Source organism: Heterocephalus glaber, unplaced genomic scaffold (assembly GCF_053883595.1).
Source record: "Heterocephalus glaber isolate CG9 unplaced genomic scaffold, H.glaber_assembly_v1.0 deba00001795, whole genome shotgun sequence".
Lineage (NCBI taxonomy): Eukaryota > Metazoa > Chordata > Mammalia > Rodentia > Bathyergidae > Heterocephalus > Heterocephalus glaber.
The window spans coordinates 1,773,409-1,907,099 of record NW_028258476.1 but is presented as its reverse complement, the minus strand read 5'-3'; the positions used below and the strand labels follow the sequence as shown (position 1 = coordinate 1,907,099).

Here is a 133,691-nt window from a genome sequence, read left to right as displayed (position 1 = left end):
CTTCCTCCTTTGGTTATGATTTGTGAAACGTCTCATGGATCCTTTCCAAAGAAGGGACCGACCGAACAGGATTCGATGAGGTGGAAGGGAGGGAAGGGCCTGGCCTCAGGGTGCTCTGACGGCTCTGTCACTGGCACAGTCCTAGGACAGGGGACTTGCTCTGGCCCCCCACTATCCAGCTCCACACTGTCCATGTGCTGCTGGGGTCTGTCTGACCCCAGAGCTTTGCTCTTAAGCACCTCAGAACGGAATTCAGGGGAGCCTGGAGGAGGATTAAGGTGTGCTTGTCTTTCGACACCAAATCTTTAAAAATACCTTTCCTCTCCCCACCTTCCCCTGCCTCACTCAGAATCCTATACAGTATCTACACCCTTTCAAAGAAAGATAGCATTACAGTGTCCCAAATAAGGCTAGAAGCCACATGAAGAAGGAAGTGGGACCTGGTGGCCCATGCCTGTAACCCCACCACTCTGGGAAGCTGAGGCAGGACGGTTGGTCACAAGTTTGAGCCCAGCCTGGGCAATTTAGCAAGACCACCCCCCAAATATGGAGGCACACACCTGTAATCCCAGCACTGAGGGAGGTGGGAGTGGGAAGACTGCAAACCTGAGTCCCATCTGGGCCACTCAGTGAGATTTTATCTCAAAGTAAAAAAAGTGAGGGAGGGGTATAGCTCAGCGGGATGGTCTGGGGTTCCATCCCCGGTGGTGCTGGGAAGAAGACAAAAACAAAACAAACCCCTGTGCAGCAGCTCACCCACTAGGGTGGGGGGGGGTGAGGAGGGAGAAGCCGAGTCCCAGGGCCCCCTCAGCAGGCAGGGTGAGTGTCGCTTACCCGACAGGCCAGGCAACTGACTGACTGCGGGTCCCCACCCAGCACTGGGGCCCCTGATTCTCAGGGCCTTGCACTCCTGGAGTGCACTGGTGGCCCCGAGGAGTGTTGGGAGGCCAAGGACGTCGACCCTGGGCTGAAGTTATTCACCATGGCCCACGACAAAGCGCACCCACCTGTGAAAGTCAGATCTGTCCCGAGCCAGGCCACTCCGACCCAACCCATCCCGGCTGCCACCAGCCTGCCACCTCTCCTAGCTTACGGTAAGGATGGTTCTCCGGGTTCCCATCCTCTTCCCATCACAGCCGCTGGGGGGCGCCCTTAATCTGTCCACATCAGTCCTCTGCTCAAAACCCTGATGTGGCTCCTCCTTACCCGGCTTTTTCCCCCCAGCACTGGGGTTTGAACCTAGGGCCTCATACCTTCTAGGCAGGAGCTCTGCCTCTGGGCTCCATGCCAGGTCTTTTAAACTGCCATGCTGGCCTCAAACTTGAGATGCCCTTGCCTCAGCCTCCTAAGTAGCTGTGATTACAGGCATGCACCACCATGCCCAGCTGCCCAAGTCCTTATAATGAGCAACGAAGCTATTACATGCAAGGTTGCCCCTCCTCTCTGAGTTCTTCTCCTGTCACTTTTCCCTGACTTTTATTTAAGTAATTTATTTTTGACTCTTTGAGACAGGGTCTTACTATGTAGTAGCTCAGGCTGGATTTGAACTCATATGTAGCCCAGGCTGGACTCGAACTCATGGTGATCCTCCTGCCTCAGTCTCCTAGGTGCTGAGATTATAGGCGTGCGCCACCACACCAGCTCCTCCCTGGTTTTCTCTGCTCCAGTTCTGGAGACCCCTGCTGCCCCCTGAATCCACACCATGTGCCTGTTAAACTGTCTGCAGCGTCTTGCCTCAAACATGCAAAACCTGCTTCCTCACTTGACTGTTCAAATGTCGCCTCCTCAAAGAGGCCTCCCCTACGTGCCCATGTGAAACGCCTATACTCAAGCCTGCATATCCCCTTTTCTTTTCTTTTTTTTTGGTACTGGGGATCGAACTCGGATCCTTGCGCTTGTGAGGCAGGCGCTGGAACCACTGAGCTGAATCCCCAGCCCCAACCCCCTTACTTTCCTTCACAGGCCAGATCATCCCTCGAGGTGTCTCAGATCTCAGGCTCCCTGGTCCCAGAAGCCAACCTCATCTGCTCCCCTGAGAGCCAAAGGCTGACCACGCCCACCTCTTCCTTGCCTCTAGTTCTCTGTATTCACTCTCCACCCACCGGAGTGACTGTTGGCTGTTCTACCATCCCTCCATGGATGATGCTCAGATGGCGGCCACCAAACCACTGTGGTACTCGGCCTTCCGGTGTCTGACACCGTGCCTCCTCCTCTCCAGGAAGTTCTTCCTGGTTGTCCTCCTAGTAGTCTGATAGTTCTCACTCAAGTTCTGGTCTTGACCTGTTCATCTTCATGTCCTCTCCTTGGAAGCCCCCACTCACTCCAGGACTCCCCTCCCACTCCTATGCTGTTCTCAAAACCCCAGACTCCTTGCTAAGCTCCATCTGGTCTACCAGCTGCTGCTCGGGCTTCTCCACATGGGTGTCTGCAGGCAGCTCAGCCCAACCAAGCAGCACCACTCTACTCTCCTTCCTGAAGCAGCTCCTGCCCCCTGAACGGCACACCTGTGCACTCATCCTGTGTCAGAAACATCCAGTCCACCTTTCATGGTCTGCCTTGGTCTCATCTTATTGGTTCTACCTGTGATGCTCAGGAGCCTCCACCATTACTCATCCAGGTGATCCCAGCAGAGCCCAGGTGTAGTGGCACATGCCTGTAATACCAGCATTCAGGAGGCTGAGGCAGGAGGATCATGAGTTTGAGGGTAGCCTGGACTACATAGTGAGTTCAAGGGCAGGACAGTCAACTAGTGAGACCCTGGTTTTTTCTCCCAAAAAAACCAAGAAACTTATCCAGCAGCACTCATTTCCTGGGCCTTCTCCAATCCAGTCTCCATGTGGCTGCCACCATCATCATCACAAAGAGCTGTCCACCCCACTTCCCTGCTTTAAATTGTTTGATGACTCTGGACAGCACTTGCACCCTGCACTATTCCCAAGCTTTCTTCAGATGGCGCTAACAAGTCAGAGGCAGACAAGCCCTGGTTTCCCTAGTGTAGTGATGGCGAACCTTTTAGAGACAGAGTGCTCAAACTGCAACCCCAAACCCACTTACTGCAGAATGCCAACGCTGCAACTACACCCGAAAACCCGATGCTCGGCTGCTGGGGAACTTGGCTCTCATGCCGACAGAGGGCTCTGAGCATCCGCTGTAGCTCATGTGCCATGGGTCTGCCACCACTGGTACAGGGTAAGTCAGAGCGCTTTGTGAACTACAACAGGGTACTGTAGTCCTCTCTACTGCAGAGTAAGGTACTGATGGACACACCTGGCAGGGTCCACTCAACTGTTTGTCTCTCTGAATTTGAACTTGGGCTAACGTGCCTTGGGGCAAGTTCGTAATTCCAGTACTGTTGATCTTTCCTACTGTCCGCTTTAATCATGTTAAACTAGGAATCAACTGATTCCTCCTTGAAGACTTGGCCAGATCAGCAATTTTTATTTTCTTTTTGAGTCAGGGTCTCACTATGGAACCTAGGCTGGCCTCAAACTCACATGGACCCTCCTGCCTCAGCTTCCAGAGTGCTGGGATCACAAGCGTCCAACACAAAACCTGGCTCAGTTCAGTTCTTAAAGCCAAGGAACAGGCCATACTATCCCACAATACTTGCCCTTTGCCCTGTGGGAACCACTTTGTTAAGTTTTAGACTCTCACGGGTATGTATGGTCAGCAGGATTACATTTCTCACTCTCAGGTGCAGCAAGAGACCCAGCACAGAAAACCTTCCTGTAGGGGTCGGGAATTTAGCTCAGTGGTTTTGCCGCCTGCTGTGCAAGCACAAGGACCCGAGTTCGATCCCCGGTAGCAAAAAAAAAAAAAAAGTTGAGAGGAAAGCCTTCCTGTGAGCCTGGCATAGTGATGCACACCTGCACTCTCAGCACTTGGGAGGCTGAAGAAGGTCCACTCAGCTGAGATTTCTCCATGTGTTCCCAGCTTTTGGATTATTCCTATTTAGACCTGTGTGAGGGCACCAGCAGCTCATCAACAGCTTTGGACATCACCGATGTTCGGCCTCACAGCTTCCTCAGGGCACTACAGCTGTCTGCAAGCGGATCCTGCATTGCAGGACACAAAACCAGGCTGTCCAGAGTCTGGCTTGGTGGGAGGAATTCCCCTCCACGGTAGCCATGACTCTGCCTGAAACCAGACCAGCTTCTCAAGAGACCCACGTTCTGGAGTACATGTTAAGTCTTTCAAGAGCGCATGTAGGCCAGGTGTGGTGGTACATGGCTGTAATCCCAGCACTCAGGAGACAGAGGCAGGAGGATCTCGGTGACACCAGCCTGGACTAGTGAGTTCAAGTCCAGCCTGAACTACATAGTGAGACCTTGTCTCAAAAAACAAACAAAAGAAGAGTGCCTGCAGGGTGTGGTGGCACACACCTGTCATCCCAGCTACTTGGGAGGCTGAGAGCAGAGGTGTGAGGCCAGCCTGGGCAACTCAGCAGGGCTGTCTCAAAATCAAATAAAAATGAAACAGAACGCGGAGGGTAATCCTGGACACAAGGTCAGGCCTACGATTCAGCTCCCCAAGATGGTGGCATTGCCACCAAGGAAGAGCTGGCAGCACCAAGCACCCTTCCTCCCTCCTGGCCCCTGTTCCCACGGGCTCTCACTCTGTCCTGGCCACATGCCCTATGTGAGCATGTCACAAAGCTTGGGGTGCCTGTCATTTTTAGGTGAGCTTGCTGTTTTGTGGCGGGGACCAGAACAAGGCACATGTAACTTGTCACACAAAGGTTTGGCCAGTGGTTTTCAATGACTTTCAGCAAATAAGGGGCCATTAGTGGCACCTAGAGGCCCGGGAGCCCCTTTACAGAAGTGTAAAGTCCTTGAAAACCTTGTGGCCCTGCTTCATGTGAAGTCAAAAAGGAACCTTCGCACAAGTATTTTGTTATAAAAATTTATCAAAACAATCATGTTTTTATGAGACTTGATTTAGCAAGGTAAAAGATGACTTAAAAAATTAAAACAATGTAAAATTTTTTAGCCCACCAGGCAGAACCTAAATTAAATAAATCCTCTGCTACTCTAGGTGAGCTTTTGTGGATCGGGAAAGTTGATTTTCCCAGCTGTACTCTTACCTTGGTGCCATGCAACCCTAGGAACTGAGCTGCCCTCCAGATGGCTCAAGAGCCAGAGCCACATCCTGGCAGGCCAGGTGCCGGCTCTGCGCCCAAAGCAGGGCCTGTGACACAGAACAGGACCAATGTTCAGGGTCCAACTGGGACACTGGGGGGTGGGGGTGCTGGGGAGCCAACCCAGGGCCTCACATTTGTGAGGCAGGTGCTCACCCAGCCCTACAACACTTGTGAAAGCAAAAAGCTCCTGTCAGTTACTTGAGAAGTATGGGGCGGGGATTTAGCTCAGTGGTGCCACTGCCTGCCTTGAAAACACAAGGTCTCCAGTTCGATCCCCAGTACCAGAAAAAAAAAAAAAAATTACTTGAGAAGTAAAAGCATAAGACCTATTTGGTGATGTGTGCCCGAGGTCCAGGCTACTCTGGAGGCTGAGGCAGGACTGGCTGGGCCCAGGCAGTCAAGGCCACACCAGGCAACACAGCCTCCCACTGGAAGAGACAAAGGGCCACTGAGTTATAAGGCAGATGGGAACTACATTTCCCAGGATGCCCTGCGCTTGGCCTGCAGGAGCACCCCGGGCTGTGGTTAGCACCATTTGTGAGGTAAACAGTCCAGGGCTGGGGTCGACACAAAGACGTCTCCTTCTAAGGGACCCGTAACCAGACACAGAACACAAGAGTGAGGTGAGATTGCAAAGGCTATTGAGTGGGGTGAAGCCTCTCCCCCAACAATGCCAGCTCCCCAGGCCGCTGCCTATTCTCCTGGGTGCTGTGTCTGCCGCCCCACAGCTGCTAGTTTTTCGGGGGATTCTGGGCCAGGTGATGTTCCCACTCAACTTCAACCAACTTGTACAGCTCCATGGTGGCCTGGGCATCTTCCACAGAGGAGTGTCCGCTTTTTCCAGCCTAAACAGGGAGGAAGAGAAAAGCATGAGCCCACAAGCTTTCCCCTCCCAACTGACACTGCTCCCATCACCCCAGTACCCTAGGGCTCCTGCGTCAGTGGTAGGCTGCTCTACCCCTCACCGAACCCAGGGCTGACGCCCCAGTCCTTGCTCCCACCTGCGCCATCTCCTTCTGCGACAGCATGTGTATGCCCTCAGCGCTGCAGAGACGAGCACACCAGACCAAACGCAGGACTCTCAAGGCCTCTCCGGCCCTAGTTCCTCAGCTGCTCTCTACATGGCATGGCTCTACAGGCACTACCTCTCTGAACACAGAGCATGTGAAATGCCTGACCAGTCCTTCCAGCCACTCTGTAGGTGGTCTTTAGGCTATAGCTACTACCTGCTTTCCTTCCTTTTTAAAAAAATTTTTTTGACTGCTACGCAAGTGCAAGGACCCGAGTTCGATCCCTGGTACCAAAAAAATAAAAATTTAAAAAATAAATAAATAAATAAATAAAAAAGTTTTTGAGACAGGATCTTGCTATATATCTCAGGCTGGTCTTGAGCTCACTACATAGCCCAGGCTGGCCTCGAACGTGCAATGATCCTCCTGCCTCAGCCTCCTAAGTGCTGGGAATACAGGCATGTGCCACCATGCCTGGCTTTCCTTCTTTCCACTTTGGGCTTATTTTTCTTTTCCAAAGTAGCACTCAGAATGTTCTGTGAGGAAGAGTAAAGCCATCATTACCCCTCCGCGAAGATGGAAACTCCTGGGCACCTTGGTCCAAAGCTGTCTCCAGCAGAGGACCCATGTGGAGCTTTTCAGCCAGAGGACTCCTGGGTCAGAGCCTAGCCTGGAGAGGCAGCAGGAAGAACCCACGTGCCATGGAGTGTGTGGGGTGACAGTCGAGGAGTGGCTACCTGGATGTCCCGGCCCAGCAGCTTCTTGGTGAGAGTCTTGAGAGACATGGTGGCATTCTCCGGGCAGCTGGCCTTGCGGTTGAGGAGAGGGATCTGGGAGGTGTCTCTGGTGAGGGGCTTGGGGTGAAAGTACTGCAGGGCTTTGAAGTCGTTGTGGATGGCATGTCCCACCACGACCTTCCCGGAGAGGATCTTCAAGATCTGGAAAGGTGGGGAGGAGATGAGAAGCAACAGCCACACGTGGATTCCTGCATCCTGCAGGCAACATGGCCATTGGCTGCTGGTTTCTCTTCACTGAAGGCCTGCCTGCCTCACCCTTGAAATGCCCTTTCCAACAAGGCTGCCTTCTGATATCTTCCCCTTCCCCAGGTAGAAGTTGATAATTTCCATGTGCAACCTTATTACTTGGACCTCCAATGACAATAGCTCGCCTTCTTTTTATTTTTTGTGGTGTTGGGGAAATTAAACCCAAGGAGCACTGAGCTACACCTCCAGACTTTTTTTTTTGGTACCAGGGATCAAACTCAGGCCCTTGTGCTTGCAGGGCACAAGGCAGAACCACTGAGCTAGATCTCCGGCCCCAGGCTTTTAAAATTTTGCGAGAGGGCCAGGTGTGGCGGCATATGCCTGCGCCACAATGCCCAGCTGCTCTTTACCTTTTTTTTTCTGTACCAGGGATCGAACTCAGGACCTTGCACTTGCAGGCGGTGGAACCACTGAGCTAAATCCCCAGCCCTCCATGCCCTTTACTTTCTTATTAATTTCTACCCTAATGATGGATTAATTTTCCTTTTGTCCTAAATCTAACTTGCGTTTAAGATGGTGGTGTAACTGGCACACATGGGGGCACAGTCCTGTAATTCCAGTACTCAGGAAGCTGAGGCTGAAGCTGAAGGACTGTGAGTTCAAGGCCAGCCTGAGCTACAGTGAGCCCTTATCTAAAAAAACAAAAAAGATGCTCACATAGCTATCTAGTTTAGGTCTTTTTTGTTTCGTTTGTTTTGTTTTTCTGAGACAGGCTCTTACTATTTAGTTCAAGCTAGCATGAACTCTATGTAGCCCAGGCTGGCCTTGAACTTGCAGTGATCCTCCTGCCTCAGCCTCCCAAATGCTGGTGTGCTCCACTACGCTCAACCAATAGTTCAGTTCTTTTTTTTTTTGTATCAGGGATCAAACTCAGGACCTTACACTTGCCAGGCAGGCCCTGTGCCACTGAGCTACATCCTGAGCTCCTTTTTTTTCCTTTTCTTTTTGCTAGTTCAGTTCTGACTTGCAACTTTAAGCCCTTTATCTCACCATGTTGGCCTTAGACATGTGCCTGGAACTCATGAGATCAAAGATGGATGGGCTCCAGGGAGGTAGCAGAACCCAGGTGAAATGCACCTGGATGTGTGGTTACTTTGGGGGAACAGAGCCTATGGTTTTCACGACTCACAGGACTCCACATAGAAGACCAAGTCACATAAAGACTTAAGCTCAGAGGGGCCTTACGCTAGTCTTGGAGCCAAACAGCATCTCACTGTTTCAGCATCTTGATGAGTGAGGACTACCAGTGAGTTCAAAGAACACACCATAGGCTCCAAAGGCTATTCCCCACATGGTGTTCCCAAAAGGCTGTGCACAAAGTGACACCCTGCATGGCCTCCCATCAGGATGCCTGGGAAGAGGCCAATCATGTGGACATGCCCACTTCACAACCCCCCAGGCCCTGGGCAAGGGCCTCATGATGCAAACTGGCTGCACTCGTCAGCCTGTGTGCAGCTGCTCCTGACTGACCTGGAGTTACTACGCCAACACCTTGATTTCATGACTCAAATGTGCCTCGAGCCATCTTCTGCCTCTCCCAAGCCTTTGTTGTCACCCTGTGCTCAGGATGTCCTTCTACTTGTGTCTAATAACCAGCTGCTTGGCCTCTCACCAAGGCCTGTCCTGGCCTAGGAGCAGTTACTGAAACACAGAATGTCTAACTGTGACATGGACCAAGGGCGCCCTCTGGTGGACCCCCAGGGCCAGCTGGCTCTCCTCTTCCTCCCTTGGTCTTTTAGAGCCTACCTGCCTTTCTTGTTTATTTGTTATGCTTCCAAAATCCAGAGGAGGGCCAGAATGAATAGGTCAGCTCATAACGAGACAAGAACCCCGACGCATCAGTCCCGTGTCTTTTATGTCCCTCACCACAGGTACACACCATGCTTCAGCTCTGTCAACTTTCTCACCTCTTCTACTACTTGTCCCAGCCTACTTTCTGTTTGAGAAGCCCTCTCTACCTCTCTTCTCAGTCCTAGGCTCCCATTCTATAAGGCAGTGATGGCGAACCTTTTCATTGCTTTCAATGATACAAACAGCCTGGTGTGGCACGCACATCACAGACTAACCACCACTGCTATAAGACATTTCCATATCAAGACCTTTCCTAACCCGCATGCCTGTGTTCTTCCAGGTTCATCACTGGCTGTTGTTTCTCTATACATAACTTCTAGTCCCCAGATCAATCTCACTAAATCCTAAAATTCTTTTTTTTTTTTTTGAGACAGGGTCTCACTATGTAGTTCAGGCTGGCCTCAAAATTGCAGTGATCCTCCTGCCTCAGCTTCCTGAGTGCTGAGATTACAGTCATGCACCACCACACCCAGTGGTAAATAAGTTTTGACTAGTGAAATTTGTTTTACCACTGAACTGTACTTTCACCATTTTTTGAGAAAAGGTCTTGTGTATCCCAGGGTAGCCTTGAACTCAAAATCCTCCTGCCTCAGGCTCTTTGAATGTTGAGATTACAGGTGCAAAACGCCCTGATATGCACTTTCACCACTCTTTACCCAAACAAGTGCCCTTAATCATCTGATATTCTTGGTAAGCACTTGCCTGGTAAGTGTGAGGCCCTGAGTTAGATTCTCAGTACCAGAAAAAGAAAGAAAAGAAAAATCATCAGATATTCTACTCCCCCACAATCCTTTGACACCGTCCCAGGATGACACCCTCTGCTGGAAAAGGTCTCTTGGTCCAGCCCACTGTCACTGTCATCCTCACGCCCTGGGCTCCTCACCTGGCTCCGCGCAGTCTTGAATGGTGTGGCTTTCAGCATGTGGTGCTTGCGGATGCCACTCCACCGGGTCCGGTAGTCCACGATAGGGCAGGGGGGCAGGACGTACTCGTCATAAAGCACATCCCCGTCATAGTTGATGATGCTGCAGCGAGCCAAGGAGCTGACGTGGCCCTTGGGACCCGTGCCCACCATCTCACAGTCTATCGCCACCATCTTCCCTGGCTTCTGGGACGCTCCAGAGCGTACGCTGTCTGAGTGCGCCTGGGGGGCATTCTGTGCAGCACTCTTCTGAGGGGGCTTCTTCTGAAGGGGCTTCTTCTGGGAGCGGGCTGGGGGGCTCTTAATCTTGGGAAGGTCACTCTGGAACTCCCCCAGCAAATCTACTTTACCCACAACAGAATCAGTCTTCTTGGAAGGGGCAGGGGTCAGCCAAGACACCGCAGCTTTCTTGTCCAGGGACTGCTCTGAGCCGTCGCTAGAGGCAGCTGTCTTCTTTCTTTGGGGAGGGTGGATCTTCCCAGTGCCGTCCACTCTTGGAGTTTCCCCTTTCTTTGTAGGTTCTGAGTGTGGCTTAGGTACTTTACTAGGACGCTGGTTCTTTTTGTTCAAAAATCCTCTCTGTTCCAAGAACCGTCGCCTCCTGACAAAATTTCGATGCTTGGCATTTCCTTCTAATGATTTTTTGGGAGGACATTCCGCAAAATCCAGATTCAAGAGTAAAGCAGACATGAGGGCAGCAAACAGTGGGAATGCAGGTGGGAAGAATGGCTCACAGATGACAGGATAAGGTTCTCATTCTCTGCTGAGTCCCTTCTACCATGTGGAGGTCTGTAGAAAACCCTGAGGAGGAAAGTGATCTCGGTAACTGTACCCACAGGCCTGGGGGAAAATGAGATGAACCAATTCTGTAGGATTTAAAGCAAGAAAGACATCAGAACAACCTGCCAGATAGACAGGGAAATGAAATGATGGAATGCATACAGGGATAAAACAAAATTTGGACTTTAGTGAAGCCCCACAGTTCACCATATGGACTTAGGAAAGTCATTCTCCTTTCTGGGCCTCAGTATCAATTTTAAAATGAAGGAGCTGGGGCAGGAGATATAGTTCAGTAGGAGCGTGTGTTTAGCATGAGTGAGGACCTAGGTTTCATCACCAATAACAAAAAAAAAAAGAGAGAAAGAAAAGGAGCCAGGTGTGGGTTCACATGCTGTAATTCCAGCACTCTAGGAAGCTGAGGCAGAAGAATCACAAGTTCAAAGTCAGCCCAGTAAGACCCTGTCTCAAAAAAGAAAAAAAGGGGGTGGTGGTGAGGAGGTAGGATGGGCGAAGGCCTTGGGTTCAATCTCCAGCACTGCCCCTCAAAATTCGAGGGCGGTGTGAGGGTTGGTGGATCCACTGAGTCCCATTCTCCTAATGTCAGGAAGCCAGTAGGGGTGAGCTGGCATCCACCTACGAGGGAACGTCCCAGTGTGATCCAAAGCAGTGAAGGGTAAGGCACGGATGGCATCCGCAGGCGGTCCCAAGAACGGGACACCAATCCAGGCGCCCCTGTCGCTCGACTCCGCGAGATTTGTGGGGGCAACGGCCACATGCTACTCACCCAAGTCCTCCCAAGCAAGAACCTTTGACAACACCTACCAGAGGCGCGAAGTGAGGGGGATCGGAAGTCGAGGTAGCCCACTCGCAAGCACACTCTGGACGGCCCTCGCGGTGGGGACCGTCCCCACTACGAACGGAAGCGTCCTGAGGCGGATGCGGAAACCGGGGCACGCCGACGGGCACCGGGACGGCAGGAGCGCGGGTGGGACCGTGCGGGGGGGCCGGTGCGCGCGCGCGCCCGAAGCGCCCCCACTTCCGGCAGCGAGACCAAGGACTCAGAGTGTGCGAGGACCGGCGGCGGCGGAGGCGGCGGGCGCGGCGGGGGCGGCGGGGGGGCGGCGGGGGTGGGGGCGGGGGCGGGATGCGCTCCCCGGCCCCTCTAGCCCCGTGGAGGTACAACTCGAAGGTGGGGTAGGCCGTGAGAAGCCGGAACTGCGGAGCGCGGAGCCGGCCCCACTTCCGGCAGAGGAGGGCCGTGGGGAGGAAGAGGCGGAGCGGAGCCTGGCCCGCCCTGTCACGACCCGCGCCGCCGCACGTCTCTGTGACGTCACTGCGTTGTCACTCTGCCCACCCCCCCCCCCCACCCCCCAACTCGGACGCCGGCACTGGCCGGCTGTAGACGATGCGGCTGGTGACCTCAAGCTAGGCGGCAGGCGCGCCAGCTATAGTATTTTCAGCCCGGGTATGGTTTCCTGGAAAGGCAGCATCAGGGGCCGGGCTCAGAACTCTTCCTGTCCGGCTGGCGGTCCCAGTCCCGCGCGACATTTACCTTGGATCCCAGCCCACCGCGTCCTCGCTCCCCGCGCCGCCGGCCGGACCTCGGGATGCCAGGCGTCTCCGCTCGGGGCCTCTCCCTCGAGGAGCGGAGGCAGCTAGCTGTGAACCTCACCCGCGTCCTGGCACTGTACCGGTCCATCCTGGACGCCTACATCATCGTGAGGCCACAGGGTCGTGGGCGGGCTGCTTCCGGCTGGGTGGTTGTCTGGGTGGCCGTGACAGGGAATTTACCTTTGGTCTTTCTTCTGAGTTGTAAGTCATTCCAGAAGAAAGGTTAAAACGGGGGTGATTCTCTCCCTTTTACTCCTACTAGGATGTTTTCTACCCTTCTCAGAACCCAGGGTACTAAAAGCATGGATTTTTGTGTGTGTTTGGTTTATTGGGTTTTTTGAGACAGCGTCTCGCTATACAGTCCAGCCTGGTCTTGAACTCACTATGCAACCCAGGCTGGCCTCGAACTCACGGCGATCCACCTGCTTCAGCTTTTCGAATGCTGGGTTACAGGCATGTGCCTCGACGCCTGGACAAAACATTGAGTTTTGAGCCGTGCGGCAGTTAACATCAAACTCTCCTAGGACTAAATGAGTTGTTCAGGAAAACACGTGTTCATGCATACCAGCTCGTTTTGTTTTATTGTGGACAGTCCGGCTATAGAATCAGAGTGGGCCTAGAATCTTGCCTCCTCAACTGTGTCAATATTAGGAGTTTTCCCCCTCTTCTTTCCAATCCCTGGTTTCAGCTATAAAACAGATCCCTATCTGAAGGATCATTGCTAATAATAAATGAGATATTTATAAATGGCTGAATTATTTCGACTAAAATATTCAGATCCCAAACCCAGAACCCATTCTTTTTTTTCCTTTGGTACCAGGGATCGAACTTGGGTCCTTAACGTTTGCAACCAGAACCCATTCTTGATTCAGCTCTTTCATTCATCCACAGTCCAATCCTTCAAGTCCCCTTGGCTTTACCTTCATACTAGGCCACAGATTCATTCATCTTCCTCTCCACTGCTACCTCCATGGGCCAAGCCTGAACTGTTCTGTTTACTAATGCCTGTCCATAACCAGCATTTCTCTGAGCAGCCAGACTGAAATCTTTCCAGCGTGAATCTTACAACCTTATCACGACACACCTTTGCTTCCTAGGACCTTTGATGAAAGGCCAACTCCTTACTATATTACTTTACATAGCCCTGCATAATGAGAGCTCTGCCACTTCTTCATCCACCTCAAATTTCATTTTCTTTTTTTTTGGGTACCGGGGATTGAACTCGGGACCTTGCACTTGCAAGGCAGGCAGCGGAACCACTGAGATAAATCCCTGGCTCAAATTTCATTTTCACTCCACTATATTCACACTGGCCTGATTTCTGTCCCACAAATATGGCAGGCGTCTGGGTCTTTGCATTTATTGATCTCCCTGGAATACTCTTCCTCCACTTCATGGCAATAGAGCAGATTCCCTAAGAGCACGGATTTGGATAAAATAGGTTTCACATCCCAGCTCTTCTGTTTTTTTAATTGGGCAGGTTATTCAGTTGTCTTAGTTTCATCTGTAAAATGGGGCTAAAAATAGAACCTACCTCATAAGAGTTGTTTATTAAGTGCATTCATACATGTCAGATGTTTACAACAGTGCCTGGCATAGAAAGCATTGTGTATTTGGTATTGCTTGTATTTTGTGTGTGTGTGTGTAACTGAGGACTGAACTAAGGGCTTTCATGCTAAGCTACATCCCTAGCCTTTTTTGTCTTATTTATAATTTTTATTTTTATTAGTACATGTTGGCAGTGCATAATGACTATATTCATGGGGAGTTGGTTCATGCACATATCTTAATTCTTTTTACTCCATCCCTCCCTCTCCTTCCATCTCTTGGTCTTCTTCCCATTTACAAAAGAGCTCCCTTTTTGTTTCCTATTATCTATCTTTTATTTTGTACATTGGGTGTCTCAGACTGACCTTTAACTCACTGTGTAGCCCAGGCTGGCCTCAAACTTGAAGCGATCCTCCTGCCTCAGCCTCCTGAGTGCCGTGACTACAAGTGTGCACCACCATACCTGGCTCCCTTTTTCCTTTTTTTTCTCCATATTATTTATTTTTTCTCCCTTTTTCTTTTATTTTCTATTTCTCACTTGTTTTTGTATTACCTTTATTTAATTCTATAAATATCCTTCTAGTTCCTAATAGGATTTTTATCTCACTTCTCTCTCCTCCTCATCTCCTATAGTTTAGGTTTAGGTCAGTCTGAACTGCATAGTGAGTCCCTGTCTCAAAAATACATATATACATATATGCATGTGTGTATGTCACATAAAATGGCAGGTTACAAAATGGTAATGTGTTAAGGATGCATGTGTGAAGAAGAGAGCATCCCTACCTAAGAAATTCAGCGGAAGCCAGGTGCACACACGGAGTCTCAGCTGCTGCAGAGGCTAGGGTAGGACTATCTGAGTTTGAGTCAACCTGGGCACACGTAGACCCCATCTCCCCCCAAAAGAGTGGAGAGAACTGACAGGAATAAGTGGGGACATTGTTACAGTGTAAGACATCTGGAATGCAGTCTAGACTCTGAGAAGGGGAGTTCAGCCCCCTGGAAGATGTGGAGAGGGAGTGGGCTTGAGAGAGCTGCTCCAGGAGGCGGGGGTGCCTGCAGAGTGGATGGGTGGGCAGGGCAGAGTGGTCCTGGGAGCAGGTGGCATCCTGCTGACTGTGTCTCCATTTCTGGTGCAGGAATTTTTCACAGACAACCTGTGGGGCACGCTCCCTTGCTCGTGGCAGGAAGCACTGGATGGACTGGAGCCACCTGAGCTAGCTACACAGCTGCTGGGGATGCCTGGAGAAGGGGAGGTGGTCAGGTATGGGCTGGAGGGGCCCTGTGCTAGGGAGCTTGAGGCACCAGGCTCCGCAGAGGCTCTGCTCAGGGTTGCCCAAGGTCTTCTGGCCCCATTAGGAACTGGGGAACTCGAGACATGAGGGGACTACTCACTGCAGCACAGGCTGACTTTTCTCAGGTACAGGTCAGTGTGGCCACTCACCCTACTGGCCCTAAAGTCCACAGCCTGTGCCCTGACTTTTACCCGGACACCCAGCTTTCAGACCCCCTCTGAATTCCTGGAGAACCCCAGCCAGAGCTCCAGACTGACAGCTCCCTTCCGGAAACATGTCAGGCCCAAGAAGCAGCATGAGATCCGAAGGCTGGGCGAGGTGAGGAGACGCTGGAGTATGAGCAGTGGCTGGGAGCCCAGGGCTGGGGGTGCGGCTAGAAAAATGCCCTGGAAGCTTCTCAGTGACACACTGATCCTACCTCCTGTTGGGTGGCTTCTTCTTCCTTCTGCTAGATTGGCTGGTGACTGTAAATCACTCATTCCCAGTCTCACATCTCCAGGGTCTTGTTCTGTGGGGGAGACTGAGTCACTAACCTGAGTGGCCTGAAGGGGGTGGGGCACCCACGCACATCCTCCACTCTGGTTTCCAGACCTCCGTGTCTCCTGGCTCCTATGCCCATCTCCCTCTGCTGTCTTTGGTTCTTCTACCCTCACTGTGGATGTTTGCTCCCTCCTCTTTCAGTTGGTGAAGAAGCTGAGTAACCTCACTGGCTGCACTCAGGTTGTGGACGTGGGCTCGGGCCAGGTGAGCCAGACCCCTAACACGCTGTCCTTTTTTTTTTTGGTACCTGGGATCGAACTCGGGTCCTTGCGCTTGCGCAGCAGGCAGCGAAACCACTGAGCTAAATCCCTGGCCCTACGCTGTCCTTTTGAGCCATGAGGATAAACAACCAGAAGGCAGGTATGAGGCCTCAGGCCTACAGAGGCAGGCGCTGAGGAGCGGTGGAAATGGGCCGGGCAGCACTCCTGTTTCATGGGCCCTGGGACCAGGTGTCCAGGCATTGATAGGATGGGTAACATGGACAGCACCCTGAATGGGGACGACCCTGTCCTCCTCTCATGACTTCAGGGCCATCTTTCCCGCTTCATGTCCCTGGGGCTGGGGCTGATGGTGAAAAGCATCGAAGGGAATCAGAGGCTGGTGGAGCGAGCACAGCACCTGGACTGGGAGCTCCTGCAGGCTCTGGAGAAGAAAAGGAACCCCCAGGTAGGCCAGTCCCCTGAAGAAGCAGTGCCTGCTTGCTGAGTTCCCGCTCTCCTGTTTCTCAGCCTCAGATGGTACAGTCCCAGTGTCTGCTACTTCTTCCCTAAGATCCCCGTTCCCTAAAGCGCTCCCACATCTCAGAGGCACTTTGGAGTTACAGAATGCTTTCCACGCCAATGCGTTCTGTTCACAATAGCCTGTGAAGTGGCCCGGCTGGGCACAGCAGTACAAGCCTGTAATCCCAGCACGCAAAAGGCTGAGACAGGAGGATCGCTGCAAGTTCAAGGCCAGCCTGGACTACATAGGGAGACCCTGTCTCAAAAAATAAAAACAAGGGCCGGGGATTTAGCTCAGTGGTTCTGCCGCCTGCCTTGCAAGGAAAAGGTCCAGAGTTCAATCCCCTGTACCAAAAAAAATTAAATAAATAAAATAAAAACAAGATAATCAATATTGTGGGGAGTGCTGGGGATTGAACGAGCAAATGCTGTACCGCTGACTGAGCTCCATCCCCAGCCCTCAGCCAAGCATTAGACACATTATCCAACAAGAAAACTTGGGGTTGGGGTATAGCTCAGTGTAGCACTTGCCCAGCCATGAGGCTCTGGGTTTGACCCCCAGCACGGCCCAAAATAATAACAGTGGAAAAAAATAAGAATAAAAAAGAAAATCTGGGGCCCGGGATTTAGCTCAGTGGTGCCACCACCTGCCTGGCAAGTTCAAGGTCCTGAGTTTGATCCTGGTGTACCGAAAAAAAGAAAACTGGGTCTGAGACATGAAAAGATGTACAAAGTCAGCAATGGTGGACCAAGTTTATCCCATCTCCTGACTGTGGTCCAGCAGCTCTCTATGGTGCCCCAGCCTCTCTACCTGTTCCTCCTGGAGAAGTAACAGAGTGTAGGTCCCTTCCTATAGCTGAGGTGGCCAAGGACAGACTTTCTGTTTGTCCTTTCCTGCCTCCACAGGTGGCCCCAGGGGGCCCTCGCCACTGCCCCCACCACGTGGCTCGGTGGGTTGAGCCCACGGCCCTGTGTGAGGAACTTCTGCTTCCCCTGGAGAAGCCACAACAGGATGGTGGTGCCCGCTTGCTGCTGACAGGCCTCCACGCCTGTGGGGACCTGAGTGTCTCCTTGCTGAGGCACTTCTGCTGCTGTCCTGAGGTGGCAGCCCTGGCCTCTGTGGGCTGCTGCTACATGAAGCTCAGCGAGCCTGGCGGCTACCCGCTGAGTCAATGGGTGGCCGGGCTGCCTGGCTGTGAGCTGCCCTACAGGCTCCGGGAAGGGGCCTGCCATGCCCTGGAGGACTATGCTGAGCGGCTGCAAAGAGCTGGCCCCAGCCTCCGAACCCACTGCTACCGTGCGGCACTGGAGACCGTCATCCGCCATGTGCGACCCGAGCTTCGTCGCCCCAGCGTGCAGGGGATCCCCAGGGTCCATGAGCTCCAGATTGAAGAGTGAGGTTGGGGGGGCGTTGCCCCTGGAGACCTGACTCCCTGCCACCCACTTTAGTTTTTCCAGAGAAAATCTGCCTAGAGGAGTGATGGTCGGACTCCTGACTGGGGCAAGCTGCCCAGATGTCTTGGGAAGTTGTCCTTAGCCAGGTGCAGTGGCACACACCTACGATCTAACTCAGTTACTCAGGAGGCTGCCTGGAGAACTTAAGTGAGACCCTGACTGAAAAGGGACTGGGAAGGTAGCTCAATTTGAGGCTCCGGGTTCATCCCCAGCACTGCAACCAAAAAAAAAAAAAAAAAAAAAAAAAAAAGTCCTTACCGTATCAGGAGACTGTGAAAGAAACATGATTGTTCTGTTTGCAATGCTGGGACTGGGACTCAGACCCAGGGCTTCACGCATGCTAGGCAAGTACCCTACAACTGAGCTATACTCCATTTTAAATGGTAATAATGTGGCCAAATAACTGGACAAAACTTTACTGAAAATAAATTTTTTGATTAATTTGCCATTAAACAGTTTACAGCCAGAGAAACCCTTAATGTATTTTAGGCCAGGCACTGGGGTGCATGCCTATAGTCCCAGCTATTTGGAAGCTGAGGTAGAAGGATCATTTGAGCTCAAGAGTTTGGGGTCATGATGAACAACATCACCTCTTTTGTTGTTGTTTTGTTTTGTTTCAGGAATGAGGATTGAACTCAGAGCCTTGTCCTGAGTTTATCCGCAGCCCTTTTTTATTTTTTGAGACAAGGTCTTCCCAAATTGCCCAGGCTGGTCTTGAATTTGTGATTCTTCTGCCTTAGCCTCCTAGGTAGCTAGGATTACAAGTGTGGGCCACCACATCATGAGACCCTGACTCAAAAAAATACAATTTAGCTGCATGTGGTGCCACACATCTATAATTCCAGCACTCTGGGGGCAGAGGCAGGATTACCACAAGTTCAAGGCCAGCCTGAAATATACAGTGTGACCCTGTCTCAAGCAAACAAAAAAAGTTGTGTATTAGGGTAGCAAATCAAGCAAAGTTGGAGTCAAAATACGGACAGGCAAAGTTAAAAGTGGGAGGTGGAGGTTCCTAAAACCCTACTAAGTGCCCTCTGGCTGACCCTGCAGATACGTGCAGCGGGGCCTACAGCGAGTCGGGCTGGACCCCCAGCTGCCACTGAACCTGGCTGCCCTGCGGGGTCACCAGGCCCAGGAGAACCGGGTAGTGGCCTTCTTCAGCCTGGCCCTCCTGCTCGCCCCACTGGTGGAGACGCTGATTCTGCTGGACCGGCTGCTCTACCTCCAAGAGCAAGGTGAGGGGGGCTGCGCTTTGGCATTCCTTCTGCTGCCCTCAGCCTCACACCCACCAGAGCCCAGTCATCACCTCCTGGGGTGGGGGTTCCTTCGGGAATGCAGATTCCGACCACATCAGCCTCTGCTGGTGCCTCCCTCAGGTGTTGTAACCAAGTGTTCCAGGCACAGAGAACTTGAAGGGCTTGAGGACAGCCTCAAGTTGGTGCCTCAGACACCCCAGTTCCTCCTGAGGAGTCTGCCTGGGGAGGGCTGCTGTGCCTGCAGGCTGGCAGGAAGTCCTGAGCGAGTCTGGCCTGTGTGTCCCCTCCTGATAAGCCCCACCTTTTTTTTTTTTTTTTTGGTACCGGGGATCGAACTTGGGTCCTTGCGCTTGCACAGCAGGCAGCGAAACCATTGAGCTCAATCCCTGGCCAGCCCTACCTTTCTTCCAGGCTTCCATGCTGAGCTCCTACCCATCTTCAGCCCTGAGCTGTCCCCCAGAAACCTGGTCCTGGTGGCCACCAAGATGCCCCTGGGTCCAGCCTTACGTGCTCTGGAGACTGAAGAGAGCTGACACTGCTCGAAGAAGACATCAAAGACCCCATCCGAAACCATCAGGAGCCAGAGGGGCGGAGTGCACCTCCCACCCAGAAAGCAGCACCCTGCATCCTCCCTCGGATCCTTCAAGTTAATACTCTCTCCTGCCATGTGTTTTGTTTGTTTTTGGTACCAGGGATCGAACTTGGGTCCTCGCACTTCTGAGGCAGGCAGCAGAACCATTGAGCTAAATCCCCAGCCCTCTGCCATGTTTTGTTTTGGTACCCGGGATTGAACTCAGGTCCTTGTGCTTGCAAGGCAGGCGGCAGAACCATTGAGCCAAATCCCCGGCCCCTCTGCCATGTGTTTTGTAATACTGCGTGACGTTTTTAATTTATTAAAACCCAAAAGACTTTATTTTCCATCTGTTTCTCTTTTTTTGGTACCAGGGATTGAACTCGGGACCTTGTGCTTTCGAGGCAGGCGCTGGAACTGCTGAGCTAAATCCCTGGCCCTCCCAACTGTTTCTAAGAAGTAGACAGGACAGGTGCACACCTGCCCTGCAGAGTACCACTGCTTGATGCCCTGTCCAGCTGGTGGCATAGGTGGCACCTTCTGTTGCTCAGAGAGTCTCCATGGAGGGAACTGTTGTCCCTTTAGTTTCTATTCCATCCCCAGGAAGGCTGCCTTCCAGACTGTGCTACCATGAGGAAAGCAGCTCCTCCTCAGGCCCTGGAGTGGCACACTAGGCTGGGGTGTCACTAGCAGACAGGATGCACCCGGGAGGACTCATGGTACTTTATTAGTATCCAAGAAACAGGCACCTCAGCCTTCACAGCTCAGACAAGGGAGAGCTACTATCCCAGGCTCAATACCAGTAGACTTTCTTGTATCTCCTGGTCTCCTGGATTCCCATCGCCTCCATCACCTCTTCCTCCAGTGTCTTCAGGCGAGGCACGTACGTCCTTTCCAGGGCATCTTCCACGGATGTGTCTTTGGGGCCATCTGTTGAAGTGGAGGAGAGAGACAGCCAGGACTATTTTCCTTTCCTCTCACTCCAGCCACCCCCACCCTTTTCCTGCTTCTCACATAGCCTCACCAATCCACGTTTCAGGGATGATGCCATCAGCTCTAGGAAATTCGGGTTTGGGGATAATTCTTCCTGATCTTGCAGAGATTCGAACCCGCTCTCCTGCCTCAGTGAATCTCCACTCAATCTCAGTGGGTTTCCTGGTAGATACGGAGTAAGCCTGACCTAGGATCCAGGACCTGCTATCACATCCCATCCCAAAGTGGGGTAGTGGTTAAAAGCACTTAAGTCACCCACCACCTTATTTCTCTACCTTTGTATTGGCGGTGCTCGTCAGGAGTCATGCACAGGAGATGGACCCCTCAATTTCCAGAGCAACCAACCCACCATTCCACTGGATGAATGGGCTGCCCACCAGTCTGTGGTCAAACCGTCAAGGACCCAAGGTGAGAAGCCCGCTCCATAGTCCCAGGTGCTTGCCTGTCCACAGGATCCACAAGTTTAACCTGGTTGTGCAGCAAGGGGGCTTCACTAGGAATCATGGTTCCCCGAGAATCCTTGGTCCTGCCCACATAGCGGAAATGCTGTCCGAGAGAGGGGCTATCAGAAAACAAGGTGTGAAGGGGGCCTGCCCTTGAATGCCCACCACATTCAGTCCAAGCTGAAAAGCAGGAGGCTCGCTCCTACAACCACCCTAAGCCAGTTTCCTGCCACCTTGTGCTGCTCTTAATGGACAGCAACACTGGACAGGCTTCCTGGGCGTCCTCGTCCACTCTTCACTTACTGTGTTCAGCCCCTCCAGGACTACCCAATTTCGCTCCCGGATGACTTGAACTACTTTGCCCTGCTTCCCAGCATCTTTGCCTTCCAGGATCTCCACCTGTGAGAGGACGTGAGGGTCAGGGAAGAGGATCTTTTCCTGGAGCCTCCCCATCACTCTGTCCTCTTGTCTGAAGCTCTCACCATGTCCCCACAGAACAGGTGCCAGTCTTCATCAGAGATGGGCTCCACAAGTACTGGGCGCCGCCTGATCCACGGGCGGTTCTTCCTCTTTTCTGACAGGGAGCCTGGGCGGCTCATTCCATAGCGGTGGTAGGGAGGCAGCGTGACCTTAGATGCCAAGGCCAGCAGGGCAGAGAGACGCATAGCTGGAGGCTGTGAGAAATCTCACCAGTGAGACTCAGGAAGCTTCCTTGTCGGCTCTGGGGGAGAGAGAAGCAAGGGAAGGAACTTTTTTTCCTGTATTACTGGGAATCAAATACATGGCCTTGCACTGACCTACATCCTTGGCCTTTTTGTGTTTAAGACAGGGTCTCACCAAGCTGCTCGGGCTGGCCTTCAACTTGTGATCACCTACCTAGCCTCCTGGACAGCTGGGATTCCAGGTGTTTGCCACCATACCTGGCAAGAACATTTTTAACCTCTTACCAGTCTAGTTATTTAAATACAGGATGACCAAAAATTGCATATTTTTTGTTAATAATATAACAGGAAAAAAAAAGATAACAAGAAATATAAAAAACACTTTTATCAAATGTGTTCAATACAAGAATGGACTGGCTGACACGTCTTAGAAACACCACACCCCATCAGGGATCGCACATGAGGCACAACAGCGAGTATCCTACAGATTCTTTCCTCTTTAAATTTGAAACTAGATTGATTGTGCCTCTGATGTTGTAGTAGTAAACATAGTGTGGTTCTTGTTTCAAAAAAATTCCTTAAGCCCTGGTGTGGAGGTGGGACACTGCCAAGGGTTCTGGAGTGTCCAGTGACCCTTTGGTACAGGCAATGCCGCCGTGCCAGTGCTGCTCTCGTGCACAGTGCCGCTCTTCACAAGGTGCAGTCAGTTCCATCCTGGTGTTTGTTGTCGGTAACCGGTCACTTGTTTTTTAATCACCTTTATTTTGGTGGCAGATGTTGCTTGATGGAGCTTGTTACTCTATGTTTTGGGAAGGTAAGCGGGTCCATATTTTTTCTTTGCCTTGAAATGAATGAATTAGGAAGACTGTATTTACTTCTGCTTACTGTTTTAAGTACATGTTTAATGAGATAAACTATAAAATACCTGGTTTTGTGTACTATATGTACATTTGGTTTTTAAATAGCCTTTCCAAAGAAATGAGGGCATGATTATTGTACAATACTGTGACTGATATAGTTTGATGTACAGAGCAGAACGTGTTCTTCAGGATAAAAATATTTAATGGCACTTGTTCTTGTATTTTGATCTTTTGTTTCTAAAATACTCCAACACCTTACAAAGTGCTAAGTAGGTGATAGTGACCCAACTGGTTGCTAAGTGAGTATTTGTTTAAATCTATACAGTTTCAAGTGTTTACTTATACAAAGAGTCTACATATTTTCAAATAATTTAAAATGCTTTATATTATTTGGCTAGAAACTTTAATAAATGAGTTTTTAAAAAATAAAGATTTTTGCTTTCTGAAAAAAAAAGAATGGACTGGCTGAAATGACACCTGCCCGAGGGACACTCAGGAGAGTCCGTGTGTAAACATGCTGCCTGAGTGACACTGGGGGTAAACTGTCAAGTGGTTAAAGCACTCTGTGTCACAGTGGGCCTCATCTCTTTGAACCCCCCAAGATTATATTATTTTCACTTTACACATGAGGAACAGGCTAAGCCATGCCTACATCACAACACTTTAATGTGGGGGAATCAGCATTTAAATTTACATGTATCTGACCTCAAAGTCTGAAATATTCATTGAGTTTAGGGGCCATGGTATCTCTCCTCTCACTCCTGAATCCAGCAGATCCCAGTAGAATCTGGGACGTAGTAGGTACTTGAGAAAGTTATTAAATGAGTGTACAGTGGGATAGCAAGGAAACAGGCAATGGAACAAAAACACTGGCATGGGGTCCAGAGACAGGCGGTCATAGGGCAAAATGAAGAGAGATAGCAAAGATTAAAAACAAGTTAAAATGTTCCTATTCCACAGACAGGAAATAAGCACTCCTCCCTATGCTTCTTTTTGGTACCGGGGATCAAACTCAGGTCCTTAGGCTTTCGAGGCAGGCGGTGGAACCACTGAGCTAAATCCCTGGCCCCCTATGCTTCTTTTTTAAGGGAAAAGGACCTAGAACTAAACTCTAAGGTTATTATGTCCTAAATTTCCCAATTAAGTATATGTTGTAAGCCTCCCAAATTTTGGAAAATGGACTAAATTAATGGGTAGTAAAAGAACTGGCAAAGATAAAATTGGCTTCAGTTTACTGAGAACTTATTACCTGCCAGAACTTATTAATGCCTTTCTGGCCAGGTGTGGTGACACACACCTGCAATCCCAGCACTCTGGAGGCTGAGGCAGGAGGATCTCTACAAGTTTGAGGCCAGCCTGGGCTACATAGTGAGTTCAAACCAACCTGAATTATGTGGCAAGACCCTGTCTTAAAAAAAAAAAAAAAAGATCCCCGGTACCAAAACATAATAATAAAATAAATGCAGGGCCAGGGATACAGGTCAGTGGCGTCTCATCTGTCTGGCAAGCGCAAGGTCCTGAGTTCAATCCCCAGTACTGGGGAGAAAATAAATAAATAAATGCTGCTGGGGATTTAGCTCAGTGGTTTCCCTGCCTGCTGCCCAAGCGCAAGGACCTGAGTTCGATCCCCGGGACCAAAAAAAACCCAAAAAATAAGTAAGTAAATGCCTTTCTGTATCTCATTTAAGCCTATGGACAAATGATAAAGTTACCATTAATCTTGTTTTATAAATAAGGATGAACCTACCTTCAAAGTATGAATAAAGTTCGCTACAATGGCATAGAGTCCAGGACTGGGGAGTCAGACCACCTGACTTCCTACTGTCCTCTCCCTTAGTCCCTACTCTGCCACTGTCTTCTGATCTTTTTTTTTTTTTGGTACCGGGGATCGAACTCAGGTCATTGTGCTTGGGCAGCAGGTGGCGAAACCACTGAGCTAAATCCCCGGCCATCTGCCACTGTCTTACTGTGTGACTACAGACAACTTCTGAGTTTCATCTCACCACTCCTAACTCTACAGCATTCCCAGTGTCCTTTAAGTCATTTTAAATATTTTACCAGCGCAAGGTGTAGAATAACATGAATAGTATTACCCTTTATGGATAAACTAACAATATTCTGATGGGCATATTTAGGGGGAGGAAACAAGAAACTAAAGTACATTTCTTCAGGAGAGGAACTGTTTCCATAACACTTTCACTTTCTAACGATGTGCATAAAAAAAACCAACTAGTGTATCTGAAGAGTGAAATGTTGGCCCTTTTCCTTGTTTACACATCTTAGTATGCTTTTTTTCCCCCGCCAGTACTGGGATCAAACTCAGGACCTTGCACTTGCAAGGCAGGTGTAGTGCCACCGAGCTAAATCCCAGGTCCCTTACACATCTTAGTATGAAAAAAAAAGTCCAGTGTTATCAATTAATGCTGGTTTAATATATGAGCCTAAGTAACCCTATTTCAGATTCAACAAATGATGATTGCAAAGCACTACTGTGACAAACCTAATGGTGGGAATTTCACTATTATCGGCATTTGGTCTCCACACTGCCCAGGAAGACAGATGGTCAGGTCCAAGTGCCATGAGGTCCTTTTTATGGACAAGGAAACCAAAGCCCTGAGAGTTGACGTGACTTGCCCTGGGTCACAGCGGTTGTGGCGTGGGGCCAATCTTTGGACTATAGCCCCTTGCGTGCGGCCGCAGAGTCCCCTAACCGCAGTCATCCTAGGTCTGTGCCTCAGGAAGGTGAACCCAGGAGCCAGCCCAGCCCAGGGCAGCTTCATGCCCCCCTAGACCTTTCCCTTCTGCTTCCTCTACAATCTGGACAGGCTGGCGTCCCTTCTGCAGCGGGACTTTCACTGCGTGCTCTGGAGGCGCCACGGAAGCTCGTGGTGTGGAGCATCTGTCCCTCGGGTCACGGCTCCAAAGGCTTCGCCAGCCAGCCTGCTCCAGGTTGCGCACCCGGCTCCCACACATCACCAGGCCCCAGCTTTCTCCACCCACCCGCTCCAGCTTTCTGGTGCAGAGAATGCAAGGGAGGCGACTGACCTACAGCTAGAGAAAAGGGAGGCCCTTCCCGCACCTGCCTGCTGACGAACCTCGGAGATGTGGTACTTCTAGGTGGAGCGGCCCCCAGCCGCCCTTCCGCGGCTCAGCCGAGCCTCCGCCAGTCACCTCGCACGTGGGCCCTCAACCCGCCCTCTGAGCTTCTGGGAAATGTAGTCTAATTGCAGAGCGGAAATTCAATCACTAATCTGGGCCCTCGGGATGCTGGGAGTTGGCGGAAACAGGAAGTTTGGCGGGCAATAGGCGATCGAGAGAGCTCAAGAACGCCGTGAGGAATGTCGGGAATCAAAGGCGAAGCTGGATAGGCTGACGTGCCTCGCACATTCTGCGCACGCTCTGCGCGGAGGGCCCTGGGAATTGTTGTTCCTAGAGAGGATGGCTCCATTTTCTAGGTGGATATGACTCCCTGTTCCCCGGAGTGTTTCCCTTTCTGGTAGAGACTGTAGAGGTTTCTGCCTTGCCTTTCTCAGCTGGAAAGAGCCTGGGAATATTAAAAAAAAAACCCTAGGCTTTCTACAGGAAGGGATGAGAAGCGGGCCCTTCCAGTGCTTATAGTCTAGTCACAAAATGTCAGATCTGGAAGAAATCTCAGGAGATGATCAAATCCAGTTTTCCAAGTAACGTGGGGAACACTGGAGGATCCCACCCTACCAGCATTCCCCCACCCCAGCACCACCGCCAGTTAAGGGTGACAGCTGTAGCTCTAGTGGAGCAGAAGAGAGACCAGATCTCTCAGTGCTCTGCCTGACCCTGCGTGCCACAATAATCAGTGAAGGATGTATTCTTGCACGGCCACCAGGCCGGTAGTCAACTTGGAAGCCTGGGGCAGCTACCCACTTTGGCCTGTACCTTGTGTGATGTCAGACAGGAACTGCAGTGAGCAGACTAACTCGTGGCAAGAACAGCCTGAGGAAATAATGATCTTTTTGTTCTTTAGATGGGCAGATCTAAGAAAGCATCTCCTTACTAAATGATTAAGATCAGATTGTCATTGGGCCACAAACCCTCACCTCTAAGAAGGGATTCACTGGTCTATGATCACTGTCTCCTAAATAAATCATCCCTAAATCACCTCCCAACAAGACAATCTTTGGAGCAGTTTTCCATCTCCTGTCTGCTAGCTTTTCGAACGGTCCCCTTCCTTGCCTCCACACCTTGTCTCTCGACTTAAATGCCCTTTTGTGCAGCCACCAGCGGGACCTGGGTTGGGTGGCAGTACCATTAGCAGGGAGAAAGGGTCATCTGCTTTAATCTCTGGCCTTCCCCTTGAGCCCTGGGAGTCAAATTGTTCCTACAGCCAGCCCAAACACCCACAGCTAGGCTGTGGCAGGTATTGACAGCTTCTTCCCACACCCCATTTCTTGTGCAATTTTTCTGGGTGGTACTGAGGATTACACTCTGGGCCTCTGCACTCAGCTACACCCCCAGACACTGCCTCCCCAACAAAGGCTAAGTCACCAAAGCTAGGGTCAAACTCTTGTGATCTTCCTGTGCTAGAATTTCAGGTGTGCACCACTATGTCCCCAGACCTCGTCAGGGATGAAACTGTCTTAAACAGTGTGCAGAAAAGGCAGAATGGATGGTGTATGGTTTATTCTAAGACTGCTTTCATTTAGTTTTAGGTTTCTAGTGGCCTGAGAAGGGGGCAGACTGAGACTTCCAACCTTCCAATCTGAGAAGGTGATTTGGAAGTCATTTCTATTCCCTTCTTCAGTTAACCAATATGTCCCCAAAGGATCAGACAGAATCCAATGTAGTAATCAACAGGTTTTATTTTCCTAGAACTGAATTTATCTATAGTTCTCAGAGCTAAAGTTCCAAAGCTACAGTCAGCAATTTTTCATCAGAGCCCAAGGGAGAGGGGCAGGGATAACAGACAGAAGACAGAGCGGCAGGAAACCACTAGGAAGAGGCTGGGAGCGGGTACTCACTCTGTTGTCTCAGTGAGTTTACAAACCAGATCTGGTGAAAATACCAACGGACCAGGTAAGGGTATGTGGGTAGGAAATGACACCAGAAGAAACACCAAAGCCCCAGCTACAAAGAGTCATCCAGCCCCACACAGAAGGGGAGCCTCCCAGTGCACCTCAGAAATGGGGGCAGCATGGGGAAGGAAGGAGCAGGACAGGGAGCACACAAAGGGTTAGGGGGCCTTCAAATTTTTTTTGTAATTTTCTTTTATTAAAAACATTTCCTAAAAAATTTGTCTCTTCCTTTACATCTGGGTGGTGTATGTAACTGTAGGCTGGCCTTGAGTACTGTGGGAAAGGGGACAGGGCAGCTGGGAGTTTCCCCAGGGCACCCCATCTCTGGCCCCAGAGCTCTATAAAGGAGGCAGACACTCGACACTCCTACCCACACGGGGGAAGCCGACCCTTCAGATCTCAGGAAGCCCCAAAATCTTTTGATGATAACCAAACCCCCAGAACCCTTGGATCATCAGCAGAAGACTGGGTGAGGTCAATCTCGGAGGACTTACGGGATGGAGCCCCTCCCCCACAGGCGGTCCCACTTTCCCTGAATCTCGGCAGCTGGGAAAGACGTGTGGGACTGGGGACAGAAGCCCAGGACGCTGCCTTCTGGCCCCCAACACCCCCAGCCTGAAGCCCACCCTGCTGTTTATGCTCCACCCTTTCCACGCCTACCCAAAGCCACCAGAATGTCTATGGGAGAGGAGGAGGGGGTCAGGCGGAACAGGAGCCCTGGGAAACAGCTTCAAGCAGCATGGAGCACAACAGCCTCGTGTCCCCCAGGGAGCTGAAGACACAGCAGACTGGGGACCCGGAGGTGAGGGCCAGATCAAGCTCCAGGGGCCGGGCTCATAGTGGGGAACAAGTGGAGGGGGAGAGCGGGTGGGGTGGGACGGGAGAGGGTTCCCAGTTTGAGGCCGTGGCCAGTTTCCCCAGTAGCACCCAGACAGCAGCAGGAACGGGGCAGGGCTCCTCTTGAAACACTGGTGGCTACAGGCTGTGGATGGATGGTTGAGGGAGAAGGGTTACTGGGTGGCTGGGCCTGGCCTCCTGGGGAGCCCCCGCAGCCCGAGGGGCTGACTGTGCAGGCCCTTCTCTCCCCACTCACCTCTCATGATCTCGGACGCCCCGGGCCTCAGCATCCTCCTTGGCTGCCGCCGCCTTCTCCTCCTTCTCCTCCTCCTCTTCCTCCTCCTCCTCCTCCTCCTCCTCCTCTTCTTCCTCCTCCTCCTCCTCCTCCTCCTCCTCCTCTTCCTTGTGAGGAAGGCCTCGGCCAGAGATGGGCTCCGAGGGGGTGCTGTTCTTCTCCCCCTCTGTGGAGACCGGCCTCTCACCCTCCAGGGTGGCTGCCTCCTTCTCCTCCCCTTCCGGGTCTTCTGCCTCCTTGGGACGTTTAGGGGAGTCCTAGACAGGAGGGGCAGAGATGCAGCAGGCTGAGGCTAGAGAAGATGGGTACCAGCCGCCTAGTTGTACCCCCACCCCAGTCTGCTCTTTTTTTGGTACCAGGGATTGAACTCGGGACCTTGTGTTTTTGAGGTAGGCAACGGAACCACTGAGCTATATCCCCGGCCCTCAGGCTCCTCTCTTTCCTGGGCTGATATCCAGTCAGTTCTTCCACAGCCCCATCCTTTATTTTCCTCATTTTTTTTTTTTGTTGTTGGTACTGGGGATCAAACTCGGGACCTTGTGCTTGCAAGGTGGGCGTCAGAACCACTAAGCTAAATCCCGTTCCCCTGTCTTTTATTTTTTGAGATAGGGTCTCACTACACAGTCCAGGCTAGGCCGGAACTCCTAGAGATTGTCCTGCCTCAGCATCCGGCTGCTGGCATCACAGGTGTGTGCCGTCACGCTGGGCTGCAGCCCCCTCTTAACTATATGCTGGCTTCTATCCCCATCTTTCCAGCTCTCTGAGCCCAGGGGTCTCTCTCAGCTTGAGGGCTCCCTGAGGGAGAGCCGGGATGCTGCAGGGGACTGGGCTGACGTCCTCGGGGCCCTCACCTCCAGCAGGTCGCCTGCTCTCCTCTTCAGGGACCCCTTCTCGTTCTTCTCCTTGGCCGGCTCATCGATGACCAGCTTCCCCTCCTCATCGCTGCTACCCTCCGCATTCCCCTTCTTGTCACCGTCTCCCTCTGTCGCTTCAGGCTCTGGCTCTGGCTCTGGCAAGCAGCTCTTTTTCTGAGAGGGCTGTGGCAGAGAGGCCAGAGGCTGAGTGGCACCAGCGGCTGCCATGCCGGGCCCCTCCCCAGGCCCCCCTCGACCACTCACTTTTTTCCTTTTCCCGCCTCACCCCCACCCCCACCCTGGTGCCCAGTCTCACGAGTGATTTGAGACCCACCTCTGTCGGATTAGCCCCCGGGGAAACCCACTGGCCGGGCAGGCAGGGCTCTGTGCAGGAGGGGGGAGGGCTGGAGCAGGAGGCAAGACCTCGGGTCAACTTCTCCCAAAGGGAGCTGGGACCCTTTCCCCGCAACCCCGCCCCCCACCCTCCCGCCTCCTCCTGCCCGGCTCACGAGCACCTCTTGCTGGAAGCCTTCGTGGGGAGAGGAAGGCCATGTCCTGCACTCACGGTGGGCCCAAGGCCTGCCCCTACTTACCGCCACCATCTAACAGTGGCCCCTGACCACAGCTACACAACACAGAGGCCCCAGCCCCTCTTTCGGGAAGCCCCTCCCCACACCCCCAAAGCCCTGATGTCCCAAGGACTAAGCATCACCTGGGGCCGGGCTCTCGGAGCCCATGGCCACATCTGCTGTCCAGGGGCCTCAGGGGTAGACGGCAGCTCACCTGGTAGCCAGAGGCCTTGACAGTGGGGTTGTTCTCGATCTCCCATAGCCCCTCGCTGAACCCTTTCCGCTTGTTAGGCTTGCCAAACTTCTCCTTGGACTCCTCGTAAGGGAAGAGGTCTTTGGGGCCCAGGAATGCCCTGGTGAGAGATGGGAGACTGTGCTCTCGAGCCCTTGCTGCTCCTGGGCTGCACAGCCCGACACAGAGGGGCCACCGTGACCACCTCTCTCCCCAGAGAGCCCCCCCCACCCGCAGGACCTCCCAGCCACACCTCGCTGCCCTTCACTCACGTCTCGTGGGTCCCAAAGAAAAAGACTTGGTACTTGTTGGCTGTGGATTTCATGGTAGCCTCGGGCATCTCATCAATCTGGGGTGAGAGGAGGGAGGGGAGTGTGAGCCGAAGGTCTGAGCTTCAGTCAGAGGCAAGAGCACAGACCTCAAGGGCGGCAGGAACGGGTCCTCCAGCGACCACCAGAATGGCTCACAAACCATTTTTAGCAGCAAACTTTGCTCAAACTCAGTCTGACATGAAACCCGGAGTCCCTCCCTTGCTTTAAGAGCCAGACAAGTACATCCCCCAGGGTGTCAGGCACCTGCCCCTTTGCTTTTCTGAGATGGGGGGGGCTGCTATATGGCCCAGGCTGCCCCCCAACTCACAATCCTTCTGGCTCAGCATGGCCTGGAATAAAAACACAGCTCCAACTCTCTTGTTTTCTCGCCCACCCCACTACAATTTCCAAATGTCGATCTGTGCATCTCATTCCCTTTCAACACCTCATGACCAGGGCCCACCTGTCCCATTTCTTCCCCAAAAGGGGAGGGTCTGAATCTCCTCTGCCAGCTTCAGTTGTTAACCAGACACCTCACGAAACCTCTCCTGTTTCCTCGACTGTAAAATTGAGACACTCTCTGCACTTAGACCATGATCACCATGCCAGCCCAGGGTGCTGCCCTCCGTTCTGGCCTCACGGCCTCTGCTCCACCATCACTTCCTCTAGAAAGCTTCCCCAGCGCCCGGGATTTAGCTCAGTGAAACTTCTGCCTGGGTACCCCTCCCTCACAGTTCCAGTTTGACACTGAGGATATATGTGTGGACTACTTGGGTCTCACCCACCCCCAGCTCAGAGACCAGTCTGCCCTTGTCCCCAGCACACAGTGGGTGCACAGTAAGTACGTGCTGAAGGAACCTGCAACACAGAGCAGACTATTCTGGCTTTAGTGCAGAGGGGAGGTCAAAGGGGTGCCTGGTCAGCACTCGCTCTGACAGCCCCCAAAGCTTCTGAGGAACACTCCAAAAACCAGCAAAATCGTCAAAAGCTCTTTGTTTTACAGATGAGGAAACTGAGACCAGAAAAGAAGTGATTTGCCCAAAACAAAAGGGCAAATTAGCAAGAGCCAGGTCTCCTACTAGATCTTTTGACTTGATCCCGTGCCCAGAGTCCTGGCCCAAGACCAAGGCTGCGGTGGAAAGGGTGGGAGGCACAGAGATCTGAGGTCGGGAAATGAGGCCGTGGCCTAGCCAGCCCCTGCCAGCCCCTCCCAGATCAGGGGCTGGAAACAAGCGAGGCCAGCCTGCGGGGCGGGAAGACACTGGCACGGGAAGACACGGGCACGGGACTACAATTCCCAGCAACACTTGCAGCAGCCCCAGCAGCCTGGCTTCCAGCCGACAGAGGCCAGGTGGCCATGTTGACTGGGGCCCCAGACAGACAGGCCAGGGCAGTGATTACAAGGAGACAGGGACAGAGGACCCGACTGGAGGCCTGGGGAGACACAGAGGCTGAGTGGATGGGAATGAGCCGAGACACACCCAGGAGCGGGGTGAGGCCCGGGCACGAATTCGAGGGGCATCTCTTCCCCGGCTCAGGAGGCTCCAGACTTCAGGGCACCTCCCCCTTGCCCCGTGGCCTCCAGGGACAGAGGTCCAGCCCCTCCCCCCAGGAAGACCCAGCACAAACTGGGCCCTCCCTACCAGGGCCTGCTAGGGTGTGAGAGCAGGGGGTGGAAAGGCACGCGGTTCCCCCCCCAACAAGATCCTCGTTGCCATGACAACCCAACCCCGCCCCCAGGGCCACTCAGCAACCAGGAATGTGACCGCCCCTCCCCCCAGGCCCTCTATCCGGATTGGGGAGGAAGGGACACTAACACCCCACCCCCCAAGCCTGGAGTCTGGCACCTGGGTCCCCAGAAGTGCTGGAAACCACAGCTAGGGCTGGCAAACTGGGTGGGGGGATGTGCTCTCACAGGGCCAGTCCTGGGGGAGGGGGAGGCTGGACCGGACACCTGGTGCCTGTCACCAGCTAGCTCCCAGCCCTCCTCTCAGAGGGGTAAGCAAAAACAAAATGAGGGCCTCCAGGGCTTAAGAGATCCCAGGAGATAGGGATAGGACAATAATAGCCTAGGCCCTTCCCTAGGCCTCCTGGATCTGCCTGCGCTCGCTGAACCCAGCAGGGGTGGGAGCCGAAGGGCCTGTGGCTGGGAGCGCAGCGAGCAACTTTGATCTTGCACTCTCCGTGCCCCCACCTGGGCCAGGACTTTAACAGGTTCAGAGTAAACGTGAGATGAAAGAGAAACTGAGGCCCAGGAAGGGAGTGGGGTGGGGGGAAGGGTCAGAAATGAGGCAGGTTCTCTCCAGAAAGGTAAGACTGCAAAGCACCTGGCTGCCCGGCTTCCCAGGATAGTGAGCTTCAGAGACAGGCAGCTGAGCCTGAATGGTGGGCCCGGGAGAAATTAAGAAGGACGGAATTAAAAATAGATTGAGACACACACCAGATACACCCGGCCTGCTGACTTCAGGCTCCAGAAAGGATGGGCCTGGAGATAAAGGGCCGAGAATAGGGCAAGGCTAGTTAGGTATATTTAAGAAAAGGGTCCTTCCACCTTCCCACCCAGACCTTGGGGAAGGGTGAGAGTGACCGGCCCTTCAGTATTAAACCCAGGGCATTCCCACTGAGCTAAATCCCCAGCCCTTAGTACCATTTTTAATTTTTGGTTTCAGACGGGGCTGGCGTTGAACTCACTATGGAGCCCAGGCATCCTCCTGCCTCAGCCCCTGAGTGCTAATAATTACATGCATGTGCTACCACACCTAGCTTTTAAATTTTGAGACAAGGTGTCACTAAATTGTCCAGGCTGGGCTCCAACTTGCAATCAGAGAGATCTCCAGTGGTGAGATTCTAGGCAAGTCCCACCTAGCCTGCCCCTATGTTCTTTTAATGGAATTCCAACCGCTCAGAAAGAGGAAGAGGGCTGGGGGGGTACAGCACACAGGGTTCATAAGGCCCTTAGGGCAATCCCCAACACTAGAAAGGGCTGTAGAGGACAGCGATCCCACTGCAGGGCACCTCCACTCAAGCTTAAAGCAAAGGGTGGTTCTTCCTAGGCAAGGAGAATATAAGGTGTCAGGGGAGCCCGGTACCCCAATACAGACATCTGTCTCCCAGTTGGTGGCTTCATATCCAGCCTGTGACTCAGAACCAGGGAGTCAATGTTAAGTGGGTCGGGATGCAGCCCAGATTCTAGGGACCGCACTGTAGCCCCCCCACCAGCTACCAGGAGAGGAGGCTCTGTGACCTTTGGGCCTTGCAGGGATCCAGGCAGGTTTCTTCTCAGGCCCTGGCCATCTGCTATACACCCCCACTCTACGTTTGAATGACACCCCATCCTGCATGTCATGAGGCCTGTAGAGGGACCTGAAGTGTGCACACAGGAGGAGTGAGGGGGATCGAACACTGCTCCCTGGGCTTCAGACCACAAGCACATCGGGGTCAAGGCGGAGGGAATGCTGAGCACATGCTGGCTGCCAGCGGAGAACCACCACACCCAGGGCTGGGCGGACCTGACCCAGGAACCGGAAAATCCAGGGCAGCAGGCAGTTAGACAGTTGGCGCTGGGAAGTGTGGCAACCCTAAAGGGGAGAGAAGAGGGGAGGACAAACGAGGAAAGACAGGGCCTTGGGCTGCTCAGGAGCTTTTCTGGGATTGTGAAACAGGAAAGAGAGGAGGAGGAAGGAATTTGAGGGGAAAATCCCTGAGTCTTGGAGTTTAACTGTTAAGTGCTTGGAGAGCCCCCAGGAAGTTGGGCAGGAAAAGGAAGGAAAGGAGAAGGTTAAGATGGAGTCACACCATCCTTCCAGGCAGGGCCTGTCACCACGTGGCCCTTCAGGCTGTGCTCGAAAGCACTGGATCCTTCCAGTCTCACTTAGAATCACCCATGCTCCACAGCAGCAGAGACCAAAGGAGGCAAGGTCCACAAGGTAGCCTTCACTGTGGCTGAGGATCTGGCCTGCCCCAGGGGCGCCCCTACTCCACACCCATCAGGGGCTGGGCCTCTCAGGGCTGAGACAAGCCCAGGGAATGGTGAGGAGACTCAGCTTTGTTCTTTGAGGGTTCATGGGGTGGTGTCTGGGAAGTAACAGTCTTGAGTGCTCCCCCTCCTGCTAACTAACTCAGGCAAAAGACAGGAAAAGTGTGGGGCCTAGTTAAGATCCAAGCCTGACCTCCCCACCCCAACTCTTAACTTTATCTAAAAGCTCCAGGCCTCAACTGAAGGACTCTGCCTCCCCTCCTGTCCTGGAGGCTCAGGGTGAAGATCAGATGGCATCCGAAGTCCCAGGCACTGGCCTCACTTCACAAGTCACCAGAATCCTCAGGGTCTTCCTGCCAGCCATCACTGTGGGTGCTCCTGTGTGTCCCTACCCCTTTGCCCTCTGCCCTCTTCCTGACCCAGAAGGGGTTCTCTGCAACCCACATTCCCGCCAACACCTCCTCGGGATAGCTCAGCCCGGCCTCTGGACTTTGTCTCACCACAGGAGGGAGAAGCAGTGGAGACCCGAGTTCAGTTCTTGCCCTGCCCACCAGGGCCTTGGCATGGGGGCCAAGACGCCAGTTGAACCAAATGGTACAGGGTAAAGTACAGGAGTGTTCACATGCCACACACACACACACCCCTCAGGAGGCCCTGGATTCGGGGAGAGCCCTGCTCCCTACACTTCTTACTTGATCCACACCAAAGCTCCAGGGAAGGAGGAACTCAAGGCATGGGATCTCAGGCACACACCACTCCCCCGACAGGGAAGAGTGGAAGAGTCTTGGAGTTTTCTCAGAGTGGCCGTGTGGGCCTGCCGTCCTCCGAAGGACTCAGGTGGGCCAGGGTAATTTCCCAGGCTCAAGGGAGTGAGTGTCGTCAGCCAGAGGAACAGCAATCTTACCCTGAGAAGAGGAGCCCAAAGCCACGAGGCAGGCCTCCCTCCACCCACTTCTAACCTTAGCTTTCCATCCACAGAAGCCCTACACTCCAGGGGGCTGAGTCATGCCTCTCCCAACACCAAAGGCCCCTCTAACCCACGTTAGAGCAAGTTGCCAGAGGCACTGCCCCCTGAGACCTCCATTCTACTCTAGGAACCGCACCACCAACCCTTCCCTAACCTACCTAGTCTTTGGGGAAAGGTGATAAACACCCAACTCCGAGCCTGGGCCCCACCCTCCCACCTGGCCAGGTGCTCAAGGCCCTTCTGTTGGCGGGCTCAGCTCACCGCAAGGCGAGGCGGGATGCTGGGGGTGGGGGGGGCGACTCGACTCGGGCTCCCCTACCCGCACGAAAGCGGTCTAGACCGGGTTCCACCCCCACATGGGGCCCTGCGGTCCTCGGTCCCACATTTGCGCTGGCAACACAGGGAGAACACTAATGTACAACTGAGGGAGACGGGCGCTGGCGCATTAGTTTCCAGGGCAGGTAAATCCCTTCTTCCACCACCCCCACCGCCTCCTCGACCCTCCCAACTTCAGATCTCGCAGATGCCCCAAAGTTTTCTAGAAGCGCACTACGCGTCCACCCAGCCCTATCTGGGCAAGGATTCTTCGTAACCATTTGCCCAGGAAAAGGAGTCTGAACTGGGGGGTGACGACCAGTGGAGAAACGGGATCTCAAGAGGGGGACCGACGGCGCGGTGGGAGGAGTTACGCGGCCGGCCCGAACCCGCACCGCGCGCCCCAGCCGGCGAGAGTGGGGGTTGGGGGCGGAACCGAGCGCGGAGCCGGCAGGGGATCCGCGCCCCGAGTCCGCGCCGCGCACGCGCTCGCCAGGTGCGCCCCCCGCCGCTGCCACCGTTACGTAACCGGCGGGTGGGCTTGGGCGGTGGGGAACCGGGACCCGGGTGCCCTCCGCCCGCCCCGGCCCCAGGCGTTACGCAACCCCAGCCGGTGGGGCCGGGGTGCGGGCGGCGCTGCTCACCCGGGCCGGCCAGTGCGGGTAGCCCTTCATCTTGGCGAACACCAGGTCTCCACATTTGTACTCCTTCTGCCGGTTGGATCGCGACATGGCGAGGCTCCGGGCTCCCCGGGCTCCGCGCCGGGCCGGGAAGCGTGAGCCCAAGTTTGGGCGCGCGGCGGTAGCGGTGGCGGCGCCGCTCCGCTCCGGCCCGCGCGCGGCCCCCGCCTCGATGGCTGCCCCCGGCCCGAGCTCTGGCGCGGCCACGGTCTCCACCCGCGCGCCGCTCGGACGGGGCGGGCGCGGGTCCGACGACGCTCGGCGCAGCGGTGCGCGCTCGTGCAGTTGTTTGTGTTTGAAATTCAATTGCTCCCTCCTCGGCGCGAGGCCTCTTCCTCCACCCCCGCCGGTCCCACTCCTCCCCTCCCTCCTCCCGGCCCGCTCCTCCCCCCGCGCCCCGCCCGCGGCGGTTTGATGCGCGCGGCGGCTTGACGCCCCACGCCTGCTCCTGCCGGGCGCCCAACCCCGAGCCGCTCGGCGGCGCGCGGCGACTCAGGCCCGAGCAGCCGAGCGCCGAGCGCACCAAGCGGGCTTTGTGTGCCTGCTGTCGGTAGTGCCTGCTGTCGGTAGTCCCCGCCCGCTTGCCGTCCGGGAGGAGCTGGCGCCCGGCTGGACGGGGCGCTCCCCTCCGCCCCAAGCACTGCTCCGCTCGGCGCTCACCGCCGCGGCTCGGCCGAGCCCAGTGCACGCGTCTGGGCTCCGCGTCTCCCAGCGCTCTGCTGCATCCCCTCCGCGGGGTGCCTGGCAGCGTTCGAGGCGCCCAGACGACGGGAGTGAGTACCGCGCCGCCGCGCACAGGGGCCACCCCGAACCCCACGTGCTTGGAGTCTGCGGGGTGGCTTTGGAGACGTCGGGGATTCGAGCTCCACATCGGCCTTCGCAGCCAGGAGGCGTCCGAGGGACTGAGCACCAGGCGGCTATTCCGGGTGCCTTAAATCTCCAGCTCCCTGCTGCCTAGCGGAGAGCTGGGCCCGACGATCAGCTCTCCTCGAAGGCACGAGCTCCGTTCTAGTGGCAGAAGACGGCAGAGCGCGGCGCTACCGGGAGTGGGGCGCCTTCGAGGCCTTCGCAAAGTGGTGACTTTGAGATTGGCCTTAAAGAATAAGTAGGGTTTCGCCAAATAAAACTTTATTGTAGTTACAGGATTGGTTTGCTGTCACTGTGTCCAAATTTTAAACATCTGTAGTCTCTTAGAAGTTTAAAAAGAGAAAAATAAATAAATAAATAAAAGGCAGCAAAATCATGTACAGGTACAAATTCCCTACGATGGATGTTATTGTGTTTATTAAAATATGCCAATTAAAAAAACCATTTGGGGTGGGGGATAAAGGTCAGAGGTACAGTTCCTGCCCAGCGCATGTGTGAGACCCTAGGTTTGATTCCCAGCCCAGCAATAAATGAATAAATTTGGGGTCTTCTCTTGCTGTGATTTTGGGAGAAGGGGGCTGAGACAGGGTCTCACTGTAGCCCAGGCTGACCTCCAACCCACAGTGACCCTTCTGTGCTGGGATTTCAGGTAGGCACACCATGTCCGGCTCTGTTGCGGTGGGTTTGTTTTTTTTCTGGTGCTGGGGATTGAACCCACGGCCTTGCGCATATTAGGCAAAGGCTCTGCCACTGACCACCGAGTTACATCCTCAGCCTCTTTTTCACTTCTGTGAACACAAGGTCTTACTAAATTGCCCAAGCTGCACATGGTACATAACTAATCCCAGCACTCATGAGGGTGAGACAAGAGGATCACAGCAAGTTCAAGGTCGGCCTGAGCTACATAGTGAGTTCAAGGCCTTGCATGAACTATAAAGTGAGACCCTGTCTTGAAATAATAAAAATAAATTGCCCAGGCTGTCCTTGAACTTGGAATTCTCCCACCTCAGCCTCTGGAGTAGCATTATAAGCATGCACCGTCACCACCTTGGCTAACTTTTTTAAATTTTTTTTTTTTGCACAGCTGGGGAATTGAACTTCAGGACTTTATATGTGCTAGGCAAGCACTCTGCCAAAGAGCTACAGCCCCAGTGGCTTGTTTTTTAAGACAGTGTCAGGGCCGGGGATTTAGCTCAGTGGTTCCGGCACCTGCCTCACAAGCGCAAGGGCCCGAGTTTGACCTCCATACAAAAAAATTTTTTTAAAAGACAGTGTCTATGTGAGCTAGTCCCTAACTGCTAGGGATCCTGCCTCAGCTGGCCAAGCAGCTTCATCACCACACATTTGAATCTTATGTTACAGGATACCCAGATCCTTGAAATTTTGCAACAAAGTATGCTAGGTTTGAATAGGTAGAATATGATATGTGGTAACCCCACAAGTTTCCTGATTCTATTTCAAAGTGTACGCAAAGTCTTCTGTAAGGAAGTACAGGGTGTAGCTAAAAGACCCATGTCTGCATGTCCACATCCTGCTGTTCACCAATCGTGAGGACTCCGACAGCTTCCTGAACTCCCTCCCCCCCCCCCACATGGTCAGGAAAAAACCTAGGGTCTCCTAAAGGACAGGCAAGCGCTCTACCACTGAGCTACCGATGTGCAGCCCTCTCCCTGGACTTCCCGAGATTCACTTTCCTTCCCCGTTAGACGAGATCTGTGACTCCCCTGCCTACGTCAGGCTGCTTCTCTGCAGAGGCCCGCAGTTGTTGCCAGAGGTCTGCAGACAGCTGGCTCTCCTCATGGCCATGGGGGGACATTTCTCAAGTCTGGACTGTATAACAGTGTGGCCTCTTGGCATAGTTCACCCTTGCCATGGGAGCCCCTCTGGCCCTCAGCAGCACCACATGGGACATTCTGCAAGGTCCAGTTGCAATAAAAGGGGCAAGCAAGGCCTCCAGCCATAGACCAGTTGATTTGTTTCCATAGCAAATCCAAACTTGTTGTAACAGAGCAACTGGATTCCAGCCGCTGTTTATTTTACAATGTCTTCTGGTTGAAATGCAGTCGGTGCAATAGTCCAGCTTGCCAGGCTAATCCTATTCTTTGTTGTTAGGGGAGAATTTCATCACAAATTCTTAAAGATGTTTCAAGGGTAAGTCTGGTGTCATAACATGTTTCCAGGTCAGTCTTATAGATATGCACAGTTTCAGGGCAACAAATGTGGTCTTTTGTTTTGTGGTATTGGGAATTGAACTCAGGGCCTTCACACTGAGCTACCTTCTCTGTCCTCCTGCCTCAGTCTCCCAGAGTGCTGGGATTATAGGCATGTGCCACCATACCCGGCTTAAGTGTGTTTCGAATTATTTTCCAATTGAGCACACTCCAATTTAGTTAAATTGAAGGGTCCTCCCAATTTCTTCACTTTGTTCGGAGGTGGTAATAAGGCTTCTAAACACGTATTGTAACGCCTTTCTTGGGCCTCTCATTAGTCCACCATGCAGATGTTGGTTGCAGTCATACAACTAAGGTTCCCTTTGTTGCAATAATCTCCTAGGCTGTGGCTGCAATTTAATATCCAAGTTCTTCTTACATCACCAACCAAACCACACCTGGCCCTCACAACCACCCCAAGAGCCTCAGAGGGTCAGTTACACAGGTGGGCATGAGCTCGTCTCCCCCGGGATTCAGGTCTCACTTTCTGCTTTGAAGATTTTACTATGCAAACAAATCACTTGGGAATTTTTCTAAAAAGCAGATTGTAATTCAGTACGTTTGGGATGTGTTCTCTCTCTCCCTTTCTCTCTCTCTCTCTCTCTCTCTCTCTCTTCCTTTTCCTAGTACAGGGAATTGAACCCAGGGCCTTTGCGCTGAGCAAAGTCCCCAGTGCTTTTTCTTTTCTTTCTTTCTTTTTTTTTTTTTTTTGGTACCAGGGATTGAACTTGGGGCCTTGCACTTGCAAGGAAGGTGGTGGAACCACTGAGCTAAATCCCTGGCCCCCCTTTTTCATTTTTTAAAATTTGAGACAGGGGCCTGGGGATTTGGCTCAGTGATGTGCCCGCCTGCCTCAAAAGCACAAGGTCCTGAGTTCAATCCCCGATACAAAAAAAAAAAAAATTTGAAACAGAGTGTCACTAAATTATTAAATCTCCCAAACTAGGCTCTAACAAATTGATCCTCCTTCTGCAGCCTCCCAGAGTACTGGGGTTACAGACGTGCGCCTCCATGCTGGGCTGGAAATGTGCGTTTCTAACAAACTGTAAGATGTTGCTGCTGCTTCAAATCACCATTTGAGAAGAAAGGACCTAGGACACCACCAGCAGTTCACAAACATCTCAGTGAAATTCCCTGGAAATTCCGTGGAAGGTTAGGACAAAAACGGCTGGGTTAGGGACCCCACAACAGGTAAGACTTGTAGGTGCCCATGTGGCTCAGTAGTTCTGAGGTCTCAGAGGAGCAAAATCAGGGAAGACAGTAGTACACTGTACAAACCAGGAGGGAGGAGCATAGCACCAGGGGCCAGGGAGTGCAGAGGGACGGGCAGTGTGTTCTGCAGCAGGCAGTCTGGTTTTGCAGTCCAGGGACTCGGCTACGAATCCTTCTAGCCAGTGAGTAGCTTTTGAGCTTTGGGATAATGACTTAGCCAGAATTTCTTTTTTTTCTTTTTGGTTTGTTTTAGATAGAGTCTCGTTAAGGAATTCAGGCTAGCCTCCTGCCTCCTGCCTCGGCCTCCTGAGTGTTTAGGATTATTGCCGTGTGCCACCACACCTGGCTTAGCTAGAATTTTTAAATATAATTTTCTTCTAGCCTAACAATGAGAATATAAAATCTCCTCTGCTCATTAGGCTTAAAGGAAATGTTAGCTTCCTTCCTTTTCACTTCATTTTTGAAAATTTTCATTAGTCCGTGTTTGCAGTACATCATGGTGACATTCATCGTGGGGCGGTGGTACATGTGCATAACGCACCTTACATCTTTTTCTTGTCACCTTTCCCTCCCTGTCCTTTAACTTTTCTTTTTGGTACAGGGGATCAAACTCAAGACCTTGTGCTTGCCAGGCAGCCAGGCTACCACTGAGCTACATCCTGACCCCTGGCCTTTTTTTTTTGAGACAGGGTATCACTATGTAGTTCAGGCTGGCCTTGATCTCATTATGTAGCCCAATCCTCCTGCCTCAGCCTCCTAAATGCTGGGATCTCAGGCATGTGCCACTAAGCCCAGCCCTTCTCTTCAACCTCCGAGAGAGGCAGGGACTTGCCCCTCGGCTTCATGTGACCTGCCCACATCCCACTTACCAGTCTCTAAAATGGAGGAGAGGAGGGTGACGGGACCAGACTAGTGACTTTGGAAGCAGCACCTCTGTGGCCCCTCCCACCCATGCCCCCAGAGTAAAAGAAGGGCCCTGCTGTCATGTTTTTATGTGGGGTCAGAGCGGTTAAGACCATGGGCTGTGGGCTCAGGGTTAACAGGGTCTGTACTGGCTCAGCTGCTGACACTTTGAGACCCTGCTTTCTACTTTAGGAAACCCATATAACAGGCTGGTGGCACAGGCCTATAATCTGAGCACACGGGAGGCTGAGGCAGGAGGATCACAAGATTGAGTGCAGGCTGGGCAGTTTAGTGACTTAGTGACTTAGTGGGACCTTGTTTCAAAATAAAAAATAAAAAACAGGCTGAAGATGCAGGTCTTTCAGTGCAAAGGCCCTGGGTTCAATCCCTAGTGCTAAGAAAAAAGTTACTTAACTGGCCTAATCTCAGTTTCCAGTCTGTAAAATGGAGTGTTTTTTTTTTAAGAGTAGGAAAAATTTATTAAGAGAAAGAAAGCTTCTATCTAAGAGAGACAGAAGGGGGACCGGAAAGTGGGTTGCTCCTATAAAATAGAGTTTTGATGAAGATTCCATGAATTCGTCCATTTAAGTGCTTTGAACAGATCTTGGGACATTAAAAAATGGTTATTACTGCATTTATTATTAAAACAATTTTTTATTTTGAAGTTTTATATTTATTTTTGGTGCTGGGGAGGAACCCAGGACCTTCTACATGCTAAGCACCTCTTTGTACCATTGAGCTGCCCCTAGCCTTGCAGTGGGTTTGAGTGGTATCTGGTCTGACAAAATGAGGTTCTTTGAGGTGGCTTTCTCAGGTGCTGGCCTTATGCCCACAAGCTGCCAACACCACCATGGGTGAGGGCGGTGAGGCTGGGCTCTGGACTAGTTTACTTCATTTTTTTTTTTGGTACCAGGGATCGAACTCTGGACCTTGTGCTTGCGAGGCAGGCATCAGAAACACTGAGCTAAATCCCTGGCCATGTTTACTTCATTTTGAATCCCAGCTCTGGCACTTACCAGCTGTGTGTGTGGTACCAAGCTGTTCAGCTTCTCTGTGTTCACTATTCTCACTGGCAAAGAAGCAATTGACCAATAAATATATGTGCCCTGCAAGCTTAAATATCACCTAATTTCTTATATGAGATACCCAAAATATAAATGAAGAGTAAAATGAAAGACGGATAATAAGAAACACGGAGCTAGATCTTTGAAAAAGAGAAGGTGACCAAAAATGGAGGGGCATGGAAAGGAGGGAAGGGGAAGAAGATGAAAGAGGAATTAAGGCCGGGGATTTAGCTCAGTGGTTTCGCCACCTGCTGCACAAGCACAAGGACCCAAGTTCGATCCCCGGTACCCCAAAAAATTAAATAAATAAAAATAAAAATAAAAAAATAAAAGGAATTAAGATGTAGTGTTAAGATGTGTTATGTATCCTGCTAACCTCTTCAATGAGTATAATCACTGCTACTGCAAACATGTACTAATAAAATTTTTCTTTTTATTTTTTTGGTACCAGGGATCAAAGTCAGGACCTTGTGCTTGCAAGGCAAGCTCTGTGCCCCTGAGCTAAATCCCCGGCCCTTAATAAAAAATTTTTTTCACTTTAATTTTATTGGTACATTTTAGGTATACAATATAATGACATTTATCATTGGAAATTTGCACCTATAATCTCTCTTGGTTCTTTTTTTTTTTTGGTACCAGGGATTGAACTCGGGTCCTTGAGCTTGCAAGGCGGGCGGCAGAACCACTGAGCTAAATCCCTGGCCCTCTCTTGGTTCTTATTTAAAATGTTTTGGTTTTTTAAAATATTTATTTATTTATTTATTTATTTATTTATTTATTTTTGCGGTACCGGGGATTGAACTCAGGACCTTGTACTTTCAAGACAGGCACGGTAGGGCCGGGGATTTAGCTCAGTGGTTCTGCCCCCTGCCTCAAAAGCGCAAGGTCCAGAGTTCGATTCCTGGTACCAAAAAAAAAAAAATAGACAGTCACGGTGCCATTGAGCTAAAAGGTTTTAAACAATGAAAATAAAATATGTGTGCTCTATGTACAATGTTTTATTTCTGGGGGGGTTTTTTTGGTACCAGGGATCAAACTTGGGATTTTGCGCTTGTGAGGCAGGCAGTGGAATCACTGAGCTAAATCCCAGGCCCTATGTACTATGTTATGAATAGTGTCTGGCACATGGTAGGTACTTTAGTTAGTATGTGTTAGCTATTCACTCTTAGTATATCAGTAGTGATTTAAAGTACTTTATTCATTTAAAAAATTTTTATAAGCCGGGCATAGTAGCACACTCCTGTAATCCCAGCATTCTGGAGGCTGAGGCAGGAGGATCGCTGAAAGTTTGAGGCCAGCCTGAACTACATAGTGAGACCCTGGCCCAAAAAAATGTATCAGTACACATTTGAAGTGTATAATGATTTCACTGTGGGTAACTGGTCCATATACTTGACACATCTTAATTCTTTTTATTTCTCCTCCCCTCCCTCCATCTACTCCCCACCACCACTACCACCACCAGGGCCTTGCCCCTGAGCCACATCCTTAGCCCTTCGTGGGTTTGTTTTTTTTTTTAATGCATTTATTTATTTTTCAATTTTAAACCCAGACTGGGCTGGAATTTGAGTTCTTCCTGACTCAGCCACCTAGAGTGCTGGGATTACAGTCATGCCAACACAAGAACACTTTTGTTGACAATTGATTCTTACTGTATTACAAACATATAGAGGAAGAATAAAACAACATTTTTGCTGGGTGTGGTAGTGCATGCCTGTAGTCCAGCAGCATTCTGTAGGGTGAGGCAGGAGGATTACAAGTTCAAGGCCAGCCTAGGCTAAAAATTGAGTTCAGGTCTGGTCTGAACTATATAGTGAGACCCTGTCTCAAAAAACAAACAAACAAAACCCAAAACAGGGTCTCCTTATGTAGCCCAGGCTGGCCTTGAACTCGAAAAGTTTCCAGAGGGCTGGGATTACAGGTGTGCACCACTACACCCAGCAAAAAGCCAGGATTTTAAAGAAGACTAATTACCCAGCCACGGTGGCACACAGATGTGAGCCCAGCATTATGAGAGGCTGAGGCAAGAGAGTTGTAAATTCTGGCTTAGCCTGGGCAATTTAGTGATTTTAGCCAGTCCCTGTCTTTAAATTTTAAAAATTGGTTCCGGGGATTTAGCTCAGTGGTTTCACCGCCTGCTGCACAAGTGCAAGGATCTGAGTTTGATCCCCGGTACCAAAAAAAAAAAAAAAATAATAATAATAATTAAAAATTGTCTTCAGGGCTGGGGATTTAGCTCAGTGGTTCCGTCACCCGCCTCTCAAGCACAAGGTCCAGAGTTTGATCCGTGGTACCCAAAAAATAAAAAAGTTGTCTTCATATTACCCCTGTCAGTTAGAACTTTTTTTTTTTTTTTTTTTGAGACAGGGTCTCGCTCTGTAGCTCAGGCTCCGATCCTCCTGCCTCAGCCTTCCAAGTGCTTGGATCACAGGCGTGCACCTCACCCAGCTTGCCCCCTTCATTTCTGTGGTAATAGTTCACAATATATTTATATCCTGAATTTTTTCACCAGTTCCATTTGATAGATATTTGTTTCCTTTTTCTTTCTTTTTTTTTTTTGGTGGCACTGAAGATTGAACCCAGGGCTTTGCACATCCCAGGTGAGCACTCTACACAAGCTACACCCCCAGCCCAGTTGTTTTCTTTTCCTGACAACACAGTGCTGCAGTAAGTAATGCTGCATCTGTTTCCTCTGTTCAGGCACGAGGGTCTCTCTCCACTTCGCAGAATTGAGAAAAGGCCGAAGGCCTTCCCACCACTTTTCCAGGAGTTTGTGACAAGCACTTCTGGAAGTTTTGTGGCCTGCTGGGTGGGCAAGGACCCAGCACGCTGTACAGCCTCAGACCCCACGGCCCTCTCTCCCCGTGCTCCCCAGGAGTAAAAGAAGCACTTGGGGCCCACAGTGGGGAAGCTGGATTGGCGGGCACGCCCCTCACCCTGTCGCATCGCTGTCGCCTGGGGTGCTGCTGCGCAGGCCCTGGGATAGAGGAGGGGGACCCTGGGTGGTGCCTGGGTGTGGAGGGCCCGAGCCCCCTTTTGCCTGGATAAGATTGAGGCCTACTGGGCTCTCTGCCTTCCCGCCAGGGGAGAAATAGTCTCCCCTGAGTCTGGCCTTGGCCTCTGGAGGAGGTTGATTGTGGTTTCTTCGAGGACAGATGGCAGTGGAGGTACTGAAAGGTGATTTCTGCCACCACATTGCCTGTGGGCTCCAGCTTTCACCAGGTCATTCATTCATTCAAGCCCACACATATTCCTTGGGCATTGCTAGTGCCAGGCCCTAGGTGAGTTTTGGGGGATGGTGTAGCTCTAAGGATGAAAAAGACAGGTGGCTGGCCAGGACTATAAAGAATCTTGCCAGGCATAGTGGCACACCAGCACTCGGGAGGCTGAAGCAGAAGGATCATGAGTTTGAGCCCTGCCTGGGTTACATAGCAAGACCCTTGTCTCGAAAAAAAAAGATTTTTTGTTTTCTGACAGGGTCTCGCTACGCAGTTCAGGTTGGCCTTGAACTCACTATGTAGCTCAGGCTGAACTCACAGTGATCATCCTGTCTCAGCCTCCTGAGTGCTGGAATTATAGGCATGTACCACCATGCCCAGTTTACTTCTTGATTTATTCAGTTTTAGGCATTATCTGTTGCCAGAATCTACTGGACATGAGGATTTAGCTGCTTTCCAGACACTTCCTGTCACTGATTCTCATTGTTACATCACAGTTTTTATTGTACTGATAGTGTTCCCACGTCAGTCACAAAGGAGCTGCATTTAAACCCTGATTACTTTTCCTTTTATGAAACATTTAATTTTTCCTAAACAGTTAACTTTTGGTTTTGTTTTATCTTTCTACCCTTCTTCCCTCCCTCCCTGACTTCCTTCCTCCTTTCTCTCCCTCCTTCCTTTTGTGTATGTGTTGTAGGGATTGAACCCAGGGCCTTCATACTGAGTTAAATCACCAGCAATTTTATTTTTTTAAATTTTGAGAAAAGGTCTCGCTAAGCCACTAAGTTGCCCAGGCTGGGCTTGAATTTTTGTTTTTGTTTTTGGAAGCAGGGTCTTTCCATGTAGTTCAGGCCAGCCTAGAACTCACTATGTCACTCCCAGGCTTAGTTAAAAATACTGTAGGCAGTCAGACAGGGCTGAGCCCTCGAAGAAGTCAATGCAGAAAATAAAACATCACAGTTGTGGCTGGAGGCCCATTCATTGAAGGCCAGGCTTCAAGACAAGGAGAATTGACTACATCCACACGCTTTCCCTATGGATGAACAGCAGTGACTGATATTCTAAATAGGTGTCCATCACCTGTGTGTGGGGGACCAAGCCTTGACCCATCCCTTCCAGGAAAAGTCCTCTCAGGCTGTGTACAGTATGCTTGGTATGTGACTAGCTTCTCCATCTGATCCCCTTTTAATCAATATTACCTAAGTGGCTATACTGATAATCTTTTTTTTTTTTTGGTACCCGGGATCAAACTCGGGACCTTGCGCTTCCGAGGCAGGCGCCGGAACCACTGAGCTAAATCCCTAGCCCAGTATACTGATAATCTTATTGGTCAACCATAGTTTTGTTCCACCTTATACTCCCCTTACCTCGTGGCTTTGCTCTATAAACTCCCTTTAAAAGCAGCAGTGGGGGCTGAGGATTTAGCTCAGTGGTTTTGCCTGCTTGCCTCAAAAGTGCAAGGTCCTGAGTTCAATACCCGGTACCAAAAAAAAAAAAAGCAGCATTGGGGGCAACCCACTTTGTGGGGGCAACCTTCTATCTCTCTTAGACAGAAACCATCTTTCAGTAAATTCTTCCTACTCTTTTTTTTTTGGTACCGGGGATCGAACTTGGGTCCTTGCGCTTACACAGCAGGGGGCAAAACCACTGAGCTAAATCCTCGGCCCAAGTTCTTCCTACTCTTAACCTCCATTGTTCCTAGAATTCATTCTTGGATTTTTAGAGAACACAAAATAGGTGTGTCTGACATCTAGCAGGTTGAGAGTTGTACTATTTCCCTTCAATTATTTGGAGACCCATAGACTATATGCCCTGCATCACTGGGGTTACAAGCATGGGCCACCACGGCTGCCTCTTCCTCCACTTTCTCTATTTTTGTCTACGACAGGGTCTTCTTATGAAGTTTCAGGGCGGGGAACTTGTGGTGATCCTGCCTCAGCCTCCCCAGTGCTGGGATCACACAAGTGCGCCACCACCACGCCTGGCTAGGTGCTTGTTTTATCTGGGTCATCTCCTTCACAGCTTTCCTCAAACCCTCGGTGTCTTGCTCATGTTTGGGTGGGGAGCAGAAGAACACCTTGTACTTGGTGCTGGGGTTGGGCTTCTCAGCTGGAGATTTTTGTCAGTGTTATCTGGTTGAGAAATTTCTCTGGGGATTCCTGTGTCACACGCCATAGGTCTTTCCCTTAAGCAGAACAGATTCCCTTAAGGGCTTTTCTAATATCTTCCCCAGAGGATAAAGTCCGGGTAGCCTGTCCTCTGGGGAAACCAGGGCTTCAGTATTCCATGTGTGCACTCTGCGCCCATGCAGGGCATGGAACTCAGAGCTTTGCAGGGCCAGAGATGCAGTTCAGTGGTGCTGCACTTACCTGGCAAGGCCAAGGTCCTGAGTTTGATCCCCAGTACCACAAAACAAAACAAAATAAAACAAAACCTCAGAGCTTTGCACACGCTGGGTGAACCCTCCACCACTCAGCTATCCTCCCAGCCCTCTGAATATTGCTCTAACTCCCAATTTTCCCTCTCCTATTCCCTCTTGTTAACAAAGCCTCTCCAGGTGGGGGATTTAGCTCAGTCAGTGGTTTTGCCGCCTGCTGCAAAAGCGCAAAGACCAGAGTTCGATTCCCCGTACCAAAAAAAAAAAAAAAGAAAAAGAAAACCTCTCCTGTTTTATCTGGGGTCAGTGGGCAGAGGAGGCCTGAGATATTAGTTTTGGCCCCTTCCCTTCTCCAGCTGCTATACGCCACTCCTCCTGGGGATTTTGAGGTTTCCACAGTAGGATCCATTGATTCTTGCTATTCCCCGAGGTGAGCGGGGCTTTCAGCTCTCATAGATATGCCAGTCAGTAACTTCTGATATATGAATCGTCCACATTCCAAAATATTACCTACTCTGAATCCCCATTTTTTGTAGGTTTAAATCCTCAACATTGTCTTTAATGCCTTTAAAAAAAAAAAAATCAGAGCCAAGGATTTAGCTCAGTGGTTTCACTGCCTGCCTCACAACTGCAAGGTCCCGAGTTTGATCCTTGGTACCAAAAAAAAAAAAAAAAAATCCAGCTGGGCGTGGTGGTGCATGCCTATAATCCCAGCACTCAGGAGGTTGAGGCAGGAGGATTGCTGTGAGTTCGAGGCCAGCCTGGACTACACAGAGAGACCCTGTCTCAAAAAACAAAAACAAAAACAAAAACAAACAAAACAAAAAAATCCCTTTAAGCCAGGCCTGGAGGCATGCATCTCTGATCCCAGCACTTTGTGAGCATGAGGCAGGAGGATTGCACGTTCAACCCAAACCTGGGCGATTTAGCAAGACCTTGTTTAAAAAAAAAAAATTAAATAAAAAAATTAAAGGGGGGAGGGCTGGAGATGCACCTCAGTACAAAGGCCTTAGGTTCAATCCCTAGCACTAGGGAACAAACCCCTTCAGGAAGTAGCTCAGCAGCAGAGTGCTTGGCTCACGGGCGTGAGGTCCTGGTTCACTTCCTGCACTGCGGGGGACATCCCCTAAAATGGCACAGTCCCCACAATCCCCAGAATCCTCCAGGCTGTGTGAATTTACTGGCCAACACAGCAAGTCCCCATCTCAGAACAAACCTCTTTATTGAAGTTTTAGTAGGATTTTAGGAAACAAATAATGTCTACTTATGTCACTTTTGTCATTGTTGTTGTTACTAGGGATTAAATCCAAGGTCTTCACTCTAAACTCACACTGCTAACCCCCCCCCCCTTTTTTTTTTTTTGGTACCAGGGATTGAACTCAGGACCTTAGGGCTTCGAGGCAGGCACTGGAACCACTGAGCTAAATTCCCGGCCCTTATTATTATTTTATTATTAGGGTTAATTTTTAATAATACATGTTGCAAATTTCTAAAGTATATATATATATAGTAAACATGGGGATTTAGCTCAGTGGTGCCGCCACCTGCCTCACAAGTCCAACGTCGAGTTCGATCCCTGGAACCAAAAAAAAAAGTATATATATATAAATATATATTATTATGTAATATTAGAATATAGTGAGAAATACATTCCCTTCCCTTCCTTCTCCTGGAGTTTCTATTACCAAGTTCTTGCTTGAAAACAACCTTTGGAGGGTAAGGTGTGTACTGAATGAGACACCACCAGTCTTCACAGTAAGAAGACCCAGTTTGGAAAGTCTGCTAAATCAAGACAGGTCTCTAGAGGGGTGGCTTCTCGCAGGGGAGCAAGATGTGTTGTGCTGACAAGTGGCAGGAACAGTCACTTCTCGTGGTTGTTTTGTTTTGTTTGAGACAGGGTCTCACTATGTAGCCCAGGCTGGCTTCCAACTCACAGTGATCTTCCTGCCTCAGCTTCCCGAGTGCTGGGATTATAGGCGTGCACCACCACGCCTAGTTTTGTGTTCTAAACCATTTCTTTGGGTATTAACATCACATTTTTCTCTCAAATTTAGCACCAGGCTCCCCAGTACTCTATCCACTTTTCTTTTTTTGATACTGGGGATTGAACTTGGGACCTTGCGCTTATGAGACAGGTGGTGGCACCACTGAGCTAAATCCCTGGCCCAACTATCCACTTTTCAAATGAAGAAAGTGAGACTCAGAAAAAAGGAGTGACTCCCCAAAGTCATCTGGGGAAGCCAGATTCCAAAGCAGGTACAGTATCATAAGTCAGCCTTAGACGGAGTGCCGGCTGGGCTGCAAGATCGGACCTGGTGGTCTAGTTTCTCGGTGTGGTCCCTGCTTTGCAGTCAACTGACTTCTGGGCTCCCCCCTACGCTTACTAAATAGAGGCTCTCTGGCTGGAATCTGGACATTTGTGTTTTTTTCTGACACTTTCCTAGTGGACATTGAATTTTTCCTTATGTACATTCAATTTTGCTGCGGCTCAAACCCAAGCATGGCAGGCAAGTGCTCTTCCACTGAACTATACGTCCAGCTCCACCGTTGTTCTGAGCACAGTCGCAGAGAAAATGCTCGGGGCAAACAGACCTAAGCGGGCTTCACAGGGAAGGTGGCGCCTGACTCTATGGAGCTGAGAGGCAGGGAGGAGGGAAGCCACCTCACGCTTGTCTGAGGGAAGACTTAAGCCTAGGCCTCTCACTGATCCTCTTCGCTGCTGGCATCATCGCTGCTTCCCTCATCTTCCCACCTCCTTCAACAGCCTGTTCAGGGGCTCAGCTCAGTAGAATTTTCTGCTTTCTTCGAGCAGGGACGTGGTGAGCACACCAAGGTGGATTCATATATAAAGGACACACACAGGACAGGAAAGGGCAGAGAGTATGGAACCACAGGTGGCCAGGGCAGGAAAGGTGCAGAGCCCTCCTTCAGGGCAGCATTAGTGAGCTGGACAGGACGCTCATGAACATGCGTGGATACAAAGGGCCCTCAGCAGGGCCTAACAAGCAGCGTGCACAGGCAGGGCTGCGGAGGGACAGGTGAGGGGCACAGGAGGCTCACGATGGACTCAAGTTAGCCTTCAGAATTGTGAAAGGCACCGAGGCGGTTCCAGAGCCCGCCCCTCTTCCTGCCTCTTTGGTTGCCCTGAAGGGCGGGGAGGTACAGGCTGAAGGGTGCGGCTGGCTCCTGGATGTGCGCCCTGGTCCTGGCGAGGGACACAGCTTCCTCCTTCCTGTGTCACATTTATTTCAGCTCGCAGATGTTTTATTAGGCTTTGATGCTTTCAGGATTGCAGCTCAATTTCGTAGAGGTCCCTCAGCGCTGGCTCTCCTAGGGCTGTCTCATTCTAAGGTCCAGCCCGGGTACCCCGGGCGCTTAGTCAGATCGTGTACACCCACTTTTCCTTTAATCTCCCCCACCCCCGCCCGACCCGCTCCGCTACCTTCCCAGCCTCCCTCTCTCTCGACGTCACTGGCAGGTTCTAAGCGCACCACGTCACCCATCAACTTCACGGGATGTCCCAGGAACTTCTAGTACCGACGTGCTCTCGCACCAGTCTCCGCGACGCCGCGATGCCCGATGGGGCTTGTGGTCCCATAGCCATTGCCACTAGATCAGACAAACTACATATCCCAGAAATCCCTGCGCCAGAGGCGGGCTCCCTGCGGTCGCGAAGCAGGAACCCCCCCCTTGGCCCGCCCTCAGACTACAACTCCCGCCGTGCCTTGCGCCGCAAGCCCCGACAGGGACCGTGGCTGTCGCCAAAGGCTCCCTGGGAGTAGTAGTTCCTAGGTTGGTGCGGCGAGGAGGAGGAGGCGGAGTGACTCGGCGGCCATTAGCTGTGTATAGTTGCCCGGGACTAGGAGCTTAAGTGAAGAGGGAAATCATATTCTGTGGAAATCAGTCGTGGCCATGGGCTCCAGCCAGGGTTAATCTCAGAGTACGGAGCAGGCGGGGCCCGTCGGCGCCCCGCCCCGCCCAGTGGCGGGGCCTGCTAGGCCTCGCGGCATCCCCGGTCTCTAGTAGGCCCAGTCTGCCGGCAAGGGCGTCCCAAAGGCGGGAGGCGCCATGTCTCTGGTTGCCTACGCCAGCAGCGATGAGAGCGAGCCAGACGAGGGGGAGCCGGAGCCGGAGGAAGAAGAGGCGGCGGCCCTTGCGCCTGGGCCCACCTTGGGAGGCTTGTTCGCTTCCCTTCCTGCACCCAAGGGTCCGGCCTTGCTGCCCCCGCCCCCCCAGATGCTGGCCCCGGCCTTCCCCCCGCCCCTGATGCTGCCCCCGCCCGCCGGAGACCCCAGACTCCAGCCTCCTCCGCCCTTGCCCTTCGGCCTGGGAGGCTTCCCCCCGCCTCCAGGCGTGAGCCCGGCTGAAGCGGCGGGAGTCGGGGAGGGGATGGGTCTGGGGCTGCCAGCTCCCCGAGGCCCTGGCCTCAGCCTGCCCTCCCCTGTCGGCGGTGCCGGCCCCCCCCCGGGGCTTCCCAAGCCAAAGAAGAGGACAGAGCCGGTGAAGATCGCGGCGCCGGAGCTGCACAAGGAGGATGTGAGTATCCGGGAGGGCACCCCAAACTGTCCGTCGGGTCGGCTGTAGGAGGGACTTGTGTCGAGTACGGGACTCCTTAAAAACTGCAGCTGTCGACTCAGCCACTGGAATCCCCGTACTGTGTGATTAACTGAGCGTAGGTTTGTCAGCTTGGGGCTTAGGTTGTTTGGCCACGCGAGTTTCTCCAAGCCGGGCTCACCCGCAGAAGGCCGGGTATCGGCGTTCCCTGGCAGTGACGGGCTCGGGTCTGTGCCTGGGAATACTTGCTCCTGCTCCCCCTAGGCATCTTCACCTCAGGCTGGCTTTCCCTGCCTCCCACGCTGCGCAGGATGAAATGTGACACTGAAGAGGTGACGGGGGACCTGACTCTTGAGCCCTTGCTGGACAACGTCACCAGCCTTAAAAGCATCAGAGCCTGGGGGAAAGAGAACAGGATTCCTATACTCTTAATTTTTAAGAGAAGTTAGAGAAGACATGGAATATTTGTTGCATGTAAATCATTTGCCAGGGATTGGTCCTTTCATCAATTATTATAGAACTCTGGGAGAACACATAAAATTTTTTTTTTTTTTTTTTTTTTTTTTTTGGTACCAAGGGTCAAACTCAGGACCTCGGGCCTGCTAGGCAGGTGCTGTGCCACTGAGCTACATCCCCAGCCCACACATACTGTTTTTTACTGGTAAGAAAGCTTAGCATGCAAGGCCTTACCTGGTGAAAGGCAGAGTGGAGATTTAACAGTTGGGTCTAAAATTAGGTGTAGTGGTGCATGTCTGTAATCCCACCTACTTGGCAGGCTGAGGCAGGAGGATCACAAATTGGAGTCCAGCCTGGGCAGCTTAATGAAAATAAAATTTTAAGGGTTGGGGATTTAGCTCTGTGGTGTCTCGCCTGCCTGGCAAGCACAAGGTCCTGAATTTGATTTCCGGTACCGAAAACAAATAAAATTTTAAAAAGGGCTGGGACCCAGGCATAGTGGCACACTCCTGTAATCCCAGGGAGGCTGAGGCAGGAGGGTTGCTGTGAGCTTGATGCCAGCCTAGGCTACCTGGTGAGTTTAAGGCCACTCTGAACTGCATAGTGAGACCTTGTCTCAAAAAACCAAGAAAGGGCCGGGGGATTTAGCTCAGTGGTTTTGCCGCCTGCTGTGCACCTGCAAGGACCTGAGTTCAATCCCCGGTACCAAAAAAAAAAAAAAAAAAAAAAAAAAAAACCAAGAAAAAAAATGGTCTGGGGATGTAACTGGTAGAGAAAGTCCCTCACATGCATGAAGCTGTGTGTTCAAACCCCAGTACTACAAAACAACCAAAAAGCAAAAAAAGAGCTGGTCTGTTTGAACCTCAGACCTATGGCTTTTGGTGTTGTTGAGCTTGGGTGGTGTTTTAGATGAGGCAGACAAGCAGGCTTATGTTGTTTTCAGAGGGTGGAGCAGAGCAGTACCACAGGCCTCTTTGGCAGTGAGTGCTGGGGGTGTAGAAGACAGTGAGTCTGTGGCCAGTTCTCTGCTCTGAGCATTTAAGAATCAGCGCTTGTTCATACTTGACAACCTTGCTTTTCTTTAGCATTCTAGCCCGGCTCAGGGGCCTTTCTGTTCTTTGCATTGTTGTTCCTTCATTTTTCCCCCAGAGCCCTCCCTGGTTCAAGCCTTGGTTTGGTTTATTAAAAAAAAGGAATGTTTTTAGTGAGTACTTCCCTAGCCTATCTAGTTAAACTGCCACCTCCTATGTCTGCTACTCCTGGCCCCCATTCTTTGTTTTGTTTTTCTGCATAGCACATAACCACCATCAAACAGCGCAAGTATATAATTTATTTGCCTCTCTCCTAGTATACAAAGCTGGTGAAGGCAAAGATGATTACTACTTTAATTCACTGCTAGTTAGTATAGTGCCTGGTGTGTATTTTGGACTCTAGTTTTTTCTGAGTGAATGAACTCAAATGAGTATGGGTTCTTCCTAAAAGGAGATTTCAGAGTCTCCCTCCCTGTCTTTAGATAGAGTAGAGAACGCTGCAGGAGAGGCTGTAGTAGACTCTTCTGTCTAGGTTGGCTGCAGCAGCAGAAAACTGGGGACTCTGCTGTCCCTCCTTTGTGAGTATAATTCACTACATTTCTGAGGTGAATAGTGACATGGCCAGTTAAATAAAATGCTGCCCCTTGGCCAGTTGTTTTCCATTTTCTATTCCAGTTGGTAGTTTTGTTCTCTGAACACACAGTTCCTGGGAAAGGTGCCTAAGAATGTACCGGATAGTCAGTGAGTGTTCCGGGTCTGGGAACCTCTGATTCTGAGTTCCATGGCAGTCATTTATTCATTTATACCAGGGATCGGACTCAGGACCTTGCACTTTCGAGGCAGGCGGCAGAACCACTGAGCTAAATCCCCAGCCCCCCATGAGCTCCATGTCGTGCACTTAGTGGACTTTCAGTTTATGTTTGAAGGAATGATTAGTTCCCTTAAATAATTTCCTTTAGGGTTTGGTGCTAGTGTTCAAGTAATTGACTCTGCGTTTGTTGTTGTTTTTTTTTAAACCCTGGGGATTGAGTTCAGGACATTTGCACTGAGTTACATCCCCAGCCTTTTTTATTTATTTTGAGTTGGGGTTTTACTAAGTCTGTAAGTTTACTGGGCTGGCCTCAAACTTGCAGTCTTCCTGGCTCAGCCTCCCACAGTGCTGGAATTATAGGCGTGCACCACCATGCCAGGCTTAACTGGAACTCATGGAGATCCTTTTGCCTCCTGAGTGCTGGGATTACAGGTGTGTGTCTGGTGCGGCTACTTCTTTGTACTTGGAGCTGAGGACAGTAGTGAACTTGCCCAGAAGGAATTTAGGGTTTACTCCTGGGAGGCAGATAAAGAAGTAAAATTTCAGGTCAGCAAACTTTTTGGAGACATGGTCTGTGCAGGTCAGGATGGCTTGGAACTCACTGTAGTTCACACTGGCTTTAAACCTGCCCTGACCCACCTGCCTCAGCTTCTCAAGTGCTAGGATTACTGGTAAGCACTACCAGGCCCAATTAAGATTTCAGGCAAGTCGGGAAAGAATTCTGGTAGAGTTGGTCCCTGTGAGCACCTGTAGCAGGCTGTGATCCTGTCTAGGGAGGCCAGCTAGGCTGACCAGAGAGGGAGGGGCTCATCAGAGATGAGGGAGCAGCGAGCGCATGGACCGAAGAGACAGAACAGACTGAGGAGACTTGTACTGTGAGAGACAGAGAGAACCTCCAGGCAGTGGCTGAAGCACGAGGTGGGGCGTGGCACCACGGGAGATGGGGCTGGAGAGGGAGCCAAGGGCAGGCTGTCCCGATCTGGCCCTTACAGGCCAGGCAAGGCCTCGTTCACCACAGAGCAGTGAGCTCTGTGTGGGAGGTGATGGTGGCCTGCCTCAGAACAGGAAGGGGCTGGAGAGCTGCAGGACCAGGACAGAGATGGCAGGAACTGAGGTGCTGGAGCAGAGCTTGCCTGGGTGTCAGGAGGGAGAGCAGTCACGGCTCACCTGTGTTTCGGCTCAGGCTGGGCGGCTCAGATCAGTCAACTCTCCTTGGCTGCAATGTCGAACTGCCTCACAGGTGCTCAGCGCTGCCTCAACTGCCGGGTCCTGCTGGGGACTCTCACCGCAGGCCTTCAGTCTCTGTAGACAGTGTCCTCCACTTAGCCTTTGCTGCAGGTGGAAGATGGCCACCTCCACCTTCCAGGTTTATTTCCTTCCTTTCAGAGTCTCTCCCAGAGACTATAACCAAACTATAATTTAGTCCCCATGCTGCTTTTCCAGGAGAGAATCTGATTTGGTTTGGATCAGGTTGTCCAGGGATCTGCAGTCGTGGCAGTACCAAAGTCTCCTTCCAGGTGCCTTTCAGTCAGCTTCAGTCCACTTAGATTTAGGTGGGGAATTAATAATGAACCGTATACATGTAAGCCCTCCCCAAGAGGATTATGAACTGCATGAACTGCAGACATGTACTAATAAAAACGTTTTAGGGCCGGGGATTTGGCTCAGTGGTTTCTCCGCCTGCTGTGCAAGCTCAAGGACCCAAGTTCGATCCCCAGTACCAAAAAAAAAAATTTTTTTTTTAAAAGAATTTGATTACTGAATGAGTGACAGTTAACAAAAAAAAAAGAATGAGCCATAGAGCCAGGCATGGTAGCACCTTCCTGTGATTGGCAAGTTCTACACAAAAAACAAAAGATGCACCACAGAATGAAGACTCATCCTTTCCTTTTTCCCTCCGTACGCTTGCTCTGACTCAAGCCACATTGGCTGATTCCCCAGGTTCAGGGATGTAGACTTATGAAATCAGGATTTAAAAAAAACAACCCCAAATTAGAGTAAGTCTGCCTTAGGACTTTTCTCTCACATAATAATGTGTGTTATTTCCGGGTTGGGGCTGGTGCGGGGGGTGTAGCTCAGTGATGGGGCCCTTGCCCAAGCCCTGAGCTCCAGTCCCAGCCCTGGGGATAGGAACGTTAGCAGCCCTGAATTAGTATTACATCTACGTTCTGATCGTTACGCAGAGCTCTGAGACTGAAATTTCACTAGTTCTCATCATTTCTGATACCCAGGTAATTAAGTGTTTCCTGCAGTGGGTTAGGTAAGTTTCGGTTCCGGACAGGCAGGGAAGGGGACACATACTCATTCTCGGCATGTGGGCACCTGCTGAAGGTCTGCCACTGCCCGACTCTCACCTGCCCAGTTCAGGGAACAGAGCTGATTTACTAAACACCCTGTTTGGGAGTACCAGAGACTGATTTGAACCTGCATGCGTTTTGTTTTGTCTTAGTGCAGGCCGAAAAGATGAATGAAGAGCTAGGGGCAGCCAGAAAGCAGTGTAAACCAGGCACCTCAGTGCACCCCTGTAATCCGTTACACAGATGGCCGAGGCAGGAGGATTGGAAGTTTGTTTGTTTTTTTTTTTGGTACTGAGGATCGAACTCGGGTCCTTGCGCTTGCGCAGCAGGCGGCGAAACCACTGAGCTAAATCCCCGGCCCAGGATTGGAAGTTTGAAGCCAGCCTGGGTGGTCTAGCGAGACCCTGTCTCAAAAAATAGAAAAGGGCTGGGGGCTGGGGATGTAGCTCAGTGGTGCCCCACCTGCCTGGTAAGCGCCAGGTCCTGTGTTCGATCCCCGGTACTGGGGAAAAGGCCTGGGCTGCAGCTCAGAGGTACAGTGCTTGCCCAGCATGTGAGGCCCTGGGCTCAGTCCTGTTACCCAAACCATGCGTGCAAGAAAAGCAGGTCAAATGAGGGTGCAAAAACAAGAGAAAAAATGAAATTCTGCCTGAAGGGCAGGTGTAAGAAGGCTACACTTGAGACCAAAGAGTAAAAAGTTGATGTGGGTAGCTAACCTCAGTAATGGTAGTAGGATTAGAGTTCGGAGCCTTGGTAGGGTGGGGTGTCTGTTCCTGGTCCCTCATTTCCTCAGCTTCTGGCCCTGGCAGCTTGTGGTTGCTTTTTGGAGAGGGAGGCTCTGAGCCAGAGCTGAGAAGATAAGACAGAGGGAGCCGCATGGGGAGTAGGCGCTGATAGATCAGCAGATCCCACTGGACCCTGGTTAATGGAAAATGACTGTTTCTGCTCTTGCTCAGCAATCTCAGGGCGTGTGTCTTGTCACTCTTGGCAGCAGGAGCAGAGAGGACAGGGGTGGCCACTGAGGCTCAGTTCTTGTGAGGCCAAGGAGAAACACAGCACTTTCTTCAGAGCCTTACAGTCTGTGCCCCAAAGCCGCATGTCCTGCCCTCCAGCCCTAGCTGCTGTGCTTCGGGCTCTGCCCTGTCTCTCTGCGCTGCCCACGCCTGCTCAGGCCTCCTTTTGCTGGTCTTCTGGACTCTCCAGGAGCCCATTCCTCAGGCCCCACGGAAAGTGTGCCCCAGGAAAGTGGTTAGTAGTTCCCCCCAAAGTTAACCAAACTCAGGATTACTGTATGACCCACCAGCTTCACTTTCGGTGTGAGGATCCAGAACAGGGTCAGACAGCTGCACCGGTGTTTGCAGCAGCATGGCTCCCAGCAGCCAAGTACCCATCACGGATGAGTGATGGACAAAACGTGTGCACATGCTACTCGGCCTCAGAGGGACTGACATTCCGATATGGCCTGGCTTGGCCTCTCAGTGTGCTGTGTGAGATACGCCAGTCCCCAGAGGGCAAATATGGCAGGACTGCACTTAGGCGTTGTCCATGAGGGCAAATTCATGGAGACAGGAAGTAGCATAAAGGCTGCAGGCTGGGGGACTGGGAGGGGGGATGACAAAAAAGTTCTGGAAGGGCCGGGATTTAGCTCAGTGGTTTCGCCACCTACTGTGCAAGCGCAAGGACCTGAGTTCAATCCCTGGTACCAAAAAAAAAAAAAAAGTACTGGAAGTAAATACTGAAATACTGTCACTATTTTTTTTTTTTTTTTTTTTTTGGTACTGGGGATTGAACTTGGGTCCTTCCGCTTGCAAGGCAGATGGCAGAACCACTGAGCTAAATCCCCGGCCCAATACTGTCACTATTAATGCCACTGAATTATACACTTAAAAATGGTCAGAATGACCACCTGCCTCGAAAGCCCAAGGTCCCGAGTTCGATCCCTGGTACCAAAACCAAAAAAGGTCAGAATGAGCCAGGCATGGTGGTGCATGCCTGTAGTCCCAGCACTTGGGAGGCAGGAGGATCACAAGTTCAAGCTCAGCCTGGGTACCTGAGTGACAGGGAGACCCTGTCTCCAAAAAAAAATGTAATAAAATGAGTTCAAATGATAAATTTTAGGCCAGGTGTGGTGGTGCACATCTGTAGTCCCAGCACTTGAGAGCCTGAGGCAGGAGGATCGCTGTGAGTTGGAGACCAGCCCGGGTTACACAGTGAGTTCAAGGCCAGCCTGAACTGCATAGTGAGACCCTGTCTTGAAAAAACTAAAAACAAAAAAAGAAGGGGCCAGGGATTTAGCTCAGTGGTTTCGCCGCCTGCTGTGTAAGCGCAAGGACCCGAGTTTGATCCCCAGTACCAAAAAAACAAACAAACAAAAAAAAGTGATACCTTTTTTTCAGGCCTGGGGATTGAGCACTTGTTCATTGAATTGAGCTACATACCCAGCTCCTTTGTTTGCTTGTTTACTCATTTGTTTACTGTAGTACTGGGGATTGAGTCCAGGACCTTCACACTGAGCTATATCCCCATCCCTTTTGTTGTTGCTTTTTTTTTTTTTTTGGTACTGGGGATCGAACTCGGGACCTTGTGCTTGCAAGGCAGGTGGCAGAACCACTGAGCTAAATCCCCAGCCCCGTTGTTGCTTTTGATACCTGGAATTGAACTCAGGGCCTCACACTTGCCAGGCAGGCACTGCACTGCTGAGCTACATCCCCAGCCCCCTGTTGTTTGTTTGTTTGGTTTTTTCTTCTTGAGACAGGGTCTCGATATGTAGCCCAGGCTAGCCTTGAACTCACAGCAATCCTCCTGCCTCAGCCTCCCAAGTGCCGGAATTATAGGCATGTAGCCACTTTTTGGGACAGGATCTGAAAAATACGAATATGCTTGTAGAACTTTATAACTGTAATGATCTTAAATTTGGATGAAATTTTTTTCAAATTGTTGCCATTGGATCTGTTGCTTATGATGTGAAGGTCTTATCGTGTCCCAGGGCTCCTTGAAAACCTTGTATGCCCTCCTGTGTTCTGTGTCTTCTGCTGAGAAGGAACCTAGGTCTTCCAGGGGCAGAAGACAAGGGAGGAGCTGGCACGGTGGGGCACAGCTGTATCCCGGCACTCGGGGAGAATGAGGCAGCAGGGCTACAAATTTGAGTCCTAACTGGGCAGTTTAGCGACTTGTTAAGACCCTGTCTCAAAACGTTAAAAAGGTGGTTGGAGGTGTAGCTCAGTGTGAAGGCCCTGAATTCAATCCCTGGTATGGCGAAAAAAAGACCAGGATCAGGAGTATGTCCAGCCAAGGCTTGGGGAGGTCAGGTTCCTGGTTTCCCTTCCCAGTGGGCGACAGAACTAAGACTCCAGCCAGTTTCTGACGTCGGGTCGGGTCTGGAGCACCGCTCAGGGCCTGGCTTTTCCGAGTCCTCAACACTGAGATGCAGCTTCTCCCGTTTCAGATGCTTTTTGCAGTATTGAACACAAGGTCCTTTGGACTGAATGTACCAACGTACATTCCCAGCCCTTTTTAAAATTTTAAATTTTGAAACAAAGTCTCACTAGGTTCCCCAGGCAGGATTTAAACTTGGAATTCTCCTGCCTTACCCTCCCAGAATGCCGAGATTATAGGCATTTGCTGCTACACCCAGGTGCCCTATTTATTTGTCTACTTTTGCTGCTGTTGTTTCTGTGGGGGTTTTGTTGATATTGTGTGCTTTTGAGACAGCCTTGCTATGCAGTTCAGGCTGGCTTTGAAATCACAGCAGTCTTCTTGCTTCGGGCTCCGAGGTGCTGGGGTCACGGGTGTGCGCCACCACGCCCAGCTGTTCCTAGATTTTTCAGGAGCCTTTATACAGTTTTCCATACTGACTGTGCCAACCAAGGGGATGTGTGAACCGTATCCGACACTTTTCTTTTTGGCACTGAGCTCCATCCCCAGCCTATTTTTCATTTGGAGACAGTGTCTTGCTAAGGTCGCTGAGTTGCCCAGTGTGGACTTGGACTTTGCCATTCTCCTGCCTCAACCTCCTAGAGTGCTGGGATTACAGCACTACTGGTGTTCTTATCTCCTGTTGCCTTTATTACAGTTTTCGGGTAATTGTCCTTCCTACTGCACTGAAAGTTCTTTTGGACAGGACACAACCTTCCTTCCACAGATCTTGAAGCTCCCTGGAGTAAAGGGTTCAGGGCTCTGGCTCCTGCACCTCCTGCCGGAGACGAAGTTGGAAATTGGCTGTACTACTTAAAGCGGGGTGCTATGCCTGTTAGCTTCTTAGTAATGACGCCTGAAGAATTCTTTAATGCACAGGCTCGAAAGGGGATTTGTGAGACAGGAGGCCAGTGGAGCATTTTTGTTCTCACAGGCTCTTGGAGAAAGGGACCCTAGATTCCTGCCTGGCTACCTTCATGTATAGATGCTAACCAGGCTCTGGGAACAGATGGAAAGCAGTGAGGTTCTTGATTTGGGAATGATTTGTTTTAAAAAGTCAAAGCTTGCTGTTGAGGTGCCTCCTGTCGTTCCTCAACTTGAAGATGCTGCTGAGCACACTGAGCTAGGGAAGCCTGGCTCTTCCTCAGTTGATGGCTTCTCCTAGAGTCGGTCCTGGGCAGTCGGAGAGGACATGGCTGACCGCCACGATGGACCCTTTAGTCGACGCCGGCCTGCCTTCTTCCTGGACATGCAGTCAGCTGGCAGATGATAGATCATTTTGCCAATGGCTTTGACCTTTTGTGCCTCAGAGAAAAGTAGTTAACATACCACTGAATCCCTCTGGGTTCCTGGCCCTGTGGTTATGTCGACTTTGTAAGTGGTTTTAAAAGTGGAGCTGAGATTGGGTGAGATGGTGGGCCAAATCCCATTCATCTTCTCCTGGACAGATTTACAGGGAGAATGGGCACAGCCTGTTCTGTCTGCTGAGGACCGAGTGGGAGGAAATAGTGGCAGTCTAACAGAATAGAATTGATGCCACAGAGGGAAGGCTGGGCCGTGGCCTGATGCTGAAGTCGGGCCCAGGGTGCTGCGCCTCTGTGCAGGGCGGCCAGCAGGACGAGTTTGTTGCCCAGGCCCGTTATTCTGCTCATCTAACCTGTCTCCTCTCCTAAATGGCAAGGCCTCATTCCATTTCTTTTTCTGTTAGTCAGATTCTGAGGAAGATGAACCCACAAAGAAGAAAATTGTCCTTCAGGTAAGCGTCATGACACAAGTCATGTCTTCTCTTCCACATTGCTTCCCAAGAGACGGGACCCAAAGTGCTCGGCAGCCTGGACACAGGGTCCAGCTTTGGTGTGCATATAGCTTCAGGCCTGGCGCACCCCTGGCCTCTCCTCATGCTTTTTGAGCTTAGTGGGTGAACCTCCCCTGGAGAACAGGCGGGGCAGGAAGAGGGCAGCAGAGGCACACTAATTCAATTCCGCTCATTACATTTCAGGTAAAAGGATTATTTAGGGAGGGTAGAATAAACGGATTGGTTAGAATGATGTTAGGGAGCATCTGTATTTTAAAATTGCCTGTCTTCTCCCGGTCTTATTTTTAACCTGGAAATAAACACTTAATAGCACTTACTTTGTACCAGGCTCTGTTCTGAGTGCTTTACGAGTGTCTAACTAATTCTGTCCTCATAGTAGTGCTAAAGTCAGAGTGTTATTATTATCCCCGTTTTGTATATGAGGAAACTAAGAACTTGGCCAAGGTCATCCCATGGAGGCAGAGCTGGGACGACAGTTATGTCAGACAGTCTGACTGCAGAGTCTGAGTCCAAGCCACTGCTGCCCTTGGCTGCTTCTCAGTCATCAAGTCCAAAAGTCCTCAGCGAGACGATCCTCCAGCTATCTGCTTGTCTCCCCTCATCCCAGCGCCTTTACTCCAGGCCCCCAGATTTCCCCTGCTCTCCACACTCAGGGCACACTCTGATCTGATGTCTCAGGAAGAGCAGTCCTGTCTTTCTAAGGTAGCTGTTTCAGGACTCACACACATGGTGCTGTCAGGCTCGGTGGTGCACACCTGTAATCCCAGCGCTCAGTAGGCTGAGGCAGGAGGCTTGCCACAAGTTTAAGGCCAGCCTGAACTATATAGCAAGTGTTAAGCTATCCATGCTGGATGTGAACTGCAGTCCTCTGCCTCAGCCTCCCAGAGTGCTGCGATCACAGGCATGCACCACCACACCCTGCTCAGGAGGTTCTGCAAGGACAGTGGTGGGTGAAGTTAGATTACAGCGGGTGCTGAAGGAGGAGGCATAGAAGGGGCTGGGGTGCTGCGTCCAAGTGAGGCCAGTTGTTCTCACTATCGGGTGGCTTCCTGAAGGAGGCACCCACAGATCACAGGCAGTCTTCCAGATGATAGGAAGGGTGAATGGGTGGAGGAGCTAGAGTAGGGCCAGCCCTGCAAGGGGATGTGGCCCTGAGAAGAGGCCATACACTTCTTAGGTGCCTTGAAAGGTGCTGCCTCCAACACTGCAGTCTGGTTCTTTGGTCCTGAGCCTCTGGGGGCTCCCAGACTGGATTCATTCACCTCTGTGTACTCAAACACAGGAGAGAGGGGCCCCTGTCCAGATGAACGGTTTCTCATCTGCCTGGCCCACTCGATTTGAAAGCCTTTTTCATTTATTTGGGCATTTCTTGGCCGAGAATACTGGAATACACTGGTACTCTAGGACAGCGACACAGTCACTTTATTCCACTCTCCGTGTTCCAGTTGGTGCTAGGCTGGCCCTTCAGCATATGGAAAGCAGGATCTGGGAGAGTCTTGTGGGCGATAGGACACTGGATGGGCCTAACAGGCCTTACCCAGCTGCACTGCCACATGATGGGCTGCCCTTGGGTGGGCAGGGTTGTGTGCAGGAGGGGACTTGGGCCACTTGCCTGAGTGTCTCGTGGATAGAACTTCGTTCTTGATTCTAGAAAGGAAGGACAGGCCCTTCGGTATCCAGGTGGGGTTGCGCGGTCAGCTGGGGGTCAGCTCAGGCTTCTGGGGAGAAAGGGTGTTGTGAGATGCAGAGCACTCTGGCCGAGGGCAGTGCAGCTGGGTGGGTGAGCTGAAGAGGGAAGGGCCTGAGGCAGGTGGTGCCTGGCTGGGATCAGATGGCCTGGGTGGACAGAGGAAGAAGGTAATGAGGGCTGGTGAGATTTTAGGCTAGGGGACATAGCTAACTCTTGCTTTTGGTGTCACAGTGTATAACATAGAATCTCACTTGTCATCTTTTTTCCCTTCTGCCCCAACCCGGGCTCACCAGGGATCTGGCGAGGGGACTGGTTTGTCTGCCTTGCTTCCCCAACCTAAAAATCTGACTGTGAAAGAGACTAACAGGTTGCTCCTGCCCCATGCCTTCTCCCGGAAACCCTCAGATGGCTCCTCTGATGCCAAGCCCTCCAGACTGGCTTCTAAGACCAAGCCCTCCTCTCTTGCACCTGTCGTGGGCACCACAACCACCACTCCGTCACCCTCTGCCATCAAGGCTGCTGCCAAGAGCGCTGCCCTGCAGGTGACGAAGCAGATCACGCAGGAAGAGGATGACAGTGATGAGGAAGTGGCCCCTGAGAACTTTTTCTCCCTCCCTGAGAAGGCTGAGGCACCTGGAGTTGAGCCATACCTTTACCCTGTCCCCACTGTCCCTGAAGAGCTGCCTCCGGGCATGGAGCCTGAGCTGGCATTCCAGGACGATGCGGCCAACGCCCCGCTGGAGTTTAAGATGGCAGCAGGCTCCAGTGGGGCCCCTTGGATGGCTAAGCCTGGGGATGACTACAGCTACAATCAGTTCTCTGCATATGGCGATGCCAATGCTGCTGGTGCTTATTATCAGGTGGGTGGAGGGCACTGAGGGCAGGCGGGGAACATGTGAGCCGCTGAAATGGCCTCTGTGGTGTACTTGCTTTGATTTCCCTGTACCTGTTAGGCCTCAGAACATACTTTATTCTGGACCTATGGATCTAAATTATCCAAGTCTTAGAGTCTGATAGGGTGAGACACATAATTGACACCTTTATTCTGTGTGTGAGTCAATTTTCCATCACTGTGACAAAACACCCAAAAGAGTCAACTCAGGAAAGGATTGTTTTGGCGCCTGGTTTCAGTCCATGGTTCCATGGCCCCAGTGCTCTTGCACCTGTGGCAGAGCAGTACCTCATGGTGGATGCCTGTGGCTGGGAAGCAGAGAAGAGAGAAAGGGCCCCTTCAAGGCCACGCCTCCAATGACCTCACTTCCTCCCACTAAGCCCCACCTCCTAAAGGTCCCATCACCTCTTGGCAGTGATGCAGGTTGATGCCTGGGTCTTCATAGGGCACTGTCTGTACTGTAGCACTGGGAAAACAGTCTTACTTGGGAGCTGGTAGGAGGATCAGGGAGAGGACGGGTTCTCCTCAGTGTGGAGGCCACCAGTCAGGGCCCTGCAGCATAGACATCTGGATTGCAGTTAGGCCTGGAGAGTCTGGAGGGACAGAGGAGGAAAGGGGTCTGCAGAGCTGATGTGAAGGGTCAGTGTGGACTGGGCAGAGTCCTGCACTGAACAGGGGCAGCCGGAAGGGCTGAGGCAGATCCCTCAAGGAGGCGGCACGGACTGGCCTGCTCAGTGAGTGATGTGTCCTGAGCGGGGCAGTTGCTGTGCTGTAGCCGCAGAGCAGGGCCAAGGGCAGCTTTGGGAGGCAGGAGCATCTCATCGCGCAGCTCAGAGCTGCCTGGAGTGCAGTAAGTGCTCAGTAATTGGCCACTGCAACTTTCGTCCACACTTTATTTAAATGCTATTTGGGGGAGAGATTTAATGTCTACGTGGGCTCAGGGTGAGCACCTAGGACGCCAGGCTGTGCGTGGGGTTCAGAGGGAAGTTCCAGCAGTGGGGGCTTCCAGGGTGGAGAGGGTGCCTTGGGGCTGGGGGCTGGGGTCGGTGAGCAGGAGCCTCATGAATGGGCAGCTGCGGAAGGCTTAGTGCTGCCTGGGGTGGTCAGAAGACTTGGGTCTCGCCTGTCTGGTCAGGGTTGGTCTTTCAGTCTGGACGTGAGTAGGAAAGGGCTTCCAGGGTCCCTGGTTTTTGTGTGTGGGGTGTGTGTGTGTGTGTGTGTGTGTGTGTGTGTGTGTTTCTTTGTTTTGAGACAGGGTCTTGCTCTGTAGTTCATGCTGGCCTTGAACTCACTATGTAGTCCAGGCTGCCCTCGAACTCCTGGCGATCCTCCTGCCTCAGCCTTCCAAGTGCTAGGATTACAGGCCTGCACCACCACGCCTGGCTGAGTCCCTGATTTGACCAAAGACTTTGAAAATGATTTTGTTTCCTAAATCATTGCTGTGTAACCCTGTGTCAGGCTGATTGGAAACACTGTCTCCCCTGAGGGTGGATAGAAGGGAGGAGGAAGATAATAGTGTTTTGACTTCTTAGCAAAGAGAAGGTTACTGCCTATTTAAAGTATAAGAAAGCACTGATTTCCATCCAGTAAATGAAAAAAAACTGGGATTCTATAAATAAGTTTTAATTACTTCTTTTTGGTGTGATACTTGGGAATGAACCCAGGGCCTTCACACTGAGCTACATCCCTAGCCTAGTTTAGTTTAGTTTGAGAGAGTCTTGCTGCGTTGCTGATCAGGGCTTAAATTTGTAATCTACCTCAGCCTTCCAGAGTTTTGGGATTATAGGCATTGGCCACCTTCCCTGGCTATATTCAGTTTTAAACGATTGAGGCAGTCTGTATAGATTAAAGCACTTTAAACTCTAGAGACTCGGAAATCTAAATGTATCTTATTTTGAATCATTGCCCTGGATTTTCCTATATTATTTTTGTGTAATTTCTTGGAGTTTTGGGCAAAGGTGGAAGAATTAGGAGAAAAGTGGAGGCAAGGAGGAAGCAGTTGTGGGCTCCATGGCCGGCTGACTTGGCCGCAGCGGGGCTTGCCCATGGCTCCACGCCCTTCTTCCGGGGTCCACAGCAGCATCTGAGCAGCTCACTTCTGAGGGGAATCATCAGATTCCTGGAGTAAAAATCTGGTAACACAAACCTAGTTTGTTTCCAGCTTTGTAAATTCCGAAATACCCTGAGAGCAGTTTACTTCACATCACATCGGGAACCATAGCTTCCTCCCACAGCCAGGTTCCCTGTGTCACAGGGCTGAGCAGGAGCAGGAGCAGGCTGGCGCCTCACCTCACCTCACATCATCCTGCTTTCGGCAAGCCTCCTGGGGTCTCGGGGGCAGGCAGAGGTCGGGGGTGGGCCGTAGCAAGGGAGCAGGGCACAGCCCGAAGCAGGAGAGAATGTCTTTATTCCTTGTCACCCTTCCCTAAAGAACACATCGGTCTGGATGATGCAGATCAGAAGCTGCAGGGACTGTTGGTGGTTTAGAGGGTAAGTCCCTGGATTTGCCTTTAACTGGTCATCTGAGGGGCTATAGTATGGGCGTCCCTCCACGCCTGTTTCGTGAGGTTTCACCATTTCTGGGCTAACTCTCTCCTCTACCCCGTGCCTCAGGGTGTGTTTCCCTCTTTGGCTGCAGGATTATTACAGTGGTGGCTACTATCCTGCGCAGGACCCGGCTCTGGCCTCCTCCCAGGAAATCGCCCCAGATGCCTCCTTCATTGATGACGAAGCAGTAAGTTCACACAGCACAAAGAACTTTCTGGGGAAGGTGCTACTGGGGATCGAACCCTGACCAGGCAAGCCCTCCACCACTGAGCTACACCCCAGTCCCCTAAGTGGTTGTCTTTGACCCATCTTTCACACCAGGTTTCAAATCTGAAGCTAAAGGAATGTGAATTTTTCAAAACCGTATCAGTTAGGACTAGGTTTGGCAACATGTAACAGAGAAACTCTTAAGTAATCATGGCCTGTGTAATGGAAGTGTATTTTGTCCTCATAAAAGAAGCCTTGGACAGGCTGGCCATAGTGCTGCGACAGCCCTGTAGCATTGTTGGGGATCCAGTCCCCTTCTGATAACTGCTTCACTGTCCCTAGGCTGTGGCCTTTATTATGGTAGCAGCTAGAGCTACAGGCGTCACATCTGCTTTGGAGCTGCAGTGGGTGGAGAAAGGAAGAAGAGGGACATTTCCTCTCCCTTTTCATGAGACTTCTGGAAGTTGAGAGCACTTGCGTCTCACTGACTAGTACCTGCTCCCTTGGCCATATCTAGTTGCAAGGAGGCCGAGGAGGAAATGTAATCTTTTACTTGGGTGGTAACATTCCTGGCTAGCAGCTTGGTTCTGTTAGACTGCTGAGTGAAGAGAGGAAGGGAGTGGATTCTGAGGCACCCAGCTGCTTGGTTAAATAACTAAGTGTGTCACAAGGCAAGGCGAAAGCATTGCTTTGTTCTGCCGCAAAGCCCATGCTGGGCAGAGTCCTGTTCCACCTGTTGGGCACACTGCTAGAGGCCTTGTGTGCAGGTGGGGCCTCGGCACAGGTCCCCTTCTAGATTTGGTTCTTTGCTGCTCACCTGCCTTGGTGTTGTCCCTCTGCACATTGTCCTGTGGTGGATACCACGTTGGTCCCCTCCCCTAGGTATGTGCTTTCTGACACTTGAAGTAGTTGGGCTCTTCTGGCCCTCAGCGCAGGAGGGAGCTGAGAACTTACTCAGTGGCCACAGTCTGTTTCCAGTGGGTAGAGCGAGCCTAGGAGGCCTCCCTCATGTCTGGACCAAGACCTGGCTGGGCCCTTTGCGATTCTGTCCCTTCCCTCATACTCCCCGCAGGCACATCTTAGGAGGGTGGAGAGGAGCCAGAAGAAAGCAGAGCCGTATCCTAGAGGATTTGCCTGGCCCGGGCAGTGAGGCTCCCTGTCATCCCCATTCCACACTCTCCCTCTCCCACTTCCGCCTTGGTGTGGAGTCTGCTGATTTTTTTTTTTTTTTTTTTTTGGTACCGGGGATCGAACTCAGGTCCTTGCGCTTGCACAGCAGGTGGCGAAACCACTGAGCTAAATCCCTGGTCCAAGTCTGCTGATTTGTGATACCAGACCAGTGAGAGACCAGACATGGAAAGAGACCAATTTTAGAAATCTTAGAACAAGAGAAATCTGAAAATTTTTTTATGTTTTGAGACAGGGTGTTGCTATGTAGTTCAGGCTGTCCTTGCACTCACTATGTAGCCCAGTCTGGCCTCGAACTTGTGGTGATCCTGCTGCCTCAGCCTCCAGAGTGCTAGGATAATATATAGGTCTGTGCCACCATGCCTGGCCTTGAATTTTTTTTTTCACTCTTTAATTATTTTTTGTTTTTTCTGTGTAGTCCTGGCAGCGATCCTCCTGCCTCAGCCTCTTGAGTGTTGGGGTTATAGGCATGGACCACCACCCCTGGGCTCTTCTTTTTTGGTGCTAAACCCAGGGCCTCTCATATGCTGCACAAGTGCCGTATCCCTGAGTCATATCTCCAGTTCACCTTGGACCCCTGTTCCCCCCATTCCCCGGTACTGGGGATTGAATCCGGGGCCTTTTCACTAAGCTGCGTCTCTAGCTTCTTTAATTTTTTTTTTTTTTGGTACTGGGGATTGAACTCGGGTCCTTGAGCTTGCGAGGCAGGCAGTGGAACCACTGAGCTAAATCCCCGGCCCATCTAGCTTCTTTAATTTTGAGACAGGGTTTTGCACTAAGTTGCTAAGTTGCCCAGGCAGGACTTGAACTTGTGACCCTCCTGCTTTGGCCTCCGGGAGTACTGGGGTTACAGGCATGCGCCACCACACCCAGCCCTGAATTCTTTTTTTTTTTTTTTTTTTTTGGTACCGGGGATCGAACTCGGGTCCTTGCGCTTGCGTAGCAGGCAGCGAAACCACTGAGCTAAATCCCCGGCCCCAGCCCTGAATTCTTAACCTGGCTCTTTTAGACATACACAGTTCATGCTAGTGTAGATGAGTGTAAGCTGGTAGCACCAGTTCTCTGTGCTCTGCCTGTGGCACGCCTCTCGGTCCACCTTCTTTCCCCTGGGTGCCAGAGACCTGAGAAGCGGCCACTCATCAGCATCAGAGGACCTGATAGATGGTGGGGTGAAAGGATGCGTGAAACTGGGGGTACAGTGGGCTGTGAGTCACAGAGTTCACCCTGGAACCTGGATCCCGAGTGATACTTTCTGATCTCCTCACCCAGATTCCAACTCCTCTTTTCCCCTTTTCCAGTTTAAGCGGCTACAAGGCAAGAGGAACCGAGGGCGGGAGGAAATCACCTTCGTGGAGATCAAAGGTGATGACCAGCTCAGTGGGGCCCAGCAGTGGATGACCAAGTCGCTGACAGAAGAGAAGACCATGAAGTCATTCAGCAAAGTAGGTGGGACGGGCCCACAGTGTGGCCTCGGGAGGCCACAGAGCAAATGTTTTGCTCCCCATCCTGACGCCACGCCCTGCCATTACTGTTAGCACCGTTAGCAAGCATGCGTTGCCTGGGGTACTGGGGTGTTCCTTGGGGCTCACAGAGACAGCCCTGCCTGCCGGACTCAGCAGCACTGTGACTGCTGCCCACCTGGGTGGTGGCATCTGGCTGTTGAGAGGGAGCAGCTGGAGCAGTGTCCCCGCCTACGTTGGGAGGATCTTTGGTGTGTTGTGCTCCTTCCCTGAGGCAGAGTCCACAGCCATTTGGCCCTCTCCCTAGTCTTATCCCTCTCTCCTTCCTGAGCTCTGCATGTCTGTGGGGTGTGGCCACGCCGGCTTCAGGAGTGCCAGGGCTCCCTCTTGGATTTATCAGCCAGCTGTGGTCATTTCGAGCGCTTTCTTCCTACGTTTCCCACCCATACTCCTGCCTTCTCTGTGCTGGTTTTTTTACCCGTGTGATGAACGTCTCTTCACCTAGCAGCTGAGTACAGCAGATGTGGCATTTATGAGCCTGCCGCGGGGAGGGATGTGGGGAAGCCCTGGACTTGAGCCCAGCACCAGCAAGGCCAAGGTCCAGGGTTTTATCCCCTCCCCCGATTGCTTTGCTTGGTTCGGTGACCACAGATGCCCACCCGGCCCCCAGTCATTTAACTGAATGCTGGCGGTCATACAGGGCAGAGCAAAGGATTGTGGTTTGATCAGCATAGATCCATCACTGTTTCCTGGAAAAACCACTTAGGAGAGCTTGCTCTACTAACTGGGGGTCGAGAAGCATCATCGCATAGTCCTAGCTCCTGCTTTTAGCACTCACCGTGGGTGAGGGACGTCACTGGATGTGGTAAGCCTGTCATCTTTAACCCTCACATTGAATGACGGGCAGTAGCAGCAAGGAATTAAAGTTCCTTTTTCCCCAGCTCCAGGTTTTCATCCCACCATTGCATTGTACTGAACTAGCTTTTCTAAAAAAGAAGTAAAATGTATGGTCCTGTCCTTGAGGAGGTGACAGTGTAGTTGGGAAGCAGAGATTTAGGGACACTCTTGAGTGTAAATGATTACAGTGCAGATTGATTACATAAGTGCTGAGGAGACTCTGGAGAGGAGCTCTGAGTTGGCGGGGTGGGGGTGAGGGGGTGGCGGTGCTGGGAAGCTTCTAGCCCGAGACAGCTCTGACAGGACAGAAACCACAGGATGAAAGCCCAGGCCAGTATAGGCTTTTACAGCAAATCATTCGCCTCAGAGCTGGGCTAGGGCTTCAGTGTAGTTACAGGAGAGGCTGGGAGATGAGAGGTGGAGTGGTTGTGAAATTTCGAACTCCAGGGAAGCTGTTTGCTCTGCTAGATGAGGGAGGTGGGGCTCCAGCCAGAGCTGATTCACGGGAGAGCTTGGTAAGCAGCAGGTAGGGGACAGGCTGGACATCTGGCCTGACCAGGAGAGGGGCACAGGGATCCTGGGGCCTGGTGGGCGGGCAGATCCCCAGAGCCAGTCTGAGTTGTCCGTAGTGGTCGGAGCCTCCCTGAGCTTGTGCAGAGGTGGGCCGGGCTCACCAAGAAACAACAGTCCTGACCTCAAAGTATTTCCAGTCTAACGGGGATGTGAGCAAGCTATAATAGGCAGGCTTTTTTTTTTTTTTTTTTTTGGTACCAGGGATCGAACTCAGGTCCTTGCGCTTGCGCAGCAGGTGGCAAAACCACTGAGCTAAATCCCCTGCCCTAGGCAGGCATTCTTAACTGGAGTTCTTTGCATAATGGCTTTAATAAAAATAACTTTTATGGGGCCGGGGATTTAGCTCAGTGGTTTCGCTGCCTGCTGTGCAAGCGCGAGGACCCAAGTTCAATGCCTGGTACCAAAAAAATAAAGAAATAAAAAAATAACTGTTTTGTGAGTATATAGACCTAAGAAATAGCTCCGAGCTGCTTTTTCTGCCCCAGGATTTGCTTCTGTGTTGGTTTTTCAGTCCCCAATCATTTTGGTTTTTTTTTGGTACCGGGGATCAAACTCGGGTCCTTGCGGTCGTGAGGCAGGCAGCGGAACCATTGAGCTAAATCCCTGGCCCTCAGTCCCCAATCTTGCACTGTTGGGCACATGAGAAACTTCTGCTTTTCTTCCTGTAGGTTAAGGACTGTGTTTTCTTTTCTTGCAGAAGAAAGGCGAGCAGCCAACAGGCCAGCAGCGGCGGAAACACCAGATCACATATCTGATTCACCAGGTGAGAATCCTGTGGGCTCTGCCAGGCAAGATCCCTACAAACCGGAAATTGAAGGCTGAGATCCGGGCCTCGGCAATACGGCCCTGTGTTCTGCGTGGCCACTAGGGGAGATGTGCCCGTCACCATTATCCTGCTCTGCAGCCTTTGACTGCGGGTAGGATTTGTGTACAAGTGCAAGTGAAAATTCAGATACTCAAAACAGAATTTGAGGGGGGTGAAATGGCTTGTTATAGAGTTTTTAAGTAGCAAATTTATGGAGTACTTTAAAGAAAAATTTGGTGCCCAAACTTAGCAAAACGTCCACCTCACAAGGAAATTGGTTTTGAATTAGACAATCCAGAAATGTCTTTGGGAACGAGAGTATCTCGGTGCTTGAGATGCAGGCACCTCTCACACATATTCATGGCACACCTTCTGAGGGGTGTGCGTCCTGTTTCTGTTGTCCTTGTCATATTTCCCCTGTCCTTTTCAGGAACTCCTCTGTACTCTTCTCTCCTCTTGGAAGATTTGTAGAGAATGTAAGGTCTTTTAAACCCCAGACACTGACTGTAGTCCACCTCCCAGAGTCCAGGACGAAGGCGTGGGTGTCAGGCACCTCTGTGGGCTGGGAGCCTCTTTTCCAGGGTGCTGTTCATATGTGCTCAGAGTGCAGTGCAGACCCAGGAGCTGTTGGGATCTGAGAGGAAGGTCACTGCTCTAGTACTGCTCAGCTTCCCGGCTTTGGTCGGATTTCTGGGGCGCCATGTAATGCTGCATTCAGCAGAGCAGCGGAATGGGGAACTTCATCTCCAGACTGAGCAGTGCTGCCCTCTTGTGCTGTGCTGTTCGGATGTTGTCTGGGGTGGCAGGGCTGCCTTCCTTTCAGATGCTGCCTCCTCCTCACTTGGCATTTCAGCTTTAACCCTGTAAAAGCAAGCACGAGGGCTCTTGTTCTGCTAACCTCTGTAGCTCCCCGAGTAGGTGGTTTTCTTTGCTTTCTTGGGGTCTTCCCCTTCTGTGTGGGAAAGAGAAAACTAAGTCTTTTAAGGGATTTGCCATTTCTATGTAGTTGTGTGATGAGACAAAGACATTACATTGGAAAACCCAGAGGCAAGAGGAAAATGTCTTTCTGAATTCCACTTTAAGTGGTAGGGATGCAGCTCAGTGGGAGAGGGCCTGCCTGGCATTCTTGAGGCCTTGGGTCACACACACACACACACACACACACACACTCTCACGCCACTGTGACTCCCCATGCCTTCTTCCGCCACAGGCTAAAGAGCGGGAGCTGGAACTGAAGAACACCTGGTCGGAGAACAAACTCAGCCGCCGCCAGACCCAAGCCAAATATGGATTCTAGGGCTCTGGAACCCACTGCTCCCAGGATCTCCTACAGCCCAGGCGGCCCAGCCCCAGCTTCGCCTCCGGGACCCCCACTGCTCTAAGCCCAGGACCTCTTTCCCTGGACCCCAGCCCTCGCCTCTGCGAGAATGAACCTATTTGATAGATTTTTCTTAACAAGGTAGAAAATTCAGCTCCTTCCTGTGACGGAGCCAGCAAAGACTTGAGTGCTGCCTCCACAGGGCCGGGCTCTGGGGTGGGAGTTTCCCCGTCGGGCGTGGTCAGGTATTGAACTCTTCCCCCAGCCTTTTTTTTTTTTAAAACAAGGGTTAAAATAAAACATTCAGTCTGACAGATGCCGCCTGCCCCACCTTGCCTTGCCCCCAGTGCCAGCTTGTGTGGTGTCCCCAGACGCCTCTGAGCCACCTCCACCTTTGCTTTGCTTTTTCCTCTTATCCACCATCTCAGCTGGGTTTGTGCCATCAAAGGTCCTAGAAATGTAAGCATGGTTGTGTTGGGGTGAGGTGATTTTGGAGGGGCCTGTGGTCCCAAATACAGGAAATACTGCTGACCTCAGGTGTCTCTGGAGACAGGAAGTCAGAGGTTCTTCCTGTGGCATGACAGTGTTGTTAGATGTAAAATTACATCCAGCAGGAAATGATGTGGTGAAATATCTCCCCAAAAGTGAATCAAATTTACACTGATGTCACTAGGTGTGGTGGCGCATGCCTGTAATCCCAGCATTCAGGAGGCTGAGGCAGGATCACCACAAATTTGAGGCCAGCCTGGGCTGCACAGTGAGACCCTGTCTCAAAAAACCAAACCAGGGCTGGGAATTTAGCTCAGTGGTTCTGCCACCTGCCTAGCAAGCACAAGGTCCTGAGTTCAATCCCCATTACCAAAAAAAAAAAGAAAAAAAAAATAATAGACTGATGTAATTGGCCTGGCCCAGTTTGGAAGCTTAGCATCATCTCCCTGAAGACTTCCAGACTCCTACCCTTTGCTGGGAAAGGGAGGTGGCAGGGTCTGTGGACTCCAGTTAGCTGTGGGGCACTGTAACAGGAGGGACAGGGCAGGTGGCATGATCCTTCCTCTCAGGTCGAGGTGCAAGTAGGAATGGTCCCAAAGACAGCGGGCATGCAGATTATGCTGGGAGTCCCCGATGGAACCATCCGAAGGGGCTTGGACTCAGGATTTGGTGGCCGCCGGCCGCTATGGACAGGGTCACTGCAGAAGGTCCTGCAGCAGTGCTTGGGCTGCATCGGAGGCGCCGGCTGGGTGTAAATGCCAGAGTCCACTGCTGCAGCCCCAGTGGCAGAGGCAGGCTGAGGCTGCAGAGCAGCTCAGAGAAGGGTACGGGGGAAGTCGGGGTGAGACAGAAGCAGCACGAGGGCTCTGCCCTTTGTTGCTGGGTAAGCTGAGGAGTCTGTTTCTCATTAAGTCCACTGGAGGCTTTCGTCACTTACAGGAAAACCACCGCTTATCTGAAATCTGACCTACTTCGGGACGGAGCCAGATAGGGCTCCTGCAGCCCACAGGGACACGCAGGCGGTAGCTGTCCAAATCTGCACGTCCAGCCAGCCCTTGCCCGAGTGGTAGTCTCACCACCCTCCCGCATCCCCGGGGCCACAGGCCAGAGCTGAGGTCTTCTCTATGGGGCCACCTGCCTGCAATCCCAGGTGCATCTTCCCACCTGAGCGCCGCCTCCTGTGGCCCAGCCTCCTCACCTTAGGGCCTGGACTGAGGTGCAGCAGGATGTGCTCCAGGCTGGGAGGAGAGGGAGACACCCAGTCTTCTGGGAACGGGCAGAATTAGGCTGGAGAGTCCTCAGGGTCTCGGGCCTCTGGCCCACTTCATTCTCAGGTAGTCTTAAACTGCATTTTTTAAAAAGTCACTTTTTAGTCCTTCCAGAGATGGCATTGTTTCTTGGTGGTTGGGATTTCCTGGTCACCAAGGGAAATGCTATCAGGTTAGAAGATAGACTCTACTGGGAGGGCTTCCTGGAGGTGGGAGCCTCCGTTCTGTAGGTAAACAGGAAACAAGACAGATGCAGGAGAGATCAGCAACAGTCATGATACTTGGACCAAGGAGGCGGTGCACACCTACATAGAATCCCAGCTACACAGGAGGCTGAGGCAGGAGGATCTCTGCAAACTCAAGCCCATTCTGAATTACAAAGTGATACTTTGTCTCAAAAACCAAACCCAAACAACCCAAAAACCAAGGGCCCCTTGGGTTCAATCCTCAGTACTGGGAGCCGGGGATACTTGGCTAAAATAGGGGTGGCAGCAATCACCAGGGGGCTAAAGGAGGGAGATGGGAGGGATGTAGACAGGGATCCAAGCAGCATGGACGCTGTTGGAGGGGCCAGAGCAGGGCTCGGGCAGATGAGAGCAGAGGAGGCAGTCCTACCCCGGTCAGGGTTACAGATGCATGGAGGCGCGAGGTGCCCAGAAAGACACGGTTTCAGTGCCTCCCCGACACCTGTGGCCCCTGGGGTGCTGAGCTTTGGTCCCAGAAGCCCTAGTCCTTTGAGGCGAAGTTGTGGGGCCTGTGGGGAGTGGCAGGGCCTGGCAAGCTCAGCTCTGTACTTCTCTGCCCAGTCCTCTCGGTGGGGCTGTGGCCCACCCTCCCCCGGCTGCAGGGCACCTCATCCAGACCGCTGCATGGGCTTGGAGAGCTCGAAAGGTGCAGGGGCAGCTGGGGGAGGTAGCAGGGAGACCCGGAGGGCTGCCAGGGTCAGCGTGGCCGAAGGAGCTGGGTTTGCGGGACGAAGCTGGGCCTTCTGCTCGCTCTGAAGGTCTGGGTTGGGGAGAAGCTGCTGAGAAGACCGAAGGGCTGAGCTCGACAGGCCCTGCCTGGAGGGGCAAGAGGAAGGGACTGAACTTCGGGAAGGAAGACTGAGTCCTTCCCTAGTGAGGATTCGAGCATCATCCTGCCTCCCCTTTCCTGTGTAAGTTACTCATCTGCTCCTTCGTTTTGAGGTCTCCCTCAGCCCCAGGTCTCAGCTTGGCAGTGAAGGCGGCAGGGTGGGACACGGGGCCCCTGGTCTTGAGGGGAGGGGAGACACGCTGCCTCCGTCTGCAGGGCTGGGGTGGAGCTCACCCAAGGTATCAGAATGATGCTTTGGGACTGGAGGACAGATCTGGCCAGGGCTCCCCGTCACCTCCCTGTTAGGCCTGAGTTTCCTCTTGAGTTGAACCAAAACTTTGCCAGCTAGGGTCCCTGAAATCCCTCTGGCCCCAGCAGTCCTGCCTGCCCAAGCCAGTCCCTTGCGTGGTCTTATCCAGGCATCAGCCCCACATGCGCACGAGGCTTGATCTCGAGGAATCGGGACAGGGACATGGGAACATGGCCCCTGCCGAAGGCTGCACAGCTGCTCAGCACGGTGCCACCACGGGAAGCCAGGGCTCCTAACTCGCCCACCCTGTCTGGACTTGGCCCCACAGCTAGCAGGCCCCCTGGGTCACCAGGACCTCTGCCCCCTCCCAACCTGCTCCTGTTTCAGACTTTGCTGCCCCAATTCTTGCTGCAGAGGTCACACTTCTGCCTCCTCCACCTGCCTCGAGGACTGCCAGGTGACTTCGGCCTAACCTGAGACTTTTCTTGTGCTTTCAGCGTCCTTGCAGATTTCAGGAGCGCCATCTGCTCCCGCTCCCATCCTCCCCTGTGCTCAGGAGGGCTTTAGACTCATAGACAGAGGAAGTGGAGCCCCAACTCTGCTGACTCAGGATCTGAGTTTCTCCTTAAGCCGATTAACCCTGGAGTGGAAAGGAGCGGAGCTGGGGAGTTACTGGAGCCGAAGCTGGAGCCAGAGCCGGGCTGGGGGGTGGCAACACCCAGGCCTAGGCCATGTGGCTTGAGGGGAGGGTTGCTGTAGACCCCCTCAGCAGGAAGGGAGGCCCCCACAGGTACTGCCTTGCTCCAGCCCTTCCAGGAGCCAGGCTGCACAGGAGAGAAACCACAGCCCACCTTGGCCTGAGGGGATCTGGGGCCAAGCCTTCGATGGGACCCTCCAGGGTGGATATGGCCCTGACTGAGAGCCCCGGGCAGAGACAAAGGAGAAGCAGGGCAGAGGCCTCCAGCCCTGTGGAGCCCCAGGGGGGCTTTGTCCTGGGGCAGGAGGCTGGCCCTGAAGGAGGCGTGGGGGTCACAAGAGGGGCCAGAAAGACACAAGGGAGTCCTGGAGCCATTTCAGGGGGTCCCCATCCTCAAGGGGCTCACACACCGGCTTGCCCTGAGCCTGGCAGAGGGGCTGGGGGAGATGAAGGGGTGTCCCTCGTTCTTCACTGGCACCCTCAAAGTGGTGCAGCCACCGCTCCGCCCCCACAGCCGCCCCAGCTAGAGAAGCTATACTCGGCAGAGGGAGCTGCCAGGCCTGTGACCCTTGCCCAGGGGTCTTTCAACCCCCAGACCTGCCCGCCCCACTGCAGTGGCAGTTCAATCAAAATATGCCAGGGAAGTCAGGTGGTGCGGTGGGGAGGGAGAGAGAGGCTGGAGGACTCAGATCCCTGAGGGGCAGGTTGTTGGCGATGATTTATTAGCCAGACAAGAATCAACAAACAAGTTCTAACATCTGTTCTCACCAAACCACTCCTCAGACAACAGCAGCACTGGACCAGGGCCCAGACTCAAAAGCCCAGAGGACTGAGGAAATTAGAGTCCAGGAGGAGAAACCGGGGTAGCGCCAGCACAGCTTCCTCGAACACATCTTGCCATCTTAGAGGGTCGCGGGCATGGATTTTTCAGGGACTCTTGGGAACCAGCCAGTTCGGACAGTCCTAAGAGGAGGCAGATTCCACATTTGCTTCTCCGACTCCTAGGCTTCTTGGGGTGGGGGTGGGGGCAGACTGTCAAAGCCATGGGGGCTAAACTGGGGCTCTGGAGGGCACCTAATACTAAGGGCCCCACGGGAGAACTGTAGAAAGCAGGCAGATTTCCTGCCTCAGGAGATTTCTGATTCCTAGGGAGAAGAGTTAGAGGATGTGGGGAAAGGAGCACAGCACTAAATCAAGGAACCAGGAAGCTTGGGCTTTAGTTCTTGACCTTGGTAAAGGCACTGTGCCTCGCTGGCTTTGCTTCCTCATCTGCACAGTGAGGGAGCTCTACTTGGTCAGTAAGGGCAGACAAATGCTGCTCCACCTCCCTGCTGCCCAGAGCAGACATCACTAATCAATCACAGTGCTCTTTTCTGCTGAGTTCAGACGTGACCTTAACATCCTTTTCAGTGCTGCGCTCTAGGCAGCCATGACCAATGGATTGGAGTTGGCAGGCAAAATGACACCTCTTTGCCATCCTCGTGACAGATGGGGGCTGAGGTCCTTCCAGCTTTGCATGCCTATGGTTTCTCCCGTCCACTTCCTGAGGTTACCCAGGTATGTGTGCAGGTCTCTGCCCCTGAGGTCCAAGTCATCTCCTGCCAGCTCACTCACCACCTCCTGAGGAGGCTCAAGGGGAAGCCACACCTGTCGTCTGTCCTGAAGTACTTGTCTGGAAAGGTTGGCGGGAAGGGTGTGCCTCCAGCAGAGGGGAGGCTGCTGGGGCACTGAGTTCTCAGGACGCAGCTGCAGACTGCCCGGACTCTGCAGAGAGGAGAACAGTCCTGGGTCACAGCCCCTCCCTCGCCTCAGGCCCACCTGTGGTCTCAAGGGCAGAGGCAGCTGGTCTTAGCAGACTTGGGCCTCCAGAGCAGAAGAGTGAAGCCCCTTCCCTCCTTCCCTTCACAAGCATTCCTGAGTACCAGCTGTGTGCCAGACACTTCACGCTTTGGAAACAGCTGAATAAGTCCCAGCCCTGCTCACAGAGAGCTCATGCTCTACTGAGGCAGGGCAAGGAGGGAGATGGGAAGGGTGTTGTCCCAAGTGGCCAACAGCATGGTAGGTGTGTGTGCAAGGTGCAGTGGACAGCCCCTGCGGACAGGTCAGCCAAGTCATCCCAGAGAAGGACAAGTAGATTGTTTTGTTTGTGTGGTACTGGGAATTCAATGTAAGGTCTTCACATAAGCACTCTGGGACCAAGCAACATCCCATCCCCTGACAAGCAGATCTAGAAGGGTGGTTAGAAGGCTGTTGGGGAGCAGGGGGAGGAGCCTGTAGGAAACTGCTGGAGGCAGAAGGAATGGCAGGGCCCACCATGGGGAGCTCGAAACCCTGGGAGGCCTGGGCATGGAGAAAGGTGCTTGGCTTGGGGTGGTGGGAGCAGCTGGCGGGCAGGCCGAGGGCTGGGACCCCATCAAGTGCAAAGAGGAGGGCCTCCAGGGCGGGGCAGCTGCTTTTCGAAGGTCTGACTTCCTAGGGGCGCAAGAGTCAGAGTGGCTAGCCAGGTGTGGTTAGCAGGCCAGTTAAGAAGCTCTTGGAAAATTCTGATTAAGAGAGAATGGGGGAGGGAGGTAGAGCTGGGGGTAATGTTTAGGAAGAGAGGCTGCAGGAATCCAGAAATCAGCAGCTTTGGGAGTGGGGGTGAAATGGGAGGAAATACTGAGGGGACTCTAGGGTTCTGGGGTGGATAGATGGAGGGGTATGGATTAAGGCAGGCAAGGGTGGGAGGTATCTGGCCGTGTGCGTGCGCGTGTGCATGTGTGTTCAGTGTGGAGGGCCAGAGGACACAGAGAAGCTGAGATCAACATCAGCTCCAGGTGCAGCAGTTGGCAGGGGTGTGGTAAAAGTGCGGCCTAAGGGCTGAGAGAGGCTGGGGCAGCACGGGCAGAGTGGGAAGGGCCCAAGGGTGGCAGAGGAAGGAGGGGGAGCAGCCAGCGGGTCCAGCCTTGGCACGACAGTGCCATTCCCTGGATAGGCCTTGGAGGTCACAGGGAAGACCGCAGGTGGGGATGGAAACAGGGTGCCTGCATAGGGACCAAGGAGTGTGATGTCCCCTCCTCGAACTCAGGTGACACAAGGGACCCCAGTGCCTTCCTTCCCTGGGATGGCAGAGCCCTGAAGGCCGAGGGAGAGGAGGCACAGAGGCAGGGGTGGGGTCCCTTCAGCAGCAAGGAGCCGCCAACCACACACACAGTGCAGGTGGGGAAGAGGGAGGGAGGGAGAGAGGGAGGGAGACACCCGCAGCACCGCTACTTCCTCTGGGAAGTAGGAAGGCAGGTGGGACGGGGGACCCTGGAGGAGTGAGAAGCCATCTCTGCCTGGCCCCAGAAGAGTCCTGGACAGTGGATCACGCACTCAGTCCCCTGTCTCTTCCCACCCACCTGTGGGTGGCACCTGGGCCCCACACCCACACCCCTCACCTGGTCACCCACCTCCAGCCCGGGCAGCTCAGCGTAGACGTGGCTGGATGCCTCAGCGGGGCAGCCCCGGCCCATGGCATAGAAGGCAATGGACTCCTCCGGGTCCTGGTAGATGGGGGGCGGAGCTGGGCGGAGGCGAGGCTCGGGGCTGGTGCAGACCTCAGTGGGCAGCATAGGCTTGGCAGGGATGGGAGGCTTGGGCCTGGGCAGTGGGGCCTAGCGAGGGCACGGCCGGAGGGTGGTCAGGGTGTCCTGGCCTGGGGCCCACTCCCAAGGTCGCTGCCTCCTTTGTACCCCCCAGGCCTTCCCCTCCCTCCAGTACCTCCTTTGGCTCCCAGGCTGGGGACAGGCTCTGTTTGTGCAGGGGGCTCGGGTCCTGGCTTTGGCTTGGGGAGTCTGAGTCTTTAGTCCTCGGGGAAAGCCCCACAGGCTCTGGGGTCTGCAGAGAAAGGAGATGGCCTCAGGGGCTGGGTGGGGACAGGGACTGGATGGAGGTGATACAGAAGGACAGAGCCTCTGGAGCAGGATGGGGAGGGGAGAAAGGGACACAGAACCGGGGCCTGAGCCATGGGTGTGGACGGCAGGGGACACTGGGAGGTGAGCGATGCCTCAGCCACTGTCCTGGCCTTCAGCCTCCTTCTGTGTGGACGGCAGGGCCAGGCCTGTCATCCTTCCTGCCTGAGGTTGTAAAAATGCAACAGGCATGAAGCCATCTTTAGCTTCAGGGTGATGAGTGGGGAATGCATCTCCGCTATGGCTGTGGATTACTTCTGCAGTAATCCAGGAGGAGTAGCTAGATGTTTCAGGGGTAGGTCCTGTGGGAGAGGCGAGGCCCCAGGTGGAAGGTCATGCATGGTCAGCCTGCCGGAGCTCAGCACTGGCCCAGACCTGACTGCTCTCCACATGCCTTGCTTCCGGTAGGCCCAGGCCACAGGGCCTTTCTATGCTCCTTCCATCCACTTCGGGCTTCCAGGATCCAAGCCAGAAGCCTCACTGTCCCCCCACCTCCAATTTCCTTCATAAAAAACTGGCAACCTAAGTCAGGTGGGGCGGTGCATGCCTACAATTACAGCACTCTTGGAGGCCGAGGCAGGAAGATCACAAGTTTGTGCTCAGGCTGGGTAACACTGTCTCAGAATAAAAAAGGGCCAGGGGGTATAGCTTAGTACAAAGGCCCTGGGTTCAAGTCTCATCACTGAAGAAAAAAACAGTGGCAAGTCCACCCTGCTGCCCAGACAGTACCTTAGCAGTCACCCACACACCCACCTCGCTCCTGCACCAGAGCCAACCCAAGCCCTGCTCCCTCTGCTGCCTAAATATCTTTCACGTCTGCCCTCTCTGCAAGCCTGCGCCAGGGATTCGGGCCTCCCACTGCACCTGGCCCCTCCCTCTAGCCCTCAGGACCCATTCTGCAGTCTCCCTGCCCGGACTCCCCTGACAACCTGCCAGGGCTGCCAGCTGCTCAGACTAAGCTCGATTCCTGTGGCACCTGGGATGAGACCTTAGTCCCTGCACCTTGAGCTTTCTTAGTTCCAGCCCGTTCCTCCTCACCCCCAGACCTGCCTGCACCCTACTCTGGTGCTTAGAAATCTTCAGGTTCCCTGGCTGCTTCCCGCGAGCGAAGGACAGTGTGCACAGCTCCTGAGCGCCTCGTCTGGATCACCAGTGACTTCCTGTTGGGTCCAGGGATCAGGGCTTGACTCACTTGCCCTTCACTCCTGCTCTCTGCTTGGCCTTCATAGCGCCATGCTTTTCTCCTCTCAGTTGTCCCTGTGCCTCCCTCTCCTCTGCAAACTTGGAATGCTGGAGACCAGTCTGCATGGCTTTTGTCTCCACACTGACTCCTGGGTGTGGACCCTTCTCCAAGGCTCTGGGCTCCATCTGATGCTCATAACCGCACCACTGAGCTGCATCCCCAGCACTGCTGCCTTCTCCACACTCCCACCTGGTGCTGAGTGGACCTCTCAGACTGCACTGATGGAAATGAGCCCTCCAGATCCCCGCCCATCCGAGCTTGGTCCTCCTGAAGCCTCCATAACGTCTGTCAGTGACAGCACCCTCCTTGTACTCTCCTCATCCAATCCTGCAAAACCCTGCCAGCTGCACCTCTTAAACAAGATCGGCAGATGCACCCATACCGGCTTCCTCCCTGCTGTCAGTATTCAACAAACGTTCTCCGACTTCTGGGCCTTTGCACCTGTTGTCACTCTGGCATAGCATGCTGCTTCTCCAGCTGCCTGCCCTTTCTCGACTTCATCCGGTGCTCTGTTCGGACGTGCCCTAACTGGAGTGGCCTTCAGTGATGCCCCGACCCAGTCACCATCATTCACTGCTTGATTTTTCTTGGGCACTTATTCCCAGACATGCTCTGTACTACCGGGTTCCTCTTAGTATGTGTTACCTGTCAGCATCACCAGGCCTGGGGCATTGTGGTCAGTTTTGTTTGCCCTTTCTCCAGTGCCCAGAAGGATGCCTTGGATACACCATGTCCCTCAGAGCTCCCTGGACTTGTGCAGGTGGGCACTCCCTGTTGGCTCCCTCTACTTGGTCCCTCTCACTTGCCTGTCATTGCAGAGGTTTGTGAGTGTGAGACACTCCTGTCTCATCCGCAGCTCACTCCCAGGGCCTGCCAGCCCTGTACCCACTAGGAACTCTGTAAGCATATCTTCATTATTTATTTATTTTGAGACACAGTCTCACTATGTAGCCCAGGCTGGTCTCAAACTCGCAGCGATCCTCCTGCCTCAGCCTCCCAAATGCTGGGATTACAGGTGTGCAGCGCCACGCTCAGCTCCGTAATCTATTTTACAGCTGGGTGTGCCCAGCTGGCCTGTGCCTGACCCTGTGCCTGGGGTCTGTGCAGCGGGGCCGGCCTCCTCAGGCCCCGCCAGCACTCCTCAGGAAGGTATTCGGTGTGCGCCCAGGGAGGAGACCCTGGGGCGGCTGGGGAAGGGGCTGGCGGCCCCGGGCGCGTACCTGGCGGGCGAGGGGCTGGCTGAGCGTCTCCCCGTAGGGGCTGAGCGGGCGCGCCGTGTAGTGGCACAGCAGGTCCTGCAATCGCGCGTGGGCGCTGTCCTCACCCAGCACCACGTGGCGCCCGTCCGTGAGCTGGCCCAGCAGGAAGTGGCGGCAGCAAGCCTGGCTCCTGGAGGGGTCGCTGGGTCAGATGTGGCGCCGCCCCTGAGCTGGGGGGGGGGAGCGGAGCGCAGGCCTCGTGCAGGGCCCAAGCCCCTCGACCCAAACCCCGCCCCGCCCCGCCCCGCCCTCACCTGTAGGTGAGCACGAAGGTTACGGCGCTCTCGCTGAACCGAACCAAGTAGCACCCCCGGGGCTGGGGCTCCAGCAGCCTCTCGGCCTCCCTGTGGGTGACGGAGAGGGGGGACCCGGCTCTGACCTTCCGGCCTCACCTCCTGCCTCCTTGGCCCTCAGGACGGTCCCCGCGCCAAGCGGAAAAGCTGAAGGCTACAGAAGAGCCTGTGGGTCCCCTGCAGGAACGGGGACCCAAGCCGGGCTCCACCCCGGCCTCACCCTGGCAGGGCCCTGGAGGGGCTGGGCCGCAGCAGGAATGGTTATTGGACTTCTAGACCTCAGAAGTCACAAGCTGGACTGAAGAGGCCAAGACAGAGACAGAAGTGGAGCTGAGGGTGGAGGAGGAAAGAGGACCTGCAGGGGCGGGGAGAAAGGAGCAGGACAGAGCAGAGGAGGAGGGCCGGGCGTGGGGTTGCACGCCTGTAACCCCAGCACTCTGGGAGGCTGAAGCAAGAGAATTGCGATTTTGAGCCCAGTCTGGGTAATTTACTGACTTGTCCCCGTCTCAAAATAAAAAGTAAAAAGGGCTGGGGATGTATCTCAGTGCAAAGGCTCTAGGTTCAATCCCCAGTACTCAAAAAAGAAAAAAGGCCAGATGTGGCAGCCCTGTAATCCCAGCATTTAGGAGGCTAAGGCAAGAGGATCACCATGAGTTCGAGGCCAGCCTGCACTACATAGACACTATCTCAAAGGGGGGGGGGGGCTGGGAATTTAGCTCAGTGGTTCAGCTGCCTGCCTCAAAACAGAAAAGAAAAGAAAAAAAGAAGGGATCGAGGTACAGAGGAGCAGAATATAGGAGGGCCAAAGCCCTCATAGACAGGAGGATAAGGGAACCCGCAGAGGAGAAACAGGAATAGAAGGGGCTGGACTGGAGCCTCCTGACTCTCCCCAGGAAAGCCATCTCAGCAAAAGGCCTGGAGAGCCCTGGAGCTGGAGCCTGAGTGGACTCCAGGTCAGCTGCAGGATGGCACCTGGCCACGGCTCGCTGGCCCTACGTTCCTCTCTGGGACTCACCTTCGGGTAATGAAGCCATGGAACCAGGCAGGGGCTCCCCCACACTGCAGGAGCGACCAGGCCTGGGTCTTCTGGAACCAAGCCCGAGTCTTGGCCTGCAGAGACAGGCTGCCTTCCCCAGGCACCTCTTCCACCTTCTCAGGACTCCCTGGGACAGAGGCAGGCCCCAGGGCCCGGGCCGTTCCCTGGGTCGGGGAAGCGTCATGATTAGCGGGCCTCCTCCACCTTCTCCCCCATACCCAACCCCTCCTGCTTTTGAGGGTAGAATTCCCCAGAAAGAAAGTCCTTCCCAAGGTCACTGATTTAAATCCCTTCCTCAGCTCCAGCTGTTTGGTTTCCAGGGACTTTCCTCCCTCTTCCCTCTGGGGTGGAGAGCCTCTAATCCCGGAGCAGCGGGCTATTACGGAGAGGGAGAGAGGCAGGCAGAAAGTTTCTCCCTGGCCCCTGGAAAAAGGGAGATGGGGCCGGAAGTCATCCCAGAGGCCAGAGCAGGAAGCTTCCCCTCCAAGAGGAGGCTGCATGGCTTGAAGAGGTCCTGGAGAGTGAGAAAAGGCCAGGATGGGTCTGGAATGCACCGGGTGGACGAAGGCATTGCTCAAGAGAGGCAGGAGGGAGGCACCCCACACCCCGAGTTCCTACTCACCAAAGTGTGGACAGCGGGGGGCCGGGCCTCCCCTCCCCTTAGGTTCTGGAGCCTGGGGTCCCGGAACAAGCCCAGGCCCTGGCAGCTCCTTCGTGTCTTGTCCATGGGCTGGAAGGTGCTGAAAGCGGGGGCCGCAGCTTTGTGCCTCCCTGTGAGCACAAAGAGGGCTGGGCTGGCTCTGTCCCTGCAGGAGGGACGGTCATGACAGAACAAGTACCGCGGGGACAGTGGGGCATTTCTCAGCACTGGGGGATAGGAGCCAAGCATTACAGAGGTGCTGACCCTGCCAGGGGGTGCCAGGGGAGGAGAGCCTGGGGATCAGGCTGATCTCTGGGCCGCTCAGAAGCCAAAGAGAGGCAGAGGTCTTCGGTCAGGTCCCCTCCTGGCTTGAGGTCCTCTGCCAGCCACCCTCCTGTCCCTTCCTGTCTCCTCTCTAAGAAGCACTCAGCAAACCCCGTTGCCTTTCTCCTCCGCACCCATGGGTGGACGTGGCTTCCCAGGGAGGGAGTGGGAGTCCTGGGCATTTGCCAGTCAGCCTTGCCCGCTCCAGCCTGGGCTGAGGCCCTCGATGGTCCCTGCCCCCCCATCCCTGGGCTTCACGCTTACCTTGGGGGCACATCTGGGCCAGGGGCGTCTCCATGGGGCACCCTGGGGGCCCTGCGGGGCAGGTGTGTGTGAGCCTGAAAGGTGTGCACACTCAGCAGCTCATCTGTCTCCTCACCCTGGCCCCTGGGGACAGGAAATGTCGCTTCAACCACAGTGCAGCCCTGAAGAGGGCCCACGTCATGGAAAGCCGGAAGACACTTGTCCTGCCCTCAGAAGCCAGGCCCTGAAGGTGATGCGAGTTTTAGTCACTCTGGGTTTGGGTGTTGGGAAGCCCTCCTGCTGTCTGACCTGCATTCCTTGTTCCACGCAGGCTTTATAGGGTGTCTGGGGTTTTTCAAGGATCCATACTTTTTCTTTTTTTGGTACTGAGTATTAAACCCAGGGTCTTTGCACTGAGCTACATCCACAGACATTTTTTTTTTTTTTGGTACTGGGGATCGAACTCAGAACCTTGCGCTTTCGAGGCAGGCGCTGGAACCACTAAGCTAAATCCCCGGCCCCAATTTTTATTTTTTAATTTTTATTTTGAGACAGGCTCTCACTAAGTCACTTAAATTGCCCAGGCAGGACTTGAAATTGTGATCCTCCTGCATCAGCCTCCCAGATTGCTTGGATTACAGGCCTGTGACCCCACTCCTGGCTCCACTGTGTGTATTTTCTACAGCAACATCGTGGCTGCAGAAAGGGAATAGAAGTCAGGGTCTGTTGAATCCCAGCTTCACAGTGAGGCCCTGTGGCCAGAGGTGTAGCTCATGGGCCTCTAGACTCAGTGTCCTTGTCTGTACAATGGGAACAATGGAGCCAGAGCCACTGTGTGCAGAACTAAGCAGAGACTGCATGCAGAGATTTGGACTCAAGCTGGGGGCTGTTCGTGTCATTATAGCCATCACAACAGGGTGACACTGAGAGCTCCAGGGCGGCCATCAGCAGACCCAACTGTGAGCCTTCCCAGGGAGAGGCTGATATACCTGGGAGCAAGTGAGAAAGGTGATGGCAGGTGGTGACACGAGGGTGAAGATGACAGTGTGGGGTGTGAGAGTGGTAATGCCCCTCCTGGGGAGACAGGTGACTGGTGAGGAGGAACCAGCCACTCAGGGTCTGGGGAAAGTTCTACCCGGGGACAGTGTGAACTTCAGCCTAGCATACTGCAGTGTCCTGGGACCAGGCTCCCTGCCACCGACCGTCCCCCACATCTCCATAGCATACTCCACATCTCCTCTCCATACCAGAAGCAGCTGTGTCTTTACTTTTCTTTTTTTTTTTTTTGTACTGGAGATCGAACTCGGGTCCTTGGACTTGCACAGTGGGCGGCGAAACCACTGAACTAAATCCCTGGCCTAATCTTTACTTTTCTTGTTGCTCAGACAAAATATCTGGTATCCAAAGTTAAAGGAGGAAAGGTTTATTTGGCTCACAGTTTGTGGAGGTTTCAGTCTATAGTCGGCTGGCTCCAGGGCAGGGTGGCCTGGCAGAGGGGCATCACAGAGGAGAAACAGTCCATGGCAGGCAGGCAGGAGACAGCAAAGCAGCAAGCAGCAACCACCAGGAGCAAAGTACCCAAGTAGTGAATCCACAGGATCTGCAGCCCTTTTTCTGTCCCTTGTATTCCATCCAGATTACCTGCCCTTAGAGCAGGTAGCACTCACACCCAAGGCGGGGCACCCGTAATCCCAGCATCACATACCCTAGATCTACCTACCTCTGAAAAGCCCCACCTATGACCACGTGAGGATTTGGGGGGACATCTAGATCCAAGCCATAACAAGCTGCCTGCCTGCCACCTGCTGACCTCGGTCTGGGGCCCCACTTGTTCACTGTGTGCTTCCTGTCAGGAGGTAGGGACAGTGGCCAGGCCTTGGTGGGCAGAGCAGGGGTGAAAGGTGTTAGGAAAGGGGTGCAGGGGAGGGCCATGGAGGGGCTACATGGGCCCCTCCAGCCCCAGAAGTCTGCCGAGGAGTCTGGCATTCTGGTCACCCACCTCGGCCTTCTTCCTTTTGGACAGAAGGCCCCTGGTGTGGGCTCTTTCTCCACACCCCAGTGGGAGACACCATGAGGATTAGGACTGCTTGGCCTTAAGCTCCCACTCCACCCTTCCTCAAATTGGTTGTCTCTTTTCTTGCTTGAAAACAAGGAGAGAAGCCCGACTACTACCCTTCCACATCTGATTGCCTGCCTCTCCATACCCAGCTGTTTCCGCACCGATCCTTGGGGTGGTGGGGGTCTCGGCACAGAGCGCTAGCTCAACTGCCAGGGCTCCGCCCAGCTCTCAGGGCCAGAATACTGCTTTGCACAGCCCACTTCTGGAACCTGTGCCAACCACTTCCATGCACTTCGAGGTGATTTCAGTGGAGCATTTAAGATGGAATCACTCACGTTCTTTACCTGGAAGCCTGGGCCAAGCCAGAGGGGGTCCTCAGCCCCAGGAACTGCTGGCCCCTCACCCGCCGACATGGGTGTCCACACACAGACCAGGCTGCAGGTGTGGGAATGGGGAGCTCAGCTTGGGAGAGTCCTAGCTGCCCACAGTCACCTGTGCTGCCCCTCTCCCTTGTCCTTCAGCGAGGGGGCGTGATCTCCCCAAGCCTCAGTAACCTGTCTGGAGGATGGAGGGGCGGGGGATAGCTCTCTGGAAGGGCACTGTGGGATTCTGTCAGTAAATGGTGCAGCCTTCTGGCTACACAAACGCTCTGCCACTGAGCTGCACCCTAACCCTTTGTGAGTGTGAGTGTGTGTGCGTGTGTGTGCGTGTGTGTGTGTGTGTGTGTGTGTGTGTGTGTGTGTGTTTGAGACTGGATCTTGCCCTGTTTCCCAGCTGGCCCTGAACTCAGAGGCTCAAGGGATCCTCCTGCCTCCACTTCCCAATCAGCTGGGTCTGGTAGGTCTGCCCCGCCCCGCTAGTTTTAATTTGTTCCCTTCTCTCCAGCCAGCTCTTAGCAACACAATGGGAAGCTACAGCTACTCTGGGGCTGAGGGGGAGACCTCCAATCCTCCCACATTGGGCTGGGCCAACATCAAGAAGGCTCCGGATTGCCAGAGGCTCCCGACTGATTGGTCCTCTCCTCTCAGAGGGCTTGGTTCAAAGGTGGAGAGGGCTGCAGAAAGAACACTCTCTACCCACGGAGGCTGAGGGGGGGAAAGTGCAGTTTTCAGGCATCTGGGTGGGCCTTGAAAGCGGAGCCGACTCCCACAGTCATGGATGGAGAGGGCCTGGGCAGAGCCGGGAGGCAGCGCTCGCTGAGGGCCATGAGAAGCTATGCTCCTCCCCTGCGGTGGGTATTTGCTGTCAGGGTTTCTGCAGCTGAATTTGCTGTTAGACTGAACTGTGGGAAGGCTAAGGGAAGAAGGGGCGGGGGGGGGGGAAGAGTCCTGTAGCAGCTGGAGCAGCCAAGCCGAGCCATGCTCCTGTAAGACCATTGGCCTTACCAAACACTCCGAGGAGCTGACTGCAGTGAAGAACACCCGGGAAGGAACACACCGGACAAGTTGGAAAGTAAAACAGACCTTTATTAGTCTGGCCAGAAGGCACTCCCAAAGCAAAATAGCTTAGAGAGGCAACTGGCTCAGAGTCCGAGGCTGTTTTTATAGGGGGTTGAGGGGGAAGTTAACATATAGAATTAAAGAAAAGGGGACAAAGGTTAGTGGTCGACTGTCACGTATTGATGGTCAGCAGACATTTGCAGCTTGTTCTATAGATTGTGGTATCCGGAACATCAGTTCCAGGCAAACAAGGAGTTGAGTAGTTTACTTTGGGACTTTAGGTCTGTTACAGATTTTTATCTAGTGTCCCAAAACTAACAAGCATCTTTATCCATTAACTCACATTTAATCACAATGGGGCTGGAGAAAAGGAACAAAGGTTATGCAGTCCCACACTCCAGGCAGCTGTGTCTGCAGATGGTACTGGAGCTGGCAGAGCCTGAGGTGCTGAGGAGGGTGGAGAAGGACCGGGGGTCCTGGGAGTCTGTGGAGATGCGGATGGGGTCGCTGTGATCTGAGAGTCAGGTTCCAGAACTGCCGGAGGGAAACCCGTGGAAAACCGGAGAAGATTCTGGTGGTCTCAAGGGACCCCAGAGAACCCAAGGAAGCTCCAGATGTTTCGAGGGACCCATGAAGCTTCGGCTACCAAAGAACCAAAAACTTGGGGTCGAGGCAGGGAGATGTTAGCAGGAACCTAGGATCTCAGAGTGGAGGGCTTAGCTGGAAAGCTGGAGAGGGTGGAGAAATTGGAGGGTTCCCCGTTGTTCTCTTTTGTACCAGGGTCTGGAGTACAGACTTAGTGGAGGAGGAGGACTCAGCAGCCAGATGCAGACTTCCTGTTGCAGGCCCAGGGGAGAGGTCTTCGGGAGCCATGTGAACATCACCTTGGCCACCTCCAGGACAGCCAGGAAGCCCTGCAGATGTCTCGGGTCAGGTGTTGCCCTTTGAGGGGGTCAGAGCACTTTCCATTCGATAGCTGATGTAAATCAAGGACTGGAGAAGTAAATTACCAAAGAGCTTTGCTCTTACAAACTAAGGAGTACCCTTAACTAAAATTCAGTTCTGGCTCTGACTCTAGAGGTAGCATTTTTCTGCTTTCTTCGCTCTCCACCATAGCTGGTTTGTTATCATTAACTCATCAAGCATCTATTGGAAACCCATAGTGTGCTGGAACCAGTGATGGTTTCAAGGGATATGAAGACAAATGAGAGGTGAATATGGGGAGATTCGCAGGTCAACAAATCCAGGTTCTTCAGGGGACAGCATGGGGTGGGGAGAGGTGCAGAGGAGAGGTTCTAAAGGCCAGGCGCAGTGGCACATGCTTGTAATCCCAGAACTGGGAGGCAGAGGCAAAGGCAGGAGGATCCCCGTGAGTTCAAGGCCAGCCTGAACCACATAGCAAGACCGTGTCTCAAAAAAGAGAAAAAGAGGGCCGGGGATTTAGCTCAGCGGTTTCGCTGACCCGAGTTCAATCCCCGGTACCAGAAAAAGAAAAGAAAAAGAGAGAGCTAGGGGTTTAGCTCAGTGGTGCCGTTGCCTGCCTTGCAATCTCAAGGTCCTGAGTCCAACTCCCCCACAAAAACCCCCCAGAATTGCCGCAAAAGAAAAAAGGAGGAGGAGGAGGAGGGGAGGAGGGAAAGGAGGCGAGGGTGGAGGGGAGACCATTTTGCCTGGAAGAGACAACAACAGGGAGAGAAGTCCGGAAAGGCCCCAGGGGAGTGAGCAGTTGGGAGAGCTGATTTCAGGGAGAACAGGGGTGCTCAGGAGAAGCCAGAAGCGAGAGCCGAGGAGGCCCTGAGGTACAGGAGCAAAGTGATAAAGCTGTGGGTGCCCTGCGGGTGGCATGGGTCTGAGGGGCAGCAGGCTGGAGAGAGGAAGCCAGCAGAGGTCACTGCCTGGGAGCTCTGCCCAGGCTCACAGGCCTGGGGTGGAAGTTCTAGCTGAGCTGCACCCCTCTCCCTTCATTTATAGCAGTCTCAGGGCCCGGCTCCTACCCAGCCCCAGCAGGGCTGGCTGTGGTGCACTGCAGGTGTCAGTCAGCCTGCCCGCTCCCCCTCCCCGGGAGATCGCGTGTCCTCAGGGCAGGGGTGGCTCTTGCCCCGCTCTGTGACTTCTTCCACAGTGGCATTCAGCCCAGCACTAAGGACTGGCACCGGGGTCACCCAGATGCGATGGGCACCTGTAGGGACATATTCAACCCACCTCCACGCCCTCTTGGCCCCACGTGGGCACCATGCCCACCGGGTGGGCAGTGGCAGGGGGGGAAAGTGCGGGGTACTGACGCGGACCGTTGGTCAGCAGTGGGACTGCGGGTAAGTTATTTCACTGCCTTAGGGCTCCGTTTCCCCACCTGACACAGCAGTACGGAGCCTAGCAGATGGCAGTGTGTGTTGGAGTGTGTGTCAGGCGGGGCACAGCAGCACAGGCCTGTAATCCCAGCACTCAGGAGGCTGAAGCAGGAGGATTGGCACAAGTTGGAGGCCAGGCTAAGATACATAGTGAGTTCAAGGCCAGTCTGAACGACAGAGCAAGACCCTGTCTCAAAAAAAGAGGCCAAGAGAAGACAGTGTAGCAGCTGTTCTTTCAGACCTGGAGCCCAGGTGAGGGGGAAGGGGCTGCGCCTCCATTAACTGGCTGTGTGATCTCAGCAAGTCCCTGCCTCAGGTTACTCACTGATGGTACCCACCCTAAATTAAATTTAAACAAATACACTTGGGAATGAAAAGCCAGTGTAAGAAACTCTGGGTGTTGGCTCTTGTGTTGGGTAGGTGGAAGAGAGAGGCAGGGGAGGGGAGGATTTGGCTGGAGAATGCACACTCAGACCCGGAAAAGGGCTGAGCAGAGGGCGAGAGAAGAGACGGGAAGAGGAGGCCATGGTACACGTCGTGGAGAGAGATGAACGGGCTCTGGGCCCTTGGAGCCACTGTGGGTGACGGCAGACTCTACAGCGCCGGGAGGCAGCTGGCTTCCTTTTTTGTGACCCAGAATGCTATGTAAGCAGAGGCCGTCTGGCTTGATCCCAGAGTTGCTGGAAATCTCCAAAAAGTGCTTTTCTCTCCATCTGCCTGTTTTATGTCTCCCCAGCTGGAAAGTAACATGGGGTTACACAAATATTCTACCACTCCTCAACTCAAGGAAACCGAATGGCTCAGAAGAGGATGTGGAGGAGGCACTGGCCCTGGGGGAGGTGGGCGAGACAGCCCGGCGGTACCAGGTAACGGGCCGTTGGAGGAGAGAGGGGAGCCTCACCTCGCACCTCAGGCCTCTGGACAGCAGCTCATTCTTTTGTTTTTTGTGTGTGTTGTTTTTTTTGGTACCGTGATCGAACTTGGGACCTTATGCTTGCCAAGCAGGCGGCGGAACCACTGAGCTAAATCCCCCCGCACCCCGCAGCTTATTCTTTTAAAAGCAAACTTCTTCTTTCTCACTGTATGAAAACTGCATATTCTTTAAAGAACAGAAGGAGAAAATATAGGCAAGCAAAAAGAAGGCAGCAATCCTGTCCCGCCGTCTGATGTGTATTCACACTTGCAGACACTTCCCTGAGTGTGCACATGGACGTGAACAGCGGCATCCTTTACACTCTTTGTAACCTACCCTTCCCCTGCAGTTCATCACGGCCACCTTTCCTTGTGCCCAATGTACTGCTGCCGCATCTTTTAAATGATTTCACAATTAGATAACGATGGCAATAATCTGTACGATGCTCCACAGCTTACAGAGCAATCGGGATCCATTATCTTATTTCAGGCTTTGTCCTTCCTGCACGAGGTCCCTCCCTTAGGAGCTTCTGGTTCTCGAAGAGGCCACCCTGCCTGCCTGGGCTCCACCCTGGCCCCACAGTCATGGCGCTACTCCTGGGACCGAGGTTTGGGGAGAGGAGGCCACCCCCAGCTCACTTCCTGTGTGACCCAGCGTGACTTCTGCCCTTTCTGCCTCACTTTCTTCCCAGCCTCAGCTGTTCTTCCTGCCTTCCGCTCTGGTCTTCGAGGGGTTCCTTTCCTTCCGCCTTTCCCTCCCTGCACTGTCCGCCTCCTTCCCGTGTGGTTCTTGCGAGGACGTGCCAGATACCACCCACGAGGTGGGCTGCGTGGCCCTGTGCTCCCTTCGTCCCCGGAAATGACTGAGCCCTCTCACTGCCGTGCTCACAAGTGGGGAGTGTTGGGGGCCAAAGGCACACAGATCAAAGGGGACGGGGTGGGCCAGAGCCCGGGTCCTCACTGCCTTATGTGCCTATCTCTCTCCACACCCCGTCCTCTCTCCCTCTCTGGCTCTCCCATCCCTCTGACAGCTGGAGAGTGGCTTGTGTATGAGAGAGCAGGGAGAAGGGAGGGAAGGAACAGCCTGGCCCAGAACTGTCGCGACTCCTGCCGTGCTGGGACTTTAGTCCCTTTGCCCCATCTGTCCTGCTCCTCCTCTGTGGTGGGAATGAGGAAGATGAAGGAAGATGCTCCTCAGAGCCAGGGCCCAGACTGTTCAGATGTCCTGCCTCCCCTGCCTCCCAGGCACACTGAGGGCAGGCGAGGCCAGGGCTGGGATTCCCTCTTAGTCGGCCGAGTTCCCTCTCAGGGCTGGGCCTCCTGGCTCCAGAGCGGACACATACCACAGAGCTGGGGCTCCAGACCTTCGGCAACAGCCAGCTCTCTCCTGGAGTGTCCCAACCCTCTGGGAATGCTAGCCCCCTGGCACCATGGACCTCAACAGCAAGATCATGAAAATTCTTCATCTGGGGACCCTTTGTGAGATTTGCTCCTGGCAAGATCTAATGGAGGAGAGAACTTGGTCTCAGCAGGTAAGCTGGGACCCTGCTACACTCTGCCAAGTGTGCAGAGTGTGCCTGAGTACCTCTGCCCTGATGTACAGGCTCACCGAGGACCCTCTGCTTGAGCCTGCCCTCAGACTCGCCGTGTAACTTCTGCTCTGACTGCATATCGCGGCTCACCGAGGATCCGCTGCCCTCACAGGACTTTGATGCTCACTAAGGCTCTGCCTTGGGCTCCTTCAAGTCCTTGGTCTAAATCCATCCCCAGCCCCACCTGCCTGTTTTCCTGATACAATGCACTGTCAAAGCCACTTCCTCCACCCTCTTCAGAGGGGGACAGTGCCACCCTCATGGTCACTTAATTGTGACCTGAGTGGCCCAATTTCATGGCAGACACCCCAGAGCTGCCTTGGGTCGGCATGTCTCTGAGTCCTGGGTAATGCTGAGGAGCACCAGCATTCATCCTGGCAGCTTCGAAGGGATGGAAGGGACCCAGGCAGAAGACCCTTGGGGGTTGTGTATTGGAGCTCTGGCTGGAAGGAGGAAGACTTTGCTATGGGGGGTGGTCGTGGGCCGACATCTGTCTTGTCCTTAGCCTCTGACAGAAAGTTGGAGAAGGCAGACCACTCACAGGCAGGGCTTCCACAGTGTGTTGGCACTGGGCTGGGGAAAAGCTCACAGTTTCTCCTCCAGAGAGGGTTGCCGGGTATCTACGACCTGGTGCCTGCCACCCCAGCTCCCTAAGAGGATCCTATCCCGTTCCCCTGCCCCTACAAAGACACATCAGTTGTCCCCAAGCTTGGCAGGAGTGGACAGGAGACCTACAGCCCCCAGCACCCTCTGCCTAGATGGTGAGGCCGCCAGTGACCACAAAGACAGCTCCAAGGAGATGGCTGCTGGACATGCTGTTCTCCTAGCTCATCTGTCTACTCCGCCCTTCGCCCTGCAGCCAGCTGGAGGTTACTGAATTATTAATGTTCGAGTTCTGTCTGGATCTGGGAGAGGAGGAGCCAGGAGGGTGCTTCTGGACTCTCAGTCACTGCGTTTCCCCTTCCTCTTCTGTGGGAGGTGCCCATTCCTCCTTCCCAGGCCACCTCCTGTCTGCCTCCAGCTGTCCCTGAGCGAGAACACTCGGGTCTCCCCTCCCCACAGCTTCCCAGGATATGGGGAGGTCTCTTCTGACGTCCAACGTCCAACTCGCTTGGTATCTTGGTAAATCCACTTCTTTCTGGGACACAAATGCAACAATTTGTCTACGACCTTCCTTACACCCTACCCCAGTTCTGGACCAGCCGCCCCGTCATCCTGGGAGCAGAACCTGGTCAGTGTTTCTGAAGCCCCTTTCCACCTGCAGCTCCTCCCCGGGCCAGGCCGTTCCTCCCTGACAGCCAGTGCTCGGGACTGAGGGTTGGGGCCCCCGTGGGGAAGGGTTTGAACCGGTCAGTGCGCCCTCCGCCAGGCGTATGGAAGAGTAGGAGTGCTGGTGTGCCCTGTGTGAGCGTGCACACCTCAGGTCCGGGGCTGCTGTGAGGAGTTCCCTCCCTTACGCTCTCCCAGCGGCCTTAGAGCGACCAGCAACAGACAGGGGCTTGGGGATGGGGAAACCACCCCTCCTTTTCTCCTGCAGCTGCAGTTCTACTGCCAACCATCAGGGGTCACTGTTGCTTCAGTCGTCAGTGCCAGTCAAGGACAGGGCAGCCCGAGAAGGGAGCGGCTCCACACAGGAGGTCCTTGCAGGAAGGACCCTGACCTTGTTAGGGGGGCAGGGTGTGTGGTAGCCCTGGCCTCACCCAGATTCATGTCCCATCCCCTCAGGCCTTGCCTGATGGCGCTATGGTATGCAGGACAGCTGCTGAAGTAAGGAAGGATGCATAGTGTGCGTGGCAGTGGGTAGCAAGCAGCTCAGGTGCTGTGATCCCTAGGAACGGGCTGCCGGAAGCTAACGAGCCCTGCGGGGGGGGGCGCTCATGGTAGACTGTGTGCAGCATGCTCGAGGCCTTAGGCTTGATCTCCAGCACCTGGACATCAGAAAGACCTGAGCTGTGCCAGCCCTTCTGCTTCCGCCCTTCACCTGCACCTGCAGATTCCCTGGCACTGACATAGAAGCTTAGAAAACCTTGCTTCCTGGGGCAGCAACAACCCATCCCTCTGCTTGGGAGGTAGGCTGGGACTCCGGCCTACTGGAATAGCCATAGGGAGCAGCCCCTGCCCTGAGTGGGGTACATCTGAGGTGGATAGGTGATGCCACAGGGACCCTCTCTCACTCCACTCTGCCCTGTGACTTCATGGAGGAAATGCCTCCCCAGATACATCGAGGGATGAGATAAAGATGAGGCATAGGAGACTGGGTGGCTCTGGCTGGCTGGCCAGATACGAAGGTGCCCTGCTGGGCTCAGCCTCTCCTGGCCCTGAGCAGGAGATTACAGCAAGATTGTGGTGTCTCACTGCCATGGCAACCCTGACTGCTCAGGTCCTCATAGATGTGGTGTTTGACAGCAGTGTATTTATTCTGTGTCATTGCCTTAGGGTCACCACCCCAGGTCCCGAAGGAGGGAGACAGGAAGTTCATCCGGTGCTAATGCCATAGAGATGGAGAGATAATGGGCTGCCCAGGACCAGGGCACTGAGAGACCTCTACGTTTATTGTGCCTTCTCCAGTCTTCCCTTGAGAGGGGGGATGGGGTGGGGGTGGCAGCAGTGGGTGAGGGGAGGGAGAAGACAAGGCTCTTAGGCCCTTAATGATCCAAGGCTAATAAGAAGGGGAAGACTGGGAAAAGGGGCAAATGTGGCCCAAGGGACGCCCCGGGGGAGGACAGGAGGAGCACCAAGCACAGGGTCCCTGGTTGGGGCGAAGGGAGAGGACGAGGTGAGCACAGACCCCACCCTGCGGTGTGTAGGACAGAGGGGCAGAGGAGACCACAGTGGGCAGACAGGGTGTGGACATCCACACCCAGAGAGGCCTCCGAGTCAGGCTTGGATCGCTCATCTTTCAAGCATGTTGATGGTCCCCGATGTGCTCAGGCGATCCCAGGCTGGGGCTAGGCTCCCTGGGGCGGTGTGCACCTGTCCACGGGTCTAGGCTCTGCCTGCCGGGCCTTGCCTGCTTTCCTGGGAGCGAAGTCTGAGCTGACTGCCCCCCCCCATTCTCTTCGCACTCCCGGCCACCCCCGCCCGTCTGAGCTGGGAAGGGAGTGAACACCTGGACATTTCACACCACCAAAGCTCGGTCCCTTCTTCTCTACCCATGGGAGGCCAGGCAGTCGGGAAGGGGGTGTCCCTCAGTGCCCTGGCTCCCATTTTGCCGGCTGTAGTCTGAAGCCCCTTTTGAGGTTGGAAGGGAGTTGGGCTCTGCATCGGTGGGGGGCAGGGGGCCACGGACCCCTTGGCACTCTGGACTGTAGTAGAAGGAAAAGAGGCGGAAGGAGGGCCGCAGCTCCTCCTGTATGCTGTCCAGAATGTGGGTGAAGGTAGGGCGCAGACGTGGGTTCTGCTGCCAGCAGCTGCTCATCAGCTCCTGCCTGGTGGGGGTGAGGACAGCATCAGAGGGGGCCCAGAGCCCAAGCCATACCCTGTTCTCCTGCTCGGGGAGGGTCAGCAGCAGTGGGGTATCCTGGGGCATGATGTCTGGGAGTGCCCAGAGGAGTAAGTGGGGACATAGTAGAAATTCAGCTGTGGGGGCTCATAGCTGGGGACAGGGGTGCAGAGCCGGGGCCATGGGTAGAAGTGTGGGCAGGGAAGGGCTAAGGAAGGGGGTTGGATGACTCACAGCTGAAGGGGACAGTCCTCCAGCTCCTCCAGGACCCCGCCGTCCAGGACAAACTTGAGCACCTGCTCATTGGACAGGCCCTGGTAGGGCTGTTCAGCCAGGGTCACAATCTCCCAGAGCACCACACCGAAGGACCTGGAGGACATGCAGGGACTGAGTCCAGCACCCTCAGACCACTCAGCACCTCCCAAGAAAGGGGAGTGGCCAGCCCCTCCCTAGATGCCACCCTCGCACCCCCAGAGCCCTCGGGTTCCCCAGTCCCCACCAGACATCCGAGTGAGTGGTGAAGATTCCATCTTTGAGGGACTCAGGGGCCATCCAGCGCACGGGCAGCAGCCCCTTCCCGCCCTTGCGGTAATAGTCTGTCTCATACACGTCCCGAGTCATCCCAAAGTCTGGAAGGTGTCAGGGGAGGGGGAGGGCCCACATCAGAGTGCCTCTGCCAACTCTTGCCAACCCAAGGGTGCCTCTGCCAATCCCTCCCACCTTCACAGCCCCCAAGGGTCCTGGAGCACGAGGGCTGAAAGGACCGCGGAAGTCTCCCCATCCAGACTCCTCTGCCTTGGTGCAGGGGCCTGAGATCTGGGCATGGTGCCGCAGGCCAGGCTGGGGCCCTGTGCCTGGCTAAGGGAGTCTCTACTCTCCAGGCTGCCCTCATCTGCCTGACACCCTCAGTACCCCCCGTCTGCCCAGTGCCTGCTGTACCCCCAATCTTGACGGTGAAGTCCTGGGACACCATGCAGTTGCGGGCTGCCAGGTCACGGTGCACAAACTTGTTGGCAGCCAAGTAGGCCATGCCATCGGCAATCTCGCCGGCCATCTGTATCATGTCCCCCAGCGCTGGCTGCGGGAGCCCGGGGTTGTTCTAGGCCAAGAGAGGGGCGGTGAAGAAGAAGCCTACGCTTCTGTCCTGGCCCGAGAACAGCCCCCTCCCCCACGACATGCGCCAGTCTTCTTAAACTCTCCAACCTCCTGGCCCAGGGTCTTCCTGGTCCCCACCTCTGCCTCAGGCCGTAAAGACCTAAGGTGGCTCTTAAGGTCCCCACGGGTCATTAACTCCATGATGACCAGAGTTGGTTGGCCCTGAGACACCACGCCCAGGAGACGCACCTGGGACGGAGGACACAGACACAGAGCTTGGTTGTGGTTCCACCCATTGCCCCTCGACCTACCTGGCTCAAACTGTGACCTGCTGGACCTCCCGTGTGACTCGGACACCACCCTGATCCTAACCCGAGCCGAGACTGCAGCACGAATCACGACCGGGTGACCCGACCCCAATCCATAAACTGGGTCGTATCTGTCACCCAGCCATGACCCTGGCCCCACTCTGACCTCAGTCATGGCCCTAATAGTCCTCTGGCCACTCAGTACTGATCTCAGCTCTACCCATGAACCCACTGTGACTCTCACCCCAACCATGGCCTCTGCCCCATTAGGATCCTAACCACAGTCCCAACCCCAACTTTGACAACACCCTGACCTCATCCCTGACCCTTGCCCTCTAACCTCATGGCCTCTACCCCAATTCTGACCCCGACGGTGTCCTGACCCCACCTTACCACATGGTGACACTTGAATGCCTTCATGACAGAGGCTTCCTTGAGGAACTCGATGCGTTCGCGGGGGCTGGCCAGCTCATTCACTGTCTTCAGGGCCACCGGCGTGGACGCCTCTCCAGCCTCCAGTCCTCGCACCGCACCCTCATAGACCATCCCGAAAAAGCCCTGGCCCAGCTCCCGGATTATGGAGATCTGCTCCCGAGGCACCTCCCACTCGTCAGGGACGTACACTGGGGGAGGTGGAGTCACAGGCAGGTGCTGCTCTCTGCCGCCTCCACTCCCCCTGGCCTCCTTCTGGACCACTCTGGTCCGAGGCCACCTCTTCAGAAAGGTCTCCTGGAAATCACCTCTCCCTCTGTCCTGTCTCCCACCCCACAGCCCCAGGCTGCCCACCCCAGACCTACTGTCAGAGGCGCTGAAGTACTCCGGATTCACAGAGGTATACAAGGTGCCATTTCTGCAATGGGGGAAAGGGGTCAGGCTGGAAGGGACCTCAGGAAGGAATGAGCAATGCCAAGGACAAGGAAGTGGGATATCTTTTTTTTTTTTTTCTTGAGACAGGGTCTTGCTATGTAGTTCAGGCTGGCCTTGAACTCTCAGTGATACAGTGCCTGCCTTCCAAGCACAAGGCCCTGAGTTTGATCCCCGGTACCAAAAAAAAGAGAACAATCTATAAAACTTATAGTGATCCTGCTGCCTCAGCCTCCTGAGAGCTGGCCCATGCCTGGCTATGGAAGAGGGATATCTTGAGGAGAGGGTTATTGACCACCCCCTAGGAGCCGTAATGGTTTCCAAGTAGGCTTGGTCCCATCCCGGGATGTAACAGGCAGGGAACAGGTAGACACAGAAGTGGAAGGTCTCCTGCCCCTTCAGGTCATCTCCGGGATCCAGCTAATCAAGGTCCTGCCCCCCTTCCCTCTTGCATTCCGCCCCGGAGTGATCTAATATCAAGTGTCCTGGGATACATCCCGAGGTCTCTTGCTTCAACCCTGGCAGGGCAAGATGAGCTTCGTTATTTCTCAGCTTGGGCAGAGTGTGGCGACTGACAGTCCCAGTGTGCTCAGACTCAGGGGTTTCCAGGGGATGCAGGGCTTGTCTTGCCAAAACCTGGGCCATCTCAAGCTAAGCAGGATGAGCGTCACCCTAGTGGAGAAGCGTGTCTCCTGTCCTTCATCTCCAAGGGAAGTCACTGGCTCTAAGAAGTCCTTTCTGCTGTCTGATCTACCACTGACTGCACGGACGGATGAAGGTCCCAGGAGAGAGCAAGGGGAACCAGGGCTTGTCCTTACCTCTTTCGGCCATAGAAGAAGCCAAGGGCAGCAAGAATGATGAGCAGCATGAGGCCCACGGGGGTGACAGTGAGGAGGACATGCAGGCCCCCAGAGTCCTCTTCCTCTGTGGGCAGAGGGCACAGGGGGTGGGGCCAGAGGTGGACATCAGAAACGGGAGGTGCTTCTTTCCGCACTGGGGAGATGAGGCTGGGAGGGGTGGGGTGCGGGTCTCTGGTGAGCCGTTAGGGGACGCAAGTCTGCACCTGGGCCAGGGATGTAGAAGGCGACACTGTCTGTCCAGGAGCCATTGCCAGCCAGTGAGGTGGCCCGAACCCTAGCAGAGTAGTTTCCGGGGGGCAGCAGAGCCAAGTGGACCCCACCAGCTTTAGCATATCGCAGACGGGACACACACAGCACTGTGGCCTCCTGTGGGTATCACAGAACATGGGGCTGGGGAGGGGGCGGAGGACAAAACGCGGCTGGGACGCTGTGTACCTACCTCTCCCAGGCGGCGGTACTTGATTTCGTACTTGAGGATGAGTCCATTGGGGTCAGGTGGCTCAAGCCAGCTCAAGAGGACACTGCTCTTGCTGGCCGCCTCCCAGGCCACTTTGCCTGGAATATCATCGGCCTCTCCTGCAGGAGGAGAGCATCTGGGAAGGATGCCACAGGTGTTTCCTCTCAAGCATTCAAACCCAAGCTAACCTGGCAGATTTGAGGAAGCTCTGAGGTTAGGGGAACTGGGAGAGGTGACAGAGGAGGATCAGCATTTGGGTTTCCCAGGCCACGCCCAGGCCCACCATCGACCCGCCCCCACAGGCCACGCCCGACCCCCCCCGCAGGCCACGCCCAGGCCCGCCCCACCCCACCCCCCACCCCACCCCGGCTTCCCCGAACTCAGGGGTGGTGCTGGTGCCGTACAGAAAGCTGTCAAACTTTCTGGAATGCGGTCAGACCCCTAGTTAGGGCACCGACCGCAGAGGGTCCTTGGGATCAGTGTGCGGAAAGCTTGGGGCCACCTACGGTGGGGCATGGTGCGCGCGAAGACGAAGGTGGCCGCGCTGCAGCCCACGGCGTGCGCCGCGTGGTTGCAGGCGTGGATGTCGATCCGGTATTCCGTGAAGTGGCGCAAGCCGCCCAGCACCGCTCGTTCTCGGGGGACCTTGTCCTCTCGGATCTCAAAATCCGAGCCGTTACCCCCGGGTCGGGGGGTCCCGGCAGCTCGGCGGTGCCGCCCCGCGTCCCTGGGGAGGGCGCAGGTCAGAGCCTCGGTGGGGTCGCGGAGCCCCGGCCCTCGTGCCCAGAGCCCGCCTGGCTCACCTCTGGGGGTTCCTGTGGGTGGACGTCATCTTCCAAGGGGGTCTGGGGAGGCCAGGGAGGCCTCATCAGTCCCGACGGGCACGCCCCGGACGCCCCGCCCCAAACCCGCCCTGGCCCCGCCCACAGCAGCAAGGCCCCTCCCGCAAGACCGCCCCTGTCGGTCTCACCGCAGGACCCCGGCTCGCAGACCTGCTCTTCGCAGGCCCCGCCCCATCCCGCCCACCCGCCCAGCCGCACTTGGGGAGGGTGATGGCGTTGTGCAGAAAGTTTTCGAACTTCTTCTGGAACGAGGCCTCTTGCGCCTCCAGCGCCGGCAGCACCTGCCCGGGAGGGGCGTGCTGGCAGGGGCAGCAGCCTGGCTCGAGTTCGGCCTCCGGGTCCCCGTCTTCGCGGTCGAAGCGGGGGTCGTGGTTGCTGGTGGGCAGCCGCAAGCCTGGCCCGGGAAGCGACCGTTCAGAGCCCGGGTTGCCCGCCCTCCTCCCTCCTTCCGACCGACCGCGACCGCGCCTCCCTGCGCACCGCGGTGGCAGTAGTCGTTGAGGTAGAGGTCGCCGTCCTCCGCCAGCCGCTGCCAGAGCACCAAGTAGTAGGTGATGTTCCCGTTGCGCTGGGTGGGTGGCTTCCAGCGCACCAGGAGGTGGGAGGAGGAGTTGGAGGTGGAGATGACGTCTTGGGGCACTGTAGGCGCTGGGCGTTGTGAGAAGGGTACAAAGGGCCTCCAGTTCGCTTCTGAACACTACACATCTGGTAATGAGCCTCCCTCAGGCCCACCGCCTTTCTCCCCGGGAAGGGGTGACCCTTGGCCTCGCTTCCTAGAAATCAGCATTCTCTGCTCCAGAGGCCCTTGAGTTCACTGGGCTGCTCACCGAACCAGCCCAACCTCAGCTTCCCCAGGACCTAGACAAACGCCTCCCCCGACTCCTCCTCCAGCAGAGGCCTCTGATCTCCCAGACTCTGGGGCCAGGTGTGCCTCGCTCCCCATTCTGTCTCTGATGCCTGGATCCCCCATTCTCACTGGGAGGTGGGCATGGCTCTGGCCAGCCCGAATGCCCACCTGCAGGCAGGGTCCAGAGGTAGATGATGGGGCTCTGGGCCCCTTGATGGGGGCTGTCCTCAGCCGTGGTCAGCGTGATGGCCCGCACAAACACTGCATACTGTGTCCAGGGCTTGAGGGGCGCCAGGGTCACCCCGGGCTCCTGGGTGCGGCTCAGGGGCAGCTCTACGTCCAGCAGGTTCCAGCTCTGGGTTCCACAGGCATCTGGCCCCACGTGCTCAGTGGCATTCTGGAATGGGCTGAACACCCCGTCCCCAGAGCTGTGAGTGTCTCTGGTGTCCAGCACAGAATCTAAGTGACCTCAGGACTGTTATCCTCAGTCTTCCATATGCCTGAACAGAGCAACAGTCCCAGCCGCCCGACAGACCCTGGGACCCCTTTAATAATCTGTGCAAATTTATGATGAAATGCCTTCTTATCCTTAGCAGAAAATATGGAGCTTTACTCTCAGTGCATATAAAAAAGTTGCATAAATAAATAAAACTAGAAGGTGAGCATGGAGTTCTCTTTCTAGGAACACCAAGCAGTGAGATTATCCTACCCCTGTCCCCCTGGGAGTGCCTGGAACCAGAGTCCTTGGCTGCTCTTTTCCAGGACCATGCATGGACTCTGGAGGTCTGTGAGCCTGGACTACAGGCGTAGTCTGTGCATGTGTTTCCCTAGCGAGAACATTCTGAGCTTTCAGTAGCTCTGGTGCATGTCCATAGGCCGCAAATCCAAGACCCTCTGCCACAGAGAAATTAATTTGGGCTAGGACAGAGGCAGGCCTTGGAGCAGCATCCATGGCTTTAGGGTTGGAGGTGCCTGGTTCCCGGGGGAGGTGAAAGTGGAGCCACATAGGAGGTCATGGGAGACCATGGGTCTCACCCATGTTTAGGATGCTTCTTTGGAGGGAGGCAGAGGGGTGGAATTCTTCCTGTGCCAGGGACAGAGCTTGAGGTCTAAGGAAGCCTGTTGGGAGGAGCTTGAGCCCAGCTAGAAAGGTCTGCCCTTGTTGGGATCCAGGAGCAGGACAGTCCAGGGGCAGGCGTGTGGGGTGCAGCTGCCTTGGGGGGTAGGACATGCTGGGTGGGTCTGTGCCTGCTCAGAGCCAGTGTGGGCCAGGACCCACAGTGGACGCCTGAGAGAGCACACCGAAGCCTTGCCTCACTGGAGGGATGCTAGGGGAGCTTCTGAAGGACTCCCGAGATCCTCTGCGCTTTGAGCCCAGGGGCAGCTGGGGACAGCTGTGCAGCGTGAGCTTCGTGCCCTGCAGGCAGAGAGAGGCGTTCACACTGTCGTTCACGGGAGTGCTCCTTAAAGTGTGGGTCACGAACCAGCAGCTTGTCAGAAAGGGAGAGTCACAGGCCTCCCTTGGGACTGACCATGTCAGAATCCAGAGGGCCGGGAATCTGTGTCTATCAAGGGCTCTGCTGCCCCAAGATGCGGTGGCTCACCACTGAGGCCGGGTAGCCTTGCCCCTCTGACCAGCCTCTTGCCCTCCTGTCCTGGCTCCCTCCTCCCAGCCCTGGCTCTGAGATAGTGGTCAACTAAGACCCCCCAGTTTTAGGTCATAGGCAGTGCACATGGAGAGTGCTGTCCACTCCTGCCCTCCCACCTACCCCCCAATGCATGTCTCCCCCTAAGGAGAGCTCCAGATTCCTCACACACATTTGGAGGAGTCCTTCCAGTGGCCTAACCACCGGCCACCTTGCTGGGGTCAGTCCACTCTCTCCAAAGGAAAGAGCGCTGGTCCCTGGCGGGCCTGCTCCCTCCCTCCTCAGGATTTAATGAAATGCTGGCAGAGCTGCCCACAAAACTGGCCAAATTAGCGGGCACTCCCCAAACCGCTGCTGGGGCAGAGCTGTGTGGTCGGCGTGGAGCATTAGCATAGTGAATTGAAGTCTAATTATCCAAGCTTTCTCAGCAGAACTATCTCGGGGCTCGGCTCGAAGAAGAAGCCCTGACTGTCCTCTCCATTTCACTTGCCGAGGGGAAACTGAGGCACAGAGAGACGTAGGTGGTGAGGGGAGAAAGCCAGACAGGGGCTCTACAGTGGAAGTGACCTGAGGATCCCAATTTCCAAGCTCTGCACTGCTCCGCCCGCCCCGCACTCACGACTCCTTGTAGTACACGATGAAGCTGAGCAGGTCGCGGGCCTCCAGGGGCTCGTAGCGCTCCCAGCGCAGCAGGATGCGGTGGGCCTCCGTCACGTTGGACACGAAGCGGAGGGTGCGCGTCTGGCCTGGGCGGGGCCGGCGGGACGTGTGGCTCTGCGCCCCCCACCCCCCGCCCGCGTCCCGGAGCGCCGCCCTGGGGCTCCCTCCCCCGGGGCCAGGCTGGCGCGTTCCGGACGCGATCGCTGGGTTGGGTGCGCGGGGAGGGGCTCACAGGCAGCACGGTCGCCGTTGGTCCTCGGGTTGATCTCCGCCTTGTTCTGCCGTCCCCGCGTGCCGGTCACCTCCTCCAGCCGGTAGATGTGCTCCAGGCACAGGCGCGGGTTGAAGGCGAAGTAGATCTTGCCCACCGGGATGCTGAGCCCCGCGGCCACCCAGGGCCCCAGCTGCTGCAGGTTCTGGTTGTCCAGCACGTACAGCGTGTAGTTCCTGGGGGAGGCCGAACCTTGCTCGAGGGGGGCTTCAGAACCTTGCTCGAGGGGCCTCAGACCCCGCCCGTGCACTGACCCCGACCGGAGCGGGAAGCCAGAAAGTCCTGTCGGGGAGCGGTGGACAGGTTCCGCGCCTCCTTCCTTCTTCCTCCCTCTGCCTCACTTCCCAGCGTGCGCCAGGCTCTGCTGGCTCTGGGACAGGGACGCTGACCCTAATCCCAGGAGGCCTCTACAGCTGGGGTAGGGCACCGGGGGGCGCATGACAATGCGCTGGGGGACAGGAAAAGCCACGGGAGACCCCTTCACCCAGCGGGAATTTAAAATCTTTTAAAAAAATGTTTGAAAAAGCCGGGAATTTAGCTCAGTGGATTCGCCGCCTGCTGAGCAAGCGCAAGGACCCGAGTTCCATCCCCAGTACCAAAAAAAAAAAAAGAAAGTTTGAAAAATATCCGCTACATTGGTTAGACCTGTCCGTGAGCAGTAGGAACAGGTTTCAAACCCAGGCAACTGTGCTCTGTAGACAGCCAGATAATAACAGTTATGGCCATTCCTTTAGAGTCACATATGGCGCAGGCCTGTGATCCTAGCACTTGGGCGGCTGAGGCAGGAGGATTGCTCCGAGTTGGAGGCCAGCCTGGGCTGCATGGTGAATACAAAGCCAGTCTGAACTACATAGCAAGACCATATCTCAAAATGCAAAACAAGGGTTGGGGATTTAGCTCAGTGGTTCCAGCGCCTGGCTCGAAAGCTCAAGGTCCCGAGTTCGATCCCCGGTACCAAAAACAAAATTTTTTTTTTCCATTGTGTATACTGTTTCAAGCATTAAGTGCTTTAAACTTAATGACTTATGTAATATTCACAGGAGCGCCACGAAGCCTATTTTATAGATGAAAAACTGAGGCCCAGAGAAGTGAAGTAACTCACCCAGAGTCACACAGCTAGTAAGTACCAGACCTGATTTCAGAGCCCTTCTCTCTACTGCTGTTCTGGGGGTGCTGGGGGAAGGGCTCTGGTTAGAGGCCTGGTTCTGATCCCTTACCCATCCACCATGGTGTCCCCTCGGATTAATTTGAGATTCTTCAAAAAGCTCAGGGACACGAGGGCGAAGGAGTGCTTGATTTTGAGGAAGCCAGTGATGGTCTCCACCAGTCCCAGGCTGCGCTGCAGCTCTGGCTCCAGGTTGTCTGAGGATGAGGAAGACAAGGCTGGATCGGAAGCAGGGAAGATGCGGTTCACGGGGCAGGAGGTTAAGGAAAGTTTCCGGAAATGTTTGTGGGGGGTGTCCTAGCCGGGAGCCTGGCCCTGGGGGGGTGTGGTGGGAGGGGCTTGGCACTGAGGGGCGTGGTCTGGAGTGTGGGGGAGTGGTTGGGCGTGGCCCGAAGGGTGGTGGGCGGGGCTGGGAGGGTTACTGACAGCCGCGGCGAAGGTTGAGGATGAGGCTCCCCTCCACGTGGGTGCAGCCCACCAGGTCCTGCGCCGCCTGGACCGAGTCGATGGTCTTGGTGCCTACCTTGCACTCTTTGGGGCACAGCCCCTCGCACTTGTGGCAGAATATGCTGGCAGGACAAGCAGACGCCGTGAGCCGTGGGCCTGCGTGGTTCCTCACCGCCCCAAGTGACCCCCCCCACTCACCCTACTCACCTGCTGCCATTTCGGGTGAAGCCTGGAGGGCACTGGGCCAGGCACTTGCCCTGGTAGATGCCGAAGGTGTAGGCGCGGCCGGGCACGGAGCGCAGGCTGGCGCAGCGCTCGGCCGTGACGCAACGCCAGGACTCGTGCTCATAGGTGCCTGGAGGGCAGGCCCGGTGGCAGGCGCCCTGGAAGTAGAGGTGGCGGCAGGCTACGCAGGCGCGGGGGTCTTCGGGTCGGCTGCAGCCCCCTAGACACTCGGTGTGGCAGCACTCGCCCCCCGGCGTGCAGGCCAGCCCCTGGCGGCAGGGACACACTGTGGGCACAGTGCTGCGTTAGGACTCACCACACCGCTGTCTCTCCCGCGCCACCCTCCCGGGATGATGGGCTCAGGCTGCGCCCAGGTACCCCGACTCGGGCGGCACAGGTGGCTGGCTGTGCCTCACAGGCCTCCCTACTCTCTCGGTGCCTAACCGAGGGGTCAGGACCTAGGGCAGAGCGGTGAGCTTCTCAGTCGGGGTCACGGCTCTCCAGCTGCCGACCTGGAGCCACACCATTGCTGGGCGCGAGGCCCGGTGAACCAGCTGGCCTCTCCCGAGGGGGAGGGGGAGGGCCGGCCCGCCAGCCATCCTGCCACGCCCCTGCCCATACTGCCTCCCTCTCCGCTCCCTGCCCTGGACAGAGAGGGGCGCGCAGCAGCAGCAGCAGCAGCAGCAGCAGCGGATGGGGCTGGGGTTGGGGGTGCAATAGCCTGGAAACACAGCGGCCAGCCGCTGGAAGTGCGCGAGCAGCGGGAAGGGAGGGGTCAGCAGGGCTTGTTGACAGTGTACACAGGGAGGACTGCAGCAGCTGTGTTTACAGCCAACAAGGAGGCGCCACCAGCCTGGTGGGCTCTGGATACAGCCTGGATCCCATTACCCCCTCCTGCCCTAGTGCAGAAGCAGTGGGGGTGAGGGGAGCTGACCTCTAAGAGCCCTGTGGGAAAGAGTCCCAGGCTGGGGGCCGAGATGTGCTCCCCACTTCTGAAAGGTCTTCTGGCCCTCCCTGGAACTTTCACTGGCCCTGCTCCAGCCTTCTCGGCCTCTCTTCCCCCCTCCTTGGCCAATTCATTGTCTTCCCTCACCTGTCCAGCTCCCTGGCCATCACCTCCTTTCTTCTCCTCATGGCAGTGCTGCCAGCTCACCCTGCCCACCTTGCCAGGCAGCTTTTATGGGGAACAGAATCACCACCATGGCCCTGGTACTGCTGTAATGCTCTGGAAAATAACTCATCCCATAGAAGAACGCTAAGATCATTTTACAGAGCAGGAACTGAAGCACAGGTGAGCTAAATGGACACAGCTGATGAGCCATGGAGCTGAGACTTGAACCCTGGCCATGTGGCTTTGAACTCTCCCACGGCTCCATCCTGTTTCCTGTCCATCATGCTCACCTTGTACCCACCAACCCCCTGGTTACCTGGGGCTCCTTGTACCTACTCCTTGGCTGCCCTATGCTATCAGTGATGACATTTTCTGAGCCTCAGTTTCCTTTTCTACAGTAGTACCTGCCTCCTAGGATGGGAAGGACTGACCCACACCATCCGTGGTTGCCCAGCCCCACCCTGCCCTGCCTCCCTGTGCCCTGTCGCTTCTGTGGCAGCGCCCACCTCTCTGGCAGTGGCCGGAGGTCCAACACCGGTAGTCGGTGTGCCCGCTGAAGGTGGTCCTGGCGCAGGGCTCGCCAGCAAGGCCCAGCGTGCCGGGACACACGTCAGCACACTCCTCACCAAGCTTGTTCCCCACAATGTAGTTGGCGCCAGGAGTGGGCTGCAGCAGCCCCCAGTCAATGGTGGAGAGATGGCAGAGCTCCTGGTTCTTCTCCACACGCACAGCGCCATGCAGTACGGCCCCGAGCGCGGGCAGCCCCACGTCCCGCAGATGTGGCATCTCAAAGATGACCAGGGCATAGCCCAGAAAGAGCTGAGCTCCACGGATCACTGCTAGGTTGGGGAAGAGGTCCCGAAGGCTCTCCAGGCCATAGACCCGGAAGAGCAGCAGGTAGCCCGTGACCTGGGTGAGGCGTGGGAAGCTGAGGCGCCGGAAGTCCTCCCCTGTGGCTGTGAACATGAGCAGGATCTGCAGGTGGCCCTCCACCACACTGCAGTTCTCCAGCCGCCGCAGCTGTGCCGCCTCAGAGCGGATGTCCAGGCTGGGGCACACTGTGGGAGCATGAGGGGCATGGTGTGAGACCCCGTCCTGCCCTGGCAGTGCTGGGGAGATGAACTGCACTGGCGGCAGGACCTGGACGGGGGACCAGGCTTTGCTCTGGCTGAGGGGTGCACCTTCGCTTTGTGCGGTCCCTGCCAGGTGTGTCACTATGGTGGAAGGGAGCCCATCTCTCTCCCTCTGCATCCTGTGGCCTCTATGTGAAGGAATATCTGGAGCCTGACTGCTCATCACCACCTTCTGTTTCCATGGTCATCTTTCTTTGAATCTACAGTAGCAGCCTTCCCAACTGCCTCCCACATCACCTTGCCCTTCTGTGGAAAGTTCCCCACTGAAACCACAGTTGGATCACGCTGCTCCTCTGGTTGAAACCTCCGTGGCTCCCATGTCCCTCCAGGTAAGGTGGCCCTTACTTCCGCCAAGGAGGCCTGTACAATTTGGGCCCCATAAGCTCTCTGATTTCCTCTCTTTTCTTTGGCAAAACTCCTGCCTCAGGGTTTTCATACCTTCACTCCCGTAGCTAGAACCCTCTTCCCTGGCATGGCAGGGCTGCTCTGCCTCCTTACATCTTCTGAGGGAGGCACTACCCACCCCCACCCTGCTTCATCTTCCTCTGTGACCCTTAACACCGGCTCATATGTACTCTGCTTACTTCTTTTATTTATTGTAAGCTCTGCAAAGGCAGTGATCTTTGTATAATTCATCAGAATGAATGAATTCTGTTACTGGAAGCAGTGAGCATGGAGCTCTATATTCCTCACTTCTCTTCCTGCCCAAGGGAGCCAGTTGGCTGACCCCTGCATTTATTTCATTTATTTACTCTGATGGGATATTCCATGGCTCCCCATTGCCAAAGGCTCGCATTCCAGCTCCTTGGCCTGACACACTGGGGGTAGATAGGCCAGTCTCCACTTTTTCTCCAAGGTGTCTCCAGCCCTTGGCCTGCAGACCTCAGGCCAAGCACTCCTTCCCTAACCCTCTGCCCCTGTGACTTACTTCCCTTTCTGACTCCATCCACTTAGTCCAGCAGTGCTAGTCACAAGCACACATGGGGCCTTACCCCATCACTGTCACCTACATCCCAGGCCCTACCTGAGCTGGCACTGTACCTGCCACAGTGCCCAGTCCAGGGCTGGAGCCAAGGGCAGTCATGGACTGTGGACTATGGACATCTGGATCCCAAATCCACTTTTCCTTGGGGACCCACATGTGCCTGGCTTCCTCAGACACGGAGCCCCACCCACTTCCATTTTGCTCCCCAAGGCACTGAGGACTGTCCCCCTCTGGCGCCTGGGTGCCTGGCCTCAATTACTCCTAGGGAGCCTTGCATGGCTTCCCATTGCAGAAGATGCAAGCTGGAATCCTCCAGCCTGATTTCAGGTCCAGTTCACCTCTCCAGCCTCTTTGTGCTCCTTTCCCACCCAGCCTCCACCACTATCACAGATATCACACAGCCCAGGCCCATTCCTGGCCAGGCAGGGGCAGGGCAGGCACACCTTCTCCCCATTGTCATTGATGGTCCTGAGCTTGACTGCCTGGCGGCTGCTCGTGCATACATATGTGTGTGTGTGTGTGTGTGTGTGCGCGCACACACACACATGCACCCAGGCAGGTTCACACACACACAAAGAGAGGGAGAGGACAAGAAAACACTTCCATCTCCTCCAGGAGAGGGCCAATCAGGCACTGCCAGGCAGATGGGGGTTCTCTCAGGCGCCCACTTCCCATCATGCCCTTGCCTCTCCAGGGCTCCCCTGATGGGAGTCATTTAGAAAAACAACTCTTAAGACCTTTGCAAATTAACCCCTGGCTTCCCTCAGGTCTGAGTCTACGCAGAGCTGCACTGGGAATGGGACATCTGGGTCGCTGACTAAACACTGGCCCCTCCCCCAGGGACATGGTTGTGTCCTGACAACTGAGCTCCTGGCTGGCATCTGCTGTGCCCTGTCCTGGCACAGCGTGGCAGGCAGGGGCTCAGGGTGTGTGTGAGCCTTTGAGGACAGCACCCTTCAGGGCACCCCTAGCCCACCCTAGCTGCACCACTGCCCTGCCTGGGTGGGAAGGAGAGACTCTGCCCCTAGTGTGGAAGCTCCAGCCTAAGATGCCTCAGGCGGGTGCAGCACGATGGATCCCTGAGCCCCCTCAGTCTGCAGTGATGGTAGAACTGGGAAGGGGACAGACACCACTCAATTGTCCCCTCTGTGAATTTCCCCCTCTGCTTTCCTTTCCTCTCCCTACTAAGCCCTCAGCACCTTTGATCTACGAGGTTCCGCCCCCTCCCCAGGCCACCACATTGGGCACACTCCCAGTGTCATCTGGGAAAAGGGTCCAGGCACCCTCCCCCAGACCAGCCCCTCTCCCCCACAGAGGACCCCCAAGTTCAGGACTCTTTGGGCTTAGCGCTCATTTCTCTGAGCCTGTTTCCTCTTTTGGCACTGCTGGTTCTCAGCTGCCCCAGCCTTGCCTCTTCTCACTCAGGGGCCCTGGAAATGACCTCTGACACCCTCACAGTCTCACCCTGTCTCACCCAGGCTTCACTGGGATCGTGAATCCTGAGAAGGAGTGGAGTGGAGGGCATCTGCTCATCCTCCTGATTCCAAGTCCTCACCTCAGACCCTTATGTGGGCAACTAACTGCCTCTCCCGGTGGGTGGGAAGTCCTTCTGAGAGCTGACCTCATTCCTCAGGTCTTACAGAAAGCAGACGTGTTCTGGCTGGAGGCCAACTCTGCGGCCTCCAAGCTGTCTGGGAGGGCGTCGTGGTGGGGGGGTGTCAGGGAGACAGGGCAGGGCACTCACCCTTCATCGTGTCCAGGCCAAGTCCCGAAGAGAGGAAGATGACAAGCAGGCCTGGTCCCCAGGGCCACAGACGGGGCCCAGCCATGGCCCAGCCCTGGCCTGGCAGTGCTGTGGGTGGCTCGTGGGATAGGAGGGCCCGGGAAACGGTCAGGGAGGCAGAGACCCACACTGCAGAGGTGAGGGTGGCCAGGGGCTGAGGGATTAGGAGCCCTGCACCGGCGGGGAAGAGGAGAAGGAAAGGAAGATCACAGACACAAAGCCGAGACAGGCAGTCGGAGACAGACTGAATCCGGAGGCGGAGAGATGGGGACGGAGGTGCGGACAGTGCAGTGAGAGCCGCAGAGGCCTCCGGAGGGAGAACGTCACACAGGGCTTAGAGCGGAGAGAAGGCCGGCGGCCCGAGGCTGAGCGGAGGCGGGGGAGGCGGCGCGAGAGCCTCCCGGAGCCCTCGGGCGGGCGGCGGCGCTCGGCTGAGTCTCCCCGCAGGCGGCACACGCGGGCCGCGCCCAGCTCCTTCCTCCCGCCCCCGGCGGGGAGGATTGGTTTGCCGGACCTCCCAGTTCTCTCCGCCCCTCCCGCCAAGCCAAAATATTTAGCCTGACAACTGAGGGGGGACAGGTCTGTTGGGGAAATAAGGCCAAAATTAGGGGGGAGGGTCGGCGGGAACTGCTCCTTCTCCCGCCCGCTTCGCGGCGGGTCCCCTCCCGGCCCCGAGGCGGGCTTCTTGGAGCGGCAGCGACCGCCGGGTCCCCTTTCCGGAGCGAGCGAGCTCCAGATGCTGCCAACAGGTGCCCGACACCTGCCGGGCGGCATCCGCGGCCTCATCCTCGAACCCGCTGGGGGAACCTGGCGAGAACGTGGAGGCGCCTGTGTTTTCGAGCTCTTCGCCCCTCGGAGCCCCTCAGCCTCGGGAGGGCACCCTCTCTCCTGGCCCTCAGCGAGTCCCTGTCCCCCCCTACTCCCTCCGGTCCGGCCCAGATCCCCGCGAGGGGCGATCCAGTGTGTCCCGCCTCTCTCCTGCACCAGGCTGCTCGGTTACACTGTCGGGGATTGGGGACCCTCCTCGCTGAGGACCCCGACGCTGTACCCCGGCCTGCCCACCCCTTCCCGAGAGTCCTCCTCCGGGACCCCCTCCTTCCTCTCCTCGATTCGAGGCTGATGGGGTCTTGCGGCCACGAGGCCCGCAGCGGGGAGGGCTGGGCCTGCTCTCGGGGCCCTGGGTGCCGGGGATGCCGGGGTCTCCGGGGCGCCATCCCCGCTCCACTCGCGTCCGGAGAGCTAAGCGAAGATCTATTAATTTCTGCGTGCGGAGATCGATGCTCTTGTCAGGACGTCGATCGATGCCAGCCCTCCTCGGCTTGGTCCTATTCGCCCGGGCCCGGCTGGCTGGCCGAGGCCTGGCCCTGCGGCCCCGGCGCAGCGCCCCGGGTGCGTGCGGCCTGTGCCCCGCCAGCCCCGGGCGGAGCGCCACCTCTGGGCGGCCTCGAGCGCCACCCCGTGGCCTCCGCTCGCTGGCCCGGCTCCCGGGTCGGCCTGCGGCTGTGGCAGGCGCTCCTCTTTCTCCGCCCCTCTGCACTCGGACCTCCTGGGTAGTCTCCCCGTTCTTATGGGGCAGAGAGTGTTCCACCTGATTGTGCACTCCCTCGGGCACGCGGCTCGTCGGGCCGGGCTGGCCAGGATGGCCTGGACTGCACCTTTTCTCAGCTCGCGTCTTCCCTCCTGCGAAATCTAAAAACGCAGCTGTTTCACGCTGCGAGAAATAACATCAGCTTCCCAGAGCCCCACTCCTCCTCGACACCCGCGGACTCCGTGGACAGGGACATCCGGAGAGATGCCGACCGGGGCGGGGCGGGAGGGCGAGCGGGGGCGGGGCGGCCGCTGGCCCCGCCCCTCCAGCTGGGGCTTTAACACCTCCCGCGCACGTGGAGCGGAGCCGCGGTTGCTGCTGCCAGCGTGCGGATAACGCGCCGGCCGGGCAGGCGGACCGCGCGATGCTGCGAGGCGGACAGCGCGGGCGGCCCCGCTGGCACCGCCGAGCCACCGCGCTGGGCAGCCTGCTGGCTTGGCTGATGCTAGCATCGGTGGGCGCCACCTCCTGCCCGGATGTCTGCTGCCCCATTGGCCCCACCGGGCTCCGCTGCACCAGGGCTTCGCCCCTACAGAGCCTCCGCGACCTGCCGGTCACCGAGAACCTGACAGAACTGTGAGTGTGGAAGGACGAGGGGGCGCGGCGGCAGGAGGGGATAGCCCTGCCCCAGGGTCGGGCCAGCGGCTCGGTAGCTGGGTCAGGCGGGGCGGCCTGGTGGGGACAGCACCACGAAGCTGGCTTCTTCCGCGGCCGCTGCCGTTTTGGCGAGCCCCGAGGTCACTAGGGCTGGGACAGCTGGCACACCAGCTTCGAGTAGATCAAGAGGGATTTCTGTGAATCCGGTCTGAGGAGTCCAGACGTCCAGACCCCCTTTCTAGGGCTCTCTGCCCCTTGGAGGCGCGGTCAGCTGCGGAAAGCCCCTCCCTGCGGGTACTCTTTTCCCTTTACTGGGAGAAGCCAGCCCCTAGTTCCTTCCCTGTCATGACCAGGCACCTCTGGCTCTTCCCCCGGGCTGGGAACTGAGCTGGAGTTGGTGAGGAGCCATAGCTTGGTGGTCGAGCTCTCCTCTCCCATTTCCATCATTCCTTGGCCCCAGGACCCCTTGATTTGGATGTGGAAATCAGACTCCCTGCTGGTTTCTCTCCCTCCACTCCTACCTCCCTTTCCACCTTTGTTTTCCTACTTGGGTCAGGGAGCCAGGGCCATTGTCGAGGGACTCACCTCCCTTCCGGATCCAAAGCTGGGAGGCAGCTTCAGTGAGCTCCAGTGCTCTGGCATTCTGCAATCATTGGTTAAAAAATACTCAAGTACTTTTGAGCAGCTGGTGAAACCTATGGGAGTGTGCTGTCATAATTGGCCTAGAGGTACTCAGGCATCCTGTGGTGGTGGCTGGAAAGGACTTGAGTATGCTCTATGGCTGGTGGAGCCAGCAGGACTCTGGAAGAAGGGAAGAATTGCTGGAAGATCCCCATTCTGTGACCCGGGGGTAGTGGGTGGGCAGGAGCCCTGGCCTGAAGCAGTGACAGGCGAGGAGGAATCCAGGGTGGGGGATGTCGCTGTCTGGAAGTTACTTGAGCAGCCTGCAATAATTGGCACTGAGTTACTCGGGCATCTTGTAATTAACGGGAAGGTACTCGATATCTCTCTAATGGCCCTAGGGGGACCAGGAGGCTAGGAGCTGGCCTTGTCTTGGTCTAGGCCTAGGTTTCTGCCTGATGGGAGGGTACAGGAGATGCGCGGTGTCACCCCTGGTCCCGTGTGTTCATCACGGGGCCTTCAGGCTCCTGACTGCTTCCCATCAGTGCTCTTTCCCAGTGCCTTTCGAGCCCCAAGTAGGCCCAGCCTAGGGGTAGAGGACCTGACAGGCCAGGGCTAGGACTAGGGGCCCCATGACTGAGATGTCCTTCTGGGTGGGGCGGCAGCCCGATCCCCCTTACCTCCTCCTACACGGCAGCCCCCTCTCCTCCCTCACCCGCAGAGCTAACAAGGAGATAATGGACTCGAATAGACAGATTGATTATGAATCCAAACGAATGAGGCAGCTTTGAGCACACCGCCTGACAGCGCACACACACGAGGCTGGCCGTGCAGCCTCACCACCTCCACAGGTCCCAGCAGCTTGAAACCCACTGGGCAGAGCTGGGGAGTTTCAGGTAGAACAAGGACCTTCCCTCCCCAGGTCTGGCCTCTGGGGACTGAGGACCTGCCGCCTGGCTGTTCTTTTGGGGCCACAGCTGGAAGGGCAGATGGGTCCATTATGCCAGTCCTGGTTTCCTTATTTAGCCCTTTGGACTACCTTTGGACTTTCCCTAGGTGGTGGGGGTTTTGAGAGCTGGCATGAGTCAGGGCCTCTGGTGTGCTTGTGTTGCACACCAACGTGCCACTGCAGGACAACAGAGTTCTCAGGAAGTCCCTGGCTGCCGGAGCCAGGAGCCAATAGAGACAGCCCTTAGCAGCCACAGCCCTCCTTGCTTTTCTTTCTTTCTTGCCTCCCTTTCTCCCTTGCTCTGTCCTTATCTGTCTTTCTCCTTGCCACCTTCTTTCTCTGCCAGTCTCTTCCTGTTGCTTTCTTTTCCTCCATGTCTTACTCTGTTTTGCTGCCCCTTTCCATTCAGCCTTTCCATCTCACTGGCCAGTCCTTGCTGCTCCTGCGCCCCACACCCTGTAGCTCCATCCTCCTGCTGCCCTTCTCCCCTTCCAGGGTCCTCCTGGCACAGGGTGGGGTCTGGGGTTCTCTACCTGAGGGCCTGTCTGGTTCCAGCCTGCTCTCTGAAAGCATGGTGTGTGCGGAGGCCGCTGCTTGAGTACGGAAAGGGGCCAGGGGTTTGTGGGGGCAGAGGAGGCAGGGTGTGTGTGTGTATGTGCGTGTGCACAGTGAGCCCAGAGAATGGCCCTGAGTGGGCGCATTTGGGAGCACACATGTTTGTGGCCACAGGGCTTCCTCTGCCTGGGGTGGGCAGTGGCAGTGAGGAACCCCACATGTGGAAGCAGGTGTTTCAGTGTGGCCCCCACGGTGCAGCGTGTGCAGGGAGGCCTGGCACAGAAGCAGAGAACCAAGCCTGCAAGGGACTGGTGTGTGTGTGTGTGTGTGTGTGTGTGTGTGCACATTTTCCACACATGTGCACATGTGTGCAGGTGAGAGGTATGTGTGAGCTTCGACTACATGTGTCCATGTGTGAGGATATGAACCTACATTTGTGCACACACATTTATTCCTGCATGGTGTGTGCAGGTGTGAGTGTGCATGAGCCACAGCACCTCTGGGCATATGTTCGTGTCTCTGTGTGATATGCATCTTGGGTGTGTGTAGGCACAAGAGATATGTGTGTTCATACACAGGAGGTTGTGAGAATGCAGGCAGGAACTTGTGAAGAGGTGTGCGCCTGCATATGCATGCATGCCTGTGTCTGTGCATATGTAAGTGTGCAAGGGGGCCTGTGTGTGAATAGTGCACATGTGTGTGCATGCATACACATGTGGATCGTGATTATGAGGGAGTTGAGGGCATGGGATTCAAGCGAGGGCTGAGCCCTTTGATGACCCCCTTATCCCCACAGTTATGTGGAGAACCAGCAACATCTGCAGCATCTGGAGCTCCGTGACCTGCAGGGCCTGGGCGAACTGAGAAACCTGTAAGGAGCCAAGGGCTGTGAGGGGTGGGGCTTGGGCCTGGACCCTGGGGACAAAACGTTGGCCTGGGAGAACCTGAGAGGCTGAGCAGTGAGAGGCTGGGGGGGGTCAGGAAGTTCGGGGGTCCGCAAGGTCCAGATAGCCTTGGACGCTAAGGCGGACGTGGAGGGGTGCAGGGCTCAGCCCTGGGAACCTGGGACCAGGATGGGCAGAGAGGGCGGGGCTCAGGATAGACAGCTGAGGACCAGGCTGATCACGCGCCCCCTCCCCAGCACCATCGTGAAGAGTGGTCTCCGTTCCGTGGCGCCAGATGCCTTCTGTTCCACTCCTCAGCTCAGTCGCTTGTGAGTGTCGGGGCTGGGCAGCGGGCCCAGGACACCCAGACTTGCCCCGCTAATGGGCCGGGCCCTCCCCGGGGAAGCCTTCTGAAGAAGGCCAGCTCAGCCTCGCGCCTGCTGCTCCAGGTTCTTCTCGCTGTCTCACTTCTACACTCAGGCGCCTGCCCTGCCTTTTGGAGGGGCCCAGATATACACCAGCCACATCACCCTCCCTGGCTTTCTGAGTCACAGCTACTTCTCCCGTAGAGGACTGAGAGGGCATGGAGTGGCCAGGAGATAACCTTGCCGTCCCTGGCAGCCCCTCCCTGGGCTTCCAGGGGCAGAAGTTCAGCTCCCGGCCTCACCCAGGCTGGTAGAGGGCAGGGAAGGGTGGGAGCCTGCATTCACAGTGCTGTGCCTGCCCAGTGATGTAACAACAGCAACAATGCTGCTACATCACTCCCTGGGTCCTGGGCCCTCAGTGAAGAATATGTCATCGACACCACTTCTTAGTCATACGTACTGAGTCTTTACAATCAACCTGCTGTGGAGGGCGTGCTGTCCCTGGTGTATAGATGAGGACTCTGAGAATCAGCAAGGTCAAGTCTCTGTGCTAAGTTCACACAGCCCCCAGGCAGGTCAGAGCTCCAGCCAGCTCTTTCTGTCTGCACAGAGGTGATGTTCCTGGTCCTGGGGCAGGCAAGGGTGCTGCTCCAGTTAGCCCCCACAGGCTGGGGCCACAGGCCAGGCCAGGGTCAGGGCCTGTCCTCAGAGGGAGAGGGGCACAGGAGCCACAGCCTGCTGCGGGAGCAGAGCACAGGGCTCCCTTGTCTCCTGCTGGCCTGCAGCGGCCCCCATGGGGCCCACTCTGTCCATCTCTACCCAGGGTGTTGTGGCCCAGGGGTCTTTTCCTGCTTCAAATTCCTCAGTCCCTGTGGAGGAACAGGAAGGAGGAAGGGAGGGGACCTGCTGAGGAAGTAGTCTGAGGGCCTTGTCCTCCTCTGGCAGGGGCCAGAGGGGGAGCGCAGATGGAGCCCCTTCCCCCAACTGTGGCCTCAGCACTTTGCCAGCTGGGGCCGAGAGGTGTGGGGGAGGGGACCTGCTGTCCCCCTGCCCCCTCGTGGGTCTGGGGAGGGGGCTAAGTGGGGTTAACCCTTGTTGTCCCAGGGAGGGGAGTGGACTCCAGGAGGCTTACCTGCTGCCCCCAGCCCCCTGCACTTCCATTGTCTCCATCCCACAGGAACCTGTCCTTCAATGCTCTGGAGTCTCTGTCCTGGAGAGCCACGCGGGGCCTGTCCTTACAGGAGCTGTGAGTGCGGGGCTTCCCGGAGCAGAGCGGCCTGTGTGTGGAGTGCACCGTGTCTCGGTGTGATGCGTGTCGCCGTGTCTGTGCGGAACTGACAGGGCTGGGGGTGGGATCTCCAAGGGCAGTGTGCTCGAGGGCGGAGACTGGGGCCTGTGCATGCCTATGAACCCGTCAGAGCAGAGGCTGCGGGACCACTGTCGGGGCTGACCTGTGTGCTGCCCAGTGGGGGCCGGTGTGACTGGAGCCATGCTGAGCAGACACGGGGCGTGCGCGGGGAGGGGTGGCCAGCACTCCAGGCCTGGGGTCCCTGCAGGAGCCTTGCCGGTCCACCACCCTCCCAGAGGGCCCTCACCTGGCTGGCCACCAAGGAGCCTTTGTGAGGAGCCCTCACAACCCCCAGCTAGCTGTGTTCAACTTCCTGCATTTATTTCTTTGGTCCCTGAGTCTGTGACAGAAACCTGGCCCCGGCCCCCTCACTGTCCTAGACTCCTCCAGTGGCTCACAGCCCATACAGCTGCCCCTCACTCTGCCCCTCCCCAGGGTCCTGTCTGGGAATCCCCTGCGTTGCTCCTGCGCCCTGCACTGGCTGTGGCGCTGGGCGGAGGAGGGGCTGGGCGGAGTGCGCACACAGGGCCTGAGCTGCCTGGGGCCTGGGAACAAGAGCCTGCCACTAGGCCACAACACCAGCTGCGGTAGGTGCTGGGTGCTGGCGACACTGCCAGGGGAACAGAACAGGGCCGCCTCCCCTGAGAAGCAAGCACTGAGGGGCCTGAGCCATGGCTGTTGGCGAGGGCTGAAGAGCCAAGTTGGAGGACTGCTCAGGGAGGGCATGCCTGGGGTGGAGTCCTGCGGCCACGCCCAGCTCTGACACCCCTGGGGCACCTGTGGCCAGGTGTGCCCATGCTGCAGGTGCAGGTGTCCAATGCTTCTGTGGATGTGGGGGACAACGTGCTGCTGCGTTGCCATGTGCAGGGCCGGGACCTGCAGCAGGCCGGCTGGATCCTCTCAGAAGTGGAGGAGTCGGCCACGGTGATGGTGAGAGGCCTCCCCAGCCCCTCCCCTGCCCGAGGGGCCCAGCCAGGGTGCAGGGGACAAAGATGAGCAGAGAGAGACAACCGGACAAGTAAGGAGCAGAGAAAACATGACAGGCAGCAGAGATGGGCTGGGGCAGCCCTGAGCACACAGAGCAGGCACAGGCTGGACCCTTGGCCAGAACCTAGGGCCCCTCTGGTATTATAGAGGTGGCCGACAGCCAGGGGTCCCAGGTCACATGCTGCAGGGAGCAGGCCCTAGTGGACTGCGCCTCACACTCGCTTTCTAGATGAGGACAGTGAGGCCGAGGCGGGACACAATATGGTCCTGCACCCAGGGCTGCTTCTTGGGGGTCTTCGGGAGTCTTTTCCTGGACTCTGGGATGCACCAGTCTCTTGGACATGAGGACCACATTAGTGAAGGGAGCACAGCTAGGGGTTCAGCTCTCTCAGGCATTAGTTCTTGGAGTAATTTTGGGAAAATTCCCTGAACCTGCTTGCACATTCTTTTCTTATCTGCAAGCTGAGGAGGTGGATGTGACAGCTTCTGGTGGCCTGGCCACCTGCAGGCCTCCTCTGGCCTGTTATCCAGACCTGTCTCTGGGCACCCACCAGCCTTGCCCTCTGGTGTTAGCCGGCCACGGGCGGTCAGAGTGGCCACACCTGATTCAAGGGTCTTTGTTCACGGGGTCACCAGGGTCTGACAAAGGGCTGTGCCCACCTAAACCTGGCTCGGCCTGCGTGGCAGGAGCAGACCCGAGGGACAGGGATCTGGTCCGTGGGCTGATGTGTGGTGCTCAGCGTGCAGGGCCTCACTTCGGGAGCACAGTCAGCCAGTTTGCTGGAGGCCCCTGGAACACGCAGGAGAAAGAAACCTTGCAGCCCTGAGCAGGGTCCAGACCGAGCGGAGGGACCCTCACCCTTCCACTCCAGAGTCAAGGCTGCCCACAGGAGTAAGGGAGAGGCAGGGTCTGGCCATGCCCACGCATGCAGATACTTTAAATCAGCTGCCTGCCTTGGGGAAATTCCAGTTTGTGATTTCTCTTTGGGAAATGTATGTGTTTGCTAACATCTGCATTTCCTAAGAACTCCCTACCGAAAGGTCACACCCTAACTGAGTTATGAGGGGAGGAGGGAGGCTGGTTCCCCTCAGGTAGGTAAGATATGGGAAAGACATCCAAGGAGATGAGTAGTAACTGGGACCCTAGCCCCCAGGGCGAATGAGGAGAGGAGACAGCTGAGGAGGGCAGGGAGCCTGAGGTGGTGGAACCCAGATCATGCATCCGTAAATTCACATATGCCAGTGGAAACCCTGGGAAACTCTACCTCCTGTCACACATGCTCAAGGAAATTTCCAGATAGAAAGCTGGGAGTGGTGGTGCACACCTGAAATGCCAGCATCAGGAGGCTGAGACTGTAGGATCTCAAGTCTGAGTACAGCCTGAGCTATGTATTGAGTTCAAGGCCAGTCTGGACTACATAGTGAGACCCTGCCTCAAAAAGCCAAAGTAAAACAAACCCAAAATTCCAGATATATGATATCCTTCACCACCTCATTTATTTTCATCATTTTATGAAAATAGCTTTCAAAATATCAAAAGATCCTTTTGTCCACCTCTTCAGTTTTCAACACACACACACACACACACACACACACACACACACACACACCCCTCCATGGTTCAGCAAGATTCAGAATTGTCTAAGGAAGGGACTCTAACCTGATTCAGTGTTTTGATGATGATTGGGAATCAAGTCACAGTGCCTCACTGTCATCTGCCCAAGGAGGCCACGCCACTGCCATGGCTCCTACCTCTGCCTGTATCAGCAGCAGCTCTTAGTGTCTGACCTTCCCAGACTGCCCGTGAAACATGAGTGCCTTGGTGGCTAGGTTCTACTCGCTTTCTAGTGAGCTGTGTGCGGATAGTGAACTTGGGGTTCATGATATCTAATGCTTACCTCTCAGATGGGTGGCTTTAGTTTTGGTTTGGGGTATTTTGTGCCTATTTTGAGGTTACTTGTGATGCATGAGGTTTATCAGGTCCGAGACAGGTGAGCCAGGAAACGGTCTGTGAACAAACTGTCTTCTCCCACCCTCCTGTCCCTCTCCTTCTGCCCAGCTCTGCTCTCCTTTCCCTCTGGAGCCAGAGGAGCCCCAAAGACATCAGCTCCAGCCCTCTCCCTCCCACAACCAGCTTGCTGAAAGCCTTTCTGATTTCCTTTTCTGTTGATCCAGAAATCTGGGGATCTGCCGTCCTTGGAGCTGACCTTGACCAATGTCACCCGTGACCTCAACAGGAAGAACGTGACCTGCTGGGCTGAGAATGACGTGGGCCGGGCTGAGGTCTCCGTCCAGGTCAACGTCTCCTGTGAGTTCCTGGGAGGCCCTGCAGCCTCCCCAACTCTTCTTGCCCAAGAGAGGACGGGGTGGGGCTGAGGGGAGGGTGGGTGTGTGTCTCCACAGCTGGGCCTTCCCAGCTGCTCCCAGATTGCCATGAAAACCTGATCCTTCGGGGGAAGTCCTGGGGGCTCATCAAGGCCAGAGGGATGGAGATGGATTTCTTTCTGGCCCCTGCCCAGCGCTGGCTACCTGGGTCTGGATGCCAGCTGCCTGGCTGTTCCACTGCTCCAGGACAGTTTTCTCTGTCAGTTAGAACTTTATTCTGGGCCTCAAATGAGCCCTTTAAGGCTGGGCATCACACCTCTACTGGCGCCCAGCACAAGATTTCTAACATGTGTTGGCACTGCAGCAAACTGGGCATCATGGGCTAGAATGAATCAGGGCCTGGACTTTCTGTGAAAGGAACCCAGAACCAAGAGCCATGTCTTCCTTTAATTTTTTATGTTTTTGGTTTGAGGATTGAACTCAGGGCCTCAATGCACATCATATGAATGTTGGCCAGAATTTCAGTTATTTATACACACATGTAGTTTTTTTTTTTTTTCTTGTGCTGGGGATTGAATCCAGGGACTTCACATTGAGCTATATCCTCAACTCTTTTTCAGTTTTGATACACTGTCTTGCTAAGTCATCAAGTTGTCCGGGCTGGGTTGGAACTTGTGATCTCCTGTCTCTGTCTCCCAGAGTGGGATTATAAGTGTGCACCACCCACTTCCAGCTATACCTTTTCCCCCCTTATTTTTTGGGAGATTTTCACTTTTTCAGGGTTGGATCTTTTTCTTTTTTGTACCGGGGAGCGAACTCAGGACCTTGCGTTTACCAGACAGGTACAGTGCCACTGAGCTACATCCCTGGCCTGGGTTAGATCTATTTCTTTCTTTCTTTTCTTTTTGTACCGGGGATTGAACTCGGGACCTTGCACTTGCGAGGCAGGCGGTGGAACCACTGAGCTAAATCCCCAACCCGTTAGATCTGTTTCTAACCCACACCCTATATCTCTTCTCAAAAAGTTTTTAAAGGGCCAGGCATGGGGGCACATGCCTATACCACCACCATTCTGGGAGGCTGAGGCAGGAGAATTCAAAGTCTGAGTCTTGTCTTGACGTTTAATGACTGAGACCCTGCCTCAAAATACAAAAATAACAGGCCTGGGGATGTGGTTCAGTGCAAGGGCTCTGGGTTCAATCTCTAGGACTGAAAAAAAAAGTTCTTAGGTCCCCTGTCTCATCTTCAGCTTGATTACACTTTAGTTTCCTAGATCCCGTGTCCAAGGGCCCCCCCGTATTTCCTTGGTGGACGCTGGAACCCCACTTCTCTAGGCCTGCCGCTTCATCTCTCTAAGCCTTGAATACTGTACACTCGCTGGTGCCAGGCGTTCTAAGATTTAGTGTCGATGTCCTTCAAACCCTGCGGCCCTGCGCGTTCCCGAGGCCCGCCCCCCCGCGCCCCCGCGCCCCCCGCGCCCCCCGCGCCCCCTAGAACCTCACGCGCCCCCACCCCGCAGTCGCCGCCAGCGTGAAGCTGGTGAAGGCGGTGGAGCAGCACCACTGGTGCATCCCCTTCTCCGTGGACGGCCAGCCGGCGCCCTCCCTGCGCTGGCTCTTCAACGGCTCCGTGCTCAACGAGACCGGCTTCATCTTCACCCAGTTCCTGGAGTCGGCGCCCAATGAGACGGCGCGCCACGGCTGCCTGCGCCTCAACCAGCCCACGCACGTCAACAACGGCAACTACACGCTGCTGGCCGCCAACCCCCTGGGCCAGGCCTCCGACTCCATCATGGCGGCCTTCATGGAGAACCCCTTCCAGTTCAACCCCGAGGACCCCATCCCCGGTGCGGGCAGGAGTCCCGGCCTGGCCCCACCCTGCGTGCCCGGTGGTGGGGAGGAGCTGGGGTCTGGCCTGGCTCTTTCCTCCTGGGGCCCTGAGCTCGAGTCCAGCCCCCGCTCTTTGCCCCCAGGCCGAGCCCTCCACCCTTTGGGCTGAAGGGAGGGCCGCCTGCCTGCGGGGTACCCGCCTCTCCCCTCTAAGGCCGCTGCCCCCTTCCCGCCCCGAGGTGAAGGCCCAGCCCGGCAGGCACAGGCACAGGCCGGGACTCCACTCTCCGCCTCCATCTAACTGTCTCTCTCCCACCGCAGTTTCCTTCCCGCCCGTGGGTGAGTGGCCCAGTCTGCGGGTTGTCTCTGGTCTGGGGAGCTGAGGCAGGGGCCGAGGGGCACGGATCCGACCCTGAGAGCCAGCGGGGTGGGGGGCCTTCAGGAGACACAGCCCATAGCTCTTCCTCTGTCCCCACAGACACTAACAGCACGTCTGGACACCCAGTGGAGAAGAGAGACGACACGCCTTTCGGGGTGAGCCGGGAGGTGGCATCTTGGAAAGGGCTCGGGATACGGGGGTGAGGAGGGACCTGCGTGCCGCTTCTGGCGGAGCAGGAGCTGGAGGTGGCCAGTCCCGGCCCAGGAGGCAGGCCTGGGGTCCTTGCTGGGCGCCAGGGTGCAGGGAGCCTCTGCCCCACCCGCCCCCAGGTCTCCGTGGCCGTGGGGCTGGCTGTCTTTGCCTGCCTCTTCCTGTCCGCCCTGCTCCTCGTGCTTAACAAATGTGGACAGAGAAACAAGTTCGGGATCAACCGTGAGTGCAGGAGTGGGGGGCTGTCTGTCAGTCCCGCTCTCTCCTCGGGCTCTTCCTGATTGGTTCCGGGGGGGGGGGAGGCGTGGGGTTTTAGGGTATGTGACTGTGTTTGGGGTGCCAATGAGGGCCGGGCATGGGCTCGAGAGTGGGTGTGTGTCGGGTCTGGTGCAGGGTGGTTTCAGAGGCAGCAGCTGCTAATTGGTGGCTGGATCGCAGTCAAACACTAAGTGGGTCTGGGAGGTCTGGGCTGGGGGGGTTCTTTGGTGCCCCTGAGGCCAGTGATTGGACAGGAGCCAGATGGAGAGAGGCCCTGCTGCCGCCCCTTCCCCGCCTGCCTTCTTGCTTCCTACTGCCAAGAGGGGAGGCCTGGCACTGCACAAGCAAGCGCAAGGCCAGGACCACGGTGGGCAGCTGGGCTGCGGCCCCTCCATGTGGCTGTGTTTCCCCCCAGGCCCTGCCGCGCTGGCTCCGGAGGACGGGCTGGCCATGTCCCTGCATTTCATGACCCTGGGGGGCAGTTCGCTTTCCCCTGCTGAGGGCAAAGGCTCTGGGCTGCAAGGCCACATCATCGAGAACCCACAGTACTTCAGCAACACCTGTGAGGGGCCGTGCCGCGGCGAGGGCGAGGTCAAGTGTGCGTGGGAGTGTGTGCACACACGCGTGGGAGTGTATGTGCACACACGTGTGAGTGTGCACACGTGTGTGAGTGTGCGCGCATGCACGCACCTGTGTGTGGAAGCAGCACCTGCCCAGCTGGCCATCCCTCCCCTCCTCCCACCTGTCCCTACCCCAGCCGGCACACACCTCCCTGAGGCCGAGCCCAGCCTGGCTCCTGGCTCCAGTCCCCACCCAGGGCCACAGCCCCTACGCCTCGCCCTACACCATGTCCCGCTCCATGACCTGGGGCTTGTGTAGCACCCAGTCCTGCTAGACAGTCCTGCCCTCCCCCCTCCCCACCCGCCGGAGCCTGGGCCCCCCTGACCCTGCAAGCCCCTAGGTGTCCACCACATCAAGCGCCGGGACATCGTGCTCAAGTGGGAGCTGGGCGAGGGTGCCTTCGGGAAGGTCTTCCTCGCCGAGTGCCACAGCCTGCTGCCTGAGCAGGACAAGATGCTGGTGGCCGTCAAGGTGAGACCCGGCCTGGGAGCCCCCCAGCGCATGGCTGTACCAGGCCCGGTGCTCTGGCCGGGGTGGGCCGCCTGAGGCAGCGTGGCTGGGGACAGGGCGGAGCCAGATGCAGGGAGTGAGGAGCCTTGGTCCTGCCCAGGCCCTGAAGGAGGTGTCCGAGAGTGCCCGGCAGGACTTCCATCGTGAGGCCGAGCTGCTCACCATGCTGCAGCACCAGCACATCGTGCGCTTCTTCGGGGTGTGCACCGAGGGCCGCCCGCTGCTGATGGTCTTTGAGTACATGCGGCATGGGGACCTCAATCGCTTCCTCCGGTACAAGCACCTGGCCCCATGCTGGCCCCCAACCCTGGCTCAGCCCTGTTGTCCCTTTCCTGCAAGCACATCCTTGCTCATCTATGAACTGATGGGGAACCCCAAGAAGAGTCAGAAAGGGAGCAGGGTGTGGTGGTGTGCGCCTGTAATCCCAGCACTCGGGAGGGGGCCTCGGCACCAAGCTGGTTCGGCACCTGCAGAGTCCTGGAGCTGCTGGGCCTTGTGCTCATCCTTGCTGTGGCTCCCTGTGCTCGGAGTCTGCGTCCTGTATAATTGTATATTGTTCCTAGTCTCCAAGTCTATATGGCAGTTTATACTTGAAGAAGGTTACACAGGATTCATTTCTTTGCCTTTGGATGGAAAAACTCTGATAAGCTTATTTATTTGTGCTGATAATTCTAATCACTTCATAAAATGTGCTTGAGTGCAGCTACATCTTCCCGAGGGGCAAGACTGGCTCCGGGGCATGCAGGTAGTGAGTGGCCTTCGGCCCAGGCAGAGGCCCTGCTTCCTGCCCTGGCTGTGGGGCCCAGTGCTCTCCTGCTGAGTCCTGGTCTGGAGTCATCATCCCCTGAGGGGCAGGGTCAATCAGGGAGATGGCCAGGGCTGGGGATCGGCTGCCACTCATTTGCAGAGCCTTCTTTGTCAAGTAGCTTTCCTCTCTGACTTCACTGTCCCCACCTGGAGGGATAACTAAGGGCTGTGGTTGTGCAGCTGATGGTGCAGAGCTGGTCCTCAGAGGTTCCCCTGGGAGCAGTGGGTGGTGCGTGTAGTCAGCAGCCTTCGGAACTCAGTGGCTTGCCCTCAGGAGGACCGGGGAGCCCTCAGGAGTGAGGCAGGCCAGCACCGAGGCTGAGCAGGAAGGGGCTGGGTTGGAGGAGCCAGAGTCCTGTGGAGGTCGAGAGGAGCTCATCTCCTGCTCACCAGGTGGGGTCCTGGCTCAGGGCAGGTCTGGGGTGCAAGCCAGGGAGAGGCCATCAAGTTGGGCCTCAGGTGAGGGGGAGCGGCTCCAGGTGCAGGCTGGAGCAGTGGGAGACTCCCTCTGGGGCCACCCATCTGCTTCCTCTGCATTCTGGGCCTTTGCTCGGCCCAGGGGCCTCTGACCTAGCCTCCACCCGCCCTGCCCTGGCCTCCTTCAGCAGGCTTTCCCATGCCTCTTCCTCTGGACTTGGGCATCGTTTAAATGTCCTTCCTCCGGGAAGCCTTCCCTGGCTTCTTCCATTCCTGGGCCTAGTGGCCGTAAGGTGACCTGCACTTCTGTGACCTGTTTATCTGCCCCCAGTGCACAGCCCTTTGGAGATGTGCAACAAATACTTGGAAGGAAGGAATGGGAAGAAAGTTGGCCCAAAGGAAAGGCCATCATTGGCAAAGCAAGCAGCTCAGGCAAAGGTTCAGAAGAAGGAACACTAGCTGGACACGGTGACGCAGGCCTGTAATCCCAGCACTGCGGAAGGCTGAAGCAGGAGGATCCAAAAATTCGGCCCTAGCCTGGGCAATTTAGTAACTTAGTGAGACCCTGTCAAAAAAAAAAAACCCCAAAACAAAAACAAAACCAGGGAGGGATTGTAGCTCCATGCAGCAGCCCCGGGTTGTCTCCTTACCCGGGAGGATGACTTAGACTGGGGATGTGGGGACGAGGAGAAGGTAGCTTGGTACTGAAGACAGAGGTGAGAAGGGCAGGAAACCAGGGAGGACCTCCTGCGCGCAGGCCCAGAGTGGAGACTCCTTTTATTGAGGCAGAGACAGGCGTGGGAAAAGGATCTGAGCTGGGCTTGGCTGGGCAAGGTGCCCATGGCAGAGGCAGGGGCGGTGGGCAGCTGGATGCTGGGGTGAGCTCGGGCCCGGGCTGAGGACGCACGGGGTGGGCAGGCAGACGGCTCTCTGGTGGGAGCTGGGTTAGGCACGCCCGTTCAGGCTCGGCACCTCCTCCCCTCCCCACAGCTGCCTCCCATTCTTTCCTTCATCCATTCTTGCTTCCCAGTCTCCCCCATCCCCACCCTGGCTCTGGGGGTCCCCTTCCTTGGGCTCCTGGGGTGCAGTCCTCTCAGCCTACCCTGTCTGGCTGTCACTTCTGCAGGTCCCATGGGCCTGATGCCAAGCTGCTGGCTGGCGGGGAGGACGTGGCTCCGGGTCCCCTAGGCCTCGGCCAGCTGCTGGCGGTGGCCAGCCAGGTGGCGGCAGGCATGGTGTACCTGGCCAGCCTGCACTTCGTGCACCGTGACCTGGCCACACGCAACTGTCTGGTGGGCCAGGGTCTGGTGGTGAAGATCGGGGACTTTGGCATGAGCAGGGACATCTACAGCACCGACTACTACCGCGTAAGGACCCCTCACCCCAGCCCCTCACCAGCGCCCGAAGCGTAGATGCCTGTACCCCAAGTCTGCTAATGCTCCACCCTGGCTGGCCGCACCCCTCTTCTTTGGGCAGTCGGGGGGTCTGAGCCTCTGGCTTTTCATCCATCCACATCTTCCTCGCCCTGTCAGTGGAGGGTCAGTGTCCTTTACTGTCCCTGTCAGAGTCAGCACCGCTGTTTCCCCTGGGCCGGGCCGAGAGCTGCATCTGTCTTTAATGTGGGTGCCTGCAGGTGGGAGGTCGCACCATGCTGCCCATCCGCTGGATGCCGCCCGAGAGCATTCTCTACCGGAAGTTCACCACTGAGAGCGATGTGTGGAGCTTTGGCGTGGTGCTCTGGGAGATCTTCACCTACGGCCAGCAGCCCTGGTACCAGCTTTCCAATGCCGAGGTCAGCGCCGGCCCTTCCCAGGGCCCTCAGTGTCCTGCGTCCCTGCCCTGTCCCATCCCCTCCTGAGTCCTTCCTCTGTGCTCCTGGGACCTCAGAGCACTTGTGAATGACGCCCAGACCCTGAGCCTGGCGTAGGTGGCGTTTAGGGGGTGCAGGGAGAGGCACAGGACAGGGCCCAGCCCTGCAGCAGGAAGGCCACAGGCCAGACCCTCAGGAGGATGGCCCACCCCGCTGCCTGCTGAGCAGAGCCGGCCCCAGGTGTCCTGTCTCCCAGAGCAGCTCCCCACCCCCTCTTTGGCTCACAGCTGTCAGTTTCCATTTCTCCTGCTAATGCAGTCTGCTCCCCCGAGGCTGGTGGGGTGGGGAGCGGGTTATAGATTTTAATTTTCTCAAGCACTGAGAGGAGGAATGGAATTAGTGCCGCCCATAACCCAGGTCCTCTAATGGGGAGGGGAGGAAGGGAAAGAGGTCCCTGCCCACAGCTCTGCCTTGGGATGTTTGGTGGCCCCAGCTGTCCCTCCTGGAGTCTCGCTTTGATCTTGCTTGCTGCAGTCTCTCTTCAGAGGCGCCGAGTCCCTGGACAGTGACTCCACAGCAGGGAGAAAGACACAAAGGTTGCCGTCTGCTTTTTCAAGGCCTTTAACTGCAGTTTTGCTTGATTTTTGTTTTTTGCTCCATTTTTGTTCAGTTTTGCTCCCAGCCCACCAGAGCCGAGAGGCAGAGGACCCTTCCCTCCCCGCTGAGCCCCAACGTAGAGCTGAGGGACGTAGCAGATGGCCCTTCTTCGCCTGCCCGGCGAGTGTCCATGGGCCTGCACTTGTCCTCACTGGTCAGAGTCAGAGCAGAAAGGAATCCTGGGGTTCGCTGTGCACACAGCTGAGTTGTCTGCAGCCGGTAGCTCGCTCTTGCCCACCGAGTGTGCCCTCTTTTCTGTCTCTGATGGCCGCAGGCGATCGAGTGCATCACACAGGGCCGTGAGCTGGAGCGGCCGCGCACCTGCCCGCCAGAAGTCTACGCCATCATGCGGGGCTGCTGGCAGCGGGAGCCCCAGCAGCGCTGCAGCATCAAGGACGTGCACGCCCGGCTGCAGGCGCTGGCACAGGCACCTCCCATCTACCTGGACGTGCTGGGTTAGGGGCTGCCCGGGGCTGCCCACGCCCCCGGTCAATCTCAGCGTCAGCTCGCCCTCAGCATGCGAGAGGGAACAGGTGCGCTGGGAAGAGGGCTGTTCCTGCTTCTCCAGGCGAAGTCCCAGCACAGCAATTATATTTATTATCTCTCAGTCCGTCTCTCACCAGTTCTTAGGATGATGTCACACCGGGAGGGGACTCGGTTGGGGTCAGCTCTCAGGGACCCTCCTCTAGTTTCCCTCAGCTGCCCCCACCCATGCACCTGTCACCTCCCTGCCCGTTGTGGCTGGGCTCGCCTTGCTCGCCTGGTGGTGAGGCCGTGCTCCCCTGCCCTGCAGCCCTTCGCTGCCGTATCTCTGAACTGTGAGTTCAGGGAGCCTGGTGCTGCGGGGCAGAGGTGGAAGGTGGGTGTCCTGGTAGATAGGATGGAAGCAGTGATGGGTCAGTCTGGTGCTGGTGTGCCCAGTACACAGCACGCTTACGTTTGAACAAATGAGAGAGATAGAGAGGGAGGTAGAGAAAAAGACAACACACGCATGGCAGGAACAAAGAAGGAGCAGGGTGAGAATTGGTGAAGGAGCTGGGCTGATGGCACACATCTGTGATGCCAGCACTCAGGAGGCTGAGGCAGGAGGATCTTGGTGAGTTTGAGGTCAGCCTGGGCTACATGGCGAGACCTTGTCTCAGAGAAATGGTTGTCGAAGGAAGCAAGACCCCTGTGACTTCCCCTCTGTCACTCTTTCTTTTTGGCTGTAAACAGTTTGAGATTAGCATTTCGAGGCCAGGGCCTGGCGCAGTGGATGTTTCCTAAGGAAGGAGCCATGGCCAAGGCCCACTCTGCTCCAGGGAGTTGGTGGGGTCTCCCTCGCCTTGTGACCATAACCCTGACCTTCACTTTGTGGTCGCAGGCTTCTGTGGCACTCAGGTCTCCAGCGCATCATGTCGGGGCCTGAGCCCTGCCTCCACCTTCCCCACCCCAGAGGCTTTTGCTGTGCCCGTCCAGGGAGGAGCCAACTCGTGCTCCAGCCCCATCACTCCCAGTCACCCGCCAGCTCCTGCAGTAAGGCCGCTCCCACAGCTCCAGGGCTGATGCCACTGTCTCGGTCCCTGGGTGCCCAGTCCCTCCGCCCCCCGCCCCCGTGATTCAATCTGGGTCTTATCGCCCGCAGCCCCGGGCCGGCAGTGTCTGCCTCCTGTCCGGCCTGGTTACAGCTAATGGAGCTCTGACCCAGGGCTGCAGGCTGATTGATGGTGGGGTGTCCTGGTCCCCATGGGCTGAGCTCGCAGGCTCTGGTCCTGCCGCTCCTCTGAGGGTGGGTGAGGGAGACAGTGGGGATCAGATCCAACAGGTGGGCCCAGGGCCCGATGCAGACAGGGACAGGAGGTGCAGACACTGCTTGGGAGCCTTCGAGGCAGAGACAGGCCAGAGAGAGACAGACCTGGGCAGACGGATAGCTGGGGAGCCCTGGGGAGCCTCTGGACTCCGGTGGGGCCTCCATCCATCGCGCTGCACTCCCTGCTTGCCCACCTGCTCTGGAGTCCCCGGGGACACAGAAGGGGGCACCTCCAGACTGCAAGGCTCAGCAGGCAGCGTCATGAGGGAGCTGAGGCCCACAGTGTGGACTCGGCCCTCACCGAAGCAGGGAGTGAGGTGGCCCGAGGGACGTGCCAGGTACAGGGTGCAGCACTGAGG

At 55.0% G+C, this 133,691-nt stretch overlaps 8 protein-coding genes and 3 long non-coding RNA genes across 26 annotated transcripts; 5 read left to right on the top strand and 6 right to left on the bottom strand.

Annotated features, from left to right (window-relative positions):
- Positions 1-5,759: 5,759 nt before the first annotated feature.
- On the bottom strand, positions 5,760-12,442 carry Isg20l2 (interferon stimulated exonuclease gene 20 like 2). Of its 4 annotated transcripts, none has more exons than XM_021249314.2 (4): positions 12,299-12,442; positions 9,928-10,767; positions 6,888-7,088; positions 5,760-5,985 (listed from the first exon to the last, which is right to left on the bottom strand). In XM_021249314.2, exons 2-4 carry the CDS (start codon positions 10,654-10,656, stop codon positions 5,872-5,874), a joined length of 1,044 nt encoding a protein of 347 aa, XP_021104973.1. In that variant the 5' UTR covers positions 10,657-10,767; positions 12,299-12,442; the 3' UTR covers positions 5,760-5,871. The 4 variants fall into 4 exon arrangements, with proteins under 4 accessions (XP_021104973.1, XP_004871292.1, XP_012923490.1 ...); XM_004871235.4 differs by lacking the exon at positions 12,299-12,442 and adding an exon at positions 11,569-11,853 and having other exon boundaries at positions 9,928-10,832; XM_013068036.3 differs by lacking the exon at positions 12,299-12,442 and adding an exon at positions 11,569-11,853.
- On the top strand, positions 12,294-22,600 carry Mettl25b (methyltransferase like 25B). Of its 4 annotated transcripts, XR_015448134.1 has the most exons (10): positions 12,294-12,464; positions 15,042-15,166; positions 15,323-15,515; positions 15,879-15,941; positions 16,266-16,403; positions 17,363-17,850; positions 18,962-19,146; positions 19,579-19,813; positions 21,031-21,139; positions 22,000-22,600. XR_015448134.1 is itself a non-coding variant. In XM_087203381.1 (8 exons), the coding sequence occupies exons 1-8, from the start codon at positions 12,354-12,356 to the stop codon at positions 19,698-19,700; spliced, it is 1,347 nt and encodes a 448-aa protein (XP_087059507.1). In that variant the 5' UTR covers positions 12,294-12,353; the 3' UTR covers positions 19,701-20,080. The 4 variants fall into 4 exon arrangements, 2 of the variants coding, with proteins under 2 accessions (XP_087059507.1, XP_004871294.1); XR_015448133.1 differs by lacking the exon at positions 22,000-22,600 and having other exon boundaries at positions 21,031-21,216; XM_087203381.1 differs by lacking the exons at positions 21,031-21,139; positions 22,000-22,600 and having other exon boundaries at positions 15,401-15,515; positions 19,579-20,080.
- On the bottom strand, positions 20,446-21,839 carry Mrpl24 (mitochondrial ribosomal protein L24). Its single transcript, XM_004871240.4, has 5 exons — positions 21,657-21,839; positions 21,478-21,573; positions 21,174-21,277; positions 20,763-20,893; positions 20,446-20,668 (listed from the first exon to the last, which is right to left on the bottom strand). The coding sequence occupies exons 1-5, from the start codon at positions 21,837-21,839 to the stop codon at positions 20,532-20,534; spliced, it is 651 nt and encodes a 216-aa protein (XP_004871297.1). The 3' UTR covers positions 20,446-20,531.
- Positions 22,601-27,513: 4,913 nt separating the features above from the next.
- Positions 27,514-37,134, bottom strand: Hdgf (heparin binding growth factor). Its single transcript, XM_004871244.4, has 6 exons — positions 36,745-37,134; positions 30,804-30,880; positions 30,514-30,652; positions 29,728-29,913; positions 28,838-29,133; positions 27,514-28,726 (listed from the first exon to the last, which is right to left on the bottom strand). The coding sequence occupies exons 1-6, from the start codon at positions 36,829-36,831 to the stop codon at positions 28,720-28,722; spliced, it is 792 nt and encodes a 263-aa protein (XP_004871301.2). The 5' UTR covers positions 36,832-37,134; the 3' UTR covers positions 27,514-28,719.
- LOC147820819 (uncharacterized) lies at positions 32,148-37,922 on the top strand. The gene is made up of 2 exons (XR_015448135.1): positions 32,148-32,334; positions 35,045-37,922. It is a non-coding gene; the product is annotated as an uncharacterized LOC147820819 (long non-coding RNA).
- A 14,512-nt stretch (positions 37,923-52,434) lies between these two features.
- Positions 52,435-74,901, top strand: Prcc (proline rich mitotic checkpoint control factor). Of its 2 annotated transcripts, XR_002391348.2 has the most exons (8): positions 52,443-53,167; positions 62,903-62,950; positions 64,994-65,560; positions 68,024-68,082; positions 68,231-68,326; positions 70,833-70,976; positions 73,162-73,227; positions 74,480-74,901. XR_002391348.2 is itself a non-coding variant. In XM_004871246.4 (7 exons), the coding sequence occupies exons 1-7, from the start codon at positions 52,700-52,702 to the stop codon at positions 74,564-74,566; spliced, it is 1,476 nt and encodes a 491-aa protein (XP_004871303.1). In that variant the 5' UTR covers positions 52,435-52,699; the 3' UTR covers positions 74,567-74,901. The 2 variants fall into 2 exon arrangements, 1 of the variants encoding a protein (XP_004871303.1); XM_004871246.4 differs by lacking the exon at positions 68,024-68,082 and having other exon boundaries at positions 52,435-53,167.
- Positions 73,946-76,434, bottom strand: LOC110347018 (uncharacterized). Its single transcript, XR_002391349.2, has 3 exons — positions 76,275-76,434; positions 74,919-75,038; positions 73,946-74,130 (listed from the first exon to the last, which is right to left on the bottom strand). It is a non-coding gene; the product is annotated as an uncharacterized LOC110347018 (long non-coding RNA).
- Positions 76,435-79,060: 2,626 nt separating this feature from the next.
- Sh2d2a (SH2 domain containing 2A) lies at positions 79,061-87,494 on the bottom strand. Of its 5 annotated transcripts, none has more exons than XM_021249502.2 (9): positions 87,357-87,494; positions 86,751-86,899; positions 86,108-86,292; positions 85,054-85,143; positions 84,761-84,929; positions 82,107-82,223; positions 81,785-82,000; positions 79,980-80,129; positions 79,061-79,328 (listed from the first exon to the last, which is right to left on the bottom strand). In XM_021249502.2, the coding sequence occupies exons 1-9, from the start codon at positions 87,388-87,390 to the stop codon at positions 79,293-79,295; spliced, it is 1,146 nt and encodes a 381-aa protein (XP_021105161.2). In that variant the 5' UTR covers positions 87,391-87,494; the 3' UTR covers positions 79,061-79,292. The 5 variants fall into 5 exon arrangements, with proteins under 5 accessions (XP_021105161.2, XP_021105157.2, XP_021105156.2 ...); XM_021249498.2 differs by having other exon boundaries at positions 80,013-80,129; XM_021249497.2 differs by having other exon boundaries at positions 81,797-82,000.
- A 2,730-nt stretch (positions 87,495-90,224) lies between these two features.
- On the top strand, positions 90,225-98,023 carry LOC101724083 (uncharacterized). The gene is made up of 3 exons (XR_015448234.1): positions 90,225-90,625; positions 91,614-95,625; positions 95,697-98,023. It is a non-coding gene; the product is annotated as an uncharacterized LOC101724083 (long non-coding RNA).
- A 55-nt stretch (positions 98,024-98,078) lies between these two features.
- Insrr (insulin receptor related receptor) lies at positions 98,079-115,203 on the bottom strand. Of its 4 annotated transcripts, XM_021249444.2 has the most exons (23): positions 113,788-115,202; positions 110,432-110,983; positions 108,797-109,100; positions 108,569-108,711; positions 108,195-108,339; positions 106,939-107,153; positions 106,666-106,792; positions 104,569-104,807; positions 104,034-104,201; positions 103,752-103,947; positions 103,515-103,556; positions 103,218-103,438; positions 102,694-102,830; positions 102,458-102,620; positions 102,213-102,318; positions 101,328-101,380; positions 100,924-101,153; positions 100,361-100,471; positions 100,067-100,226; positions 99,627-99,756; positions 99,362-99,496; positions 98,795-99,113; positions 98,079-98,703 (listed from the first exon to the last, which is right to left on the bottom strand). In XM_021249444.2, exons 1-22 carry the CDS (start codon positions 113,870-113,872, stop codon positions 98,834-98,836), a joined length of 3,942 nt encoding a protein of 1,313 aa, XP_021105103.1. In that variant the 5' UTR covers positions 113,873-115,202; the 3' UTR covers positions 98,079-98,703; positions 98,795-98,833. The 4 variants fall into 4 exon arrangements, with proteins under 4 accessions (XP_021105103.1, XP_004871308.1, XP_004871307.1 ...); XM_004871251.3 differs by having other exon boundaries at positions 98,079-99,113; positions 104,034-104,192; positions 113,788-115,203; XM_004871250.3 differs by having other exon boundaries at positions 98,079-99,113; positions 113,788-115,201.
- Positions 115,204-115,724: 521 nt separating this feature from the next.
- Positions 115,725-132,150, top strand: Ntrk1 (neurotrophic receptor tyrosine kinase 1). 2 transcript variants are annotated; one of them, XM_004871248.3, is made up of 17 exons: positions 115,725-115,990; positions 118,933-119,007; positions 119,278-119,349; positions 120,563-120,631; positions 121,169-121,320; positions 121,521-121,663; positions 123,896-124,028; positions 125,565-125,891; positions 126,196-126,213; positions 126,353-126,408; positions 126,583-126,685; positions 127,137-127,283; positions 127,683-127,813; positions 127,953-128,125; positions 130,203-130,443; positions 130,710-130,868; positions 131,818-132,150. In XM_004871248.3, the coding sequence occupies exons 1-17, from the start codon at positions 115,779-115,781 to the stop codon at positions 132,001-132,003; spliced, it is 2,397 nt and encodes a 798-aa protein (XP_004871305.2). In that variant the 5' UTR covers positions 115,725-115,778; the 3' UTR covers positions 132,004-132,150. The 2 variants fall into 2 exon arrangements, with proteins under 2 accessions (XP_004871305.2, XP_087059680.1); XM_087203554.1 differs by lacking the exon at positions 115,725-115,990 and adding an exon at positions 117,710-118,179.
- Positions 132,151-133,691: the final 1,541 nt, after the last annotated feature.

Excerpts from the sequence above, each read along its gene's own strand:
- Insrr (XM_021249444.2), bottom strand. The coding sequence starts at position 113,872 with ATGGCTGGGCCCCGTCTGTGGCCCTGGGGACCAGGCCTGCTTGTCATC. Across the intron at positions 109,101-110,431 it reads CTCCGGCCACTGCCAGAGAG|TGTGTCCCTGCCGCCAGGGG; the intron begins GTGGGCGCTGCC and ends CTGTGCCCACAG. Across the intron at positions 103,439-103,514 it reads ACCCACAGGAACCCCCAGAG|GGACGCGGGGCGGCACCGCC; the intron begins GTGAGCCAGGCG and ends CGCCCTCCCCAG.
- Sh2d2a (XM_021249496.2), bottom strand. The coding sequence starts at position 86,628 with ATGCAGCCTCCTCTTGGAGGGGAAGCTTCCTGCTCTGGCCTCTGGGAT. Across the intron at positions 84,930-85,053 it reads ACCTTCGTGCTCACCTACAG|GAGCCAGGCTTGCTGCCGCC; the intron begins GTGAGGGCGGGG and ends CGACCCCTCCAG. Across the intron at positions 79,329-79,979 it reads TTGAGCCTCCTCAGGAGGTG|GACTGTCCGAACTGGCTGGT; the intron begins GTGAGTGAGCTG and ends GCCTCCTCTTAG.
- Ntrk1 (XM_087203554.1), top strand. The coding sequence starts at position 117,713 with ATGAGTCAGGGCCTCTGGTGTGCTTGTGTTGCACACCAACGTGCCACT. Across the intron at positions 120,632-121,168 it reads GGCCTGTCCTTACAGGAGCT|GGTCCTGTCTGGGAATCCCC; the intron begins GTGAGTGCGGGG and ends GCCCCTCCCCAG. Across the intron at positions 121,664-123,895 it reads AGGAGTCGGCCACGGTGATG|AAATCTGGGGATCTGCCGTC; the intron begins GTGAGAGGCCTC and ends CTGTTGATCCAG.
- Isg20l2 (XM_021249314.2), bottom strand. The coding sequence starts at position 10,656 with ATGTCTGCTTTACTCTTGAATCTGGATTTTGCGGAATGTCCTCCCAAA. Across the intron at positions 7,089-9,927 it reads TCAAGACTGCGCGGAGCCAG|ATCTTGAAGATCCTCTCCGG; the intron begins GTGAGGAGCCCA and ends CCACCTTTCCAG. Across the intron at positions 5,986-6,887 it reads TGCTGGGCCGGGACATCCAG|GCTGGAAAAAGCGGACACTC; the intron begins GTAGCCACTCCT and ends CTCCCTGTTTAG.
- Prcc (XM_004871246.4), top strand. The coding sequence starts at position 52,700 with ATGTCTCTGGTTGCCTACGCCAGCAGCGATGAGAGCGAGCCAGACGAG. Across the intron at positions 53,168-62,902 it reads CGGAGCTGCACAAGGAGGAT|TCAGATTCTGAGGAAGATGA; the intron begins GTGAGTATCCGG and ends TTTTTCTGTTAG. Across the intron at positions 70,977-73,161 it reads CCATGAAGTCATTCAGCAAA|AAGAAAGGCGAGCAGCCAAC; the intron begins GTAGGTGGGACG and ends CTTTTCTTGCAG.
- Mrpl24 (XM_004871240.4), bottom strand. The coding sequence starts at position 21,839 with ATGCGTCTCTCTGCCCTGCTGGCCTTGGCATCTAAGGTCACGCTGCCT. Across the intron at positions 21,278-21,477 it reads TCCTGGAGGGGCTGAACACA|CATTTCCGCTATGTGGGCAG; the intron begins GTAAGTGAAGAG and ends TCTCTCGGACAG. Across the intron at positions 20,894-21,173 it reads CTTGTGGATCCTGTGGACAG|GAAACCCACTGAGATTGAGT; the intron begins GCAAGCACCTGG and ends CGTATCTACCAG.
- Hdgf (XM_004871244.4), bottom strand. The coding sequence starts at position 36,831 with ATGTCGCGATCCAACCGGCAGAAGGAGTACAAATGTGGAGACCTGGTG. Across the intron at positions 30,653-30,803 it reads TTCTTTGGGACCCACGAGAC|GGCATTCCTGGGCCCCAAAG; the intron begins GTGAGTGAAGGG and ends ATCTCTCACCAG. Across the intron at positions 29,134-29,727 it reads GAGCAGGCGACCTGCTGGAG|GACTCCCCTAAACGTCCCAA; the intron begins GTGAGGGCCCCG and ends CCTCCTGTCTAG.
- Mettl25b (XM_004871237.4), top strand. The coding sequence starts at position 12,354 with ATGCCAGGCGTCTCCGCTCGGGGCCTCTCCCTCGAGGAGCGGAGGCAG. Across the intron at positions 15,167-15,322 it reads GGAGAAGGGGAGGTGGTCAG|GTACAGGTCAGTGTGGCCAC; the intron begins GTATGGGCTGGA and ends GACTTTTCTCAG. Across the intron at positions 16,404-17,362 it reads AGAAGAAAAGGAACCCCCAG|GTGGCCCCAGGGGGCCCTCG; the intron begins GTAGGCCAGTCC and ends CTGCCTCCACAG.